This window comes from Rhinatrema bivittatum, chromosome 14, assembly GCF_901001135.1.
Source record: "Rhinatrema bivittatum chromosome 14, aRhiBiv1.1, whole genome shotgun sequence".
Taxonomy (NCBI): Eukaryota; Metazoa; Chordata; class Amphibia; order Gymnophiona; family Rhinatrematidae; genus Rhinatrema; species Rhinatrema bivittatum.
Genome location: NC_042628.1, coordinates 56326097 through 56470275, shown reverse-complemented (window position 1 = coordinate 56470275; position 144179 = coordinate 56326097). Strand labels below are relative to the sequence as shown.

General features: G+C 47.0%; 2 protein-coding genes across 2 annotated transcripts; both read right to left on the bottom strand.

Annotated features, from left to right (window-relative positions):
* Positions 1 to 32286: 32286 nt before the first annotated feature.
* LOC115076043 (urokinase plasminogen activator surface receptor-like) lies at positions 32287 to 72490 on the bottom strand. Its single transcript, XM_029577131.1, has 7 exons — positions 72058 to 72490; positions 71424 to 71537; positions 39374 to 39523; positions 38887 to 39024; positions 38556 to 38702; positions 36154 to 36285; positions 32287 to 34255 (listed from the first exon to the last, which is right to left on the bottom strand). Exons 1-7 carry the CDS (start codon positions 72104 to 72106, stop codon positions 33996 to 33998), a joined length of 990 nt encoding a protein of 329 aa, XP_029432991.1. The 5' UTR covers positions 72107 to 72490; the 3' UTR covers positions 32287 to 33995.
* A 15642-nt stretch (positions 72491 to 88132) lies between these two features.
* Positions 88133 to 124516, bottom strand: LOC115076234 (urokinase plasminogen activator surface receptor-like). Its single transcript, XM_029577455.1, has 7 exons — positions 124202 to 124516; positions 122627 to 122743; positions 119604 to 119756; positions 118406 to 118549; positions 98949 to 99098; positions 89158 to 89289; positions 88133 to 88519 (listed from the first exon to the last, which is right to left on the bottom strand). Exons 1-7 carry the CDS (start codon positions 124248 to 124250, stop codon positions 88494 to 88496), a joined length of 771 nt encoding a protein of 256 aa, XP_029433315.1. The 5' UTR covers positions 124251 to 124516; the 3' UTR covers positions 88133 to 88493.
* Between the last annotated feature and the right edge of the window lie 19663 nt (positions 124517 to 144179).

Below are 144179 nucleotides of genomic sequence, written 5' to 3'. Positions count from 1 at the left end.
CGGGGTAACTTGCTTGATGCGGCGGTTACTACCCTTAACCATTAAGCCTTATGCTCACCTTTGATGCAACTCCAACTTTACTCTCTGCATCAATGGCAGGGGATGGCAGGAAATTTGAATCAGTTACCAACAAGGGCCCTGAACTTGGTGGTTGGTGAAACAGAAAAGTATAGGAAAATAAATGTGGGAGCTTGCTGGGCAGACCGGATGGGCTGATTGGTCTTTTTCTGCCATCATTTCTATGTTTCTATGTTTTTATGGTTGGGAAACATACAATTCTTCGACTCTGGATTACGGCAGACTCTCCATCAATTTGGATGTGGCGGAATCAGTTCCATCGAATGATGCAAATGGATAATATAGCCTCTCGGTTCGCCCCGCACCATCATCAGAAATTTTTGTCAGTGTGAAACAGCTACATACAAAAGCTTCCTCATCAGGCCAGGAGTTTAATTCTGAATGACTGACTGTTGTGGGTTCTTATGGCCTGGATTGGCCACTGTTGGAAACAGGATGCTGGGCTTGATGGACCCTTGGTCTGACCCAGTATGGCATTTTCTTATGTTCATATGTTCCTGAGTAGGCGAACTGTGGGTGACGATGACACCATTTCGTTGTTGTTCTGGGAAGGAGTGGTTTTGAGAGAGGGAGGGGGGATCAGGGAGGCGTAGAGGGTGGAGGGAGGGTTATGGCAATGCACTGAACTCAGCAGTTTGATGGCTTGTTGTTTTTCTCTATTATAAAATTAAGGTCATGTATTGTATTCCCTGCAGAAGACTCGCAGGATGATGTTATTTATATTGCAAATAAAAATTGTTGAAACATATCTAACTTGGCTAGAATAGTGCACTGTAACTCAGGGAAGTCAGGGTTCAAATCTTGCTGACACTCCATGTGACCTTGGGCAAGTCCCTTCAACCTCTATTGCCTCGGGTACAAACTTAGGGCTTGATTTATTAAGTCTTTTCTCCCATTCTGTATCTATGGTAAAAATGCTTAGTAAATGAGGTCCTTTGATTGTAAGCCCTCTGGGGATAGGAAATACCTACAATACCTGAATATAATTGTTGAGTTTGTGGCATATTGTGGACTCTTGGTCGAAGTGGCGATGACTCCTCCCATGGGGAGGGGCCCCGTGGGGAATCACACTGATCGGCTAGACCAGACCTGGGCAAGAGGCGGCCCGCGGGCTGAATCCGGCCCGCCTACGGTCTGTGACCGGCCCGCCCACTGCTGAGAGCAGACGGGGAATGAGGCACGCTGCCTTCCCTTGCAGAGGGAAGGCAGCAGTTCATTCTCCGCTCCCTCGCTCCCGATTGGCCGGCCAATCGGGGAGCGAGGGAGCGGAGAATGAACTGGTTTTTTTTTACAGCGTCCGGTGGGGGGGAGGGAGTGACTCGAGCGAAGGCAAGCACCGGCCAATCGGACAGCATGCCTTCGCTCGAGTTTCTTTCCTACATACCCGTATTTTTTGCTCCATAAGACGCACTTTTTTCCCCCCAAAAGTGGGGGGGAAATGTATGTGCGTCTTATGGAGTGAATATTAAAAAAAAAAAAATCTAACAAACCCCCCCACCCTCCTGACTCCCCCAAGACCTGCCGACTTAATTTACTACAACCCCCCACCCTCCTGACCCCCCCAAGACCTGCCGACTTAATTTACTACAACCCCCCACCCTCCTGACCCCCCCCAAGACCTGCCAAACGTCCCTGGTGGTCCAGCGGGGGTCCAGGAACGATCTCCTGGGCGTGGGCCGTCGGCTGCCAGTAAACAAAATGGCGCCGACGGCCCTTTGCCCTCACTATGTCACTGGGACCGACCGCTGCTATTGGTCGGTCTCAGTGACATAGTGAGGGCAAAGGGCCGTCAGCGCCATTTTGTTTACTGGCAGCCGACGGCCGAAGCCCAGGAGATCGTTCCCGGACCGCTCCTGGACCCCAGCTGGACTACCAGGGACGTTTGGCAGGTCTTGGGGGGGTCAGGAGGGTGGGGGGTTGCAGTAAATTAAGTCGACAGGTCTTGGGGGGGTCAGGAGGGTGGGGGGTTGTAGTAAATTAAGTCGGCAGGTCTTGGGGGGGGTCAGGAGGGTGGGGGTTGTAGTAAATTAAGTCGGCAGGTCTTGGGGGGGGTCAGGAGGGTGGGGGTTGTAGTAAATTAAGTCGGCAGGTCTTGGGGGGGTCAGGAGGGTGGGGGGTTGTAGTAAATTAAGTCGGCAGGTCTTGGGGAGGTCAGGAGGGTGGGGGGTTGTAGTAAATTAAGTCGGCAGGTCTTGGGGAGGTCAGGAGGGTGGGGGGTTGTAGTAAATTAAGTCGGCAGGTCTTGGGGGGGTCAGGAGGGTGGGGGTTGTTAATTTAAAGAGTTGGGATGGGGTTTTTTTTGGGGGGGGAGGGGTTCCCAGAGAAAGAAAAGTTTTCTGATCTGGGGAGTGGACCGAAATGGCCCTCCCCAGACCCGAAAACAAAATGGGGAGAAAAAAAAAACTATGCACTCCCCTAATTTGCTCCATAAGACGCCCAGACGCAGAGCTGGTTTAGCACAAATTTTTTTTTTTTAAATTTTCCCCCTCTGAATCCTAGGTGCGTCTTATAGTCAGGTGCTTCTTATGGAGCGAAAAATATGGTATGTCACAGTTCCGCCTTTCGTGGTCTTTTTTCAGGGGTCCCCAACCACCGGTCCGCAGACCGGGACCGGGCCGTGGGAGTTTTTTGCCGGTCCGCGGCGCACACTCCCGGTCTCTCCCGCTGCCTTTGCCGCTGGGCTGTCAGCACATTCAAGCCCAGTGGTAATGGCAGCGGTGTTAGAAGCTGTGGCACCCGCGGCTGGCCTTTTCTTCTTCCCGCGCCTGCACCCCCCCTCCCGTGACCCGGAACAGGAAGTGATACACGGAGCGGTGCGCGGGAAGGAGAAAGAGCCATGCCGCGTCGGCTGCAGCATCGGTCCCCGAGCAATTGAAGCAGCCGGTAATCGAGAAAGGAGTCAGCAGCATGAGCCTCCCGTGGCCGATGGGATTCTTCTTTCTTGGCCTGCGGGGGCTGCTGCAGCTCCCATTTGTGCTCGGGGGGGGGGGGGGGAAGAGGAAGTGAGTAAGAGAGAGTGAGAAGCAGCCAGCCAGCCTGTGTGTGATTGACTGGTCAGAGAGCTGATGTGTGTGTGTATGTGAGAGACAATGAAAGTGATTGCTCAGGGAGATGACTGATGTGTATGTGAGAGTGTGAGACATTAGTCAGGGAGGTGACTGATGTGTGTGTGTGTGAGAGAGGAAAAGCATGGAGGTGAGAAGTCTGGGTATGTGGGAAAGCATGAGCGAAGGAAGCCTGGAGTTGTGGGAGTGAGAAACCTGGGTGAGTGTGCATGCATGAGAGAGAGAGAGACTGCTTGGTAAGGTGACTGTGTGTGTGAGAGAAAAAGACTGGTGTGTGTGAATGTGAGAGAATGTGATTCAGGGAATGAGAAGCCTGTGCACATGGAGAGTGAGCATGGAAATGAGAGAGACTGGTGTGTGTGTAACAGAGAGAAAGTGATTATGGGAATGAGAAGCCTGTGCATGTGAAGAGAGTGAGCATGAGAGTGAGAAACCTGGGTGTGTGTGAGAGACACAGCATGGGAGGGAGAAGCCTATATATCTGAAAGAGAACATGGGAGTGAGAGACTGGTGAGTGTGTGTGTGTGTGTGTGAGAGAGAGAGAAATAAAGTGATTATGGGAATGAGAAGCCTGTGCATGTGAAGAGTGAGCATGGGAGTGAGAAACCTGGGTGTGTGTGAGACACATCATGGGAGGGAGAAGCCTGTATATCTGAAAGAGAACATGGGAGTGAGAGACTGGTGTGTGTGTGAGAGAGAGAAAGAAAGTGATTATGGGAATGAGAAGCCTGTGCATGTGGAGAGAACAAGCATGGGAGTGAGAGACTGGTGAGTGAGTGTGTGTGTGTGAGAGAGAGACAGAGAGACAGAGAAAGTGATTATGAGAGTGAGAAGACCATATATGTAAGTAGAACACGGGAGTGGGAAGCCTGTGTGTGTGTGTGTGTATGGCATGAGAGAAACTGTTCAGGAAGGTGACTGGTGTGTGTGTGCCAAAGACTATTTGGGAGATGATTGGTGTGTGAGAGACAGAAACTGGTCATGGGGGCATGACTGGTATGGTGTGTGTGAGAGACATGGGCACTAAGGAAGAGGACCATAAGTATAGAGCTTAGCTTCTACTGCTGCTTCTGGTGTGTGCCACGGCCTGCAGGGAAGGGGAGTAGGAGAGCTGCTGGAGGGGGTAAGTAAAGGTGGCTTTAAGTTTATTTTTCTTGACTGCCATTTTAATTGTGTGATGTCTGCTTTTTTTAAATATTTTATTGGTGTTTGGAGAATGTTTAATAGTTTTTATGAGTTTTTAATTGTTGGATGTTATTCTGTTCATAGCTGTTTTGAAACATTTATTCTGCTTATTAGTATAGTTTTACAATTATTTCTGTGTGGGGATCTATAGTGCTTGCTAGTTCTGTTTTCCTAATAAGAGGTGTATTGGTTTTTAGGACCTGATTTAATATTTGTAGTGTTGCCTTTTCATAGATAGGGTTGCTCCTGTTTGAGTGTATTCCATAATACAGGTGTAACTGTGTGCGGATTAGTTTATGTGCATTTCTACAGATCCTGGGAGTATGTTAGGTCGGTTCTGTGTCTGTTACCGAGATGAGATATTTTGCTAGCATGTAAGCGTTTGTATCGGTCTTATTTGTTGTGTTTTCTCAGAGGACATGCATTGGTGGTAAACTGCTGTCTTTTCATAAGTAGGGCTATTGAGAACTGAGTTAATTATATTAGTCCGGCCCTCTAAAACCATCCCAATTTCTCATGCGGCCCCATGGGAAAATTAATTGCCCACCCCTGGGCTAGACTCTTGTAAGCAGACACTGAGGGAAAAGAGCTTTATTGTACTGCTGATGTAAGTTGAATCTTGCTTCAAGGAAGGGATAGTACTGTAGGCCAGCGATATCGCAGTAAGCTCAGACAGTCTCTATAGATGATGGTCTCACCCAGATGTAGCAAGGTTGGGTAGTGTTCCGCAGCACGGGATAAGCTGAACCTGAAGAGTGGAATAAGGAGAGCTGGAGCGTAGCGATACTCACAGAGTGGCAATGCTGGTAACTTCCTTGGTAGAAGACTGGAGAGAGGGACCCGAGGTCCGAGGTGCAGGATACCCTGAGCAGGATAGGCCCTCGAGGAGTGAGTACCTAGGAGTGCCGAAGGATCCTGGAAGAAAGTAGATTGGACCCCTGAGGAGCGGGTGTCCCAGGTTAGGTAGTTGAACCCCGAAGGGCAGATAGAAGCAAGAGGCCCCCAAGGAGTGGGTACCCAGAGCTTCCGTTGGAGCGAGTTACCCCGGAGGGTAGAGAGGAACCCAAGTGAGCAGCTTAGAAGTGGTTAGAGTAGCAAAACTGAAGTCCTTGCTAACTCGTTGGGCTATAGCAGAGTGGAGGTTTAAATACCCGGAGGTACTGATGTCATGCGGTGGGGATGCCCCCAAGGTTCCCACCATGACGTATTCAAAAGCATAGGTGGGTTAGCGAACGTGCCTAGGAGGCCTCAGGAAGAAGCATGGCGGATGGGGATGCCCATGCTGTGTTGGAGTTGCCGAGGGTTTCGGCAATCAGCACCAGAGGCAGCCATCCTTCCCAGGGAAGAGGAAAAGGGTAGAAGAGAGGTGAAGCAGAGCGGTCACAGCCGTCTGTGACTGACGGACGCAACAATAATCTAGTTTGGACAATATAAAATGCCATTTTGGCTTTAACTGCCTCTTTCACCTCAACATTAAACCATGCTGGCAGTCATTTGGTATTCTATCAGTCTTTTTTAATGCATGGAATACATTTTATCTGAGCTTCCAAGATAGTATTTTTAAACAACTTCCACATCTCATGCAAATTTTTTACTTTTGCAACTGCTCCTTTTAGTTTATTACCGAAGTGATTAGTAACTCTGTTATCTGAACCTCGGTATATAAAAGTTATCAATAAATAAATAAATAAATAATTCATTTTCTCATTCTACCATAGTCTTTGTTTTTAAAGTTATATTCTACTGTAGTAGTCTTAGAGTCCCATATTCAGATGCTGGTCAGTTAACATAGCTAGATTAATTTATTTTTTTAGCCAGACAAAAAAACTATCTGACTACCTCAGGCTGTAAGCATGGCAGGATTTACAAATCCAACCATTTGTCTGGCTAAATCTGAATATAGCTGGACAAATAACACAGAAATATGGACCTCTTAATGTCCTCCCTCTAGTGATTATGTCAAATGTGATTGCATTATGATTGCTTAACAATTCCACCACAAAACCTCCCAAATCAGGTTATTTCTTCTCTCAGCTGTTTCTTTTCCAGGCTGAAGAACCCCAATCTGTGTAGCCTCTCATCATAAGGGAGATGCTCCATCCCCTTTATCATTGTTGTCATCCTCCTCTGCACCTTTTCTAGTTCTGCTATAGATTAGGTCTAAATATGATGTAGCTGCCCTCTTGTGACTTCCAGGACCAGCTGCTCCATGAAGCAGTCATTTATGGCATCTAAAAGCATAACCTCTCTAGCATGTCCCAATAAGATATTGACCCAATTAATACTGAGGTAATTGAATCTCCCATTATTATCGTGTTGCCAGATTTATTTGCCTTTCTAATTTCTTGTAGTATTTCACGGTCTATTTCTTCATCTTGGCCAGGTGACCAGTAGTGTACACCTACTGCTATACTCTTGCCCATCACACATAGAATTTCTATGCATAAGCATTCCACAGTGCATTTTGTTTCCTGCAAGATTTTTATTATGCTTGATTCTATACCATCTTTTACATATAGGTCTACCCCTCCACCAATTCACTCTGCCCTTTCATGTTGATATAATTTATTTCCTAGTATTACAGTTTCCCATTGATTAATGTTTATTCTTCTTACACCATAACTCTCAATTGCCTATATCTATATCCTTGTATAATGCCACACATTCTAACTCTCCAATCTTAATATTCAGACTTGTGTCATTTGCATATAGACATTTTAAAGTATGTTTTATATTTGTATTTTTATTTATATTTGCATTCACAACCTGTTTATTAGCAGAAGATGCAAACAATGTAGAATCATTCACATCTGTGTGCTCTTTATCTACATCCATGAAAGCAACTGCAGTCTTAACTTCAACCTTTTTCTAGGATAGTCTGTTTTACAAATATACAGGCCGATACAGAAAAACCCGCAGGAGAGCCGGCGAGTGCCCGCTCTCCCGACGCGTGCCCAGGCCACTCTCCTGGGTGCGCGATTCAGTAAAAAAAAAAATATGTAAATGAGGGCCCGCGGTAAAAGGAGGCGCAAGGGACACTAGCGCATCCCTAACGCCTCCTTTTTGACAGAAGCGGTGGCTGTCAGCGGGTTTGACAGCCGACACTCAATTTTTCTGGCATCGGTTCTGGAGCCTGCTGACAGCCATGGGTTTGGAAAATGGACGCCGGCAAAACTGAGCGTCCATCTTCCAACCCACGGGCAGATTTTAAAATTTTTTTTACTTTTGGGGAGTCCAACTTAATATCGTTATGATATTAAGTCAGAGGGTGTACAGAAAAGCATTTTTTTCTGCTTTTCTGTGCACTTCCCCGGTGCCGGCCGAAATTAACGCCTGCCTTTGGCGTTAATTTCTGAAAGTAAAATGTGCAGCTTGGTTGCACATTTTACTTTCTGGATCACGCGGGAATGATTAATAGGCCTATCAACATGCATTTGCATGTTGCAGGTGCTTTTAGTTTCAGGGGGTGGGTCACACGTTTTTGACCACTATTTTTACCCTTATACAGTAAGGGGTAATAGCGCGTCGAAAACGTGCGGCCAAATGCAGGCTAACAGTGCGCTCCACCGGAGCACACTACCTCCCTCTGAGCCATGCACTTCTGAGTGACTGCTGGCTTTCCACTATGGTCTAGTTTAAAAGTTGCTCTATCTCCATTTTAAATATTAAGACATTGTATAAACATCAAGAGGCAGGATTTATGTATTCCATTTTTATTTGTTGACAGATTTACATGCTGTTACTACTCTATTTCTTGGAGGGGGGAGGGTTCATATATTTGGTGGATTTGTATATGCTGTCTCTTGAATAAAGATAAATTTAAAAAAAAAAGACATGTTGTAGAGGAATTTTCCTTGTTTTGCTTCCCAGCCCTCTGTGGGCAGGGACTGGAAGTTAGGATTTAAACACGGAGAGAATATATCATTTATAAGTGTGCTGGAATGCATACTACAATTTTTGGATTCTAAACTACATTGATATGGTATTATATTATTTATTATATGTTGTTGTGTTTGTGATGAATCTCCCATCAAGGAGCCTTTTTTTCCCATCAGAAAGAGATCACGTCCTGGCCCCTGTTTGGAGTAAGATCTATACTTGTAGAAATTGATGGGGAGGGTGGAAATACCATAGGATAGCAGAAGTTGTTATTTGATAGTTTGTGGAAGGTGTGATATTCTGAATGGCCCATAGATGGCCTCCCTTCTGGTAAAATGACATGATGCATTTGCACAATTTGAATGTGGGAAGGTTAATGGATTCTTATGGGATTGTTCTCCTTTAATAGGGCTAAGTTTTGAGGAGAAGTGTTCATCCAGCATATAAGGGTTGGTTGGAGATTTGGCTGGAAGAATTGGAGGGAACCTATTCGGGGAGAGGTGTCGCCCAGAGGCTACTCAAATACTGTAGGGGCTTTTTCGCAGGAGAAATTCCTGAGGCATAGAGATGTTTCTCCTCTAGGAGAAGCAAAGAAAGGGACCTGACCAGAGTCCCAGGAGGTAGAGGAGATATGGGTTTGTCTTGGATTTGAAGAGCCTCTGAAGAGTGAGAGTCGAGGACATTAGGGAGTGTGCCTGGCTATTGCTTGGATGGGAGCTGTGGGGAAAGGGATTCTGAAATGTACACAGTCTCCTGAACTGAAAAAAGCTACCATGTGCCCAGAAAAAGAGTACTGAAGGATTTATGAGTGGTATTTTTTTGTATTAAGGCTGTAAAAACCAGAGTCTTCTGAGGAAAAAGAGGAGTAAGTGATTGGAAGCTGTATTAACTAAGTATATTGTGAACCACTGGGGTGAAGAGTGGGGAAAGTCGTCTGTAACCAGTTCTCCTAACCTGGGGGAACTGTTAAAGACTTAGAGGTGAATTTTAAGACCCACGCATGTGCGCACATGTGCACGCATTTGCCGACTCATGCACATGGACACAGCGATTTTATAACATATGCTCGTATATGAGCGTATACCTGTGCCTGTTATAAAAATTGGCTATACGCGCGAACATGTGCGTACGACTTTATATCAGTGCATGCATGTGCGTGCAAATGCCGCCTCAATCGCGTAAGTAGGGGGGGATTTTAGTAGATACGCGTGCTGACGCAATTACCTGTTTCCCCAGTTCGTTCCCAGTTTGCCCCAGTAAAATAGAGGGTTTCTTAAACCCCCCTAGCTAACTTGCCTCTCTTTTACCCTATTAGCCAACTGACTGGCCTAGTTGTTGTTATTTTATTACTTACACGTCATCCATAGCAGAAATAAAGTTACGCGTTAGGGGACCCCGGCGCGAGCTTGTGCGCGTAAATCCTTATACACAGACTTCATGTTACAGACTAGGTCTTGCCCATGCCCCCATTCCTTTTTTTAACTTGTTGATTTGTACGAGTAACAGGAGATAATGCGCATACTCGTGCCTTTTTAAAAATCCGCACAGCATGCACCGGGCTGAGTCACACATGGAGCTCCCAGCTTTGGCGCACAAGCGCTTTTTTAAAAAAATGCTAGTTAGTGTGTTTAACTTTTTTTATTCTTTTTGTAACTACATCAGCCCTAGCTGTGGAAATCTATGTACTCTGATCTATTCAGAGTTTCCTCTCACTCTGTTGTTACATATTCTGACTGCTAGTAACATTGGAAAATAAAAGTTTGTGGGTAGAATATATTTGCAGCGTGAGCTCTCTTTTTCTGGTGTGGTGAGATCTGAGTAGGGGTCATAGAGAGGATTCGCCAGAGTTAAGATCCCTGTCCAGCTCAGGCATTTTACACGCACTCTTTGCCTCTGGGTTTTGGGTCCACTACACCATCTGCTTGGCTACACCGGCTACCTTCTTGAGTCCTCCCGAGAGACTGGCATTGGGCTCATTTATATGCCGGACCCTCTCACCTTTTATGTGCCCCATCCGGTTTGGGGGGTTACATATTTAATTACCAGGTGTTTGGGTGGTTGAGTTTTTATACTTTGCAAGGTCCATATTCAGACACAGTCTGGATAGCAAAGACATCGGGAGGCCCACATGTCCGTGGTGGAGCTCATCCCACCATGACCTGAAGACAACAGGAGGCCATGTGTGTTTCTGTGTGTGTCTGAGAGCCTGTGTGTTTGTGCATATCCTTGTCTGTGTGAGAGTCTATGTATGTGTGTTTGTGTGCTTGTGAGAGCCCATGTGTCACATACACATAATGTATCTGTGAGGGAGCCTGTGTATGTTAGAGAGAGGGAGTGTGTGAGAAAATGAATGTGCTATTGTGCATATGTGTGAGAGAAAACATAAAATTTGGGCATCTCTACCTCCCCAATCCACATCAATCTCAGGGTGACTGGTTAATCAGATCACAGGTATGGAGAGCAGGAGATTTTTTTTTAATCCTTAGTTTTAATTATTGGGTGTAATTTGATTATTCTGCTCTTTTGAAATATTTAATTTTGGGGGGGAATAGAAATTTTTTAATTATTGGATATTTATTCATCAGATGTTTTGAAATATTTTCTTGGTGTTTGGGAAATTTTGTATATTCTATTCGTTAACTGTTTGAAATATGTATTCTTTTTATGAATATGATTTTACTATTATGATTGATGTTTTATATTTCTTGATTTTATTATTTACTGTTTTATGAAGAATGGCAATGTTCCTGTATTTCCTGGCTTGTTGTGGGTTCTAGTTCAGTTCTTCTCAGCACGTTTCTGTTTATACTTTCTGATCTCTTTATTCTATATTTGGTCAGGGTTTCTCTGTGTTCTGCATATGTGACCCAGGTGATATTTTGCTGGCATGTAATTTCTGTGTAAGGATCTATAGCAGCCTGGTTTCCTAATAAGAGTTTTATTGGGGTCCTAGAGCCTGGTGTAATATGTGCAGTGTTGCCTTTTCATAGATTAGGTTATTTAGGGTTGTTTTGGTATGGGAGGTTTACTATATTGTAATGGTAATTCTATTTGTTCATGGCTTGTTGTAAGTGATATTTTTGCCTCAGCAGACTGTACTTTTGAATGCTCATTTCATGTAAATTTGTTATAAAGGTGTAATTTAATTATGAGTGTCTGTAAAGGGTGTGGGAGTGTGTGTGTGTGTTGGGGAGGGGGGGGGGGAGGGAGGTGGAGTGTGTGCAAGGCTGTAAGGTTTGCCTAGGGTACCTCATACCCTTTCCTATCCATGGGTTCTGTGGTGGAGGTGGGGGGTGCGTGTCAGGTTTAAAAAGTATAGATTGCTGGAGGGAGCTGGGCTTTATTTAATGGGCCCGGGACAGACACTGAATGAATTGCGGTGGGGGTGGAAGCACAGTCATTTTTCACACAGGGCAGCAAACACGCTAGCCCCGGCCCTGATCAACACAGCAATCTTCTACTGATACTTCCCCATGAAGATTGTACCAATATAATCATAGATCCATATAAAACAGTCCCACACTTCTTTTCTCATTCAAATCTACTTTTTCTTTATCTTTATTATTGCACATAAAACCACCAGCATATGGTTATGTAAAAAAGTGCGCTTGTACAACTTCCAGGCAAAATTATTTTTCCATCTCATCTTTTCCCCTACACAGTCTGTGTTTTGAAGTTGATCTGCATCGGGAGTGCACTCCTTTCTGCTGTGGGAGGACCTTACAAGAAATGCCAGACCTTCCAGAGCAGAGAGCAGGTAGACCCTGCCTCCTCCCCCACCCATGCAGATCAACTGCAAAACACACACTGTGTCAGGGAGAATATGAGTAGAAAAACTGTTTTGCCTGGAAGTTAAGTGTGAAAGGTAAGGGGTCGATATTCAAAAACATCCAGGTGAGTTAGCCGGATAAGCTATGCTGCTGAATATAGCCAAACAAGTTTCTAGTCTTATCCAGCTAACTTTAGACCTTATCCAGCTAACTTTAGACCTGCTATTGAGCCCATCTAACTTTTCTGGTTAACTTAACTGGATAAGTCTGAATATTGGCACGTATCCAGCTAATAAGGTCATTCTTTATTCTGCGATGGGCCTCATTACAGCGATGCCATGCTAATTAGGGGAAGGAGAGGAGTGTGGGCAGGATTTGGGCTGGGTTATGGCCTGCTAGCGCTGCCGGCAATAATGTTTTCCACATTATCGCTGGCAGCACTGTGGAAAATACCACCACCTTTTCTCATGGTGCTAGGGAGCGATAGCGTGCGGCGCAGCCGACTGCCCACTATTGCCCCTCTGCACCTTTTTTTTACGACTTATTCTGCTATAAATATAGCAGAATGATGAATCTAGGGGCAAGTTAGATGGATAAGTAACTCCTCCCTGTTATGCCCATATCCTGCCCACCACCTATTTATGCGGCTAAGTGGCAGCCACTGAACTGGACCAGGTATCTTCGGCTGTCACCTAGCCAGATAAGTCCCTACTTATCCGGCTAAGTAGCACTGAATATCAGCCTACTAGTGCACTTCTGTGTGTATGCATATGGTGGTGGTTTTATGGGCATAAAAAAAATCAAGAAAAAGTATATTTCAACAAGAGAAGACGTATGGACTGTTTTATATGGACCTAGGATTATATTGGTACAGTCTTCACAGGAAATATTAGTAGAAGATTGTTGTGTATGATGGCCAATTTTGTCCATAAGATAAGGAGACTGAATAGAGTTCAAGAAAGCTGAGTGAGAAGTTTTGTTGATCATTGATTGTCTAGTCTTCCCCTATTTAGGCTTGTTGAGTGTGGAAGAGTCCTGGTGGTAACTGAGAAAACATTTGGTATTGCTTCAGCACCTGACTGACTCTTTGCCTGTCTGTTTGGGGATGACAGGCCATGGAGAAATAGGGCATGGATATGCAGCGTTTGGCAGGTGGCTCTGCAGACATGGGAAATAAACTGCGATCCACGATCAGAAATGCTGCAGTCAAGATGACCATGGAGTCTGAATGCTGAAATAGGGCTTGTGCTGTTTTCTTGGTGGTAGGCAATTTGCTGAGGATTAAAAAATAGGCCTCTCGCCTATCACCATTATCACTAGGGCCAGATTAAGGGTATTAGGTGCCCTACGCAAACCTTCAACCTCGCGCCCTCCCACCTACTCACCTGCCTATTGGCGATAGCTCTGGCACAGCATCCCCTTCTCATCCCGTTTAGCAACCACATCCCCTCACTCTCTGCCAAGTCCTGGGAAACCCTCACTTTTCCATCCCTGTCCCCAGTGACCAGCATCTCTTCTCTCTATTCCCCTGTTCAGCATCCCTCCTTCTTCCCCAATAGCCTCCTGCTCAGCACATCAGCATCACCCCAGCTTGCCCCCTTTTTGCAATGCCCAGCATCCTTTCTGTCCACCCCTACCTGCCCAGAATCCTCTCTCTGCCTCTCCATCCCACCCTTACCTGCCCAGCACCCACTCTCCACAAACCCAGCACCCTCTCTCACAGTTCCTCCATTCATGCAGCTTCTTCTCTCTCTCCACCTCCAATATCTACCCAGCATCCATTCCCTTCTCTCTGGTGATGCCATGCTTTAAATGTCAAGTAGTTGGCATCTTCAGTTTTTCCCAGTTTTTTCTGCTGCCCCCAGTTTGGCACCCTAAGTGACCCAGTTTGCCTAATGGAAGAACCAACCCTGATTCTCACAGTGTGACCTTGTGAAGACGGATGCATATCTTTTGTTTCATGTGTCTTGTTTTAGCATGCACTATAATTTTTCAAAGTACATATTTGCAGATGATACAAAATTATGCAGAGTAGTTCAATCTCAAGCAGATTGTGAAGAATTGCAGGAGGACCTTGCGAGACTGGAAGACAGGACTTCCAAATGGCAGATGAAATTTAACATGGACAAGTGCAAAGTAATGCATATAGGGAAAAATAACCCTTACTGTAGTTACACAATGTTAGGTTCTATCTTAGGAGTTAACACACAGGAAAGAGATCTAGGCATCATGGTGGATAATACATTGAAATCGTTGGCTCAGTGTGCTGTGGCGATCAAAAAAGCAAACCGAATATTAGGAATTATTAGGAAGGGAATGGTGAATAAAACAATGGATGTCATAATTCCTCTGTATCGCTCCATGGTGAGACTGCACCTGGAAAACAGTGTGCAATTCTGGACACTGCATCTCAAAAAGGATATAGCTGCACTGGAGAAAGTGCAGAGAAGGGTGACCAAAATGTTAAGGGGCATGGAACAGCTCCACTATGAGGAAAGACTAAAGAGGTTCAGGCTATTCAGTCTGGAGAAGAGACAACTGAGGTGGGATATGATAGAGGTCTACAACATCATGTAAGGATTTGAACAAGTTAATGTAAATAGGTTATTTACTCTCTTAGATAATAGAAGGACCAGGGGACACTCCATGAAGTTAGAAAGTAGCGCATTTAAAACAAATCGAAGAAAATTCTTTTTCACTCAGTGCATAGTTAAGCTCTGGAATTTATTGCCAGAGGATGTGGATATAGCAGTTAGTGTAACTGGGTTTAAAAAAGGTTTGGATAAGTTCCTAGAGGATAAATCCATAAACTGCTATTACAGTAATTAATAAGCAATAGTAGCTTGTGGTCTATCTAATGTTTGGGTACTTGCCAGGTACTTGTGACTTGGATAGGCCACTGTTGGAAACAGGATACTGGGCTTGATGGACCCTTGATCTGACCCAATATGGCATTTCTTATGTTCTTATATAGTATATATTTACAACAAATATACTTTTATTAAATGTTATGAATAGCACATACTGAAATGACATCAACGAATATGGAAATGACATAAACTGTATTTTCCTAATTGTTTTGTTGTTTTAGATGGGAAATGACACAAAATGATATTATAGTTGATGTTTTCATGTCATTTTAAAATCACAGCACATCACTCCGCAGCACTCAGAGTACTTATACCGAGTTTAAAATCATGAGAGGTCTAGAACGGGTAGATGTGAATCGGTTATTTACTCTTTTGGATAATAGAAAGACTAGGGGGCACTCCATGAAGTTAGCATGGGGCACATTTAAAACTAATCGGAGAAAGTTCTTTTTTACTCAACGCACAATTAAACTCTGGAATTTGTTGCCAGAGGATGTGGTTAGTGCAGTTAGTATAGCTGTGTTTAAAAAAGGATTGGATAAGTTCTTGGAGGAGAAGTCCATTACCTGCTATTAAGTTCACTTAGGGCTAGATTTTAAAAGCCCTGCGTGCCTATTTTGCATAGGCCGCCGGCGTGCGCAAAGCCCCGGGACACGCGTAAGTCCCGGGGCTTCGTAAAAGGGGCGGGAGCAGGCCGTGTCCGGGGGCGTGTCCGGGATCAGGGGGCGGTCTGGGGTGGGTCCGGGGGCGTGGCAACGGTTCGGGGGCGGGCCGGGAGGACAGTCCCGAGTCCCCCGGCACTGCGGCCTGTGCCAGGGGATGCGAGGCGTCGCGCGCAAGTTACGCCTGCTCTAAGCAGGCGTAACTTGCTCAACAAAGGTAGGGGGGGATTTAGGTAGGGCCGGGGGGTGGGTTAGGTAGGGGAAGGGAGGGGAAGGTGGGGGGACGTGGAAGGAAAGTTCCCTCCGAGGCCGCTCCGATTTCGGAGCGGCCTCGGAGGGAATGGAGGCAGGCTGCACAGCTCGGCGGGCGCAGGCTACCGATTTTGCACAGCCTTGCGCGCACCGACCCCGGATTTTATAAGATATGCGTTGTGTGAACAAAAGTACACACGCACATACTTTTTAAAGATCTACCTCTTAGAGAATAGTCACTGCCATTAGCAACGGTAACATGGAATAGACTTAGTTTTTGGGTACTTGCCAGGTTCTTATGGCCTGGATTGGCCACTGTTGGAAACAGGATGCTGGGCTTGATGGACCCTTGGTCTGACCCAGTATGGCATTTTCTTATGTTCTTATGTTCTTATGAGTGCAGAAGGCGAGTTTCCATTCACCTCTGGCTTAGATTTGAATTAGATTCAGTCCACCTTTACCCTCTGTCTGCTCACTCTCTTTGTCGCGTTCCGCTGTGCCTGCCTGTGTGGTCTGTGGCTTCATTTCCTTTCTCTGCTTTCTGGGGGCTCATCTGTTGCATGTGGTGGAAAAGTATGTGCTGTTTTGGCCTTCCCTGGATAGTCTGTCAGGATGCCTGTCTTTGTCTTTCCTCATTTCATTATGGGGTCAATATTCAGATGGTTTGTCCGGCTAAGTTTGGGACTCGTTGAACAAACTATGGGTTTTAAATTTCCCACTGCTTTTACCTCCTCTGATTTATTTGGCTGTTTAATTAAATAAAAGTTAGCCGGAAAAGTTGGAGGCTTTCTAGGGACAGTTAAGTTAGCCAATCATGTATCCAACTAACTCCGATATTCCCAGTTAGCCAGAGAGCTTATCCAGAAAGCAGTCCTAAAGTTAGATGGATAAGTTTATCCAGCTAACTATGAATTTATCCAACTAATTTCAATGAAGCACCTAAACAGCAGTGCTCTGCTGAATCTCCATTACAGTCTATCCGGCTTTCTTTAGCCAGAGAAATTAACCGCTTACATGCTGCTGAATATTGACCTCTCTTTTGTGATGCAGGCTTCTCGTTCTTTTTTGATGCTTTTAGTGTACCTACTACTCCCTTGATTTTGAGTTTTTCCTGATTCTTCTTTTCTCCCCTGACAACCCAGAGCATGTAGCAGCTTCTCCAAAGAGTAAGGGTTGTGCAAAGTAAGCAAGCCACCAGTGCCAGCACGCATGCTTTCTCTAGTGTTTTACTCTGGAGGCATAGGTGGATGAGTGTTGCGTCCGTCGGTCCTAGACTGCTTCGCCCCATTTGCCTCACCTTGGTCATGGCTCCTCCCGCTTACCTGGGAAAGATGGCTACCGCCGCGTCTACAAGCCGACCTCTCTGGCGTCCCCAGAACTGCTATGGTGCAGCCTCCCGCCATTGCTCCTCCCAGGTACCTACTAGGGTGCACGCGAGCGCACACAACCCACGTCTTTGTACCACCCTTGGCACGAACCTCGAGGCCTTCCCTCATGCTTACGTCATGCCATCCGGGTATATTACCTTCACTAATTTTCTTGCTCGTGGAGTTAGCAAGGACTTGAATCCATTCCTGTCTACGCTACTCTGCCGCTTCTGTGCTGCCGCAGGAAGCTCTCTCTCTGCCCTTCGAGGTAACCACTAACCTGGGTACCCGCTCCTCGGGGGCCCTCTGCTTTCTTTCAGGTGCCTTACAGGGAACAGGTACTCGCACCTCGAGGGCCTGCTCTCCCTGCCTCGGTGCCTGTACCATGTACAACATACCTGGTGGAATCGCACAGCTACAACAAACACCTAGTGAGTACACTAACTCTCAGCCTATATCATCCACAGTACCTCCTCGCTGGGAGACCTGCTGCGGAACCTCCTGACGTCATCTAGGAGAGAAGGGCTCCCTCTGCCGAGGTCCCTGAGACTGCAACTACGGACTGCCTCACTACTGCCACCTGGTGGCTTTCTTCAAGCTGTCTAAATAAAGAACTATTGTGTTTTGTGTGTACGAGTCTAGCCCAGTGCTGTGGCTCCTCATGGGGCTCCTCCCCATGGGCGTGGTCATCTCCACAGCACCCAAGGATCCACCAAAACACACGTAACCATAACAATGAGTTGCCTTCTCTCCATCTTTGTGCCCTTCTCTCTCTTTCAGCCTCACCTGGTCAGGGTCAAATGCCACCTCTGGGAGCCCCCTGAAGGCTCTTAGTCAGGCTCTTAGTCAGAGCTTAATTTGTAGATAGAAATGAAGTGGAACTGCGGAGCAATGGGGTGCGGGGTGTGAGCCACGGCCAGGTGTGCCCCATGCAAGGTGCTGGGGCCAGGACCAGATATGAGCTCTCCCAAACACATACCCTGAACACACCTTTCTCCTCCTTACCCCAGCAATCCTCCATCACCAGTGCTAACCCCCTCCCCCCAGCTGTCATTCCTCCACCAGAACTGATTTTTACCATCCGTTCTGCTGCATTTCCTCAGGTCCTGAAAACAAGGTAGTAGAGCCCTGCTCTACATCATTCCTTCAGAAAATAAGCCCTGGGTAACAGACACAAAAAAGCACTGAATCAGTAGTGTAATAGTCAGGGTCAAAGCCTTGATGGTTAGCCATAGTGCTCACAGTTTTCAAATGTGTGTCTGTTCTTTAGACTGCAGTGTCTGCTTCAGGATCACAGTTCTCCCCTGCTGTTCCCTGCAGGAGGAAAGGGCTGGATTAGGGAGCAGAGTGGCTGCTCTTTGCTCTGCCTGCTCCAGGCTCACCCTCTCTTCTCCTCTTCCCTGCAGGCTTCCTGGAGGGGAGGGCCTGGAGCAGGACACCCCTGCTGCGCTGCCTCTTAAGTCTGAAAAGAAGGGGTGGAACTCGGTTCCAGGAAGTTCCCCCATAATTTAAGCCATGGCCATAGTACATGAGTATTAGCTAACTTTCTTTAATACATAAGTCCCCATGCATGTAACTATGAGTATCTACTCTGTCTCTCTGGGTGTTCCCTCTCACACACATGCCCTAGTCAGTGACTTCCATTTCTTCCAGGGCTGGTGTCTGTCTGCTACATTACATTTATGGGCTTGTAGTCCTGATTGCCCAAAGCAAAGGACGCAGTGGGAATAAAACCAGGACCAGGTCAGTCTCCAAGCCTGCAAGCTTGGTACCTCCCCATGCATGCATAAATCAGAGTTTGTCAAAGATCGCTGGACTTCCCAACTCTCGGGCAGCAAATCTTTTCATCCCCATCTCCCTTGCTGACCTGATTTAAAAGACTGAGGTTGGAGTTGGTTTTTTTTCTCGCTCATTCCAGTCCTTCCTTTACTAGTTTCTGTGTGAACTAGATTCCAGGGAGTGCCATCTGCTTTTTTTATATTTTTGCTAAATTTTTTGCTGCTCATTATAGGCTCATTGGAGAGAGGGTGGTAGAGAAGATATATTAAATAGAGAAGAGCAATTCTAGATTTTTACATACATTACATACAATACCAAGTAACGAGAGAACAAAGTAGCTCATGCTAACTCCCCTACGACTATGTAAACTACTAAACAGAATCTCAATCCTATTAACCCAATGTCCCTATTATGGGAACCAGCCGCTGTAGGCCGCAGCCGGCTACCTCCACCTACTGCCGCGGCTGTCCACCGCTTGCTAGCCCGGGTACTCTTGCGGCTGCGGGGCACCACATGCGCCATGCTCTCCCCGCTCCGGGTTCCTGCCAGGTCTCCGACGCTGCTGCTCCTTCTCAGCCATGTGCTCCTCTCGCACAGGCCCCCTGCCAGGCCTCTGACGTTGCTACTCCTTCCCAGCTGCGCGCTCCCTCAGTACAGAGCCTACGTCAGGCCTCTGCTGTACCCGCTCAGCCTAGACGCGCCGGTGCCCTGTCCAGTCCCACGGGGATGTCCCGTGTCCCTAGATGCGTGCATGGGGACTCTGATGTCATTTATGGGAATTGCTAAGGGAGGAGCTAGCGCCCCTCCCTCCTGACCCGGGACTATTTAAACCAAGACCTTCCTGCAAGCCCTCACCTTGGCTATCCACTTTGTTCTGCTTAGCTCGGCTCCTGCTTGCGTTCCTGATATCCTGTTCCTGAATTCTTGCTTTGTCCGGCTTGACCCTGCTTTGTTCGTGACTACCGAGTTACGCTGCCTGCCAAGACCTCTGCTTTATTCCTGACTACCGAGTTATGCTGCCTGCCAAGACCTCTGCTTTGTTCCTGTCTACTGAGATTCACTGTTAGCCCAGACCTCCGCTTGTTCCTGTTCTCCAAGGTACGCCGCCTGTCATGACTTCAGCCTGTACCCGACCCGACATCCAGCCTCATCATCTGCCTTTTGCCAGCTCTTGCCTTCTACGCCTTCCTGCCTGCTAATGCTACTTCTGTGCTTGGACTCTATCTCCTGAGGCCCCATGTAAGTCCAGCTGGCCCCGGTACCCAAGGGCTCAACCTGAGGGGAAAGTGGGCTGGTAGTGGTGAACCGTCAATGGGGTCTCAGGCTTCCCAAAAGCCTCACCAGCCAACGGTGGAGACCTGTGGGGCTCCTCCCCACGGGTGGTACCAACTTCCCCTTGGCCTAAGGATCCACATTCCATAACAGGAAGCCAAGGCCATGGATCCAGCGGAGGCATCCACACTCCAGGCTATTCCAGGTCTTGATCAAAAGATCCTGGAGCAATAGAAGGTCCTGGAGTCTCTGGCATCTTCGATGGAGCAGCTTAATGCCTGCCTGGATTCGGTGATCTCTGCCACCATATCCACTTCTTCCTCATCGGGTTCCCCGGCACCTGTTTTGGCATCGAGACCAGTTATCCCCCCTGCCAGCTCTGCCTCGCTATACAGGAGATCCCATGCAATGCCGTGGTTTCCTCAATTTGTGCAACATGCACTTCTGTCTGCAGTTGGCGCTCTTCCCAGATGATCTCACAAAAACTACCTATATTCTGGCCTTGCTGGAAGGTAAGGCCTTAGCATGGGCTTCACCCCTGTAGGAGCGTTCTGATTCTCTCCTGTTGAACCTCTCAGGGTTCTTGGACCGCTTCTGAACTGTTTTTGAAAATCCGGGTCATTCAGCCCAGGTCAGCTCTGAGCTCTTGCATCTGCTTCAAGGGGGATGTTCATTGGTTGATTACACCATTGAATTTCGGACGTTATCCACTGAACTCCACTGGGAGGAATCCTGTCTTAGTGCCATCTTCTTGGAAGGTTTCTCCTCCAAGATTAAAGATGAATTGGCAGCCCTTGACCTTCCTGTGTCTCTGGGCAATTTAATTGACCTGGCAGGCCGGATCGACCGCAGTCTCTGAGAGAAGTCCTTGGAGCTAAGTACTAGTAGGCGATGCCCCACCACGCCGATTCAGCGACGGCCACCCTCTCCTGGTTCTCGTCCTCTGTCTTCTACTGTGGAAACCACAGAGGAACCCATGCAGATGGGCCGGGGGCCCTTGTCTCCTGAAGAATGCTTATAACATCATAAGGCAAGTCTTTGTTTGTATTGTGGGGCGCCTGGCCATCTCTTGGTCCAATGTCCGGTGCGACCGTCAAACTCCTGGGCCTAGGGTTTACTGGGGGAGTAACCCTAGGCCTGACTACTCTGATTCCCCCATTAACCTAGCAAGTGACTCTCGCCCTAAGGGGCTGTGATTATGCTACTTTCACTTTGATGGACTCTAGAGCTGGTGGGAATTTTCTCATTCAGGAGATTGTGGACCAATTCATGATTCCCACATGTCTATGCCCAGTTTCGCTTACTTTGTCCTCCATCCATGGGGATCATCTCCTAGGCAAGATCACTCATACTACTGTTCCTTTTAGAGTGCCGTATTGAGTCCGGCCATCAGGAGACCATCTCCTTCTATGTTATCTCGAAGGCCATTCACCCAGTTGTGTTGAGGATTCCGTGGCTCCAGCAGCATAATCCTCAATTTGATTGGACCAATCTATGCTTGCTCAGTTGGGGGTTCCACCTGTCAAAGGTCATGCATCATTGCAACTTCTGCCACTGCCACTAGCGAGGATGCTACACTACCCCATGGAGTTCCTCTGCAATATTGCCATTACGCAGACTCTTCTCCAAAAAGCCAGCAGATACCTTACCCCCGCATCGGCAGTTCAATTGTGCAATTAACCTGATTCCAGATTCTACACCACCTCGGAGCTGAGTTTATCCCTTGTCTCAGCCCGAGACACAAGCCATGTCTGAATACGTCAAAGAGAATCTACAGAAGGGATTCATTCACCTCTCCAACTCCCCGGCTGGGGCTGGATTTTTCTTTATAGGCAAAAAGATGGATCCCTTCACCTGTGTATCGGTTATAGAGGTCTCAGTACCATAACCGTGAAGGTCCAGTACCCACTTCCTCTCATATCAGAATTATTTGATCGTCTACAAGGGGCCCGTATCTTTTCGAAATTGGATCTCAGAGGAGCATATAACCTTGTTCGGATTAAAGAAGGCGATGAGTGGAAGATGGCCTTTAACACTCACGATGGCCATTATGAATATTTGGTCATGCCTTTTGGCCTTTGTAACTCACCCGCCGTTTTTCAGAACTTAATGAACGAAGTCTTCCGTGATCTGTTATACGACTGTGTATTCGTATACCTGGATTACATCCTGGTCTATTCCAAGACTCTTCAGCATCATTGCCAGGATGTCTGCCGAGTTCTGCAATGTCTACAGGAGAACCACCTGTATGCGAAGCCTGAAAAATGTCTTTTTGAGAGAGAGTCTCTCCCATTCCTGGAATACATCGTATCCAATTGCGGGTTTCACATAGATCCCACCAAGTTAAAATGCATTCAAGATTGGCCACGACCTTCTGGATTGCATTCCCTTCAGTGTTTCCTGGAGTTTGCTAACTACTACTGTAGTTTTATTAAGAACTACTCCAGATTGGCTGCTCCCCTCACAGCTCTCACAAGTAAGGGAGCCCCCGTAAAGGATTGGCCAGCTGAGGCATTGGAGTCCTTTCAAAGCCTTAAGGAGGCCTTCCTGCGAAAGCCCTGCTTGCAACACCCTGACCCCAGGCTTCCCCTCTTTGTAGAGGTGGATGATTCCTCAGACGGAGTAGGAGCAGTACTCAACCAGAATGATTCAGCTGGAATTCTGCACCCATGTGCCTTCTTCTCCCCTACATTCAACCCTGCTCAGCAAAACTATGCCGTCGGTGACCAAGAGTTATTGGCCAATAGGTTGGCCTTCAAAGAATAGCGTCAATGGTTGGAGGGGCCCAGCACAAGATTACGGTCTTCACAGACCTTAAGAATCTAGAACACCGTCAGCAGGCCCAGCACCTCAACCCTCGCCAGGCCCACGGGCCTTATTCTTCACACGATTCACCTTTGACCTACGCTATCGTCTGGCATCCAAGAACCAATGTGCTGATGTCCTCTCTCGCTCCTTCTCAGCGAAGGACCATGGTGAACCTGTCAGCATATTATAGATCCTGCACGGATTATCCTTTCTGCTACTCAGATGGTCCCACCAGGTATGACCGTGGTACCTCTTAGACTTTGTGACCGAGTCCTCAAATAGGCCCATGACTCTCGTACTTCTGGACACCCTGGCTCTTCTGTACCAATATTATTGGTGGCCCAATATGCGATAGGACATCTGTACCTATGTGGCATCCTACCCAACCTGTGCCCAGCAAAAGACTCCGACAGGCAAACCTTGGGGCCTGCTTCAGCCACTTCCAGTCCCCAATGAACCCTGGACACATCTTGCTACAGATTTCCTAGTGGATCTACCAGTTTCTGGAGATAACACAGTAATCTGGGTAGAAGTGGATGATTTTTCCAAAATGGCCCACTTCACGGCTCTACCCAGTTTCCGTCTGCTCCCCAGCTTGCACATCTGTTTTTGCAACACATCTTTCGACTTCACGGCCTCCCTCTTCATATTTCTTTGGACCAAGGCCCTCAATTTACAGCCAAATATTGGCAGAGTCTTTGCAAGAAATTCCATGTTACTCTAGATTTCACCACAGATTACCACCCGCAAGCTAACGGCCAAGTGGAGCGGACCGACCACACCTTGAAACAATTCTTGAGAACATATGTCAACGTCCGCCAAGACAATTGGGACGAGCTCCTTCCTTGGGCAGTGTTCTCGCACAATTCTCACCCTTGTACTGCGACGGGAGCCTCCCCATTCCAAATTGTTTATGGGAAACAGCCACTTCCTCCTTTGCCTCTTCCATTGTCAGTCCCTTCGCCTGCAGCCCAGATGACAGCTGAGAAACTAAAAGGACTCTGGTCTCATGTGCAGCACATGATCCAAGAAGCAAACTGGTCAGCCAAAAAATTTGCTGACCACCACCGGAGACTGACACTGCAATATCGTCCAGCAGAAAAATGTTTGGCTTAGTACCCACTTCATTTGTCTGAGAGTTCCATCCATGCGGTTGGCACCCCGCTTTATTGGTCCCTTCCTGATACTTCATCAACTAGGACCAGTAACCTATCGTCTCCGCTTGCCTCATTCATTAAAAATTCATAATGTTTTCCATGCTTCCTTGTTAAAGCCGTTGGTGCTAGCATGGCCATCCAGGAAGATTCCTGAAGCTCCTCAACTTTCTACAGAGAATGAGAACATTTGCCAAATCCAAGAGATCCTTGATGTCAGAAGAAGAGGCCGGAGGTGGGAGTATTTGATTTCATGGGAAGGCTTCAGACCAGAGGAAAACTCCTGGGAAAATTCCACTCACATTATGGATAAAAGTTTGATTCGACAATTCCATAAGGAGCACCCTAAGAAACCCAGACCCCCCTGGAAGGAGGCCTAGAGGAGGGTGTACTGTTATGGGAATTGGTCGCTGTAGGCGGCAGCTGGCTCCCTCCACCTATCGCCGCGGCTGTCCGCCACTTGCTAGCCCAGGTACTCTCGAGGCTGCGGGGCGCCGTGATCGCCATGCTCTCCTGCTGCGGTTTCCTGCCAGGTCTCCGATGCTGCTGCTTCTTCTCGGCCATGCGCTCCTCTCATGCAGGCCCCCTGCCAGGCCTCCGATGCTGCTACTGCTTCCCGGCTGCATGCTCCCTCAGTGCAGGGCCTATGTGAGGCTTCTTCCTCTGCCGTTCCCTCTCGGCCTAGACGCGCCGGTGCCCCTCGTCCTTAGGCACACGTGCACGGCCTCTGATGTCATTTATGGGAATCACTATGGGAGTTGCTAGCGCCCCTCCCTCCTGTCCCGGGACTACTTAAACCGAGGCCTTCCTGCAAGCCCTCACCTTGGCTATCTGCTTCGCTCCACTTAGCTTGGCTCCTGCTTGCATTCCTGATATCCTGTTCCTGAATTCTTAAGAACATAAGAAATTGCCATGCTGGGTCAGACCGAGGGTCCATCAAGCCCAGCAACCTGTTTCCAACAGAGGCCAAACCAGGCCACAAGAACCTGGCAATTACCCAAACACCAAGAACTTCCCATGCTACTGATGCAATTAATAGCAGTGGCTATTCCCTAAGTAAACTTGATTAATAGCAGTTAATGGACTTCTCTTCCAAGAACTTATCCAAACCTTTTTGGTTTTTGCTTTTTGCTTTGTGTGGCTTGACCCTGCTTTGTTCCTGACTACTGAGTTACGCTGCCTGCCAAGATCTCTGTTTTGTTCCTGACTGCCGAGTTACGATGCCTACCAAGACCTCTGCCTTGTTCCTGACGACCAAGCTCTGCTGCATGCCAAGACCTCTGCTTCGTACCTGTCTACTGAGATTCACTGCCAGCCCAGACCTCCGCTTGTTCCTGTTCTCCAAGGTACACTGTCTGTTAAGACTTCAGCCTGTACCCGACATCCAGCCTCATCATCTGCCTTGTCTTGCCAGCTCTTGCTTTCTACGCCTTCCTGCCTGCTAATGCTACTTCTGTGCTTGGACTCTGTCTCCTGAGGTCCCACGTAAGTCCAGCCGGCTCCAGTACCCAAGGGCTCAACCTGAGGGGAATGTGGGCTGGTAGTGGAGAAGCATCAACGGGGTCTCAGGCTTCCCAATAGCCTTGCCAGCCAACTTCCCCTTGGCCAAAGGATCCATGTTCCATGACAGTCCCCTTCCTCAGCTGAGAAGTAAAAGAACATAATACTAGATTCCCTTGACCCACCTGTGTGCTGCAATGTATGTACCTTACCAAATATGTATCTTGTCAAAGTATATGTAAGACTAAAATGTGTCTTACCAAAATGTGTAATGACCCAAAGATGAATGTTACTTATGTAAAGCGTTGTGATCTTCACTTGGAGCGACAGTATATAAAATAACAAAATAAATAAATAAATAAATAAATAAAATGAACATAGATTAGTACCAAATGGATTAAATAAAGAGATTTTATGGAATGAAATCCTGATATAATCAATTATTTTTCAGCTGTGTGTTGGGCTTTTGGAACCTCGATGGCCTGGTGCATTGGCTGAATTGAAATGTACATTTTTCCTGTGCAGACTTCCTTGCAGTGAGCAGCGGATGTCAGACCCCTGAGGCAGACGGAAGTTCTTAATAGGACACTGTCCCGTGTCCGGTTATGTTTTTGAGAAACAAGAGGATGTTGGTTGACGATTTGATCGTGAGGAAGCTTTTTGTATTGCCGAATTAAAGAGTACACATGAGCTGAATAAGTACTGTTTTATTGCAATTGCACAAAAATGCTAACAATTATTCCATCTGATACCTATGATTATATTGGGGTAACTGATATAAAACTGAAGCTCGGTATCAATCAGTTCCATGACGGTCTCTTACCCCTTTACGATAAATATCATACAACATAAGCATTTAGGGGCCAATGTAAAACAGTGTGCTCAGCCGAGCGCACTGTTTAACCCGTGGTTGGATGCGCATTTTGGACGCACATCCACAGCCCCTTATGCTAGAAGGGGATTAGCGTGCCCAAAACACGCCTCCAACCCCCCACGAAACTAATAGTGTTCATCATATGCAAATGCATGTCGATGAGGCTATTAGTTATTCTCCTCAGATCTAAAAAAAAAATGTGCGCCCGACCCGCACATTTTTAAGCTCAGAAATTAACGTCTGGTGAGTGCATCTGGAGGCATTTTCTTCCTGCTGGAGGGAAACTACGACCAGAGGGACTGCCTAGAACCTGTTTTAACACCTGAAACTAGGGGTGTGCATTCGTTTCTAATGTATTGGTAATCCGCAACGCATAGGGCCATATTCGTTGTATTCATGGGGAAGCGAAACATAATCGCGATTCCCCACGAATACAACGAATCTTTGCCGAATTATTCGGCCGTCTAAAGGAGTGAATTTAAACAAACCCCCCACCCTCCTGACCCCCCCCCAAGACTTACCAAAACTCCCTGGTGGTCCAGCGGGGGGTCTGGGAGCCATCTCCTGCACTCACGCCCTCAGCTGCCGGTATTCAAAATGGCGCTGATAGCCTTTGACCTTTCTATGTCACAGGGGCTACCGGTGCCAATGGTCGGCCCCTGTCACATGGTAGGAGCAATGAATGGCCGGCGCCATCTTGTGCTCCTACCATGTGACAGGGGCTGACAAAAGTGTTCCATGATTGGGCTCCATCCTGATGATGTCACCCATATGTGAGGACTAACATCCTGCTGTCCTGTGAGAACACCTGTTCTAGGAGGGAGTCAAAACCCCGAGGCAGGACCAGGTTGCGCAGGTGGCTGTGCTTTCTGAGGCCTGGGTTGTCGAGGTAGAGGCTTTTGATAGGGTCTAGATGGACGAGACCAAGCTGGTGGAGGGTAGTATCTTCGTGCTTTGTAAGCAGTTCTTTTCACTTCTCTCCTGAACGGCCGTTTAGAAGAGGTAGAGAAGTCAGCATGTACAGCGGAAAGCTGCCGCAGTGTCTCATTATGATCTTTGAGTTGTGCGACGGTTTCTTGGATTTTTTCTCCAAACAGATTGCCCCCTTACAGGGGAGGTCCGCTAAGCGGTCTTGTACTTCTGGGTGCAAATCTGAGGATTTTAGCCAGGCCCACCTCCTTGCGCTTATTCCAGCTGCTGATAAACTGGAAGCCGTATCAAAAATGCCGTAAGCTGACCTAACTTCATGCTTACCTGCATCGAATCCCTTTTTTACGTTGGAGTTCAGTTGGTCTTGGAACTGATCCGGGAGAGACTCAGAAAATTCCTGTAATTGCTTGAATAAATTCCTGTTGTATTGGGTCATATAAAGTTGATATGCCGCAATAAGAGAACTTAACATTGAGCCATGGAAAACTCTACACCCAAAAGCATCGAGGAATTTTTGTTCCTTCCCAGGAGGTGCCAAAGAATGAAGCCTTGGTCTCTTGGCCTTTTTCTGGGCAGACTCTACCACCAATTGTGTTTTTCTGGGCAGACTCTATCACCAATTGTGTTTTTTGGAAACCAGGCGCTGACTGGACTAAATAGGTGGCATCAGTCTTGCGGTTGATTGGAGGGACCGTACCAGGATGCTCCCAGTTGCGCTGCAGAAGATCAAGCAGGACATCATGCACTGGGATGGACATTATTTTTTTTGGTGCATCGACAAACTGAAGGACCTCCAGCATTTTGTGTCTGGAGTCTTCTTCAGTTTGCAGGGCAAATGGTACAGTCTTCTACATTTCCTTGATGAAATTAATGAAGGAGATCCTCCGGTGGAGACTTTCATCTCTCTTCAGGTGGTGAAGGCTCAGATGGGATATCTCCGGTGTCCTGGGAATCAGATGAGTCATCGGTTCACGGTTGGTAAGGCTGATCCCCAGCCCCCAATGGTGGGTCAGACGGTAGAAAGGGACCTTCTTTGGCCGGAGGAGGTCTGGGTACCGAGGGTATCGGTGCCAGCATCAACGGCTTCAGGTGTGGCATCGATGGTCTCGGGTCTGGCATCAGTGAAGGATGAAGGGGCACCGAAGGCATCAGTGACCTTGGTGGATACGATCCAGAAGCCCTGGAACTGGTTCCGGCCTTGATGAACCCTCCTCGTCCAAGGAGAGATGAATGGGTGTCCAGGGACCGAAGGGTATCGGTTCTTTCCCCGGTGCCAGTGGTAGAGCATCAATGAGGACATCCAGTCTGTCGAGGAATGGAATAAGCATCGGTTCCGGAGCCGGCACGGGAACCAGTATCGGCGTCGATGGCTTCGGAAGGCCTGGATGGCCTGTACCACCATCTCTTGCACCATCCGGTGCAATTCCTCACGGAACGCTGGTGCGGCTAACACTAGGTCCGGAGTAGGAGGCATGGAGGGCATCGCCAGAGGGTCCACTGGTCCCAGTGGAGTCTTGGCTGCCGTGACCACAGAAGGCGGGGAACGCCTCGGTGCACCCGGCTCAGAGGAGGTTTTGGGCTCCTCAGCATGGGGCTTCTTCTTCGGTGGCTCGAGAGACTTGGAAGTTGAAGGCACCGGTGCATTTGGCATCGATGGAATGGACTTGCGATGCCTATGCTTCTCTCGGTGCTCAGCCTTACCTGTGTCTGGCACCGAGGACGATGAAGTAGTAGACTTCGATGTCGACCGAGAGTCATCGGTCGACATATGGCGTGACTTCGCCAGCAACGGTGCCGATGATGTGGAAGCTTGGGACAATGGACGCTGCTTTGTGTGGAACACAAAGCCATTTTTTCCAGCCGAGCCCTGCGGCCCTTCAGGGTCATTTGGGCACAGTTGGCACATGAGCCCACGTCATGTGTCAGGCTCAGACAAAGTACACAGACCTGGTGAGGGTCTGTGATAGACATTGTCCTAGGAAAATCAGGGCACCGACGAAAACCCGTCGCCATCTCTGCCGTCGAAAATTTAGGCCGGTCGCGGTCGGTGCCTGTGAGGCCTATATCGGTCCCTGACGGGAACCAACCGAAAAATGGGTAAAAACTTACTGTATGGACGCGGCTATCGACGGTGGAGAAGGGAGACCCCAAGGGGGTAAAAACTTTTGCAATTTGCAAAGAAATTCCTAAGGAAAAAAACTTGTCAGGAACTTGTGAGAGAGCTCCTAAGTCCGCGTGGCAAAAGCTGCGCAGAAAAAAAGAGACTGAAGGGAGATCCCTGTTGGATGCAGGGTTGGTACCATGCTGGGCATGCTCAGTGGTGCCAGTCAAAGTTCTAGAAACTTTGACAAAAATGTTCCATGATTGGGCTCCATCCTGATGATGTTACCCATATGTGAGGACAACCATCCTGCTTATCCTGTGAGAATGAATGAAGTTTCCCAGATGTATCATTTTCCTTGAGCTCAATACAGAGTCCCAGCTACCATTCATCACCTCAGAGTCAAGACTCTAGATCTGATAAAGATTTAAATGTTTTAAGTGTTTCTTTGAACGATTCAATTCCTCAAAATATTGAAATGGCAGCAGTAGGGGGAGGGTCGAATACCCCTCCACCTGCAGCCATTTCTGATGGAAAAATAGAAGCGTCTAACATTGAAATACCTGATTTAAATAATGTGACCTTGCTAGATGTTTGGAAATCAGTAAATAATATGCAGAAATTATTAGCTCAGGCTATGACTCAATTTGGTTCTTTTAATAATGAGATAAAAAATTTGCTTCAAGATCATGCAACTCGATTACTTAGTTTGGAAAGTAATTATACGGTGGTAAACTCACAAGTTTCAAATTTACAAGCAGCTAATACAGCATTTGTTAAAGATAGTTTGGTGACATCAAGACAGCTAGAGAGTCTAGAAAATGTAATAAGGTCAAAAAATCTTCGTTTTTTTAAACTTCCCAATGACTAGATTATTGTCAGCAACAGAGTTGCTACGGAAATATCTGGGTGAAGGTTTACAAATTCCTTCAAGTAAAGAAATAGTGTTAACTAAGATTTTCTATGCCCCTAGATCCAAAATTAATCCTTTGGGTCCTGAGGTTGGAGTAGGTATGATACAGGGAGATAGCCCGAATGTAACTTCTTTCCTAGAAGCTTCAATGGATGATATTTCTACTAGGGCTCCCCTCCTAGTAACCTTTAACAGTGAGATAGACAAAAACTTAATTCTACAAAAATACTTTAAAAACAAGGATTTTCTCTTCTGTGGAGGGAAAATCCAGGTTTTTCCAGATATGGCTAGATTCACCCAGATGAAAAGAAAATAATTGTTGGTATTAAAAGATAGGGTTTTGTCATTAGGTGCTCTATTTCTACTTAAATTTCCATGCAAGTGTTGCATTACTCTAAATGGAAATAAGTTTATCTTTTTTGATCCTATATATCTAGAAACCTTTCTTCGTGATAAAGAAATGAAAATTGATTGATTTAGAGAATTGTTGAGGATTGATGTAAAAATAGATAATTTTGTCTCCTTTAAGAAATTAATATTTCTTTTCTTCTTTGTTTATTGCCTGATGTAGCACTCTCCACTTATAATGAGGACTAGAGAAAAGGTATTGGATGGAAAATCTATATTATGTTGGGTTTTGTTTTCTTTGTATTTTTTAATTCCTTATTTCATGTATTTTATCGATGTAAAAAATTGATGAAATCTTAATAAAATATTAATAAAAAAAAAAAAGAAATTAACTTCTGCCCAGAGCAAGCATTAATTTCTGAGCAGCCCAAAAAAAGTGTACAGAAAAGCAGAAAATACTGCTTTTCTGTACATCCTCCGACTTAATATCGTAGCAATATTAAGTGAGAGGAACCAAAAGGTAAAAAAAAAAAAATAATTTTTAAGTGCCCGCGGTCAAGTTAGGGAAATGGACACTCAGTTAATGAGCTTTTATTTTTCTAACCCGTGGCTGTGCACAGCTTAGGAAACATGCTTGTAAAATTGAGCATCCGTTTTCCTAACCCGCTGACAGCCACCTCTCCTGGGCGTCCGCTGCCAAGGAGGCGCTAGGGGTGCACATTTGCCCCTAGGGCCTCCTTTGCAACACGACCTCTCTTTTAAATATTGGATCACGCACCCAGGAGAGGTGGCTGGGCGCACGTTAGGAAAGGGGTGTTCCACACTGAGTGCCCATTTTCCATGCTCATTTATTACATTGGCCCCTTAGGGAGAAGCAATTAAAATTGGGAAACCATTTCTGGAATTAAAAAGGAGATGGGAGTTTCTATCCTGGTTGATTGGGTCAAAGATTTCTGAATTAATACAACATGAGGAAATGTATTTTATTTTAATTGATGTTATGTACTTTTTGTTTTATTTTAATTTCATGTACTTTACTTGTTATTCAGTGTGAACTTTCCTTCCAGCATGTTGTTCAGGAAGATGAGTGAAGGTGTTACTGTCTTATTTTGATGCATCGGTTAATTGTTTTGCAGAAATGTTTCATTGTTATTAATTGATCTTCACTAAACATTCTTTCAAAATAAAACAAAAATACACTGCTCCAAAATAACTCCCATCTGTTTGGGATCAGTGGATTGGAGTTGCCTTTGACCTCATCTCTACATCACATCAAGATAATTCACAATGTTACAATGCCCCTACCTTAAAGAGCTTACAATGTAAGTCTGAGCACAGCGAGGTTAAGTGAGTTTGCTCAAGATCACTCAGGGGCCGATGTAATAAAACGAACTCTAAAATTGGAGCTAAAAATTCACAGTGCCATATGATACAGTAAACTAATGGCGTGCAGATACCCCTAAGTAAAACAAAATGCACTAAATGAAAAAAGCATGTTTATTATTTACTCATAGGCCATTTGCAAATCATTAAACAGTCAATCTGTGCTAAAAAAAAAACAAACCAACCATGGGTATTGAAAAACGTACAATCTGTAGGTTAAGATGACTTTCTGGAAGCCTGCCCCCTCCCCATCCAGTGGATCTGCTGAATGCGCACTGGTTGTACTGGTGCTTCCTCTCTCCCCACACCCCCACCACCATGTGGAACTTCAGCAGGCTGCAGACCTGATAGGAAACACCAGGTTTGTACCGGATGAAGGTTTGGTTCACTTTCAGTACTTTGTTTTTCCATTTTTGAAAGTAGGGAGGCAGTGTTTTTCCTGCTGGCTCTGTGGAGGTGAGGGAGTTGCGGTTGGTTCTTGGGAGAATGGGGGGGGGGGGGGGGGCGCAGCCACACTGGATATTTCTTTTGGAGGGGCGGCAGGATCTTTGGGTGTGTTGGGTTTCCTTTTCTTTTACTGGGGTGATTTTCATTTTTGTTCCTCAGATTGATCATGTTTCTCTTTTTGCTGCCCTCACTGCCATGCCAGTTCATGGGAGCCTAAAACTCCTCTCCGCCTCCCTTGTAGATCTCTGTTTTTGACTTAAGCCACACTGGTTTCAATACTTTCCTGGGTTTACGCCACTTCTGTCCCAGAAAAACAATCAGGCCGATGCAATATCGTGCGCATAAATAACGTGCGTGCAAAGTGGATGCTCGTTTTTTGAACGTATGCACATCCACCTCTCCTGGGTGCTCGATGCAATAGGAAAATGAGCTGCTGTGCTAAAAGGAACGCGCAATGGGTAATTTGTGTATCCCTAGCACTCTGCATCGTGCGCTCAGGAGACTTGACTGTGGGCCCACAGCAGCCTGGCCAGAGCTTCCCCCCCACCGACAGGGCTGTTCCAGATTGGTCCTTTTCACTGGCAAGTGTCAGTGAAAGGACCAATCCCCTTTCAGGACAGCCTTCTGAAAGGGGATTGGACCTTTCACTGACATGTGAAAGTAAATGAATCAATGGACAATAAGTGAAGCAGTGAATAAATTTATATTAAGTGCCCTTTGTGTGCAAGTTACAAAAAAGGAGCTGAATTTATGAGGACCTATTTTATCCCACAGCACCTAATTTACTGGCACAATATGCAATGCACATACAATATATATGGCCCTGAGTGTGTATATTGTGGGTGTATATTGTGCACCCCATAATTTTTTTTTTACATCAAGACTTTTTTTTTTTTTTGCATAGTGCTGCTTTCTATCGTTCTTACTAAGTAGGAGGAAGCACAGAAAAGCAGTTTTTTTGTTTTTAAGTTGAGCCCTTGACATGCGGAAAGACATTATGCCTGCTCTGGGCAGGCATAAAATTTGATGAGTTAAAAAGTGCGCATCAGGTGCACGGATAATTTTTGCATATCAGGATAATAGCTAATAGCCTCATCTACATGGAATTTCATGTGATGAGCGCTATTGGCTACATGCAAGTCTGGATGCGTGTTTTGGACGCGCTGATCTGGGGTTATGCACATCCAAAACTTGTGTCCAAGCGCTCGTTAGCCTGTACGCTAGGCTCAGTGCACGATATTGCATCGGCCTGAATGTGCGCAAAGCAGTCCTGTCTTTTAGCATACCTCCCTGCATCACTGGGTAATGGCTACTTTCATTCAGATCCCTCCGATGCAGGGACAATCCGAGGAACAAAATTAATAATCACCCTGACTTGAAGGAGCATACAGTATTGTAACAGTGATGAGCACTGCTAGCCACAGAGGCAAAGTGTGATACTGGGATGCTCTGCCCCCTGAGCTTTGGGTGTAGTACCCCGCGATCACTCCATTGTTGCAGAGGTTTCCTGTGCAGCAGTGCAGCTTCTGGCTGGCTGAGATTGTGAGCGTAGCGGAAAGGCCGAGGCACGCCTGCTCCGAGCAGCAGCCACGCAGCATTGTCTGTCCCCGGGGGAATCCTGAAGGTGAAAGTCAGAGCAGAAACACGTCAGCCAGATAGGAGGATTTGTCACACTTTTCTTACATAAGGTTGATTGATGCATCCATACCATAAGCTGAGCTAGTCTGAGTTTTGCCCCCATAGCAATCTGAGACTGTTCCTGGTTTTTCTTACAGCAGATTTTCCCAGACTGTGGGTCGGGACCCCAAATGGGGTCACAAAACCTTCAGTTGGGGGTCACAAGTGCCTCAAATGGCAGCACTTTTCAGGTCAGCCCAGGGCACATCTTCGAGTGCAATTAAGTTTACTATCTGTGAAGGCGTTTAAACACCTACACCTGCAAAATTGAGCCTTTTCTTCTGTGGTCTCGAAACTCTGGAACAAATTACTGGTAATGTTAAGGGAAAAAAATGATTTCATGAAATTAAAGGGGCTGAAAACATGGTAAATGAAGAGAGGATGTTAAGATCTCGTTTATGGGGCTGAGATGAGTTGTAAACACAACTGGTTTCTAAGCATATAATGCAAGAGGATCTAATATTTTCATTTTGTTTTATGTATTATTCTAGTTTTCAGTTTTAGTGTTATATGTTTATTGTATTATGTGTTATTTCTGTAAATTGCTCTCAGCGAATTTTTTAAATCTAGAAAGGGCGATTCATAAATAATTTTAAATGAATAAGCTATGGAAGTCCAGGAGGAACCGGGGAGCCAGCACGCGCTCACAGACCCTGCAGTGACACTGCACTGCCTAAGTTTCTGTGGAAGAAGGATCAGGGCCACCGCAGGACCCGGCACCTTGCACTAGCCCACAGGCCCTGTGCTGACTTTCATTATATGGCTTCTGCATTTTGCAGAGGACCGAGTGCGTGTGGCTTGGTGGAGATTGCCACTGTTCCTCTCTTCTCACCCACCTCTGAACCTACCCAAGAAAAAAATGTTGTCTCTGTCTTCGGCTTGCCCTTTGTTCCTACCAATTGTCATCCACTGTTGGCCCAGGGCCCAAAAGAAAATAGTACCGCCGACTCTTGCCAGACAGTTGTTTATAGGAGGGGATGGAAGGCAGGAGCCGCTGGAGGGTTGGATGTTGGAGAGGGATTGGTTATGGAGGGTGAGAGAAGGGGAGATGGCAGATCAATAGAGAGATGTAAGAGAAGGTGGGGGGTGATTGGAGAGGAGAAGGTAAGGCTGGGATGCGAGAGGGGATGGAGCATGGCATCAGAGGAAGGGGATGGCAGAGTATCAGTTAGGGGTTATAAAAAGAGGGTGAGAGGATCAGCCAAGGGGATGCAAAAAGTGATGGAGGGAGGGGATGGATTGGGAAGGTGAGAGGAGCTGAGACTGGGAGAGGAGTTTGTTCAAGGTAAGGAGGGCTCTCTGGAGGGGATAGAGGGGATCATCTGGAGTTTGAGGAGGGTGAGAGGATTGTTGGAGGGTCACCGAATCCCTGCTAATTTGTTTGGTCATCCTCTGGGGTTATGTGAAGTGCTATATTGGGGTTACAATGGCCAAATGTTTGGGAAACCCTGTCCTACAGAAACTGCAACTATGTGTCTAGGACTAGCTTAGCTTGTCACTGATGACCTGTAGCCTTCTGGTAACGTTGTGTTATAAGATATTGGCATCTGCATGACTGGAGTAAAGTGACCACTTGGCTCCAGGGTCACACGACATTAGTAAGTCAGCCCCAGGATCAACAAATAGCTCTAAGCCAGCCAAAGAATCTGTGGGAGTCCTGCTTTTACCTCTTTCGCATCAATAGATTTGTAGCTCCCGACTTTCTGAGATGCAATGGAGGCAAAAGCAGGCCTCTGATGGCCTGGAACCATCAGGCGATGGCATTGGCTGGCAGTTTATTGGCTGATCCAGATTTGCCCAATCAGAATGCAGCATTTTTCACAGGTTCTTCCAACTTACCTACGACGTCCACACACTGTGTCATCTGGCCGGTACAGTTCACTTTCCTGATGTTGGCAGCCAAACACTCCCCTTTCCCCGTCTCATTGCAGGCATAGCACTGGAGTCCATTCGGGGTGTCATTCAAACTCACTGGAGGAGCAGGCAGAAGTGGTGTTAAACAGGCTGGAACCTGGGGCTGAAACTAAAGAGCGCCATCCCCACCCCCGAACTTCCACCTTGATACTGGGTCCTCTCCTCCCTTTCATCAGGATCTTGGGTCCTTTCCATCCAGTTTGCTTTCCCCTCCTCCTCTCTCCTCCCAAAACCAAAGCCAGGTCGTCTCCTGATCCCAAGGCAGAAAAGCAAGGTAAGAAAAAGAGTGGGCCAAGCCCAAATAAACACTCATTTTGCTCTGGAGCATACCAAAAAATCTCCCCCTTCATCTACCCCAGCCCACCTCGACAATCCTCCAATTGTATTTCCTTCCTTCTCCCACCCTCCCTCACGCGCCCAATTCTCTAATTTTAATTCCCTCCCACTAACCTCATCTGGCCAGTCTTAGGCAGTGTAGGCAATCTAAAAAAGCTGTGAGGAAAAACAAAGGAATAGATGCCCAAATATCTTTTCCAAAAATCTTTAATGGGTGGAGACATATGAGATAATTGATAAAATTCGCCCGACTCAGGCCAAGTTTCGCCACCCTCCAGTGGCTGCCTCAGGGGCTCAAAGTGACTTCTCAAATGTGAAAACAATCACATATGAAGTGTGCGTTCAAAAGCCATCCGCAGTGCTAACATATCTTAATTGAAGCAAATCCCACTGTAGTCTCCACCAGTATGAGTGCACCAGTATGAGTGGAGACTCAGACGCTTACTTGCAGCCTACAAGTAAGTATGCGGAGCCATTGGGTGAATGGAACCATCAGAGATTTAAGGGTAATGTGCTTCAATTAAGATATGTTAGCACTGCGGATGGCTTTTGAACGCACACTTCATATGCGATTGTATTCACATTTGAGAAGTCACTTTGAGCCCCTGAGGCAGCCACTGGAGGGTGGTGAAACTCAGCCTGAGTCGGGCGAATTTTATCAATTATCTCATACGTCTCCACCCATTAAAGATTTTTGGAAAAGACTTTTTGGGCATCTATTCCTTTGTTTTTCCTCAGTCTTAGGCAGTGGCAGTCGGACATTCAGACAAGGAGGGACTTGTGAACCAGTGGCCCCACCCCCTTCTTCCACACTAGCTTCCTGTAGTGGGGGGGAGAGGGTGCTTGCCCACAAGTGTCACACTGATTCTATGTCTGACTGATGAGGCCCCTCCAAAGTTGTCCATCCTGGGGCAGCTGCCGCCACCCCTTCCCCCTTAATCCAGCCCAGGAAAGGGCCATGCCTCCATTTGTGGATTAGCGGCAGTGTATCCGTGGGTGTTTCTTGTGGCATTGGGATTCCAAAAAAAATTATCCTGGTTACACCCTTAAGGCTGGCCCTGGGGGGCAAGGATTTTGAAAAAGAACAGGGCTGATCGCTGAGGGGCAGTAAAGCAAGTTCTCGGCTCCAGGTCACAAGCATTCCTGGTAGCAACGACAGCTCTCACCCAGCAACCCACTTTCAGGTTATTCATTTTAAATATCCTTTGGAGGTTACTACTTTAGCAAAAGTTCCAGGAAGGCATCGTACTAGTGATATGTATGACACTGTTGCCAAAATGTACCAGTCAGATACTAGTAGGCAGGTGTCATCTCATTCCAATATGGCAGCTTCCTTGGATCTCTCAGGGTCTTGAGGAAGAACATGGCTTTAAAGAATTTCAAAGGCAAGATCTTAAAAACAGAAACTACAAAATTCCCACCAGTACCTACGAGATGTGCATCACTAGTAGGGTCAACAGATAGCTCCAGGTTATGAGGGCCAAGCTGAGCCAGTCCTGTTTTTACCCCATTATATGATTTCTCTAACAACTATATCTCCATGCATGCAATGGGGGTGGGAGGGGGAGCTGGAACAGCCTGTTCTTGGAGACATGGAGTCATTTGGAAACCTTAGGAATTTCAGAAGTGGTTCTCAACCTGGCCACTAGGTCCCGAGGGCCCAGGATATGCATAATCAATATGCATGAGATACATTTTCATACATAGATTTGTAACAGTGCACACAAATCTATTCCATGCATATTCATTGTGGATATTTTGAAAACCAGACTGGCCACTGGGTTCTGAGGAATGAGGAACCGCTGCATTACGGAATGGAATATGTCAGATCTGTGGCCTGTTACATGCATAAATGGAGCACTGCTAAATCTTGGCACTGAATCAGCTGTTAAAAATAATATTCTGACAAGTATTTCTTGTATTTTAGTTTTAGAAATGGCGGCTGACCTTTATCAGATAGCCATGCTTTGTGACTCCTTAGATGCATTTACCTGTGGGCAGCGCAGTGTTACAGTTGGCACTACCACAGCACTGCACGCTCGTGTAAGTAGATGTGTTCCCTGTGTTAAAGTTGATCTTCCTGCTGCAGAAGTCTCCTGTCCCACATCCCTTCAGTACAGTCTCCATCCTGTTCATTCCTGAGACAGAGAGCAGAATGTATCACTGCCACAGAAGGGTATCCCCTTCATGGCATGAGCTAATTACAGACTGGGAGGAAATCTCCCTAACATCCATCCAGCCCTGCAGACCATGGCTCCCAATCCAAGCCTGACCACTCAACTTTGGCAGCTCATTGACTAGAATGGTCTGGAAATAACATACCATTAAGGGTGACACTGGTGATGTCCACGCATCGGTCCTGCACCCCCGCACACTGCAGAGTTGGGAGGTTTCCCGTAGAGCAAGAAGCGATATTCCCTTGGCAGGCATAGCACTGCAAGTGACTGACTCTGACTTGCGCTGTGTAAAACCAAGATAGAGATGCACATATATATAATATGAAAAAGATAGAAAGAGTGAGACCAGCAGAGAAAGAAAGAAAGAGCAATGCACACAAAAGGAATAAGAGACAGAGACACACTGCACAGAGAAATAGTTGGGGAAGACAAAAAAGACAGACAAAAACCCATAACCACACAAGGAGAAAGAGAGAAAGAGACACACAGAGACGACCACCTGCATGCAGCAATGAAAGAGAAACACAAGAGACATTAAGAGGAAGAAAGTGATAAGGCAAGTATTCTTAGAGAAGTTTTGCTTCATTTTCATTCAGAAATTGGAAAGAATGTGTGAAGTCCATGGTACTTACCGTAGTACATGCCTGCATTGCACAGGCTGCTGGTGCAGCAGGCAGAGCTGCTATATAAGGATGTATTGCCCTGGTTAACATAGGCACTCTCATTACATATCAGTCCCTGGGAGCAGCCTTTCTCCAGCTGATCAATGGTCTTGTTCCCAGCTGTAAATGAGGAAGCCACATGAAACATGATGGCAGAAAAAGAGCATATAGCCTATGCAGTCTGCCTATCTGATCAAGTAATTTTGCTTTACGATTTCCATCAATTCCTTAGAGAAACCTTGTATTTATCCCATGTTTTCTTGAATTCAGATACTGTTTTTGTCTCCACCACCTTCAACGGGAGGATGTTCCACACATCCACCATCCTCTGTAAAGAAACATTTCCTAAGATTACTCCTCAGTCTATCCCCTTTCACCCTCATCCTATGACCCCTCGTTCTAGAGCCTCTTTTCTGTTGAAAGAGGCTCGCCTCTTGTGCATGGAAACCTTTGAGATATTTGAATGTCTCTGCCATATGTCCCCTATTTTACCTTTCCTCCAGGCTATACATGTTTAGATCTTTAAGTTTATCCCAATAAGCTTTAGAAAGAAGACCATTACCAGTTTAGCAGCCACCCTCTGTACTTACTCAATCCGGTTTATATCCTTTTGCAGATGCGGTCTACAGAATTGTACTCAGTATTCCAAGTGAGGTCTCACCAGGGATCTGTCATGGTTTTGCCTACTGTGCTGCCTCATCGTGCCCTGATCCTGTCTGCTATGACACCTCCCTACCAGCAGAGGCTTACAGTGAACTCTATTCCTGGCTATCCAAGCCATCTCCTCATTGGTCACCTGATTCAGCCTGTGGTGCAGCCTCCGCTCCATCATGGGTGCTCAGCGAACTTCACTTGCAGCCTAGCTGCTCACACCAAACTCAAGCTCCAGCCCCATTTAACCCTGCCTTGTCAGAACCTAGATGCCTCTTCATGGAGTCACCCTTGGTTCTTTGATGAGGCCACTCTTACTTTGCTCCATGCCTTGTAGCCTCCAAGCCTTCTTGTACCTTTTCCTTGTCCTGTGGCATATCTAGGTCTCACATTGCCTTGTGGCCTCTGGACCTTCTGTCTCCTTGTACCTTGCTCTGTGGCCTACTGAGACCTTACCTCACCTTGAGGCCTCCAGGCCTACTCAGGCCTCTCCTCACCTAGTGGCCTCTGGACCTTAAGCTTAGCAGCCTTCAGGCCTTCTGTATTGCTGCTTTCGGGCCTCAGTGTTCTTTGTTCTTTATTGTCTTGTTTAGTCCTTGTCCGGACCTGTCCTGGTCTGTCTTATCTATTTTATTTATTTATTTAACACTTTTTTTTATACCGACCTTCATAGTAATAACCATATCGGATCGGTTTACATAAAACAAGGGTATAACTGAAGCAATAAATAAAAGTAATTAACAAGAGAGGTGAATAAGGCAAAGTTACATTTAACAAGGAGTAAAAACTTGGGAAGCTTAAAAGCTGGAAGAAAGGTAAAGGCAGGAAGTAATTAAAACATAATACAAAAGGAATTTGGGTTAGAGCTTAAGATGCTTTAACCAGTGAGTGCCAGGGTCCTTCGTTCGAAAGGATAGAGGACCTCAATCCTCTATGTCCAGGTGAGAAAAGAGATGACTAATGATTGTCTGGAGGATCATCGAAGGCTTGGTGGAATAGCCACGTCTTGAGTTTTTTCCTGAACGTTATGAGACAGGGTTCTAATCGGAGGCTTGAAGGGATGTTATTCCAAATAGACGGTTCTGCTATTGAAAAAGCTCGGTCTTTGGTCGAGGAAAGGTGTGAGGCTTTGGTTGGGGGGTAATTTAAAGTACCTTTGTGATTATCTCTAATTGGTCTGTTGGAGGAGTGTAGTTTGAAGGGGATTTCAAGGTCGAGTTGGAGTTGATGATGGATGGATTTGTGTATTAGGGTGATTGATTTGTAAAGGATTCTAAAATTTACTGGTAACCAATGTAGGTTTCTGAGGATGGGTGTTGGTCAGTAATCTCGCTGCAGCATTTTGTATCATCTGCAGTGGTTTAGTGGTCGATTTGGGGAGGCCAAGGAGAAGGGCACTGCAATAGTCTATCTTGGCAAATAGCAACGCTTGGAGGACTGTCCTGAAGTCTTGGAAAAATAGAAGTGGTTTGAGTCGTTTCAGAACCTGGAGTCTGTAAAAGCAGTCTTTGGATGTGGTATTGACCATTTTCTTTAGGTTTAGACGATTATCCAGAAGTACCCCTAGGTCTCTCACCTGCTTATGGGTGATGTATGCGTTGTGTGGGGATGGTAGGGGAATATTCTTCTTGATCAGACAAGATCAGACATGATCAGACAAGTCCTGCCCTTGTCTGATCATGTCCTGCCCTAACCAATCCAGTTCCTAATAACCATTCCCTACCTTGCTATTGCCTTGCCCCAGTCTGTATCCAGTCCCAGTCCTTGCTTAGTATCCTGTCCAGTCGTGTCCAGCCTGTTCCAGTATCCACTCCTCAGTTCCTTACCTTTTCTAATACCCTGACCTCTGCTTCCAGTCTGTCTCTGCTCACAATGTTCAGCCTGTGCCTGACTTCAGTTCAGCTTGTGTCTGCCCTTCCTTGTCCAGCCTGTCCAGCTAAGCCCTACCGGTCTCCAGAACCCAAGGGCTCAACCTTTGGGGGAGAGGGCTGACTATACAGAAGACCAGCCCAGCTTCCAGCTGTGACCAACCATGATGTTCTGCTCCTGAAACAAAGCCCTACTGGTCCCCAGAACCCAAGGGCTCAATTTGCGGGAAAGGGAGCTGGCTAGGCAGAAGACCAGACCTTGTCCAGCCCTGCAGTCCTGTACCACACCTGTGGGGGTGTATCCTAATCCCAGCCAGGCACCCCATAACAGGACCCTTACAGGGGCAATATCACCTCCCTTTTTCTGCTGACCATTCCTCTTCCTATGCAGTCAAGCATCTTTCTGGCTTTTGCTGTTGTTTTATCCACCTATTTGGCCACCTTAAGATCATCAGATACAATTACCCCCAGATTCTGCTCTTCTTTAGTGCTTAGAAGAATTTCACCTCCAATATTGTACCTCTCCCTTGGGTTTTGCATCCTAAATACATTACTCTGCATTTTTAGCATTAAATCTTAGCTGTCAGACCTTAGACCAGTGGTTCTCAACCCTGTCCTGGGGACCCCCCCCAGCCAGTCGGGTTTTCAGGATATCCACAATGAATATGCATGAGAGAAACTTTGCATGTTATGGAGGCAGTGTATGCAAATTTTCTCTCATGCATATTCATTGTGGATATCCTGAAAACCCGACTGGATGGGGGGGGTCCTCAGGACAGGGTTGAGAACCACTGCCTTAGACCATTCCTCGAGGTTCGCTAGATTCTGCTTTATGTTTTTCATGACTTTCTGGCTGGCTATCCTGTTGCAGATTTTGTTATCATTGTCAAAAAGACAAACCTTTTGCTATGTTGCTCACAAAAATGTTGAAAATAACTGGTCCAAGGACAGATCCCTGAGGCACACCACTAGTAACGCCCCCTCTTCAGAGAAAACTCAATTTACCACTACCCTCTGTCAACTCCCACTGGGCATTGTCATGTATGTTTACAATTAAGGTTGGGCTTTTTCATATTGCACTCAAATGTATCTTTCTTCATGAGATAGTTAAGGATTGTTCTCTGTTCTGATGTTTTTGGGAAGTTCGTTATAGTTCCCCTCGACACAGTTACTTATATCCCATGTTCCTTGTATCACCACCGAGAGAATTTGCAGTTTCATTGTAAACTGGTGTGATTTGTATTTTATACAGGAACGTCGGTATAGAAAAGTTAAAAATAAATAAATACCAAGGGCACACAATGTATTCATAAGTCTCGCTTATGGAACTGTGTCAAAGGCCTTACTGAAATCCAAGCACCCTATATCTAGCACTCTCCCTGATCCAACTCCTTGGTCACTCAATCAAAGAAATTGATCAGATTCGTCTGACATGATTTACCTCTAGTAAAACCATGCTGCCTTGGATCCTGCAATCCATTGGATTCCAAAGATTGCACCATCCGTTGTGCTAGGAGGTGGACTCTAGTCCTGGAGCAGTGTAGAATGGCTCCCTGGTAAGGACCAGGAAGCACCTGCCCCCAGGGGACAGAGCACAGGAGGAGACAGAGGCTAGGATGAGCTTCACCACTGGAAGCCTGCAGTCCCCCCGTGTGCAGCCTGTAGGGACCCGAGCCGCTTGGACTTAGGTTGGCCTCGCAGGGTCTCCCGGAGAGGTAGTAGAGTGGTGTGCCCACGATCAGCAAGGGAGTGCAGTCGGTCACTAGGCAGTAGGCCTGTAGGGTCAAGGAAGGCCAATACAGCTTGGTGATGACAAGGCAAGGGACAAAGCCAGAATCAGGAGTCGTGGTCAATGGCAGCCGGGGTCAGGTTCCGTGAATCAGTTCGAGAAGTAGTCAACGAAGCAGGGGTCAGGAATCCAGAGGTCAGACGAGGTCACAAGGTAGGCAGAGGTCAAGATCCAGGCAGCGAGCAGAATGGTCAAGGTACAGGCAGAGGTCAGTACCAGAGAGTCAGTCCGAGGGTACTACCTGAGGAGACAGACACTGGAACAGAAGGATGCTGGAACAGGGCTGGAACAGTAGGATGCTGGAACGAGACTGGAACAAGGCTGGAACAAAACTGTGAAGGCGGAGGCAAACTAGTACACTTACAGTGCCGAATCGATTACCAAGGCAAGGAAGTGCAGGCAGGAACTTCCTTATATTGTACGTTCTATCAGGATACGCTGCGGAGCTAGGACCCACCCCTGGCCCTACAAGAGGCCGGGCAGTGCGTGCGTGCATAGGGGCGTGGCCAATGCCACTGAGGACGCCGAACTCCAGCATGAGGCCTGGTGGACAGTGGAAGGCCCGACGACTGCCGCCTAGGGATGCCGAGGCCTGGAGGAGCTCACGGCTGCCATTGGAGAGGCCAACCCATCACCTGCAGAGGAGCTAGCGAGGTGAGCAGGCCTGAGCATGGACGGGACGTGCAACAGTACCCCCACTTCTAGGCCTCCCTCTACGTGGCCATGGCTTTTCAGAATAGGTCCTGTGGAAAGTTCTGAGAAGTTCCTTATCAAGAATGTTATGGGATGGTTCCCATGAATTCTCCTTGGCCCCATAACCCTCCCACGCTAAGAAGTATTCCCATCTACCTCGATGATGACTGACATCAAGGACCTCTCTTACCTGAAGTGATGAATCTGGTTCGGCAGAGACCCGCAGGGGTGAAGGACCTCTACGAGAGGGCCAGGAGAGGACCAATGGCTTCAAAAGGAAGACATGGAATGTGTTGTGGATGCCCATGGCACGAGGTAGCTGGAGTTAATAAGACACTGCTCCCACTCTTCGAAGAACTGGAAACGGGCCAATGAACTTGGGAGCCAGGCGATGAGAAGGGAGTCTCAACCTGATGTGTCGAGTGCTTAACCACACCTTCTGACCAGGACAGAAGAATGGAGCGGGAAATCTATGGGCATCAGAAGTGTGCTTGGAGCACTCAGCGGCCTGGGTAAGGTGTTCTTTGACTTGATTCCACACCTGGCGAATGGTGTGGGCCATAAATTGTGCGGCTGGAGAAGGAACAGTCAGAGGAACAAGAAGTAGCAACCAGGGTAACAGATCAGACCAGTTGTCCTCCTGGTCATTCACGTAGGAACAAAGGAATGTTTTCAAGGTCCGGTTGGTCCTTTCAGCTTGACCATTGGCCTGTGGATGATAAGCTGATGTGAAATTCAAGGCAATATTGAACTTTTTGCATAGAGAGCACCAGTATCTGGCGACAAACTGTGGTCCTCAGTCAGATATGATTTCCTTTGGAAGTCCATGGAGACAGAGGATATGTTTCAGAAACAACTTGGCTAATTCTGGGGCTGATGGGAGGCCTGGCAAGGGAATGAAGTGACCCATTTTCGAAAAACAGTCGATGATGACCCAGATTACGGTATTGTTCTGGGACAGAGGCAGGGCCGGTGCAAGGGGATTTGGTGCCCTAGGCGAGCCTTCTCCCTTGCGCCCCCCCCGTTGCGCCGCCACCCCCGGTCTCGGCCCCGATTCCTACCTCATTCTCGATCACGCCCGTTGACTGTGTGGTTTTCCGGTCACAAACAGGTTGGGCACTGCTCGCGGCCCGCCAAATCTCCACTCCTCTTTGCCACCGCTTGCGGCCCCATATGACTCGCACCCAGTGGCGCACCAAGGGTCTCCGGCACCCAGGGGCCAATGCATTTGTGTGCCTCTCCAGCATCGCCCCCTTAATCTTTCTTGTACTAATGCTTAAGGTCACAGAAAATCAGTGGTGTCGCTAGACAGAAGAATTTTGGGGGGGGGGGGGGGGGGGGGAGCCAAAATGACATTTCTTCATCACACCCACCTCTATAGCATGGATCGTGCTTTCAAATTGGTTATTTAAAAAAAGTGTTAATAAAAAAGTCCAAAGGCTCTTCTGGGTAATTTTAAAAAGCTGGCCAGTTTCACACTATAAAATTATTTGATAGCCTCATTCAACTAATTCTATAGGGCTATGAGAGTGAAGTCAGGAATATATAGGAAGGAGCAGAATGTCAATACAAATCCTGCATCTTCAGTTCTCTAACTCTGTGCATCCACTGAAATTCCCCTAAACAATGGAGCTTGGATGTTTCCCTTACAGCTCATCATACTAAAAGATATTTTCAAATTCTGGTGTCACCTCACAGTAACAGCAGCACAAACACCTTCCACTGCCAGGCACATTGTGAACTAACACAAAACCCCGCAAAAAAGACACTCAAAATCTATACTGCAATCCCATCGTAACATAACAGTAATAACACCAAGGACTCAAACAACAATAACCCTACCTTTGAAAAAGCAAGGGTAAATATTACACTGGGTCCTAGAATACCAATACACCACCTACTGAGGAAACAAAACAAACCCAATTGCTAATGATCCCTATACAGACACTATATGCAAGCAGAATCTCTCATCATGGTCACACATACAGAGCAGAGACAGACCTCTCATCAAATACAGAATAAAGCCACATAAAGTATAAACAGAAATGTGCAGACAAAAACTGAACTGTAAAACGCATCACGCCAGACTCTATACAATGTAGGGGTATGAATCTTGTGATCGATCGTCTTAACGATCGATTTTGGCTGGGGGGGGGAGGGAAATCTGATCGTCGTGTTTGTTTTTTTTAAAAATCGTTAAAAATCGTAAATCGGGCGAGGGCATGCTCCTGCATGCGTGACATCGGGAGCCAGGAACCAAAATGGCGCCAGCGCTACCTTTGCCCTGTCACATGATAAGGGCAAAGGGCGACGGCGCCATTTCTCAACGCAGCCGTGGCCAGAGAGCTGGAGATCGCGTCGGGACCCCCCCACTGGACCCCAGGTAATTTAAAACATTTTGGGGGGGTTCGGGAGGGTGGGGGATTTGTTTTAAAGGTTCGGAGTGGGTTTTAAGGTTTTTTTGGTGTGCCGGATTTCCCGCGCCCTATTTAACAATACAATACAAATGCCCCTGACGATAAATCGGGGGCATTTGTATTGTATCGTGCACTCTAACGATTTTGGACAATTTTAAAATTATCTGACGATAATTTTAATCGTTCAAAAACAATTCACATCCCTAATACAGTATAACAATGGAAAAACAAAAATTTCACCATTCCTTGTGAAACAAATCAATAATATAAAGATATATAAATCATTAATCATAATTATAAAACCATACAAATAAGATCATTTCAAAACAGCTGATGAATAGAATATCCAATAATTAAAGATTAATGCAAATTTTGAAAGCTTTACCAAACACCAATAAAATATTTCAAACAGCAGACACATCACATACTACCCAATAATTAAAATGGTAGTCAATCAAGAAAAATGAACTTAAAAAGCCACCTTTACTTACCCTCTCCAGCAGTTCTCCTACTCCTTTCTCTTGCAGGCCATACCAGCAGTAGCTGCTGAAGCTGTCCTCACAGTCCTCTTCCTTAGGGACCACAACCAGTCTCTTCTCTCTCTCTCTCTCACACACACACACACACAAGTCACACCCTCAGGACCAGTTTCTGTCTTTCACACATCACTCATCTCCCCAACCAGTCTCTCTCTCTCTCTCTCTCTCTCTCACACACACACACACACATACCAGTCACCTCTTTGGCCAGTCTCTCTCAATCACACAATGCTCTCGCTCTCTCTTACTAACACACAGGCTTTCAATCACACACATGCTCTCTCTAGTTCACTTACACACAAGCTCTCAATCACACACGTTCTATCTCACTTACAAACAGGCTCAATCACACACATGCCCTCTCTCACAGCCACAAGCCAGCCAAAAACATGCTCCATCTCTCTCGCACACACACACTGACACACACAAGCACCCTCCCTGACTCACATATACACCACACACATACAGAAGCACTCTCCCTGTCTCACATACACATTACACTCACAGAAGCACCTTGCTTTCAGACTTACAGCATTTTTCACTTTTACTAAAAGTGAAAGTGATGCTCCCAACCATTAAATAAGAAAACCACATTCCTATCAGAAGGCGAAATGACACCCTTCCTTCAGGTTCTGTCCTCCCAAGGGACAGCGACCTACACCTTCTCTTGTTTTATGCTTTCAGGCAATAAAGCAAGTGTGTTTCTTCAAACTATCAGTCGTATGATTATTCATGTGGGAGATATGGAACAGAAAGACATCCTTAGTCAGCTTCCCTTTTAAATGGGAAGACTCCAGTCTTAGTCATTTAAAAATATACATTTTCTAAAGGCTTAAAAAAAAAAAAAGCAAAACTGTTTCAGATTGGAACTATTCTAGTCTTCATGCTTAAATTATGCTTAAAAAAAAAAACCCCACCTGGCATCAGTATCTTAAATTTGTGATTTTGCTGAGATGAACATTTTAAATACTTTAATTTTTTTTTTTTTACTTTAGTATCTATCTCTACCCACTTTGTTAAAATTTATTTTCCAGCAGAGGGATTCTTAAAATTTAGTAATTTAATCTTTCATCCAACTTTTCAAAAAAATCAGCACAAAAGTTGAGGTATATGTATTATCACACTTCATTTTTTTAAACTGGCAGATTCCTTTCTCACATACGCATCACATACACACACAGAAGCTCCATTCCTTTCTTACATATACATCACATCACACACACACACACACACACGGAAAGAAGATCGGCACAGCCGGTCTAGCTGATCACGTGGCCGAAGAAAGGAAGATCGGTGCAGCCGGAGACCAGCCGCCGAGACTTAAGGGGCGCCACGGCAGGAAGCCAGCCCCCAACTCTCCCTGCCTCCCCCCCAGTGCCACCCTCCCGACGCCCCCCCTGGTGGTCCAGCGGAGGGCCTGGGAGCGATCTGCCACTACCGGGGCCTCGGCTGCCACTAAGCAAAATGGCGCCGGTGGCCTTCAGCCCCTGTCACATGGTAGGGGCTAAAGGGAGGGTGACACTGGCGGGGCGGCAGGGCGAGTCGGGAGCTGGCTGCCTGCCACGGCGTCCCCTACATCTCAACGCTTGGTCTCCATCTAGGCGAGCGAAGGCTGGCAGAATTTTGAAAGGGCACTTTTTGCCCTTTCAAAATTCTGCTGCCTGCCGCGGCGCCCCCTAAGTCTCGGCGCCCTAGGCACAGGCCTAGCTCGCCTAGTGGTTCCGCCGGCCCTGGACAGAGGTAGGTCTGTGATGAAGTCCGTTGAGATGCTGGACCATGGCTCGGTAGGTGCTGGGAACGGTTGGAGTAGGCCTCAAGGCCGTCCGATAGGTGGCTTCTGTTGGGCACAGACGGGACATGAATCTACATAGTTACAAGAGTCTTGCACTATGTTGGGCCACCAGTAATATCTCCGCAACATCTCTAGGGTCCTGGTACGACCCGGGTGTCCTGCCAACTTGGAATCATGAGCCCATTTCAGAACTGTTCACTTAACCTACATGGAACAACGGTTTTTCCAACTGAAACAGTAGTGGTCACGGCAAGGGATATGCAGGCAGGATCTATGATGTGTCTGGGAACATCAGGAACATCCTCTGGTTCGAAGGATCTTAATAGTGCATCAGCACGGAGGTTCTTGGAAGCTGGGCGATAACGTAGTTCGAAATTGAACCGTTCAAAGAAGAGCGCCCATCGGGCTTGTCTAGGATTCAAGAGTTGAGCTTCTTTAAGGTGCTCAAGGTTCTTATGGTCAGTGAAAATGGTAAATTTATGTTGCGCCACTCTTGCAGTGCCAATTTGACAGCTAGAAGTTCTCAGTCACCAATTGTGTAGTGCTGCTCTGTAAGAGAGAACTTGTGTGAGTAGAATCAACAAGGTACCAATTTACCCTTTGGAGAAAACTGACTTAAGACGGCCCCCGCTCCAATTGCAGAGGCATCAACTTCTACGATGAATGGGCGTCTTGGGTCTGGGTGCTGGAGGCAGGGACCAGAACATAATGCTTCTTTTAGCGTCTGAAAGGTGGCTTGTGCTTTGGGAGTCCACGCACGGATGTTACCCCCTTTCTTGGTCATGGCAGTGAGCGGAGCAGCTAGGGTAGAATAATTGGCAATGAAGCTCCTGTAATAGTAAAGCCAAGGAAACATTGTAAGGCCCGTAGGCCTACTGGCTGGGGCCAGTCTTGGATCCCCTGGACTTTATCTGGATCCATGGAGAGCCCTCGATCGGATATGATGTACCCTAGGAAAGGTAAACGATTTTGCTCAAAGAGGCACTTTTCTAACTTGGCATAAAGATGATTTTCTCTTAAACATTGGAGGACGATCCGAACATGATCTCGATGAGTTTCAAAGTCTTTAGAAAAGATCAGGATGACTTCAAGATATACAACTACGAATGAGTACAGGAGGTCTCGGAGGATTTCGTTCATAAGGCGTTGAAAGACCGCTGGGGCATTGCATAACCCAAAGGGCATCACGGTATATTTGTAGTGACCATCCCTCGTGTTGAATGCAGTCTTCCAGATATCTTCAGGTTGGATGCATACCAGACTGTACGTACCCCTCAGATCCAACGTGGTGAAAATCTGTGCCCCTTGAAGGCGTCATACAGCTCACTGATAAGGGGCAAGTGGTACCGGTCTTTTCGGGTTATGGTGTTGAGCCCTCTGTAGTCAATACAAGGTCGTAACCCGCCATCCTTTTTCTTGAAGAAGAAAAAGCCCGCTCCGGCAGGAGAATCGGAGGGTCGGATGAACCCTTTCTCTAAGTTCTCTTTAATATACTCAGACATGGCTAAGGTTTCTGGATGAGACAATGGATAAGTTCTGCCTTTGGGAGGTGTCGTGCCCGGCAGAAGTTCTATAGGGCAATTCAGCTTGCGTAGCGGAGGTAATGTGTCAGCCTTCTGTTTCGAGAAGATGTCTTTGAATTCAGCATACTGGGTACCCAAACCAGATAGGATGGTAGACTTCAAGACAGAGACAGCTGGAGATACTTGACGTAGACATGTCTTCTGGCATTTGCACCAACTGCAGGGAATGCCAATCGAACTGGGGTTCGTGGGACTGGAGCAGGGCAGCCCCAGGATGACTGGATGCGTGGAACATTTTAACACAAAGAAGGACATCTCCTCCTCATGGAGGTGCCCACGGTAAGGTGGACAGCCACTGTTCGATGGGTGATGAGTCCTGGAAGATGTTCTCCTTGAATGGAGGCGATGCGAAGGCTCACATCTAATGGCTGGAGAGGAATGTTCAGAAGCTTGATGATGTCATCCATGATGAAGCTGCCACTTGCTCCTGTACCAACAAAAGCAGTGGTGGCGAAGGAGTGGCCTCGATGCCCAGAGAGACTTGAAGCAGGAGTTGGGGGCCGGTGACAGTAGCGCCTAAGCTCGGGACCCCTGCTGGGCTCAGGCATTGCAGTTTTCCGGATGGACAGGACAGAACTGCCGAAGATGTCCGGAGGCACCACAGTAAAGGCAAAGACCCTCCTTCCTCCAATGGAGACGTTCAGTCGGAGACAATCGCCCACGGTTCACCTCCATGGGTTCCACCACAGGAGACAGTGGCAGTGATGGAGTCTTTGCTGGAGGACTCTGGACACACGTGGGACGTGGTGTAGGAGAGCAGGAAACCTTTACTTTTAGGCGCCTTTGTCGGAGTCGATGGTCAATCTTCCCGGTAAGGGAAATCAAGTCCTCTAGAGATGTGGGAGTCTCACAGACGGAGAGTTCATTTTTGAGAGCGCTGGAGAGCATCTAGGAAGATGGCTTGCAGACAATCTTCTTGCCACCTGAGCTCAGTAGCCAGGGTCCTGAATTCCACCATATTCTCAGAGAGGGTCCGTGACCCTTGACAAAGATGGAGTAGACTATGGCTGGCTACAGCTTGGCGGCCTGGGTCTCTGAAGAGAGCAACAAACTCGGATAGCTTGGAAAGTATGGGATCAGAGCATTCCCACAATGGAGAGGCCCATGCAAGAGCCTTCCCTTCTAGGTGGGAAAGGATGAAGGTCACTTTGGTGGTTTCCTTCAGGAACAAGGAGGGTTGCAATGCAAACTGCATGAAGCACTGATTGAGGAAGCCACGACAGGATCGTGGGTCCCCGTTGTATCGTGGAGGTGCAGGGAGTGCCAATGATGCTTTGGATAACATAGAAGCCAATAGGCCCACGGGATTGGCCAGAGCTGTATCTCGCAGCTGGGAACGAAGCTCTTCCACCGAAGAGGCTAGCGATTCCAAAGCCCTGTGATGTTCTTGGACTGTGGCGGCCAAACCCGGTAGGGCCCTAGAGGCGGGAGACTCCGCCAAGTCCAGTCCCTAGGCAACCTGTTGTGCTTGGAGGTGGAGGTGGACCCTTTTCCTGGAGCAGTGTAGAACGGCTCCCTGGTAGGGACCAGGAAGCACCTGCCCCAAGGGGACAAAGCACAGGAGGAGACAGAGGCTAGGATGAGTTTCACCACTGGAAGCCCGCAGTCCCCCCAGGTGGAACCCATAGGGACCCAGGCCGCTTGGACTTAGGTGAGCCTCGCAGGGTCTCCCAGAGAGGTAGTAGAGAGGCGTGCCCACGATCAGCAAGGGAGCACAGTCGGTCACTAGGCTGTAGGCCTGGAGGGTCATGAAAGGCCAATACAGCGTAGGCAATGACAAGGCAAGGGACAAAGCCAAAATCAGGAGACGTGGTCAATGGCAGCCGGGTCAGGTTCCGTGGATCAGTTCGAGAAGTAGTCAACGAAGCAGGGGTCAGGATTCCAGAAGTCAGACGAGGTCACAAGGCAGGCAGAGGTCAAGATCCAGGCAGCGAGCAGAATGGTCAAGGAACAGGCAGAGGTCAGTACCAGAGAGTCAGTCCAAGGGAGGAGACAGACGCTGGAACAGGAGGACGGTGGACAGGGCTGGAACAGTAGGACGTTGGAACGAGACTGGAACAAGGCTGGAACAAGACTGTGAAGGCGGAGGCAAACTAGTTCACTTACAGTGCCGACCCGATTGCCATGGCAAGGAAGTGCAGGCAGGAACTTCCTTATATCGTACGTTCAATCAGGGTGCGCCGCGGAGCTAGGACCCGCCCCTGGCCCTTCAAGAGGCCGGGTGGTCCGCACGCACATAATGGCATAGCAAACGCCACTGAGGACGCCGAACTTCAGCATGAGGCCTGGTGCACAGTGGAAGGCCTGGCGACCGCCGCCACGGGATGCTGAGGCCTGGAGGAGCTCGCAGCTGCCGCTGGGGAGGCCGACCCATGACTTGCAGAGGAGCTAGCGAGGTGAGCAGGCCTGTGCGCGGGCCAAGCAAGGATGGGACGCGCAACACCATCCTCCGTTTTAGCAGTGATTCCATTAATTTTCTCACCAGAGGTGAAACTAACTGGCCTGTAGCTCCCAGCCTCCTCCTTACTTTCATTTTTGTGAATAGGAACCGCATCCGCCCCTCTCCAGTCCTCTGGAACTACTCCCGACACTAAAGAAGTGGAGCTGCCAGGACTTCTCTGAGTTCCCTCAGTACCCTCAGAAGTATCCCATCCAACTCCATTGCCTTATCTAAGTTTAGTTAGCTCCTTACAAACACACTGTTCTGAAAATCGATTGAGCTTTACTTCACTTCCAATTTTATTTGTTTTCATTTTATGTGGTCCTGCTCCAGCCCCTTCCATAGAGAACCCCAAACAGAAATATTTGTTAAGCAATTTTTCTTTTTCCTTATCAGCCTTTACGTATTCCTCCTTTGAGTCTCACAATGCCATTTTTGCAGTTTCTTCTATCACTAACATATCTAAAAATAATGGGCCGGATTTTAAAAGGGTTACGCGCGCCGGGCCTATTTTAAAAAGGCCCGGCGACGTGCGTAAAGCCCCAGGATGCGTGTAATTCCTGGGGCTTGCAAAAAGGGGCGGGGAGGGGTGGGGCCAGAGGCCTCCTACAGAGCAGCTATTGCCGCTGTGTCGGAGGATCGCATGCCGGCACATGAGGCAGGGGCAAAAATTGTGCACCCCCTTTCTTGCGCCGACCCCTGATTTTATAACTTGCGCGTGCCTGCGCACATGTAGGCCATGCGCGCATCTTTTAAAATCTACCCTAATAAGTTTTGTCCCCCCATTTTACTGTATTTGCTATTTTTTCTTCCATTTGAATTTTTGCATTCCTGACTTCTTTCTCAGCTTCTCTTATCTTTTCCAGATACTGTTGCTTCTCTTCCACGTTAGACAGTTACCAATCCGCAATAGCACACTGAATCCTATACCTTAACTTGTTAGTCTGATGAGTCTTTCATGAGGGACTTTGTCAAATGCCGTGTGGAAGTTCAGATACACTATATCAACAGGCTCACCCTTGTCCATGTTTGTTAATCCCTTGAAATCTTGACTTACAATCTTGGCTCTGCCCCATTAGTCTGTGTCTATACAGATGGCCAGTAATTTTGTTCTTCAGAATAGCTTCTACTGGGGGAAAGCGACGTCATCCCTACAAGATGGACGCCTGAGTCTAGAGCTCATTACCTCATACTCCTAAGCTTGCTAAAAAAAAAAAAGACCTTGGGCCCAAGAGAAATTAACTGTTCATAGCTTTTACCTGTACTCTGATTGCTGGTGGCTATGGCAAATTTTTAAAAAAAATCTGTCGATTTAGAGCAGTTCTTGTTCAATGCCATGGGATCCAGATGTGAAGCCTTGAACAGCATGGATGACAGCATGGAAAGTGATGAGGACAAAGCTGTCCGTGGAGATGAATCCCTATCAGAGGGCTCGGGCAAGGGAGACTCCCTAACTAAAGCAGAGTTTTGCCACTGGTTTAAGGATATTCAGTTTGATATACATTCCCTAAAGGAGGAATTTAGAGAGATGATATTCAAGTTCCACTCCAATCTGCTCAATTTTGGAAAGCGGGTGGAAGGTGCGGAGGCACAAGTAGAGGAGCAGGCCTCGCAAACCTCGCAGCTGCAGTCTGAAATGGCCGACATTCAGGAAATTAAGGCAGTCTGATAATTAAAGTGGAGGATCTGGGAAACAGATGCATGAGATCTAATATCCAAATCTGAAGTTTACCTGAGTCTCAGGACTTTGCAGAGGCTTCCCCAGCAGTCCATAAATGTTGCCAAGCTATTTTGCGAGTGGAGAAACGGGTGAGCAGAGAGATTGGGATAACATTGTAACAGACCGAGCGCATAGAGTGCTGGATGCTGCTCCCCGAAATGCCTCTCGTGATATTATCACCTGTCTGCATCGCTGCGTACTTAAAGAAAAAGTGATGAAATTGGCAAGAAAGATGGGTCAGAATGCTTGGGAAGGCCATCCCATCACCATTTACAATGACCTATACACTCCCAAAGTGCAGGGAACTGCAAGCTGTCACCACGCTACTGCGGCGAGAAAATATCAGGGTCTGCTAGCTATACCTAACTGGAATGGCATTCACTATAAGGGGGGGGGGGGGGGGGGAAGATAAGGCGCTTACAATTTTAAGAGTGGTGGGAATATCCGTGCCGGCAGAAGAAAACCAAAGCATGAACACTGCAATCTCGCAGAAATCTAAATGACAGCAGATAAGGTAAAGGAGTCATGGGCTGCGCAGGAACTCGGGTGAATCCTCTTCACAACATTTGACCTCATCTAATAAAGAACAGAGACGCCTGTGAAGGAGAAGGGAGGAGGGGGTAATTCTCAGTGATACATTTCTAAATTAATTAATCACACAAAATACTAATGAAAACCAAGAAATGGAACAATAGCACAAAAAGGGATAACACTGGGATTATGCGTGCGGTTTTAATAGGTTGATACCAGAGTCTAATTGCAGAGGAGAATCTTATTTTGCAATGGCTAACTCGGGAGGTTGAAAGTATTTGTGTTATATCATAATATGAGGATGGGGTGGGGAGGAGTGAAGGGATGTTCATTTCTCAAAGAAGTAATAGTCTGCCATACCGACAGCAGACTAAAGGGATTTGGGAAGAGAACGGGAGGGAGGGGTTGGGACAGGGGGAAAAAGTGGGAACATTAAAAGCATTGGGTCCTGATACTCAACCATTAAGGGTAAAAATGCACCATAAGGGGACAGAGAAAGGATAGATATATAAGGGAAACTTATGGTGAGAGGTGGGATCAAAGAATGAATGGCTAATATCAAATTTGTCTCATCATGAAGTGACAGCTCCTCATATGAAAGACAAGTTATGTTTTGCGAATTAATGTATGCCATACTGAGTTAGACCAAGTGTTCACCAAGCCCAGTGTCCTGCCTCCAGCATTGGCCAATCCAAGTCACAAGTACCTGGCAAGTACCCAAATATTACATAGATCCCATGCTACTAATGCTGGCAACAAGCAGCGGCTCTTCCCTTTTGATTAATAGCAGTTTATGGACTTCTCCTCCAGGAACTTATCCAAACTTTTCTTAAACCCAGTTACACTAGCTGCCTTAACCACATCCTCTGGCAACGAATTCCAGAGCTTAACTGTGCATTGAGTGAAAAAGAATTTTCTCTGATTTGTTTAAAATGTGCTGCTTGCTAACTTCATGGAGTGCCTCCTAGTCCTTGTATTATTCGAAAGAGGGAATAACTTTCACATTTACCCATTCAAGTCATTTTATCTATCATATCCTCCCTCAGCTGTCTCTTCTCCTAGCTGAACAGCCCTAATTTATTTCGCCTTTCCTCATAGGGCAGCCATTCCATGCTCCTTATCAATTAAATCCCTGATTCCGAAGTCTTGGCTGCTTAATCTTCCAGATATAGATTTTACAAACACCATCAGAGATGAATGACTTTGGTAGCAATAGCTGCCAAATCTGTATTGGCAGCAAGGTGGCAGAAACCAGAGAGCCCTCCACTATGAGCAGTTATTGGTAAACTGAGATCCATCCAATATATGGAAAAACTGACTGCAGTACGAAATGGTACAATACAAAAATACAAGGACACTTGGGGTCACTTCCTTAATTGGATGAACACATACCTGTGTTGGCATTTTTATTATTAATTAGGGATGTGAATCGTTTTTTGCCGATTTAAAATATCGGCCGATATTTTTTAAATCGTCATTAATCGTTAAAGAGTGCAATACAATAGAAATTCCACCGATTTATCGTGAAAAAATCGTTAATTGGGTTAGTGCACACTAACGGGAGTTAGGACACAACCTAAAAACACACCCCGACCCTTTAAAACCACTCCCTTAGCCTCCACCACCCTCCCGACACCCCCAAAACCGTTTTAAAATTACCTGGTGGTCCAGCGGGGCGCCGGCCGTCCACTGGGTGGCCCGCGCCATTTTTAAAGATGGCGCCGGCCATCCAGTGCTCCTACCATATGACAGGGGCTGGCCAATGGCACGGTTACCCTGTCACATGGTAAGGGCAAAGGGCCATCGGCGCCATTTTTATTAGTGGCAGCCGATGGCCCGAGAGCGGGAGATCGCTCCCGGGGCCCACTGGACCACCAGGTAATTTTAAAACGTTTTTGGGGGGGGGTCGGGAGGGTGGTGGAGGCTAAGGGAGCGGTTTTAAAGGGTCGGGGTGGGTTTTTTGTTTATCGGCCGACAGCCCATGCGAGAGAACGCTCCCGGGACCCCCACTGGACCACCAGGTAATTTTAAAACATTTGGGGGGGGGGGGGGTCGGGAGGGTGGTGGAGGCTAAGGGAGCGGTTTTAAAGGGTCAGGGTGGGTTTTTTGTTTATCGGATCGGGTGCAGCCGATAAAAAAAAAAAAACGATCGGGCCGGACGAAAAAAAAATGCACGATTTGAATCGGAACTGGAACCGAACCGATTCACATCTCTATAATTAATATCTCAATGTCTTAAAACCCTAGAGGTCCCAAAAAGAGTGAGGTGTAGAAGAAGAGGTTGGGGGGGGGGGGGAGGATTGATTGATTGTTTGAATGTTTGTTCAGGAGATTTGAAGAGAGGATAAAAAGGGAAAAAGATATATTGAACATGATAACTATTTTTCTTTGTTATGAGATGTCATTTTTTGCTGTTTATGGTTTATTATTACTAATGTTCATAATGACTATACATATTATCTTTCAATTACTATGAGCATTTGTAATGCTCTTGGGACTATGTAAGCAAATTACTTTAACTACAATATGTTTCAATGAATATAATATAATAAAATTGCCAGTTATAAAAAAAGAATAGCTTCTACCATTTTGCCCAGCGCCAACAGGCTCACCAACCCTTTTTAAAAATGGGCATTATATTGGCCATCTTCCAATCCTCAGGTATCCCAGCTGATTTGAATAAGAAGTTAGAACTTGTAATAAGCCTTCAATTTCATTTTTCATATCTTTGGGGTGTATACCATCTGGTCCCAGTGATTTCTTGCTTTTTAGTTGGTTTATTTGCTCTATTACATCTTCCTGGTTCTCCACGATTTGATTCAGTTCCTCTGAATTATCAACCTCAAACTAGTTTTCTAGGGTAGACAATCTCCCCAGTAACCTCCTGAGTAACAAGAGGCAAAGAATTAATTTAATTTCTCTGCTATGGTTTTGTCTTCCGTGATCACCCCTTTTACCCCTCGAGCATCTAGTGGCCCAACCAACTCCCTCACAGGCTTCTTTGAAAAGGTTTTTACATTTTTGCCTCTCTGGCAAACTTATTTTCAAACTCTCTTATGTCCTGCCTTATTAATGCTTTAAATCTAACTTGCCAGTGCCAATGCACTTTTCTGTTTTCCTGGATCCAACTTATAGTTTTTGAAAGATGTTTTTTTAGCTTTAATAGCCTCTTTCTCCTCATCATTTAATTATGCTGGCAGTCATTTGGTCTTCTTTCTATCTCTTTTAGGCTTCTTTTTTTTTTTTTATTATCTATTCAATTTTCAAAATTTACATCAAGAAACCATCTCGACATATTATTATGTATACAACAAATACTTACACCTTGTTAATAGTTATCAGGAAACATATAATTACTTGCATACATTATTAAGTCCACCAATGACTCCAAGAATGACCTTTTACTCATAATATTTCACAATAAAGGAGGAAAATTTAACTTTCAACTAGCTTTAAGGGGTGAAACTATATTAATTATGAGGGGTTACATTCTCAGACATTTTGAGGCGCCTACCACCGAGTACAAGGGAACCCCTTCAAGAACGCTCTACTAACATCACTCAGGAACTGTGTTAATTGTGAGGGTGTATAAAACAAGAAGGATTTATCTTTAAATTTAACATAACACTTGCATGGGAATTTCAACACAAATGTTGCTCCTATTTGTAATACTTGAGGCCTTAACACCAGGAATTGCCTTCGTTTCTTTTGGGTAGTTTTAGAAACATCGGGGTACACTCTGACTTGCATTCCCAGAAATTTTTCAAAACGATATTTAAAGAATAATTTCAGCACCCATTCTTTATCCATTTCCATGGCAAATGTTACTATCAATGTCGCAGGCTCAGCCAGAGCCTGATCAGAAGTTTCCAGAAAATCTGTAAGATTAAGTCCAATTCCTGTTTCTTTTTCTCCTCCTATTGCTCTCAAGAGTTCCATATTATCCCTCATAGTCTATCAGCTTCACTTTTTCTTATTTCTTTCGCTGTGATGTAGAACACACGTACTAATGGTGGGATCTGCTCTTGTCTCACTTTCAGTATTTCTTGGAGATATCTATTAAACATATCTCTAGGTAGAGTATGTGGAACTTTTGGAAAATTCACCAGGCGCAGGTTTTTATTTTTTAAGGTATTTTCCAAATTTTCAATTTTACTTAGCAATGCCAAGTTATCTTTAACCATCAGGTCATGTCTGGCTTTAATAGAATAATAAAGGTATTTTCTCCACATGATGTTGGTGTAAAACTTTAACTGTATTCTCTAACATTTTAACACGAAGCTCATGTTCCTGTATAGTTGACACAATAGGTTCAATTCGTTCAATTACCAGATTTCCAAGTTTCTCCATAGCTTCCCATATTGTTTCCAGCGATATCAGAGCAGGTTTTGGTAAAGAAAAAGGAGGAATTTTTAAACTTATCTGTTGCGGGGTTGATGAGCTTCCCGGTGTACACGGACCCTCTAAGCCTCTGTCTGGAGTGCCGATAGCCGCGCCAAGGCCCTCAGGGCGTTCTTCATAGCTGGTTTCTTCCGAATTGAGACTCCTTGCCCGGATATATCCTCCAGCTACTTCGGCTTGGGGGATTACGGGGTCTCGCTCCAGATCACGCAGCGACGCAGGATTCCTCGGGGCCTTCCTCACCATCGGGGACAAGGTGGTTTCTGAGTCCGGCGGGGAACGCATATCCTCCAACTCGGTTCCCAGCTCCTGCGGCTCGATCCCCGAAGTCAAAGCACTTCTTAGGACGAGGACGTCCATTGGGCCTGTTTTCGGCGTCTCGGAGGGCTCCCCAGGGATGGCTCTCTCCTTCGCCCGCCGTTTCCTGGCCGAATGGGGCATAATTGGCAAGAAAATTTCAGGAAAATTACCAAAGGTAAGCTGCCCACGCTCACACAGCTAGCACTCCGACGCCATCTTGGAGACCGGATTGCCATCTCTTTTGGGCTTCTAAGCTGGTGTTTTTAAATAGCTTCTGCACCACATGCAAACTTTTAACCTTTGCAACCACTTCTATTAGTTTTTTTTAAATTTCCTTATTTTATTAGCCTCCTTTTTTAAGTTAGATGCTACTGCAGTAGTTTTCCTTAATTTCCTCCCTTCAGTGATATTGTTAAATTTGATTGTATTATGATCACTATTGCCAAATGGCTTCACTACTATTACCTCTTGCACCTCTTGCATCTTGATCCTGCATCGCAGTGAGAATTAGATCTAAAGTAGCCCCCCTTCTGATTGGTTCCAGGTCCAGTTGCTCCATGAAGCAGTCATTTATAGCATCTAGAAATTTTACCTCCATAACATGTCCTGATGAGACATTTACGTAACCAATCAATATTGTAGTAATTGAAATCTCCCATTATTATTGTGTTGTCCAATTTATTAACTTTTCTAATTTGTTAGGATTTTACTGTGTGTCCCTTTATCCTGGGCATCATCCTCAACACCATCATAGTCATCATATTTTCTGTCATCAGTCAAATACCATAATCAATCCAACACCATCAGTCCCAATACCATCAACAACCTCAACATTATCAACAGCCCTGACACCATCATCATCACATTGTCAACAGCCCGAATGCCATCAACAGTCTCAACACCAAAATCAGCCTCAATACAATCATCACAATGACTGTCATCAGCCAATACCATCTCCAGCCCCAACACTATTATCATCACATTCACTGTCTTCATCTCCAACAATATCATCAACCCCAATACTATAATCAGCCCCAACACCATCACCAATACATTGTCAACAGTCCCAATGCCACCAACAGCCTCTAAACCAAAATCAGTCCTGATACAATCTGTTGCATCAGAGATGGACCCTTGGGCCGAGGTGGGGTTGACGCAACCCATAGGCAAGGCCCCTACTGTCCCTACAGTTGGCAGGAGGAGTGGGCTGATAGGCAGAGGCCACTGGAGCTTCACCTATACCAGCCCTCGTTCCCCACGGGTTGAGCCTTTGGGTGCCGGGGCCGACAGGACTTAGGTGGGCCTTGAGGTTGAATAGCAAAAGAGATTAGTTCAGCCCAGAGACAGCAGGTGATGGATGATGTGGTCCTACTCTGGACTGGCTTAGGTACTGGAACTCGGGCATCAATGGAACAAAAGCTGACTGGGGGCACTCGAGCAAAGGTAGGCCGAAGCCTATTAAGTCCATGTCCAGGGATTAGGCTAGGAGAAGCGTCAAATGACAGGCTTGGATTAGGGCCGGCAGCAAGGTAAAGGTCGCGGCAAGCGATGCTGAGATCTGATCATGGAGAAGTTAATAGCATTGGTCAATCGAAGCTATGGTCTGATCACGGAGAAGTCAATAGCGTTGGTCAAACAAAGCAATGGTCTGATCACGGAGAAGTCAATAGCATTGGTCAATCGAAGCAATGGTCTGATCACGGAGAAATAAATAGCATTATTCAATCGAAGCAATGGTCTGGGTCTGGAGGTAGGTTGTAGCGTAGTCGGGCGTAGCAGAGGTCTGGGTCTGGATATAGGCTGTAGCGTAGTCAGGCAATAGCGGAGGTCTGGGTCTGGATATAGGCTGTAGCGTAGTCAGGCGTAGCGGAGGTCTGGGTCTGGAGACAGGCTGTAGCGTAGTCAGGCAAAGCGAGCTTGAAGTCCGTGCAATCAATCCAAAGCATAGGCAGGGCAGGAACGAAGAGAACAGGAACCAGGAACAACAAGGATCGGAAATGAAGAGTAGAGACGAATCTCTAGTAGCAATGAGTACTCGAATAGTGAGGAGCCCTGCTGCAAAGGCGGGGCTGTAGCCAGGTTCCCGCATCAGGCCCTTCATAAGGATCAGTGATGCACGCGCGTCTAGGGAGGGGCACGACGCGGGTAGTGGCAAATCCCCATGGGCCACGTGGAGAGGCCTGACGAGCAATGGTATCCTGACCTGAAACGCTGGGGACTATGGTGGAGCCGGAGGCACCGGGGGAGGCCCAAGGTCAGAGCTGGCGGCCCACCGCCGCTAGCGAGGAGGAACGAGAAGCTGGAGTCCTTGTAAGAAGGTGAGGGGGCCGTGCCGTGGGTCTGTCGCGGACAGCACGCGTAACAGTACTCCCCCCCTTTTCGCCCCACTCTTGGAGGTCGGGGTTTGCCCAGATGGGCACAATGATAATTCAGGAGGAGAGTTTTATCCAGGATGTTCTGAGCTGGTCCCCACGAATTTTCTTCAGGTCCGTAACCCTCCCAGGAAAGGAGGTATTCCCACCGGCGGCCCCTATGTTGGACGTCGAGGACTTCGTGTACCTTGGATGTCATATCAGTTTCTGCCAGAAGTGGAGGTGGCTCAGGAGTCTTCCAGGCAGGCTAGGATAGGACCACAGGTTTTAAGAGCAATACATGAAATGTATTGCTCCCAGCATAGGAGGCAGCCGAAGCTGATATGTAACGGGTCCAATGCGTCGGGTAACTGTAAAAGGTCCAATATATCTAGTATAAAATCTCTGGAACGGTATTTGAAGTCGGATATACTGAGTATTTAATCAGACTTTCTGGCCAGGAAGGAATTCAGGAGCCGAGCAACTTCGACTGTCAGCAGTTCTCTTGGCCCAAGAAGCAGCCTGACACAAACTGAGATTTGTCTGCTCCCATAACGTCTTAAGGACATCCGCAGTAGCCTGTGCCGCAGGAGATGGCACTGATAGAGGTATGGGCAATGGTGGTCATGGTTGTTTCCCATTGACAATAGAGAATGGTGGTGTTCCTGTAGCAGTGGCCATATAGGAGTTGTGAGAAAACTCCGCCCAGGATAAAAGTTTGGACCAATTGTCTTGGCGGTCATTGATGTAAGCGAGCAAGAAGGCCTACAGGGAGCAATTCATTTGCTCGGCTTGTCCATTAGCTTGGGAATGACAGGCAGTTGTTAAACTGATATTAATACCGAATTTTCGGCAATGGGTGTGCCAATATCTAGCAACGAACTGGGGACCTCTGTCTGAAACAATGTCCTTGGGTAGGCCATGCAATCTAAAGATATGGTGGAAAAATAAACATGCTAATTCTGGAGCAGATGATAGGCCCGATAGAGGGATGAAATGGGCCATTTTTGAAAATCGGTCTATGGTTACCCATATTATGGTGTGGCCCTTTGATGGCGGCAAATCTACGATGAAATCCGTAGACAGGTGGGTCCACTGTTCCTCGGGTGCTGGAAGTGGTTGTAGACTGAGGGTTGACCGACCGAGGGTTTTTGCTGTGCACAGATGTCACAGGATTCGACATATGCTTTAGCGTCGGAGACCATAGTAGGCCACCAGAAGAACCGTTGGAGCAGTGCCAAGGTTTGTGCTCATCCTGGGTGACCAGCGAATTTGGAATCATGTGCCCAGTGGAGTTCTCTCTCTCGGCGACGTTAGGGCACGACTGTCTTTCCAGCGGGAACTGTGTGAGTGGCAGATAAACAAATACAGGCCAGGTCTATTATGTGACTAGGTTCTTCCAGAGTGTCTTCAGGCTTGAAGGATCATGATAGGGCATCTGCCCGGAGATTCTTGTTGGCTGGACGATAGCGAAGTTCAAAATCGAACCTGGAAAAGAACAATGCCCATCGGCCTTGACGGTCATTGAGACGTTAGGCTTGACTCAAATGTTCCAGATTCTTATGATCGGGTGAACACAGTGAATTTGTATTGTGCACCCTCTAGCCACGGGCACCATTCTTTGAGGGCCAGTTTTATGGCGAGTAATTCATGATCCCCTATGCTGTAATTTTGCTCTGCAGATGAAAACTTTTGGGAAAAGAAAAAGCATGGGACTATGGTACCAGAAGCGGTGTGTTGACTCAGGACTGCCCCAGCCCCAATACGGAGGCATCAACTTCCACTAGGAATGGACGATTTGGGTCAGGATGATGCAAGCAGGACCCTTTCTGGAAGGCTTCTTTGAGGCGATGGAAGGCTGTGATGGCCTCCGGAGTCCAATTTCGCATATCTCGACCTTTGTGAGTTAAGGCCGTAAGAGGAGCAGCCAGAGTAGAGTAGTGTGGGATGAAGTGACGATAGTAGTTGAGGAATCCCAGGGAGCACTGGAGAGCCTTGAGACCCACAGGCTGTGGCCAATCCCAGATTCCTTTTAACTTGGCTGGGTCCATGGAAAACCCTTGTTGGGAGATAATATAACCAAGGAAGGGTAGGCTGGATTTCTCGAACAAACATTTGTCCAATTTCTCAAACAAATGGTTCTCACGAAGGCGTTGAAGGACAGTTCGGACATCAGTGTGATGGGTGTCGAGGTCTTTGGAAAAGACAAGGATATCATCTAGGTAAGCCACGACTTTGGTGTACAGCAGATCCCTAAAAATTTTGTTCATCATTTGTTGGAATACTGCGGGCGTGTTACAGAGGCCAAAGGGCATCACCAGGTATTCGTAGTGCCCGTCCCGGGTGTTAAAGGCAGTTTTCCAAATGTCATTGGGACGGATTCTTACCAGGTTATACGTTCCGCGTAGATCTAGCTTTGTAAATATAGATACACCCTGAAGACGATCGAATAGTTTGGAAATTAATGGCAAGAGATACTTATCCTTATGAGTAATGGTGTTTAGGCCATTATAGTCAATACACAGCCTAAGTGACCCATCTTTCTTGGTCACAAAAAAGAATCCCACTCCAGCAGGAGAAGTAGAGGGGTGGATGAAGCCCTTTGCAAGATTTTCTTGGATGTATTCTGTCATAGCCCTCTTCTCAGGGAGAGAGAGGGGATAGGTGCGTCCTTGAGGAGGCCTGGTCCCTGGAAGGAGATTGATGGGACAATCAAACCTTCACAGAGGCAGAAGAAGATCTGCTTTTTGCTTGGAGAACATGTCCTCAAAGTCTGTGTAAGGGGCAGGTATGCCAGAAGATGTGACAGCCAGAGGAACCACGGATGGAGGTATCACTTTCTGGAGACAGGACTGGTGGCAGGTGGGACCCCATTCCACCAGTTGCAACGAGCCCCAGTTGAATTGGGGAGAATGCTTCTGTAGCCAAGGGAGTCCAAGAACTACTGGATGGATGGATGGATGGATTTCTCCAATACTAACAATTCGAGTTCCTCAGTGTGTAAGGTACCAGTGCATAGCTGGATAAGTTTCGTAGTAAGAGAGATTCGGCCGGGTAGCAGCTCTCCATAAATAGATGCGATACAGAAGGAGGTTGCAAGTGAGCGGGTTTTTATACCCAAGAGCTGAACAAGGTCCTTGAGAATAAAATTACCTCCTGCTCCAGAATCTACCAGAGCAAGAATCGGAAAGGACCAGAAATCCAAGATCAGGGTAATTGGTACAGATAACTGAGGGGCTGGAGAGGTTGTGCCCCAGTTAAGGACCCCTACTGAACTCGGGCCTGGAAGTTTCCTGGATGGATAGGGCAAGTCTGTAGATGGCGGCCAGGTGCTCCGCAATACAGACACAGACCGGTTTGTCTCCGCCGTGCTCTTCTGGTGTCATCCGCCCACGACCCAACTACATGGGCTCTTCCATCTTAGCCACCATAATATCCCTGCTTGGAGCGGGGTTGGTAATTGGTGGCAAACGGGATCGAACCCAAGAAGGTTTCTTGGGCATCCGACTCTCCCGGTGACGCTCTTGGAGATGGTGGTCGATTTGGCCTGCCAAGTCTATAAGGTCTTCAAGAGAGGAAGGGAACTCCCTTGCAGTCAACTCATCCTTCAGCTGCGAGGAACATCCATCCAGGTAGATAGCTCAGAGGCAGTCTTCCTGCTAAGCGAGCTCAGTAGCCAAAGTCCGAAACTCGATGATATAGTCAAAGAGACTTCTTTGACCTTGACGGAAATGTAGTAAATTAGTGCTTGCCACGGCTTGCCACCTGGGATCATCGAAGGTCAGTCGAAACCAGCCACAAACTGAGTCAGTTCCTTTAACAAGGAATCCGAGCATTCCCATAGGGTGGAAGCCCAAGCCAGCGCCTTCGAGGCGGGATAAGATGAAGGTGAGTTTAGTCAACTCGTCCTGGAAGAAGGAGGGCTAAAGAGTGAATTGCATATAACATTGGTTAATAAACCCTCTGCAGGGTCTGGAGTCACCATTGAAGCGCGGGGGCGCTGGGAGGGCCAACAAGGCTCGAGGCATCGATGGAGATGGCTGTGGATGAGGAGGAGCCGGAATAGAAACTGGATTATTAGTGAGGGCATCAAGCCGGGAATGAAGGCGATCCATGGAGGAGGCCAATGCCTCAAGGAACTGCTGCTGTTCTTGTACCTTGGATGCCAGGCCTGGGCACCAAGTCCATGGCCTTTGCAACCTGTTGCGTCGGAGGTGGACCCTTGGGCTAAGGTGGGGTTGACGCAACCTGTAGGTGAGGACCTACAGGTATCCACCATTGGCAGGTGGAGTGGGCTGATAGGCAGAGGCCACTGGAGCTTCACCTATACCAGCCCTCATTCCCCGCGGGTTGAGTCTTTGGATGCCGAGGCCGGCAGGACTTATGTGGGCATTGAGGTTGAATAGTAAAAGAGATTGGTTCAGCCCAGAGACAGCTGGTGCTGGATGACATGGTCCTACTCTGGACTGGGTTAGGTACTGGAACTCGGGCACCAATGGAACAAAGGCTGACTGGGGGCGCTCGAGCAAGGGTAGGCCGAAGCCTATTAAGTCCACGTCCAGGGAGTAGGCTAGGAGAGGCATCAAATGACAGGTTTAGATCAGGGCCAGCGGCAAGACAAATGTCATGGCAAGCGATGCTGATATCTGATCATGGAGAAGTCAATAGCATTAGTCAATCGAAGCAATGGTCTGGATCACGGAGAAGTCAATAGCGTTGGTCAATCAAAGCAATGGTCTGGGTCTGGAGGTAGGCTGTAGCATAGTCGGGTGTAGCAGAGGTCTGGGTCTGGAGATAGGCTGTAGTTTAGTCAAGCATAGCAGAGGTCTGGGTCTGGATATAGGCTGTAGCGTAGTCAGGCGTAGTGGAGGTCTGGGTCTGGAGATAGGCTGTAGAGTAGTCGGGCATAGTGGTGGACTGGGTCTGGAGACAGGCTGTAGCATAATCAGGCGAAGCGAGGTCGAAGTCCGTGCAATCAATCCAAAGCATAGGCAGGGCAGGAATGTAGAGAACAGGAACCAAGAATAACAAGGATCGTAAATGAAGGGTAGAGACGAATCTCTACAGCAACGAGTACTCGAAAAGCAAGGAGACCTGTTGCACAGGCAACGCTATGGAGTGGCCTGAGCATAAATACATTGAAGAGTTTGACGTCATCATGCAAGGCCGCAGCCAGGTTCCCACCGCGGGCCTTTATAAGGATCAGTAATGCCCGTGTGCCTAGGGAGAGGTGCGGGTAGTGGCGTCTCTCCATGGGCCACGTGGAGAGGCCTGATGAGCAATGGTATCCTGACCTGAATCACTGGGGACTATGGCGGAGCCGGAGGCACCGGGGGAGACCTAAGGTTGGAGCTGGTTGCCCACCGCCGCTAGCAAGGAGGAACTAGAAGCTAGAGTCCTTGTAAGAACGTGAGAATGCCGTGCCGCAGGTCTGCCGTGGATGGCACGCTTAACACAGTCTTGACATTGACTGTCATCAGCCCCAGCTCTGTCATTAGCCCCCAAACTGTTATCATCACATTGACTATCATCAACCCCAACAACATCAACCCCAATACTATAATCAGCCCCAACATTATCAACAGTTGTTTATCAGCACAGTGAAGCATTGGTGAAAAACAAAAGAAAGACAAAACATTTTTTGATAAATTCAGTGATACAAATAATATATATTGTACTGCATAAAATGTAAAGGATAATAGGTATAATAATAATAAATATTTTAATTTAAAATATACAATACATAAATCACAAGCAACCAGCTGAATACAAAAGCACAGCTGAATACTAAAACCCCACCACAGCCATGTTCATTGTGAGTTTGTCCCTAATGCAGGTAGCTTGCTGGAACATAGTCATGTTGGGGTTTCAGCGTTACAGCTTTTCTATTAAACCAATTACTTGTGAGTTGCTACTGCATTTTTATTTATCCTTTACATTTTATACAGTACAATATATAATATTTTATCATTGAATTTATCCAAAATACTTTTCCCTTTTTTATTGTTTTTCCACCACTGCACTGTGCTGTTCAGGTGGTCTGCCTCTCTCTATGCTTTTTTCTGTTTAATTATCAGCAACACTATCATCACCATCTTTTTTTTTTATTATTATTTATTTATTGAATTTTTCAAATAATGTACAGAACAGCAGTTCTAGAATGTGACTACATAATCAGGATTAACAATATAAAGAGACAAATTTTAAATCAAAAATATCAATTTTTCCCTTTGTGTCTCTGTCTATAGGAAATTGAGAGACCAAAATGTAGTTTTATTTATTTTATTTAAAAACTTTTCTATACCGTTGCTAAGTTAAATACCATCGCAACGGTTTACATGTAGGCACATATTTAATGAGGGTAAAAGCGTACTATAGTACATTCTAACAGGTGCCGTTAAAGGTTCGGTTACAATATATCATTAGACATAGACATTTCGCGAAGTAGTTCATGATCAGTTGTACCAAGGTACTTACACAAGTAGTTTTATCACACATAGTATTACAGTTATGTTTGTTGTGGTGTAGAGTTCATAGACTAATCTATTGTAAAGTTCTACTTACTATATGTCTGTGCCTTTCTGTTTTTTCCTGAATAATTTCTCTCTATTCTTTTGTCTCTTTGTAAAATGCTTGTTTAAAAAGCCATGTTTTTAAACTTTTCTTGAATGTCTTTAGATCACTTTGTAGTCTGATCTCTGGAGGCATTGTGTTCCAGATTATGGTTCCTGCTAGTTAAAGCAGAAATACTAGGAAAATACAAACATGCATAATTTACATATTGCTTCAAAATTAACCAGTGCCTTTAAACTTAAAGCCATCCCACCCTTGGAGTTTAATTAGAGTGGGAATCCAGATACACTCGTAGTTGTTCAGGTTCTCTAAATATATATCTTGAATTCTGATGGATAATCAGGCAATAACATGGGTAGCGGCGCATATACTTAGCCCCTCTCGCTAGAACTTCCTCTCTCATAGCTATAAATCTTCTCCTTTTTATATGGGTATTCTTGGTTATATCTGGAAACACTTTTAATGGATATCCATAGAATTTTTGATACTGATTACGAAAAAAAGTTCTCAAGATTAAATCTCTATCTGACGAAGTAGCAAACTGCACAAAAAGGGTAGCTCTTTCTTCCACAATTAGTTCATGAGATTTTTCCAATATGGATGTCAAATCGAACGAGACATTCTCCTTCTCATCCTGTCCTTGGTTCTTCCCTTTATCAACTTGAGGTAAATAATATATTCTAACAATTGTTGGCATTGCCTGTTCAGGGATTTTAAGTATATTCTGTAAATAACTCTTAAACAGTTCCCGATGTGCAAGTAATCTCAACTTAGGAAAATTGAGTATTCTTGTTTCTTCTTAAGTATTTTTCAAGATTTTCCATTTTAATCATCTGAAGATTTTCAGATTTGATCAAATTTTCTTGGATTTTTTCCAACTCTGCCACCTTTTGTTCAACTCCAATGATAGTGGATTCAATTTTTTCAACTCTATTTTCTATATTCAGATGTTTTTCAATACTTTCTTTCACTAATAATGTCAATGATGTTATCGACTTTTCCATGGATGATATAGCCTTCAAGATTTCTGCTAAAGTTACTTTAGTTGGATTAAGTTCAGAGACTTCACATACTACTCGTATTTCCCCTTCTCCCCTGCTCTCCTCCAAGGGCTCACCTCTTTTCCCAGCTCGATGCTGTGCTTTGTCTACTAGGCCCCTGGAGCCTGTTAACTTCGGGCTCTCCGAAGGCAGTGTACGTCCGTCACTCCTTCTCTGGATGCCTTCCTCCGAAGCCGTTTTTTCCTCCAACAGAGCAGCTGTAATCAGGTGTGGTTGGCGCGCCTGGGCTCAATGATGTTTTGACGGCCAAGGGGCTCAGTGTCTGCTCTCTGCTGAATCCACCAGCGACCCCTCCCTCTGGCGATGGTTGCACTAGTCTGGCAAAAACCTCCTCGATCCGGGGCTGCCTTGAAGTCGGAATCGGAGTTGAGGTAAATTCTCTTATTTTTGCTTTGCACTTCGTATGTGGCAATATACCACAAAAGAATTCCAAGGAAATAAGAAAATTCAGGAAATTTTTAACAAAGCAAAGAAAGTAAGCTCTGGAGCTCAGCGTTTGCCATTCATTCCTCAGCGGCCATCTTGGTCTAGGGTCACTATCATTGCCATCTTAATCTCCATCCTCTTCACCATCATTGCCAGTGGCAAAATAAGCCAAAAAAGGATTAGAATCTCCATCATCATTATCTTCATTACACCATTATAATCCTAGATATCATTAGCAGCAGCATAATTATCAGCATCATCATTATCACCATTATTGTCTGTATCACCATAACCAGCATTGTAACATCATCATAGATTATTATCACCTTCATAACCTTCACTATCATACTCAACCTTCACTATCATCATTATCACCATCACAGTCACCGTCATCATCAAATATCACCTTCACTATTATAACTATCACCATCATAATTTTTACTATCATAGTCACATCACTGTCACCATCATAACCTTACTATCATCCTCATGATCATCATAGTCTTCACTCTCATCATTATCACCTTCCTATCCTTCACTATCATCACCATCACAGTCATTGTCATCATCAAATATCAACATTATAATCTTTACTATCATCATCATCATAACTTTCGCCATCACCATCATAGCCTCCATTATTACCATCACAATCTTCTTCCCACTGATACTTGAATCATTATCCTAATTCTTATCATCCTATATCCACCACTGTTTTTATTGCCATCATCCTGACCATTAGCAGCAATATAATTGCCATATCCACCTCACCTCACCTTCTTATCACCATATCCAAGGGGTGGTCAATCCCTGCTAAATCTTATGAGTTATGGATGATGAACAGGAGAGAAAGAAAGAAAATGGGGAGACAGAAGAAGCACTTACTGATATAAGTGTAAGCTCTCCAGATGCAGGACGTTTGCTGCATATAGCATGTTCTCACGGTCTCCTTGCAGTTGTAAGGTGGCCCAAAGCACTCATAACAGTCTAAGCTCTTTCCTGAAAAGACAAAGTTTTCTGTCATACCTTTATTTCGTATTCATTGAATTTTGGAGACCCCAATATAGAACTCCAAGTGAGTTTCCAAGCTGACAGTTGTCTCTTAACATCCAGTTGATATGGCCTCTGGTTTTGTGCATTGGATCTGGGTACTGGATATTAAGCTCTTATAAATGGTTTTTTTTTTCCTCAGTCTGCATTTCCCATGAGAATAATGCACAAACTATGTCTTAGACTCTACACCAACCTGCCTGCAAGCAAAGGCAACTCAACCCTGTATCACAGAGAGCTCAGGGGCAAAAACCCGAGATACAGTAACTGCCGAGTGGAGAGGACGCAGGCAGGGGAATGTTAAGAGCAATAAATAGGAGTTGCTGAGGAGAGAGACGGGTGTAGCTGGGTTACAAAGAAAAGAAAAGAACTGATCTAATAGAAAAAGAAAGAAGAGGCAAAGAAAAAATAGTGCAGTTAAATGAAAAGCAGAAAATCCCTTTCCCTTTGCCATCAGTTCCCCAGCTACCTGTCTGCAGGAGGGCGCAGAGAGCCAGGAGTCTCCAGACCAGCGTCATTTCCCCAGTGGTTCATCAGGCTCGGTCATCCGTCATGTCTCTGGGAGCTGCTCCCCTCTTCCTCCATTCCTCCTGAGGGCGCTACGAGAGCCTCCTGCCTCAGGCTGGCTCCACTGTACGTCACATATACGGACTGCAGCTGAACCGGTTAGGCAGGTTGTCAAAAGATCCAAGCAAACGAGTTTTCTCGAAACCGCTGGGCAAGGTTAGTACTGTGAAAGTTACTGAAAGCATACTGTGATAACAGCAATCATGTTAATTAGAATTACAATACCAAGAATTTAAACTGTATATCTATTTTATGCCTCTATGCAGCCACCTCTGGGGTGGATGTCATTGAAATCGTGGGCTCAGTGTGCTGAGGAAAACAGAATGTTAGCAATTATTAGGAAGGGAATGGCAAATAAAACAGTAGATGTCATAATGCCTCTGTATCGCTCCATGGTGAGACCACACCTTGAATAATGTGGTCACCACATCTCAAAAAAGATATAGTTGCACTGAAGAAAGTATAGAGAAGGGCGACCAAAATGATAAGGGGCATGGAACGGTTGCCCTATGAGGAAAGACTAAAGAGGTTAGGGATGATCAACTTGGGGAAGAGATGGCTAAGGGGGGATATGATAGAGGTCTACAAAATCATGAAAGGACTTGAACAAGTTAATGTAAATCAGTTATTTACTGTCTCAGATAATAGAAGGAACAGGGAGCACTCCATGAAGTTAGCAGGTAGCTCATTTAAAACAATTCTTTTTCACTCAGTGCATAGTTAAGCTCTGAAATTCGTTGCCAGAGGATATGGCTATGGCAGTTAGTGTAACTGGGTTTAAAAAAGGTTTGGATAAGTTCCTAGAGGAGGTAGAGCTTATCCATAGCCCGACCCACCCGGAGTCCCACTTCGGGAGCCTCCCATTCACGCAAGAGCAGCAACTTGTGCATAGGATGAAAGGGCAAAGCGCTTACCGGGGCCCTGAGTCTCGGCAGGACCGGGTCCATATCTTTGGGCAAAGAGGCCGTAAAGGTATCCGCAGGGGGCCCCTCCAGCCCCAATTCCTGGAGGACAAAGGGGATGAGGGGCTCCAACTCCTCACACTGAAACATGCGTAGAACTCTAGGATCGTCCCCCTCCAGGGGTGGGAGGGTGCTCACTAAATCTGAAGTGGGATCGGGATCCGGAATAACTGGGGCCACCCGCACCCAAACAGACCCCCAGAGGTTCTACAGCAGGGCAAACAGGTAATGGCACGGGGCGCGGAATTTTTGCCGGGGGGGGGGGGGGGCCAGGGGAAGAGTCCTCCTCCTCCTTCTGCAAGCTAGCCAAATAGGATTTATGCAGGAGTAGGACAAATTCTGAGGAAAAACGAGCCTTGGATTTCCTGGAGGGGGGGGGAGGGGGCTAGGGGGGTCAGGGACCACATCCTGGGGGGCCTCGGGGCTCAAATCAGGGGAAAAAAAAAAAAAAAAAAAAAAAAAAAAAATCGCAAAATTCTGGCTCCCCAGCCCCAGGCAGCACTGAAACGGGAGCTGCAGAAATTCCCAAAATGGCCACCGTTCCCGGGATTTGCCGACCCGGGAACGGCCTGGCCATGCGCTGGGGGTTCCGTCCCCGGGCTAAATTTGCCTGCCCTGCCGAGGAGGGGCCTTCCTCACCCGGCAGGCAGGCTGAGCAGAGCCCCTCGCACAACGAGGGCTCCCCACACGCTAGGCAGGCTGCTGGCCACGGCATCCTCAGTGAAGAGGAGCCGCACGCTGAAGAAAAAAAAGTTAAAAATAGAAATGATTGGCAGCCCTGCCAGCAGGAGCGGAGGCAGGGGAGTGAAGCCTGCACGCTCCTGTCTATCTGGCTGCCGTTTCGAATCCCAGGACAAAGGTTTAAGAATTCTTATTAATTTTTTTTTTAAAACCCAAACTGAGCACAACAATGGAGCACCATGCTCCCTAGGCAGCCGAGGGTGGGGGGGGTGGAGATGAACGACTGGACCACCAGCCTCGGTCCCCACACCTGGAAGCAATCACGGACTCAGGCTATGCTCAGCACAAGGGGCAAAGCCCCCCTGAGTCCGGCAAGAGCTAGGAGCCGGGACCGTCTCCTGCACAGACTAAAAATTAAACTCTTTTTTTTTTTTATTAGAATCCCTAAGGAATAAGTACTTGCTTGATCCAAGAAGAAAAAAGAAAGCTGACTAGCCTAAATCAGGAGACCGAAGGGTGAGCTGATCCACCTGCTGGAGACAGACAAATACTGAAGGGCTGCAGGGTAGGCTCTGTCCTCATATAGGATACCCTTTCAGTTATCTTGCCAGAAAAGATGAAACTGGGAGACCAGGTTGTCCACTTCATTTTTTTTCCAACATTGAACGCAGGAAAATTGGTTCTTACCTGCTAATTTTCATTCCTGTAGTACCACGGAGCAGTCCAGACTCCTGGGTCTTGCCTCCCCTCCAGCAGATGGAGACAGACGTTTTAACAGACTCCGTCCTATACCCCTGAAGTGCCACCTGAAGTCTGTCAGTATTACACTGTACCCAAGCAGAAAAAGATTAAACCATAACTTCCAGTGAAACCAAACTCCGCCCCCCCCCCCCCCCCCCCCCCGAAGAGCAGAGGGAATGAAACCTTGTAACGTACTGAACGAAATCATGCCCATATTCTTACTCGGTAAAGGGGGGCATACAGTATAACAGTCGATAAATCTTCAGAATATGAATAACCACCGGCCAAGCGGACTCTGCCTCTTCCCATGGGTGGGACTCTGGACTGATCTGAGGTAATACAGGAACAAAAATTAGCAGTTAAGAACCAATTTTCCTTTCCCTGTACGTACCCAGATCAGTCCAGACTCCTGGGATGTACCAAAGCTTCCCTAACCAGGGTGGGACTAAGAGAGTCCCGCTCGGAGAAAACTGGCCCCGAAGGAACCGTGCTCTGGAGCCCGGACATCTAGACGATAATGTCTCACAAAGGTATGTGTACATTTTCAGGTAGCTGCTCTACAAATCTCTTGCAGCGACACCAGTTGACATTCTGCCCACAAGGCTGCCTGTGACCGAATAGAATGAACTTTAAGTGACTGGAATTGGACAGCCCTGCACAAGGTATGCCAACACAATGGCTTCCTTTAGCCAACGTGCAATAGTGGCTCTTAGGGATGTGCATTCGTTTTGAACGAATGCGCAATCCGCAACGTATAGGTCCCTATTCGTTGCATTTGTCGGGTTATGAAACGTATGGTGAACCCCCACGAATGCAACATATCATTAACGAATAAACCACCCACCCTCCTGACCCCCCCCAAGACTTGCCAAAAGTCCCTGGTGGTCCAGCTACCGGTGCCATTGGTCGGTCCCTGTCACATGGTAGGAGCACAAGATGGCGCCGGCCGACCCCCTGAAAACGGATGTAACGGATTTGGGTCCTGACGAATACGAATACCGAATCAAACGTATCCGTCCCTGCTGCACATCCCTAGTGGCTCTTGAAACGTTATGACCCCTCCTGGGTCCACTCCACAGGACGAACAGATGGTCCGAGAGATGGAAATTATTCGTAACCTCCAAGTACGCAACAACACCCTCTTTACGTCCAACTTCCTTAACTCTCTACACTCTGGAGTAGAAGAATCCAGGCCCGCGAAGGAAGGGTACTCCACTGACTGATTCAAATGAAATGAGGACACCACCTTCAGGAGAAAGGATGGAACTGTTCTTAAGGAAACTCCTGCTTCTGAAATCCGTAAGAAAGGCTCCCTGCAAGATAAGGCCTGAATCTCGGAAAGACACCAGGCCGACGAAATAGCCACCAGAAAAACTACCTTCAACGTCAGATCCTTTAGGGTCTCGCATTTCAATTGTTCAAAGGGAACATTACAAAGGGCGCGGAGAACCAAATTCAGCTTCCACGAGGGGCAAGGGCTCCAGACCGGAGGATGCAAATGCTTAGCTCCTCTCAGAAACAAGCCACATCCAGATGAGAGGCTAGGGACCCCCCTGCACCTTGCCACGAAAACAACCCAGGGCCGCCACCTGCACTCTTAGGGAATTGAACGCCAACCTTTTGGCTAACCCTGCCTGCAAGAAATCCAGCACGTCCGGAATCAAAGCCCTGGTCGGATGCACTCTGCGTTCTAGACACCAGGATTCAAACACCCCCCAAGCTCTAACGTATGCCCTGGAGGTAGAGATCTTACGGGACTGTAAGAGCGTGGCCATGACCAAATCCGAGTAACCCTTACTCCTTAATCTCCACCTTTCAAAAGCCATACCACTAGACAAAAGCGATCTGCCTTTCCAAAACAAACAGTCCCTGATGCAGGAGATCCTGAGATGGACGAAACCTCAGCGGACCGTCTACCGCTAGATTCAGGAGGGTAACCGCAAACCACGGGCAACTCAGCCACTCTGGCGCCACAAGACTCGCCTTGCCTGTATGAACCTCAATTTAGCGAAGAACCTTGCTGACCAATGGCCACAGCGGAAAGACGTACAACAGGATGTCTCTTGTCCAGGGGAGGACCAGAGCATCTACCCCTTCAGCCCCTGGCTCCCATCAGCGGCTGAAAAACCTGGGAGACTTGGATTGTGGTACGTTGCCATCAGGTCCACAGTTGTTCTGGACCAGCAGTCGCACAGAAGATGGAAGGCCTCTTCGGAGAGTTTTCACTCCCCTGGATCCAACTGGTGGTGGCTGAGAAAATCCGCCTATACATTGTCCACTCCGGCAATGTGAGAGGCCGCTATCCTGTACAGGTATTGCTCTGCCCAGGTGATTAAGAGCTGAGCTTCCATTGCCACCAGATGACCCCTGGTTCCGCCCTGATGATTGATATAAGCCACCATTGTCACATTGTCAGAGGGTACCCTCACTGATCTCCCCTCGACTAAGGGAAGGAGTGCTTGGAGCGCTAACTGAACCGCTCTAGTTTCCAGTCAACTGATCGACCAGGAGGACTCTGCTGTTGTCCATTGTCCCTGCACCACCATCCCTCGACAAACAGCTCCCCAGCTGGAGAGGCTGACATCAGAGGTCACTACTGTCCAAGCTGGAATTTCCAAATCAACCCTCCGGCGTAAATTGTGTGGGGAAAGCCACCAAAGAAGACTGGAGCGCGCCGAGTCTGTCAGTGGCAGGAGAAGATGGAATCGCTGGGAAAGGGGGTTCCACCATGAAAGCAAGGCCGACTGAAGAGGACGCATATGCGCAAAGGCCCATGGCACCAGGTTGAGAGTGGAAGCCACTGAACCCAGGTCCTGCAAGTAATCCCAGACCCTGGGACGAGACATGGATCACAAGGACGAGACATGGATCACAAGGAGAGATGAGCTTGGATAGCCTCTCCTCTGTCAGATAAACCTTCCTCAAGATTGTGTCGAATCGAGCCCCCAAAAACTCCAAGGACTGGGAAGGAACCAGGTGACTCTTCTTGGGGTTGACCACCCAATCCAGTGAGCTCAACAACTGTAGCACCTTCTGAACCGCTGCCCTGCAGAGATGTTCTGATTTTTCCCAAATCAGCCAGTCGTCCAAGTAAGGATGTACCAGTATCCCCTTCTTTCGCAGGGCCGCTCCCACCACCACCATAACCTTGGTGAATACTTTGGGCGCTGTCGCCAGACTGAATGGAAGGGCGTAAAACTGGAAAAGATGTCCCAGGATTGCGAACCTCAGATACTTCTGATGATCCAGATGTATAGGTATGTGCAGGTAAGCTTCTGTCAGATCCAGGGATGCCAAGAACTCTCCCTTGCGAACTGATGCTATTACCGAGCGAGGAGCTTCCATCCGAAACCGAGGTACCTTTAGAATGCGATTGACCCTTTTTAGATCGAGAATGGGACGGAAAGTGCCCTCCTTCTTGGGCACCACGAAGTAGATGGAGTAGTGCCCTTGTCTGAGCTCTCCTTCGGGTAACGGAACTATGGCGCCCAAGTCCTGTAAGCGCTGCAGAGTGTCTTGCACCACCTGGCATTTTTGGTAGTACATGCAAGGGGAAACTATGTAATGCTTGTGGATCGGGCGAGCAAAATCTAAAGCGTAGCCGTGCTCTATTATACCTAGGACCCATTGATTTTATTTATTTATTTATTTATTTAACAGTTTTTTATACCGACATTCATAGTAAATTACCATATCGGATCGGTTTACAATTTAACAAAGGGAAAAAAAGGGAAAAAACTAGAGTAACAAATTCACGTAAACGAAAGATAACAATAAGTAGGAATAAGTCAAAGTTACAATCAACAGGGGGAGAGAACTTGGAAGCTTGCAACAAGCTGGAAAGAAGATAGGCCGGTAAAAGAAATTTTACCATAGAGTGTACAGGTTAAAAACTTAAGGATGGTGCTTTAACCTGAATGTCTCAGAGTCCATTTATTTTTTCTTTGAGAAACGGAGTGCCAGACCGGGTAGGAATGAAGGCCGACTAGTGATTGTCTGGTGGTTCAGGGAAGGCTTGTTGAAAGAGCCAGGTTTTAAGTCTTTTTCTGAAAGTTAAAAGGCATGGCTCCAGTCTGAGGTTTGATGGGATACTATTCCAGATCGATGGGCCTGCTATCGAAAAGGCTCTGTCTTTGGTCGTAGCGAGGCATGTGGCTTTAGTGGGGGGAACATTAAGAGTGCCTTTGTAAATGTCTCTAGTTGGTCTGATAGAGGAGTAGAGTTTGAAAGGTATTTCCAGGTCAAGTTGAAGTTGATGATGGATGGTTTTATGGATTAAGGTGATTGATTGTATAGAATTCTGTAATTTACTGGTAACCAGTGTAGGTTCCTGAGAATTGGTGATATGTGTTCGTAGCGGCTGGTACTGGTTAACAATCTTGCTGCCGCATTTTGAATCATCTGCAGAGGTTTAGTAGTAGATTTGGGAAGTCCTAGTAGAAGGGTGCTGCAGTAGTCTATTTTGGCGAACAGTAGCGCTTGGAGGACTGTCCTGAAGTCTTGGAAGAATAAGAGAGGTTTAAGTCGTTTTAAGACCTGTAATCTGTAAAAGCAATCTTTCGTTGTTGTATTGACCATTTTCCTTAGGATCTGTGGTTAAGTTAGTCCACTCCTCTAGAAAAAGGGATAACCTTCCCCCTATCCTGGGAACCGAAGAGTGGACCGGCCTCGCTTCATTGTGCGGACTTGGGACCCTCACAGGACTGAGGGGCACCGTCTCTGGCAGGGCGGCGGCCTCGGAAAGACTGATTCCACAAAGATTGGCGGCTGGTACTCTGATGAAACGACGATCCGGTGGACCATGAGGAGCGAAAACGGCGATTCCCCCGAAATCTCACCCGCTGTCTTCCAATTCTTGCCCAAAAGCAGTTTTCCATTGAAGGGCAAGGAACCAAGCTGCACCTTAGAGGAAACATCCGCCGACCAGTTTCTAAGCCAGAGGAGCCTGCGAGCTGAAACTGCCGAGACCATGGTTCTGCCCGATGTCCGTAACATATCATAAAGCGCATCCACGCTGTAAGCCATCGCAGCCTCCAGACAGCTGGCCTGCACTGCTTCAGCGTCGGAAAGGGATGCTGCTGCCTGTAAATCCTGCACCCATCGGAGACTGGCTCGTAGCTCGAAGCTACTGCATATAGCGGCCTGGACTCCCAGAGCTGAAACCTCAAAATTCTTTTTGAGTTGTAACTCTACTTTGCAATCCTGCAAATCCTTCAGGGCAGTGGCCCCTGTGACTGGGATAGTGGTCTTCTTAGTCACCACCGAGACCGCGGCATCCACCTTAGGGACCTTGAGTAGGTCCAGGGTCTCCTCCGGGAGCGGGGTACAATTTGTCCATAGCTCGTCTCACTTTCAAACCAAGGTATGGAGTGTCCCACTCCTTGAACAAAAGATCCGTAACCGACATATGAAAGGGAAAAGACCGAGCTGAGCCTCTGAGCCCCACCATCACCGGATCCATAGCCCCAAACCGGGAATCCTCTGGAGGAACTTCAATTCTTAGCTCCTCCAGAATGGCTGGGATAAGGGGACCCAGCTCATCCTTCCGGAACAGACAAACCACTTTGGAGTCATCGCCTTCCACCATAGGGGACCCCCCTTGCTTGGCTAGATGGAGTTGATGATCCGGATCCGCATCCGGCCCCTCACCAGGGGCTTGCGGAGGGGACTGTCCCTCATCCGAGACGTTCGAATTCGAACTGTTCCCCGGACAGGAAAGAGACCGGAGAGGGCGTTTTGCCTTGGGGCCCTCTAATCCCCCAGGTGGCTTGGCGCGTTTGTGCAAAGAGAGTCCTTTCCCAGCCCCCGCTGTCACTGGGAGTTGTCGTGGTACCTTGAAACTGTGGCTCTTCGCTGCCTTACGGGCCTTGAAGACTTTGTGCAACAGTAAAACAAATTCGGAGAATGAGGAAGAAGACTCATCCGAGTCCTTCTCCTGTCCATCCTCTGAGGAGCCATCATGATCGGCCAGACTTTCGCCCCCCCCAGGGGCCGGAAGCCGAGGCGAGAGAGGTGGTGGGGAGCTCCCCTCCCCCAGCACTGCTCTTTCTTGGTCCCTGAACGTTTTTAATAAGGCCTCAGACCCTGCACGGAGGAGAAAGGGATCCAGCGGGCTGATGCTGCCAATCGGGCCTCTCAGGCTCCCGGCACGCTTGGGAGCTTGTCCCTGCCTGATTGGTGCTGCACTGCCTTCCTGAATGAGCCCTCCCCTCCCGACAAGCAGCCGGTGCAAATCCCGGCGCAAGAGAGCCGCGCGCACACACTGCCGCATGCAGAGCAGGCCACGCCACATGGCATGATCCCTGGCCTCAATTTAAAGTGGGCCCGAAAAATTAATCGCGGGTGAAAAAGAGGACCCCCGGGAGCTGTGCGGCACGCGATCAAGCATTGGAGCAGAGGACAGAGAAAACAGCAGCAAACGCTAGGCCGGTCACCAGTAAGAAATAAATACCTCCGCGATTTTTTTTTTCTGTTCTTCTTCAGGTGCTGGCCTGCTGAGGGTGAGTGAACCAGGCTCCCCTGTATCACCCCCAGCCACGGGCAGTATCAGGGTTTCCAACCCTCTGCTCTCTAGCCTCTGCTACCAGGGGGGTTGGTCCCACCAGGACCTAGAAACCCTCTGTGAGGCTGAAACAGTTAGCTGCCTGTGCTTTGCCTTTTTTTTTTTCAATAAACTTTAGTTCTGCTCTCCCTTATATCCTTTCTTCTTCTTCCCTTTTTTGTTTTTTTTAGACAAATCCTGTCACTAACACCTAATCCTAACACTGAACCCAGACTAAAGGTTTTGCACCTCCACCATCTGCTGGAGACAGAGAAATACTGACAGACTCTAGGTGGCACCTTAGGGGTATAGGAGTCCGTTAAAACTTCTCTGTCTCCATCTGCTGGAGAGGAGGCAAGACCCGGGAGTCTGGACTGATCCAGGTACATACAGGGAACATTGCGTTTATGGGGTGGGGAAGGGGAGGAAGAAATATGTGCAATGACAAAGTTTGCATTTGTTGCTAGATTTGAGCACAACAAAGTTAAATGACTCACTCAACCTGGCGGTGATGAAATTGGAAGCTGGTTGTGCAGGTGACATCTCTGAATGTCGCCCAATGAAAATTGTTGGCTGTAATGGGACTGGAAGCTGGCTGTGCAGGTGACACAGCTCTGAATGACTTGATGCTGAAGGTCACACAATGAAAGTTGGTGTCAGTAATGGGATTAGAAGTCATACGGCAGGTGAAACAACTCTGAGTGACTTGATGTTGAAGGTCACACACTGAAAGTTAGTGACAATAGTGGGATTGGAAGCTGGGTGTGACTGAACATATCCCAACAATGAATAACTATGCCTGAAATGCCAGAAAGAGGCAAAGGGTTGATCAGAGAAAGACAAAGAAACAGAGGTGGGTAGAGAGCAGAAGATTTGAAGTAGAGGGGCAGAGGCATGGAAAGGGCGTAGCAGATTCTCTCTGTGGAACTCTGGAGCTCTTCTTTTCATGTCTCTACTTTGACATGAACAGCATTTATTAGATTCTAACATACCCTCAAACTTTGCAGAGAACTATGTGAAGAATGCATTTTCTGGATAAGTAGAATTCCTGTACCCTGTCATAAATAAGTTTTTGAAACTTGGACACTCCTGCTGTTATGTGGTGGGGGAGGTGCAACCTGAATACAGTATGAACAGCTAATGAGTGGACTTGGCTAAAAGAGATTACAAAAATAAAGAAACAGGCCATGAGACCATAATAAAAAGTACATAACTTTTATTTTTAAAAAACAGAGTAAAAATACATGAAATAAAATACACCAAGACAACAAAGAAAGGAGAAACTAGAAATAAGACCAAATATGGGCGTGATATAGCTAAGAAACAGGCAAGTTGATATTTTGAAGTTTCATGCTCATGCTGTTGCTCCAGGGTGCTGTGGTAGAAAGAACTAGTGAAAGGAAAATTAGTTTCTTACCTGATAATTTTCGTTCCTGTAGTACCAAGGATCAGTCCAGGACACCTGGGTTGTGACCCCTCACCAGTAGATGGAGACAGATTAAAACTTGTGGGCGGAGCTACATATGCTCCTGTGCCAGTCACAGCCCTCAGTCATACGTAATGTCAAAGTAGACAAAAAAATAGAACAACCAACTAAATAACTAACCTTAACAGGGAGCCATTCAAGGACCCCCCACCGGAACAGAAACCCAAAACGAGGGGAACGAAGCAATAACCGGAATAGTTAACAAGAAATGAGCGGACTCTCCGTTTCTTCAGAACAGTACGGGCGGGATCCTGGACTGATCCTTGGTACTACAGGAACGAAAATTATCAGGTAAGAAACTAATTTTCCTTTCCCTGTACGTACCAGGATCAGTCCAGGACACCTGGGATGTACCAGAGCTAAATTACCGAGGGTGGGAAGCAGAGGAGTCCCGCTCGGAGTACCCTCTCTTCCAAAACCCCCAGAATTTGCAGCCTGAACATCCAAACCGATAGTGTCTATGAAGGTATGTAAGGACTTCCAGGTAGCTGCTCTACAAATCTCTTGAGGCGAACCTGAGAAGATTCCGCCCAAGACGCAGCATGAGCTCTTGTCGAATGAGCCCTGAGGACCGTTCGGGATAGGCTTCCCTCGTAAACACGTACGCTGAGCCGATGGCCTCTTTTAAGCCACCGTGCGATTGTCGTCCTGGAAGCCGGGCCTCCTTTCTTTGGGCCCGAGAATAGAACAAAGAGATGATCCGACACCCGGAAAGGGTTAGTGACTTCTAGATAACGGAGGAGAACCCTCCGCACATCCAACTTCCGCAATTCTTTCCATTGCGGGTTGGAATATTCAGCACCTGCGAAAGCGGGAAGCTCAATAGACTGGTTCAAAATGAAACGGTGACACCACTTTTGGCAAAAAAGACGGAACCGTCCGCAGGGAAACTCCCGTATCTGAAATCCGCAGGAATGGCTCCCGACAAGACAAAGCCTGTATTCCGAGACTCTCCGAGCCGAGGTAATCGCAACCAGGAAAACGGTCTTTAAAGTAAGATCCTTAAGAGTTAGACCGTTTTAAGGGTTCGAACGGAGCCGTAGACAAAGAAGAAAGGACCCAATTAGATTCCAGGAGGAACATGGATGATGTAGTGGTGGACGAAGATGTTTAGCCCCCCGAAGAAAACGAGAGACATCGGGATGCAGGGCCAGAGAGGAACCGCGAACCTTACCCCGCAAACAACCAATCGCCGCCACCTGTACACGAAGGGTACTACAAGAAAGCCCTTTGGCTAGACCGGCCCTGAAGAAAAAGCCAGAATATCAGAGACGGAAGCGGAAATGGGATCTAGCCCTCGGCTGATACACCACTCCCTCAAAAACTACCCAGACACGTACATAAGCCAAGGACGTAGACTGCTTTCTGGACCGCAGTAACGTGGCTACCACCGCATCTGAATAGCCTTTTTCTTTAGACGTTGCCTCTCAAAAGCCATGCCGCGAGACAGAAGTGATCCGCATCCTCCAAACAAACGGGGCCCCTGACGAAGGAGCCCCGGAGGAACCCCTGTAGCCGAAGGGGAGCATCCACCGACAGCTGAACGAGATCCGCAAACCAATTGGGCGCCGTGGCCACTCCGGCGCTACCATGATCACGTTGGACGGGTGCAACTCTATGCGCCTTAAGATCTTGCCTATCATGGCCACGGAGGGAATACGTACAACAACACGTTGGTTGGCCAAGGAAGAACCAGCGCATCGACGCCCTCGGCTCCTCGCTCCCGACGTCGACTGTAAACCGAGGAGCCTTCGCGTTGTGCCACGTGGCCATCAGGTCCATGTGGGGCAGCCCCCACCGATCGCAAATGAGATGAAAGGCATCTTCCGTCAGCTCCCATTCTCCGGGCTCGAGGTCGCGGTGGTTGTCGACTGAGAAAGTCCGCCTGAACATTGTCGACCCCGGCTATGTGAGACGCTGCTATGGAGTGAGATGGCGCTCTGCCCAACTCATCAGGAGCTTTGCCTCTTCCGCCACAAGTGGACTTCTTGTCCCCCCTGGCGGATTGATGTATGATACTGTTGTTGCATTGTCTGACAACACACGGACCGCCTTCCCTTGGACCAACGGGAGGAAGGCTTGCAGAGCCAGGCGCCACCGCTCTGGTTTCCAGACGGTTGATGGACCACTGCGACTGGACGGAGGGACCATCGGCCCATGTACCGACTTGTCTAGACAGACCGCTCCCCAACCGGGAGAGCGACTGGCATCCGTCGTCCCCACTGTCCAGTCGGGGACCAACAGAGACACTCCGCAAGAGAGATGGCCCGGATCGAGCCACCAGTGAAGACTCTCCCGCGCCTGAGTCGTGAGTGGAAGTGGTAGGTGGAACTCTTCTGATACCGGCTTCCAACGGGAGAGCAACGCCAAATTGTAATGGTCGCAGATGAGCAAAAGCCCAAGGAACCAACGCCAGTGTTGGACGCCATAGATCCCAGAACCGTCAGATAATCGCGAACCAGCGGCAGCTGAAGACTTAATAATCGACGCACTTGACACTGAAGCTTGCGTGCACGATCCGCGGACCAGAAAAACCTTGCCCTGCTTCGTGTCGAAAAGAGCTCCCAGGTATTCCAAGGACTGGGTAGGAACAAGCTGACTCTTGTTGAGATTGACACCCAACCTAAGGTCTGCAACAAGTGGAGGACCTTGGCTACCGCCTGACGGCAACAGGTTTCGGACTTGGCTCGAATCAGCCAATCATCCAAGTAGGGGTGCACCAGGAACCCCTCGTCGAAGGTGAGCCGCCACCACTACCATCACTTTGTAAATGTTCGCGGAGCCGTGGCGAGGCCGAAGGGAAGAGCCCGAAATTGGTAGTGTCTGCCCAAGATGCAAAATCTGAGAAATCTCTGGAAAGACGGATGAATTCCGACGTGGAGGTACGCCTCCGTGAGGTCTAAGGAGGCCATGAATTCGCCTGGACGAACCGAGGCAATCACTGACCGAATCGTTTCCATCTTGAAGTGTGGAATACGCAGACACTTGTTTACTCCTTTGAGGTCCAAAATCGGTCGGGCCGTGCCCATCCTTCTTTGGCACGATGAAGTATATGGAATAACGACCCGTGCCTTGTGATTGGGAGGAACGGGGACGATTGCTCCTAAATCTTCCAGGCGCCGGAGGGTGGTTAGCACTGCCGTCGTCTTTTTTGGGCACTTGCAGGGCGACATCAGGAAACTTGTCTGCTGGAGTCCGTACAAAATCTGACGCGTAACCGTGTCTTATGATGTTGAGAACCCACTGATCGGAAGTTATTTTGGGCCCATTCCTCGAAAAACAAGGTCAGGCCTCGCCCCTACGTTTGGAACGGAGGCCAGCGGCTGCCGTAAGGAATGGACCCGCCCGCCGTATTCATTGAGAGGCTTTGGGACCCGTGCCAGACGGGTGCCTCCTGTCTGCCGTAACGTTTTCCCACGAAAGGACTGTGGCCACGAAGAGGCCCGGGAAGAAGTCGAGCGATAAGAAGGAGCCGAGGACCTCTGTGGACGAAGATCTCTGTTACCTCGAAACCGGGACCTGGACGGATAGGAGGATCGGGCTCTGGACCTGTCTTCTGGGAGTTTAAAAGCTCTGTTCTCTCCAAGAGGAAAGCATGAGATCATCCAACTCTTTGCCGAATAACAACTTCCCCTTGAAGGGCAGGGCTCCAAGGTGGAGCCTTGGAGGATCCATCCGACGACCAATTGCGAAGCCAAAGTAAACGACGCGCCGAGACTGCAGAGACCATGGATCTTGCTGAAGTACGTAGTAGGTCATAGAGAGCATCCGCCACTATAAGCAATGGCAGCCTCTAGGCGATCCGCCTGCGTGGCCTCTTCAGGAGAAAGACCTGCATTCGCCTGTATAACTTGGGCCCAGCGCAAACTAGCCCGCATGGCATAGTTGCTACAAATGGCAGCCCGGACCCCACGCTGAGACCCTCGAAGATCTTTTTGAGCTGCACCTCAAGCTTCCTGTCCTGTATGTCTCTAAGGGCTGTGGCCCCAGTGACCGGAATCGTGGAACGTTTAGTTACGCCGACACCGCTGAATCCACCTTTGGAAGCCGAAGAAGTTCCAGTGCGTCTTCTGGCAAAGGGTAGAGTTTTATCCATTGCCTTAGATACCTTCAGACCTAGTTCAGAGTATCCCACTCCCGAAACAAAATGTCAGACGCCGAGAAATGGAAGGGAAAGGCCCTACCGCTGGACCAGTGAGTCCTAGCAGGACTGGATCCATAGTTGCTCCGGGGCGCGAGACTGTCGGTGGGGGCTTCAACCCTAACTCGCTGAGGATTGGCCGGTATAAGCGGGGGACAGCTCGTCCCTTCGGAAAGACGTACCACCTTCGGGTCGTCCCCATCCACCGGCTTGCGAAGGTTTGCCCGGCCCCGACTGGGCAGAATGTCCCACGTCGCACCATCGACCCCCATCAGGGGCTCATCAGGCGGGAACCACCTCCTCTCTTGTGAGGTGGAGTCGGTATCTGGTATCCTGCGGGACACCTCCTTGGTGTCCGTTTTTTCTTGTCGCAGGGTCATCCCGGGATTTTTCTTCTTCTTTGGAGTGTCCCCTTTGGGAGTGGCTTATGCAGTCTCCTTGCGTCTGCGGCCCTTGTATATTTAAAACTTTGCGCAGCAGGAGGGCAAAATCCGCCGAAAACGAGGACTCCGAATCTGAGGTGACCGAATCATCACCATCCTCATCCGGGGACTTAGCCCCCCCGGTGGAAGCCCCCCCTGAAGACCTTTGTTGAGGCGACAACGCGGGAGGCACGGCAGAATCCCCTGCAGGTTCCTGCCTGACTTCATGAACAGAAGCCAAGATGGCCGCCGCTCCCGCACTGAGCGGGAAGGGGTCAGCTGGCGGACAGGAACGGTGCGGTAGTGCGCGACGGCGACCGCACCGACCGGGAACGGACCCCCCTGCTCTTTGTAGAAGGTCCCTCCCCGCCCGGAACGCAGGCGGAACAAATCCCCTCACGGGAGAGCCGCGCGGCGCCGAGCCGCAAGCACGGCAAACTGTACCCCGAGGCATCCTCACAGTCGCGCGGGAACGCGAAGGAAAATTAAAATAAAATTTAAAATTTAAAGCGCAGAAAAAAAAAAAGAAAAAAAGAAAATACACTTTTTTTTTTTTTTTTTTAAATCAAACCTGCCGCTGTCCAGGGTCCTGGGGCTCCTGCTCCTGTTGGGGTGAGTGAACCGGGCTCCCCGGTGTCACCCCAACGCTGCTGCTTTTGGCAGTTCGGGGTCCTCGGGACCCTCAGCAGCGGCCTCAACCAGGGGGGGATGTCCTCTCAGAACCTTCCCACCCCCCTGGGAGGCAGGACGGACAGCTTCTTTTAAAACTAATTCTAACCAAAATTAGAAATCAAAATTTACCATTAGAAACAACTGAGCTTAAAATTACTAAAATAACTAAATAACCCTGAGCTAACTAAATATCAGTCCTCAGGGCACCCAGAGGCTGTGACTACACCTGCCCACCTACTGGAGACAGAGTAAGACTGAGGGGCTGTGACTGGCACAGGAGCATATGTAAGCTCCGCCCACAAGTTTTAATCTGTCTCCATCTACTGTGCGGGGTCACAACCCAGGTGTCCTGGACTGATCCTGGTACGTACAGGGAAAGCAATTTATTCTAGCATAAATGGACACCCCAATATCCAGTCAGCGGTTGTACAGGACTGGGTAGTGGTTATGCTAACAGGACGCTCTTTATGGAAAGTGTCTGCTGGCTCAGCTGTAAGTAGTCCACTTGGGAGGGGCCTGGGGATAGGTAAGATGGTGATTAGCTTGATCTGTTCTTGGTTCCCTTCTCTACACTGTCAAGTGACACCCCCTTGGTTGCAGAGTGAAGCTGGAGCAGCACCGGGTGCCACTCCTCCCAGGAATCGGGAAGTTGGGGTATGATCCCTTGCAGAAGGACTCCGTGGCACAGCCTTTCACGATGACTGGTTGGGTGCCTCTCCTGGAGGAGGAGGAAGGGGGGAGGGAAAGAGAAAAAGAGAGTGCTGTGAGATACTTCCTTGTGGGTGGGTGTCACTGTGTGTGGCGTGCAGAGATGTGTGTGTGGGTACGGGTTTATGTTAGGTCAGCCAAGTCTGAAGCGTTGCGGAGCACTTTAGGTCTGTGCTGTAGGTGAAACTGGCAAGACAAACACTGAATTTGAGTGGAGCCCTTTAGAAAGTCTCCAGGGAAAAGTGTGTGTGGTGTGTGTTTTGAAGGGGAGGGTTAGCAGCTTCTCTTTATCAGCGTGTGTGCTTATAGGGCTTGTATTTATGTGCATTTATGTCAGTGCATGTATGTATTTATGTGTAGCAGTGTTGGGGGTGTGTGTTTATACATCAAACATAACTTCAGGCACATCGGACTATGACCAGGACAATTTGGATTATGATAACACAGTGAGATTTGTACAGGTCACCAGGCAACCCCAATGGGTCTCTGCTGCAGCCCTCCCTGTTTCCAGAAGGTTGCTGCATCTATCTCTGACACATCCTACACTCTCAGAGGCAACACGGAGGGCTAAAGCTCAGCTGCAGAGCCATCTCCTTGATTCTCTCTGGTTAGAGGTTTGAATCCCAAGCCCTCAAAGTAATTGCATACCAATGATATCCAGGCACTGAGTCATAGTGCCAGTGCACTTTGTCCTCTTCATGTGTCCCAGGGACAGCCCCCCTTTCTCTGCCTTCGCACAGCTGGTAACCTCCAGACCATTCTCCTTTCCAGGCTCAGATTCCTGTCAATGGAAAGGACCGGACAGGAGATACCGTTAAGAGGCACCACAGTCTCCTACCTTCTCTTTGTCTTACCTCTTCCTGCCTCCCATCCTTTCCCCTAGCACTCCTCCTTTCTTCACTTCCTGTGACCTATATTTTCTCTTTCTGTTCCTTTGTCTTTATTCTCTGTCTCCAATTTTTTCACCTTCCATAGCTGACTGCTTCCTGGCTTCTTCCTTCTCACATCCTACTTACGGATGTTAGGTTCCACATTAGGAGTTACCAGAAAAGAGGACTAGGTGTCATAGTGGATAATACATTGAAATTGTCGGCTCAGTGTGCTGTGGCAGTCAAAAAAAGCAAATAGAATGTTAGGAATTATTAGGAAGGGAATGTCGAATAAAATGATGGATGTCATAATGCCTCTGTATCACTCCATGGTGAGATTGCACCTTGAATACTGTGTGCAATTCCGGTCGCTGCAGCTCAAAAAGGAAATAGTTGCACTGGAGAAAGTGCAGAGAAGGGCGACCAAAATGATAAAGGGGATGGAACAGCTCCATATGAGGAAGGCTATAGAAGGTTAGGGCTGTTCAGTACGGAGAAGAAACGGCTGAGGGGGAATAAGATAGAGGTCTACAAAATTCATGAAAGGATTTGAACAAGTTAGTGTAATCGGTTATTTACTCTCTCAGATAATAGGACTAGGGCACTCCAGGAAATTAGCAAATAGCTCATTTAAAAGAAATAGAAAATTATTTTTCACTCAGTGCATAGTTAAGCTCTGGAATCCATTGCCAGAGGATGTGGTTATGGCAGCAAGTGTAACTGGATTTAAAAAGGTTTGGATAAGTTCCTAGAGAAGTCCATAAACTGCTATTAATTAATAAGCAGTAGTTGCTTCAATGTATCTAATGTTGGGTACTTGCCAAGGTACCTTGTGACTTGGATTGGCCACTGTTGGAAACAGGATACTGGCTCGATGGACCCTTGATCTGACCCAGTATGGCATATTTATTTAGATTTTTATATTCTACTTTTGTGGCACTTCAAACAGATTACACTCAGGTCCTGTGGGTATTTCCCTGTCCCCAGAGGGGCTCACAATCTAAGTTTGTAACTGAGGCAATGGAGGGTAAAGTGACTTGCCCAAGGTCACAAGGAGCGACAGTGGGACTTGAAGCCTGGGTTTCTCCTGTTTGTAGCCCAATGCTCTAACCACAAAGCTACTATCTATCTATATCTATAAGAACTAAGAACATAAGAAAATGCCATACTGGGTCAGACCAAGGGTCCATCAAGCCAGCATCCTGTTTCCAACAGTGGCCAATCCAGGCCATAAGAACCTGGCAAGTACCCAAAAACTAAGTCTATTCAATGTAACCATTGCTATGGCAGTGGCTATTCTCTAAGGGGTAGATTTTCAAACCGCGCGATTGGCGTACTTTTGCTGGCGCATCAGGCGCAAGCAAAAGTATGCGGGATTTTAGTAGATACGCGCGTAGCCGCGCGGTATCCGCTAAAATCCTGGATCAGCGCGTGCAAAGGCTATCGATTCTGTATAGACGGCGCGCGCCGAGCCGCGCAGCCTACCCCCGTTCCCTCCAAGGCCGCTCCGAAATCGGAGCGGCCTCGGAGGTAACTTTCTTTTGCCCTCCCCTCACCTTCCCCTCCCTTCCCCTACCTAACCCACCCGCCCGGCCCTGTCTAAACCCCCCCCTTACCTTTGTCGGGGGATTTACGCCTCCCGGAGGGAGAAGTAAATCCCCGCGCGCCAGCGGGCCGCTAGCGCGCCGGGACGCGAACTGGGGGCAGGTACGGAGGGCGCGGCCACACCCCCAGACCGCCCCAGGGCCGTAACCCACGCCCCCGGGCCCGCCCCCAAAACGCTGCCGACACGCCCCCCAAAACGCCGCGCTGACCGGGCCCACCCTCCGACACGCCCCCGACACGCCAAACCCCGGGACTTACGCGAGTCCCGGGGTCTGCGCACGCCGGTAGGCCTATTGACCATAGGCGCACCGGCGCGCAGGGCCCTGTTTGCCTAAATCCGCCCGGATTTGCCTAAATCCGCCCGGATTTGGGCGGATTTAGGCGAGCAGGGCTCTTAAAATCCGCCCCTCTAAGTGAACTTAATAGCAGGTAATGGACTTCTCCTCCAAGAACTTATCCAATCCTTTTTTAAACACAGCTATACTAACTGCACGAACCACATTCTCTGGCAACAAATTCCAGAGTTAATTGTGCGTTGAGTAAAAAAGAACTTTCTCCGATTAGTTTTTAAATGTGCCCCATGCTAACTTCATGGAGTGCCCCCTAGTCTTTTCTACTATCCGAAAGAGTAAATAACCGATTCACATCTACCCTGTTCTAGACCTCTCATGATTTTAAACACCTCTATCATATCCCCCCCTCAGTCGTCTCTTCTCCAAGCTGAAAGTCTAACCTCTTTAGTCTTTCCTCATAGGGGAGTTGTTCCATTCCCCTTATCATTTGGTAGCCCTCTCTGTACCTTCTCCATCGCAATTATATCTTTTTGAGATGCGGCGACCAGAATTTACACAGTATTCAAGGTGCGGTCTCACCATGGAGGGATACAGAGGCATTATGACATTTTCCGTTTTATTCATCATTCCTTTTCTAATAATTCCCAACATTCTGTTTGCTTTTTTTGACTGCCACAGCACACTGCACCGACGATTCAATGTGTTATCCACTATGACACCTAGATCTTTTTCTTGGGTTGTAGCCACCTTATACGGAACCCAACATTGTGTAATTATAGCATGGGTTATTTTTCCCTATATGCATCACCTTGCACTTATCCACATTACATTTCATCTGCCATTTGGATGCCCAATTTTCCAGTCTCACAAGGTCTTCCTGCAATTTATCACAATCTGCTTGTGATTTAACTACTCTGAACAATTTTGTGTCATCTGCAAATTTGATTATCTCACTCGTCGTATTTCTTTCCAGATCATTTATAAATTATATTGAACAGTAAGGGTCCCAATACAGATCCCTGAGGCACTCCACTGTCCACTCCCTTCCACTGAGAAATTGCCCATTTAATCCTACTCTCTGTTTCCTGTCTTTTAGCCAGTTTGCAATCCACGAAAGGACATCGCCACCTATCCATGACTTTTTACTTTTCCTAGAAGCCTCTCATGAGGAACTTTGTCAAACGCCTTCTGAAAATCCAAGTATACTATATCTACCAGTTCACCTTTATCCACATGTTTATTAACTCCTTCAAAAAAGTGAAGCAGATTTGTGAGGCAAGACTTGCCCTGGGTAAAGCCATGCTGACTTTGTTCCATTTAAACCATGTCTTCTATATGTTCTGTGATTTGATGTTTAGAACACTTTCCACTATTTTTTCCTGGCACTGAAGTCAGGCTAACCAGTCTGTAGTTTCCCGGATCGCCCCCTGGAGCCCTTTATAAATATTGGGGTTACATTTGCTATCCTCCAGTCTTCAGGTTACAATGGATGATTTTAATGATAAGTTACACATTTTTACTAATAGGTCTGAAATTTCATTTTTTAGTTCCTTCAGTACTCTGGGGTGTATACCATCCGGTCCAGGTGATTTACTACTCTCTTCAGTTTGTCAATCAGGCCTACCACATCTTCTAGGTTCACCGTGATTTGATTCAGTCCCATCTGAATCATTACCCATGAAAACCTTCTCCATTACGGGTACCTCCCCAACATCCTCTTCAGTAAACACCGAAGCAAAGAAATCATTTAATCTTTCCGCGATGGCCTTATCTTCTCTAAGTGCCCCTTTAACCCCTCGATCATCTAACGGTCCAACTGACTCCCTCACAGGCTTTCTGCTTCGGATATATTTTAAAAAGTTTTTACTGTGAGTTTTTGCCTCTACAGCCAACTTCTTTTCAAATTCTCTCTTAGCCTGTCTTATCAATGTCTTACATTTTAACTTGCCAATGTTTATGCTTTATCCTATTTTCTTCTGTTGGATCCTTCTTCCAAGTTTTGAATGAAGATTCTTTTGGCTAAATAGCTTCTTTCACCTCCCCTTTTAACCATGCCGGTAATCGTTTTGCCTTCTTTCCACCTTTCTTAATGTGTGGAATACATCTGGACTGTGCTTCTAGAATGGTATTTTTTAACAATGACCACGCCTCTTGGACATTTTTTACTTTTGTAGCTGCTCCTTTCAGTTTTTTTCTAACAATTTTTCTCATTTTATCAAAGTTTCCCTTTTGAAAGTTTAGCACGAGAGCCTTGGATTTGCACACTGTTCCTTTTCCAGTCATTAAATCAAATTTGATCATATTATGATCACTATTGCCAAGCGGCCCCACCACTGTTACCTCTCTCACCAAGTCCTGTGCTCCACTGAGAATTAGATCTAAAATTGCTCCCTCTCTCGTCGGTTCCTGAACCAATTGCTCCATAAAGCTATCATTTATTCCATCCAGGAACGTTATCTCTCTAGCGTGACCCGAAGATACATTTACCCAGTCTATATTGGGGTAATTGAAGTCTCCCATTATTACTGCACTACCAATTTGGTTAGCTTCCCTAATTTCTTTTAGCATTTCACTGTCCATCTCACCATCTTGACCAGGTGGGCAGTAGTATACCCCTATCACTGTAGTCTTCCCTGACACACAAGGGATTTCTACCCATAAAGATTCAATTTTGTATTTAGTCTCATGCAGGATGTTTATCCTGTTGGACTCTATGCCATCCCGGACATAAAGCGCCACACCTCCTCCCGACTGCTCCTCTCTGTCATTGCGATATAATTTGTACCCCGGTATAGCACTGTCCCATTGGTTATCCTCTTTCCACCATGTCTCTGAGATGCCAATTAAGTCTATGTCATTTACTGCTAACAACCAAAAAATAAACCGTGTACTAGTTTTAAATTTAATATAGCACCTATGACGCCAAACAGCTTTTGTAAGAACCCTCTATTCACGGGCAGACATTTTATGTGTACAGCTCGTTTTTCATAGGGGTCACTATTACTTTAATCATGGTAATCCATAAACTCAATTTTTCATTTTTTAAAGTTTTTTTTGAAAACAATTCCCAATCAGAATAAAATCGGGTACTTATCCGCACTGAAAAGGTCCCAGGTAACCCGACATGGCCATGTTTCGGACCGCTGTCCTGCTTTCAGGGGAAAAGGAGGAGGAAACCAATTCAGATGGTAGTCAAAAATATCTTCTTCTTACGGCGTATCCGCTCCGTGCCAATCTTTTTGTCAAGAACGGGCTGCATTTCAACCCGCTGTGTTTAGACAATGGCGACAACCGGAACTTATTTATACTGTGACAGCGCTTAGTAACTCCTCTTCCGGTGATGAGTGGTAGTTCCCTATCACGTCCTCACAACACAGCGCTGGAAATCTCACGAGTCTCTCTCCGTGTAATCAGACAGTAAATTCAATCCTCTGAACCCACAATCCACAACATTATATACAACCAGGGCTCATATTTCCTACACAACGCTTTAAATCACCATCTCATCCTCATCAGCACCCAGCTATCTACATTCCTAATAATCGAATCACCAACTATGACAGCCAACCTAACCCTTCCCTCCTGGGCAGTAGGCCTTGGGGAGATATCCTCAGTGCGAAAGGACAATGCATCACCTAGAGAGCAGGTCCTTGCTACAGGATCCTTTCCTGCTACACCTGGTTGGTGCTCTCCCATTATGAGACCTTCTTCCTCCAAGGCAGCACCAGGGCTGCCAGTCTGAAGTTGGGACTTCACTACTATGTCCCTGAAGGTCTCATCTATTGTCGTGGGCTCCTCCGACTGGCTCCCCGGCGGGGCTTATTTTCTTCCTCCAAAGCTTTGCAGGCACTCCAATCCCGATAGCACGGCTGCAACCGATGGTGTCCGCTGTAATCCTAGCGGCTCTGATAACCCTCCAATGCGGTTATTTGCAAGCCTTTAAAAACAGGCCCGAATCCTTAACAGGGCTAGTCACTCTAGCCAGTACCCTTTTCAAGGTCCACACAAGTGGGTAAATAACAGTTTTCCCCTTTCCCCCACAGGGCAAGGGTTTAACAAACCAAACAAAACAACAAAAATAGTTAGTATTAGTTCCAGCTTATCCTCTCTCTCAGTGTTGTGCAGTAATCCTTCTTCTATAGTCCCGTGATAGAAAAACTGCAGCCTGGAACCTCTTTATCCAAATGTCTGCTGTCAGGCTTTAATCCTAGCCCTAACAGCCTTTTTGTGTTTGGGATCCAGCACAACTCACCCCTTCTCCCCTACAGCTGTGCTATAAGCAATGTTTTACCTCTACCACACAGTCAGCACCTTCTTTAGTTAGTGCCTTTTTGGAGAAACAGGGGAGACAAACAATTTCCCCCAACAGGTTCTTTCTCTCCTATTCCAGTGTCACATTACTTCTCCACTTACTCTATCTCCATGCTGGATAAAGAAGAGTCCTCTGTAGGCAGCTCCCAGTCCATCTCCTCCTCCTCCTCCTCAGAGAAACTGCTCTCTCCCTTTTCCTCCTCACTCAGGGACACACCCTCTCCTTCCCACAGCATGGACTCAGCTGAATCTAATTCCCCCAGATCACCTTCAGCAGCCACTTCAGCTTCAGCCTCAGCTTGGTCACGAGCCTTCCACTGCCGCTCTGGAACTCTGGGTATTGTAGTCCTTACAGGTTGTCTAAACGCCCCCTGCTGTTTCACTTTGGGATAGCTTGACAACTGTTTAGTTTGGACCCACTTACTGTCCCTCCGGGATAGGAGCCTGTTGCTCTTCTCATTACACTATATACCTCTCTGTCTGCCTCAGCTCCTCCAGGTCTGCCACTCTAGCCTCCAGAGATCGAACTCGTTCTCTGAGAGCCAGGAGCTCTTTGCATCGCATGCACATGTACAACTTCTCACCGGTGGGTAAAAAATCATACATGTGACACTCGATGCAAAAGACTGGGAAGCCCCCCTCTTGCTGCTGGACTGCTGCCTTCATCTCAATTTTGATCAGTCCTAGTTAAGTTTTAGGTTGCTATGGGAGTAGGAATGTGTCTAACTTCCTTTAAATGTATTAGTGAATTCACTATGTGTCTGGTAGTGGCCTACCGGGGTCTGATCGAATTCTCAATAAAGTTTTTGTTGATGTTTTTTGTTTGTTTTTTTTTTGTGAAAGTGGCACCTGCCTATAAATTAAGGGATGAGCTAGGGATGGGTGGGAAATACAAACAGTCTAACTTCAGTTAGTCAGCCTGAGTGACTCACTGCTCCCTTGATTAACAAATGTTGGTCCCTATTCAAACCCAATCACACTACCTCAACACCTTTCCAAGGTGAGTAACTGAGCTGAACTATTCAACTTTTTTACTTTGGTATATACTGCTCCTAGCTTATTTCTAGCTTCTGGCTACTTTTTTGTGGGGGGGGGGGGTTTTGTGGGGGGGGGGGGTTTTTTCAATACAATGCACTTAGTTAGTATTAAAAACAAACAGTCAGCTCTTTAAAAGTCTGGAGAACACTCAGTTCTGCAGACTTTTAAAAATAAACACACTATCTTATTGACTGACTAAAAATACAAACAGTCTAACTTGTTTATTCACTGCCTACCTACTGCTACCTTATTGACTGACTAAAAATACAAACAGTCTAACTTGTTTATTCACTGCCTACCTACTGCTACCTTATTGACTAACTATTTAAAAATGCAAACAGTCTAACTTGTTTATTCACTGCCTTTCTGACTATTAAAGGCACAAACACACAAACACACTAAATAATATTCCCAAATAGTTAACTTTGCCCCAATACTTTTAAAAAAGTCAATGTCCCAAGCAAAAACTTACTGATTCCTTTCAGCCACCAGCAAGGTGATCCTCTCCTCTCAGTGTTTCCACTATCTATCTATCTATCTAGATAGATAGATAGATAGATAGATAGAAGATAGATAGATAGACACACTACTATAGCATATCTTATGTTCTTAACTGAAGGATTTCATGCCAGTGAAAGTCTTTTTGGACTGAAGCCATCTTTAGGCTGGAATGCAGTCTGGTGTGGTAATGAAATGCAGAGCTCTTTTTATGTATATAAGATTGGGCCCTCACCTTCATTCAGAGAAATTAAAAAACGAGGAGTCTGTATGCTAACAGTGAACTTGTGTGGATGCTGATGTTAGGACACTTCCTGTTGTGTTAGAGGCAAGGTTAGGGTCAACAACGCTAACAGATAACCACCCCCTTTCCCTTCCTCCCCCCATGCCTCCACACCACCCCATTCCCTCATGCTGGCAATTAACCCCAATTTTGGATTGGGATCTTCAGCGAGACAGACAAGGTTGGGCAGAGCAGGATGAGGCAGAAGCACACATTACAGTTGTATATAACAGCTCCTCCCATCCCGCAATGGCAAAAGTCACAAAACAGCACTGGCTAAATTCTGCAGGCCACAGAGTGAAAGTTCATAAAAACATCAAGTATTGATGATTACGCGATTATAAGAAGGGTGACCAAATGATAAGGGGAATGGAACAGCTCCCCCTATGAGGAAAGACTAAAAAGGTTAGGACTTTTCAGCTTGGAGAAGAGACAGCTGAGGGGGGATATGATAGAGGTCTTTAAAATCATGAGAGGTCTAGAACGGGTAGATGTGAATCGATTATTTACTCTTTCGGATAATAGAACTAGAGGGCATTCCATGAAGTTAGCAAGTAGCACATTTAAGACTAATCGGAGAAAATTCTTTTTCACGCAACGCACAATAAAGCTCTGGAATTTGTTGCCAGAGGATGTGGTTAGTGCAGTTAGTGTAGCTGGGTTTAAAAAAGGATTGGATAAGTTCTTGGAGGAGAAGTCCACTAACTGCTATTAATCAAGTTTACTTACAGAATAGCCACTGCTATTAATTGCATCAGTAGCATGGGATCTTCTTAGTGTTTGGGTAATTGTCAGGTTCTTGTGGCCTGGTTTGGCCTCTGTTGGAAACAGGATGCTGGGCTTGATGGTCCCTTGGTCTGACCCAGCATGGCAATTTCTTATGTTCTTATGTTCTTAAGAACACATAGCGGGCCAATGTTCAGAGCAACTTCACAGGTAAAAAGGAATTTACCTGCTTTAATCGACTGTCGGAGAATTGCCTGCCCTCAAAATAACTGAAAGCCCATGGGTTGTCCCAAAACTTGCACAGTTGGGGGGAATGTCCACTCGTGATTGGTTTTTCAAATCTTCACACATACATTTCCAGCAAAAATCTAACCAAAGAAAACACAGGTACACAGGACTGCCCACACTTCGTACCTGCAGCAAGTTTCAAAGCATTACCCTGGAGCAAAGCGAGATCCCCCCACCTCCTCGGTTAGTCCTGTGGCATACAAGGCTCGTGCTAGCAGCACTGGCACCATCGGAGGACTTGGTGCTGCCCACGCCTAGTATTTCCCACCTCAACCTCCGCACTAGTGCTTCAGTGGCAAGGGCCACATTAGGGCACTACTTCCATCTTTAGGGACTGGTCCAGGAAAGGCAGTGCCATCTTTGGAGGCTGCGATGGCGCAATGCCATACATCTAGACTTGGTGGGGCCCCTTCCAGTTTAATCCTGGAAAAGTAACAGACAAGATCTGAGGATTGCATCTCTGTCATGGTTGCACAATGAAGGAAAAAGGTGCCTGAGCAGAGATCCATGGCCAGTGCAGCCACTCACCTACGAACGTCCCAGTGTTGCATGCAGATCCATTACAACATGTCATGGCTGCATAGTACGAGAGAGGCTGGTGCCCATCGCTGAACGCTGCAAATCCTCCGCAGGACGCTGCATTCCCACAGCCCTTCATCATAAATCGTGTCCTGCCATCTGCAAGAAAGGGGCATGAAGGGGAACCACACAGGCTAAATGCATGGAAGAACAGGACTACCTGCTGCTGCTGCTGCTACTACCACTACTACTACTTAACTCTTCTATTACACTACTTGATGTCTACGGTGCTGTACAAAAACATATTTATTGATTTTTGTTCTTTTTCTTTACCTTCCTACCCACTTTAACCCTTTGTAATCCCTTTTGGAGACCGGTCTCATTATATTGATACCTCTTTTATCAAATACTGAAATAATAATAAGGCTTCTGAACTCAGGTGGCCAACAGTCCGCTATTGTACAAAACAACATCCTAGAAGTCATGTTTTGAAGGATCTCAGCTCATCAGCCACTATGTGGCTGCAGTTCAAATGTCTGTCTTGTTTATTCCAACGGTCTTACTGATTTTGTTTCAGTTTATCCTTTTAATTTGATGACCAGTGCTGTTTTTTTGTTGTTGAGATGCACATCACTTTGAGAGGTTTACTGTGATCTGTAAGGCAATTCATAAATGTAGTTAAATAAATCAAAGAGACAGCTCCTCAGCAGAGCTTACAATCTAATCAAGACAAACATACAGGGAAAAAGACTTTGGAAATTTCATTTATTATGAAAATGGTTAAAATGTAATGAGGCTGTAAGTGGGATATTCAGAGGTTAAAGTTTAAAAGGTGGGTTTTTAGACAGGATTTAAATAAAGCAAGAGAGGAGCTTGACGTATCAGTCCAGGAAGTCTATTCCAAGCGCACATGGCAGCCAGGTGGCACGCACGGAGTTGGGAATTGGCGGTAGAGGAGAAGGGCATAACTAGGAGTGACTTGCCTGATGAGCGGCGAGTACAAGGAGACACAAGAGAGGAGAAGTAGTGAGGAGCTGCAGAGTGAAGGCTCTTGTAGGTGAGTAAGAAGAGCTTGAACTGTGTGCGGGAACTGATAGGGAGCCAATGCAGTGACTTGAGAAGAGGCGTGGTATGGGTGTAGCGACTGGTGAAAAGTAAGTCACACAGCCGAATTTTGGATGGATTGTAGTGAAGAGAGATGGTTCACTGGGAGACCTGTGAGGAGCCGATTGAAGTAATCTGGGAGGTGATGAGAGACTGGATAAGGGTTCTGGTACTGTGTTCAGAAAGAGACAGATTTTGGTGATGTTATAGAGAGAGAAATGGAGGATAGCCACCTTCTCGTGGTGGTGACCTTTCAACTTTCCTGATGCATTGCGAACAACGCTGGATTTTTAAATTCAACTCGCTCATTCCTACTGGTCTCAAAAGGGAGATTGAATGGTCAGCGTTCCTCTGATTCACTTTTTTTATGCCTCCTGTTCCTATATTTGTTTGAATTTTTTCCTTTTTTCATCATTTCGCTCTTTAGTCCTTATTCCCCTTCTTTATACCTGTTCATATATTCCCCATCTTTTCATACCCTTCATAAATTTATTTCTCCCATTCCCCTTGTATTTAATTTTGATGACATTTTTTTTGTCTTAAATTACAACTTAATTTTTCCCTTGGCAGTTGTCATTTGTGGTTCCCTGTCCTGTTCTCATTTGTACAATTTACCTTAATCCTTCCACTTTCCCTTCTGCACATTGTTACTAACTGCTTCTTTGCTGTACATACATTAATTCCCACATGGTTTCCAATTTAGTTTGCCGGACTTTCTTTGCCGTTTCTTTGACATCATTAGCACGCCCCTTTGGTCAGGCTCCCCCTCCGTTTTGCGCCCTTTCTGTTCCTTCTTAAAGCTAGACTTTACCGCTGCTGCCCTTGCTGTCACAGGCGGCCATTTGGAATTACTGTCAACAAAAGGTTTCACTCACTTTTTGATGAACTGTTTTCAATCCATGAAGTTCCTTTTGCCTCCGTTTATTTCACTGCTTTTCGCCACACCAGTGTCCCAGAGCCGAATGGCACGCTGAATAGTTCTTACAACAGCTCGTACTTTACGCGAGCTTAGCCTTCGTTACTTTAATTTCAATGAGCCCATATTTCAGTCTCACTTTCTCCCTATTTACTGTTTTTAACTTGTTTTACAGCACCTCCTTATAAGTGTATTCGAGTGAGCTCCATGGCTTGCGGCACTAGCAGGCTTTGTTCATTGGGTTGCAGCATTGTTTCACACCTTTTCTCCTTCCCCTCTCAGGCTAATTCCTCCTCCACGATTCAATGTGACTCCAAATTTCTTTTCAAAATGCATATCTTGTCCCAACCCATTTTTATATAAACCCTGTTTCCTACCTCTTCAATTGCTATATAAGTATTCTCCATATTAATTCCTTTTATTTTGAACACCTTCTTTTGTGGTACACTATACCTTCTACATTTTCTTCTGATTTAGGACGATTTCAGATTGCCAACCCCCTTGTTATTAGATCTGTACCCATCCTTACATGCATAGGTGGGTATGCCTTTTGGTTTCCTGCTAACAGGCCTATACAGTAAAGCGCAGCCATGGTTACCCTGTTTATAACCCGCTTTGTACCCACAATTTGGCCGCGTAAGTCTAACCCGCGATTCACTATCCGTTTTTACCAATCCTTACCGCTTCTTTAAATCGACGCGTATCCCTTTCCGCCCGAGGCATGTATATGATATGTAAACGATCGGATTAGCTATTCCCTCCCATACAGTAACATGCGGCCCGATTATCACCTTTTTAACCAACTGTTTTGCCGCGTCTTTAACCCGCTAATTTACCGCCTACCCTGACCCTGGCGTTAGAGGGATGTGACAGCAATAGGCAGGCTCCGGTCAAATAAGTGGGTGGGTTGGAGCAAGCGAGTAACATGGTGTGGCCTGGTTCTCCTACGCTCGGACATCGGGGATTGCCAGTCCTCTCTCCCCCCTCCCGAAGCAAGGCGCAGGGCGAAAATCGACTCGACATGTTATTAAAGCAAATAGAAATTGTAACAAAAGTAAACTTACTGCATGCTTCCAGCAGCCCCAGTCCTCTCTCCCCTCCTCCCGAGGCGCGCACCGCGGCTCCCCTGCCTCCCGGGGGCAGCCGGCGGCGAAAGCGGCTTCCAGCAGCCCCACCGGCAAAGGTGCAGGAACACACGTCCAATTTGGGCGCTCAAGGCAGCGAAGGTGCATGAGTGCACGCCGTGACCTGAGCGCCCGGATGGACGTCCGAGGTCACAGCGTGCACTCATGCGCCTTCGTTGCTTGAGCGCCCAAATTGGACGTGCGTTCATGCACCTTCGCCGGCGGGGCTGCTGAAGCCGCTTTCGCCGCCGGCTGCCCCCGGGAGGCAGGGGAGCCACGGTGCACGCCTCGGGAGGAGGGGAGAGAGGACTGGGGCTGCTGGAAGCATGCAGTAAGTTTACTTTTGTTACAATTTCTATTTGCTTTAATAACATGTCTAGTCTATTTTCGCCCTGCGCCTTGCTTCGGGAGGGGGGGAGAGAGGACTGGCAATCCCCGATGCCCGAGCGTAGGAGAACCATCCACTTCCTGGTACCTGTCATTTCAAATGTCATTTCAAATGACATTTGAAATGACAGGTACCAGCGCACCCAGGATACTGTATAGGCGCTGTATAGCACTCTATACAGTAAAATGGATTGCGCTTCATGGATGCTTCATGGACGCGCTTTGGACGCAGCTTGCATTTGAGTCTAATTTAAATACCGTATCGAGCGGTATGTGATCCGAACTGTGCGCTCAGCAAACGAGCGGGCGCCCGGCACTGCTGCACTTTTTCTTACGCGCCCTTACTGTATCGGCCTGAGAATTATGTCGGAAGCTTTTTGTTTGTGATCTGTTTATTCACATTTTATACTTTATTTTTTTATAGTTTACCTTTTGGAATAGTAAAATGTACATAGCATAACAATAATTTCCCTGAACGTACCAGGATCAGTCCAGAAAAGTGGGTTGTGTATCCCTACCAGCAGATGGAGTCAGAAAACAAAACTTTGGGCACTGCCATATATACTATAGTGCCACCTGCAGTCTCTCAGTATTTCTCTGACTCCAGCAGACGGTTAGAGATACACCTGCAGTCTTAGTGTTCTTAGCTTGAATTTTTTCAGGTTAGATAGTTAGAATTTTTTCTTTTTTCCTGCAATTGCTTCCTGAGGTGTTAGGCACCTTCGTGGGCCATCCCTCAGTCGAGGCCGGGCTTCTGGGGGGTTAGATACCCCTGACTGGGTTTCGCACGTTCCAGCTCAGGGGGTGAAGGCCAGGGGCTTCTGGCTACTCACCTCCATAGCTGTTTCAGCTGCTCCCTTAACCCCTGCAGGAGGCAGACGCTACATAAAGTTGAAAAAAAAAAAAAGATCAGTTTGCCGACTTTTTCAACAGCTGAGGTGAGCAGTCGGTGCAGGGGGGTCTTCCGTTTCGGCGGCTGTTCAGGGAACTCAGCTGGGCCTTGCCTCGGCTCCCAGGGCTCCGGGGTGAGTCTAGAGGAGGAGGTAAGTGTATTTTGGCTGCGATCCCGTTTCTCAGTGCGTCTTGCCGCGATTCTCATTCTGACGGGGCCCGGAGTGCCATTTTGGATTATTTTTTTCCCGCGTCTGCTCAGTGCGCGATTTTCTCCATACAGGCCTTCCTCCTCAGCACGGGCCGCGTGGCGGCGCAGTTTTGCCAATTGGGCTTGCAGTTTCGGCCGGCAGACTCCCGGGGGTGTGGGGGCTCTAGAGCTCCTCCTGACTATCCTTCCCAGATTGGGCAGCTGCCTGGGAGATAGAAGGCCCGGCTGAATCGGCGGCTCCCTCCCATGGGGAGTGTACAGAGGCCTCTTACTATGGATCGGGGGAAGAGGTTGCCCTCCCCCCTCCCCCCCATTTTAGCCCTGGTGGGGGTCGATTTCACCCTTGGGGCTGGAAATCCAGCACCAATAAATTCCCGGGAGGGGGACCCGGAGGGGTTTTCACCTGAATTTATTTTGCTGATGCATCAAGCCTATTTGTCAAGGAAGCATTCAGCATTTAAGAGACAGGGGCAGCCGGGGGACCGGGCGGAGCCATCTGCAAAGCTGGGGCGGAACATGGACCCGCAGCCACGGTCGGGAGAGTCCCCCCGTCCTGGGGAGGATGCCCTAGAGCCGCAGGATCCAGACCCGGGGACAGGGGCTGCGTCAACCTCGGCCGTGGGTCCAGCGGATCTGGATCCGAACCCGGATTTGGGGTATATGGATCCGGATGACCCGGATGATGACGACGACATCCAGCCTACTGAGGGGGATGATCCCAGTGTGGTGTGGCTGTTTAAGCGGGATGAGCTGCGCCCGCTGATTCCCCAGGAGTTGGATATCCTGGGCCTGAAGATTTCCCAAGAAGATTCCGATAACGAAGGTGTTAATCCAGTTCTTGATGGGATCCGGGGCCCCCCAACATCTTTCCCATTACCTAAAAAGGTTCGCAAGCTGGTTACCCACGAGTGAAATGCTCCTGATGCGGGCCTGAAGGTGGGCAGGGCTATGGCGAAGCTGTGCCCTCTGTTGACAGATGTTTTGGACCTCCTAAAGATTCCGAAGGTGGACACAGCGGTGTCTGCAGTTACAAAGAAGACCACAATCCCTGTGGCGCCTTGAAAGACATGCAGGACCGCAAGCTGGAGGTCCAGTTGAAGCGGGTTTTTGAAGTGGCCGCATTGAGCCTGAGGGTAGCAGTTTGCGCTAGCCTTATGCAGAGGGCGTGCCTCTGCTGGGTGCAGGATTTGGCTGCCAACTCCGGGGCCGCTAGTCTTGATGCCCTCCGTCCCGCCAGATTGGAAGCGGGTATCGCGTATGTGGAGGATGCGCTGTACGATCTAATGAGGACCTCGGCGCGGAGTATGGTGTCCGTGGTGTCGGCAAGTCGACTACTCTGGCTTCGAAATTGGGTGACGGACTTGTCATCCAAGTTGCAGCGTTGTAATCTTCCCTTTAAGGGCAAGCTACTTTTCGGGGAGGAACTCGATAGCTGGTTTAACTGCTAGGTGAATCTAAGGGCCATAAGTTGCTCGAAGATAACAGGTCTTCTAAGAAGACGTTTCCCTCCCAGTCTTGCTTTCGGGAGTACCGCCGTTTTCATACCGGTCGATATTCCACGTCTTCGATCTCCAAACAAGCCCCAGGACGTCAGCAGTCCTTTCGTGGGGGTCGTCGCGCCAGTAGAGACCCTGGACACCTCGGCGCAGGACCCAGTAAACCCGCCCAATGAAGCCACGGGCTCCCATTCTGTCATTGAAGCTATCGGAGGCAGATTGTCCAACTTTTACACAGAGTGGGAGCGGATTACCTCAGACCACTGGGTTCTGGAGGTGATCAGAGACGGTTATGCTCTAGAGTTTTCGCGGCCAGTGCGGGAGATTTTTGTGAAGTCCCGCGTGACCTCTCACACCAAACGCGAAGCAGTTCAGGTAACTCTGCAACGCCTCATCGAGTTACGAGCGATTGTCCCAGTTCCAGATGCGGAGCAGGGACGGGGAAGATGCTCGGTTTACTTTGGTCCACCCTTACCTGGACGACTGGCTGATTCGAGCAAACTCACGAGAGGTTATGCATGGTGATGGGGACCTTGCACTCGCTCGGCTGGGTCATCAATGTGCAGAAGAGTCACTTGGAACCCACGCAGGAGTTGACTTACTTGGGAGCGTGGTTCGACACCTTGCGCGGAAAGGTGTTTCTGGCGATGGACCGGATGACAAAAGTTACAGGACCAGATCCATTTTCTCCTTTGGAGAAAGACCCCCACAGTGTGGCATCATCTGCAAGTTCTGGGGTCCATGGCTTCAACCTTGGATTTAGTGCCGTGGGCATTCACTCACTTACGACCGTTGCAGCGCATGCTTTTATCTCGATGGAGTACGGTGTCCAAACAATTCCACCTACCAATGCCGTTGCTTCCAGAATCCAGAAAACAAAGAGGAAGACGGTCTAGAAAAGCCGTGAGGAATCAAAAACAAGGAATAGCCGAAAGTCCTTTAAAAATCTGTTTATTGAATGCCCGACTCTAGGCCTGAGTTTCGCCCATCAGGGGGCTGCTTCAGGGGCTATAAAATAAATAAATAATTTAAATTAAGAATTTGAATTAAAATAATTAAAAAAATAATTAAAAAACACAGACACAAAATTGGCTTAGCATGAGCAATTAAACATACAAAAAAATAGTAATCATATAAAATAATTAATAAAAGTAAATATGGAGCGGGGAGTGGACTTGGAAACCCCAAAATGGCTGATAATCTCCACCGATGCCAGCCTATCCAGTTGGGGAACGGTGTGTGCGGACCGGTCCGCCCAAGGTCTCTGGTCGCGGACGGAGGACACATGGTCCATCAATCGGCTCGAGACATGAGCGGTGCGGCTAGCCCTACAAGCATTCCTACCCTGGATCCGGGGCAGAATGGTGAGGGTGTTCTCCGACAATGCGACAATAGTGGCTTACATCAACAGACAAGGCGGGACAAGAAGTCCAGCAGTGGCACTCGAAGCACGACTCCTATTCGCCTGGGCGGAACGTCATCTATAGGGGATCGCTGCGTCTCATGTCACAGGCATAGGGAACGTGCAGGCGGGCTTTCTCAGCAGACAGCAGCTAGATCCGGGAGAGTGGGAGCTGTCTCCCGATGCCTGGAACCTCATTTGCACCAGGTGGGCCATACCGCAATTGGATCTGATGGCAACGCGGGCGAACACGAAGACGGAACACTTCTTCAGCCGTCGACGGGAACCGGGCTCGGTGGGTCTCGGGTGTGCCCCGGCCCACAGGAATATTTATGCCTTCCCTCCCTGGCCCCTCATCGGTCGGCTTCTCCGTCGCATAGAACTCCATCCAGGCAGGGTGGAACTCGTAGCCCCAGAATGGCCGCGTCGTCCGTGGTTCGCAGATCTGGTTCGCTTGGCTCTCAAGGGCCCTCTGCAACTTGCGTATCTACCACGACTACTTCATCAGGGTCCAATATTTTCGGATCGGGAGGATCACTTCTCTCTCGCGGCTTGGCTTTTGAGAGGCGACGTTTATGTTTGAAGGGCTATTCCGAACAGGTCATTTCTACACTCCTACAGGCGAGGTGACCAGCCACCTTTATGGCCTATGTGAGAGTGTGGAAGCTGTTTGAAGCATGGTTTCAACAGCGTTCCTGCGATCCGTTAGGAGTGCATGTCCCACAGGTCCTGGAGTTTCTGCAACAGGGTCTCTCTAAGGGGTTAGCGTTCAATTCCCTTCGTGTTCAAGTAGCAGCACTCGGTGCCTTGCTTGGCAAGTTTGACGGCGGCTCGCTGGCAGTGCACCCAGATATTGCTCGGTTTCTCAAGGGGGTTAAACACTTGCGGCCTCCCACCCATTCTGTGTGCCCTGATTGAATCTAGTGCTTCGAGTGCTCTATGGTCCCCCCTTCGAGCTTCTCCGTGGAGTTTCTTTGAAGGATCTCACTTTAAAGACGATATTTCTGGTGGCTATTTGCTCGGCACGTCGGATTTACGAGTTACAGGCGTTGTCGTGTCAGGATCCCTTTCTTCGCATTCACAACGATAGGGTATCCTTGCGCACGGTTCCGTCCTTTGTTCCGAAAGTTGTTTCAGCTTTTCACGTCAATCAGACTGTGGAGCTGCCAGGGTTCCCTCACTGGTCTCGTGAGTCCTCCCAAGGCAGGGACCTGCATTTGCTGGATGTGTGGCGCATCTTGTTGAGTTTCCTGGAAGTTACCAATGATTTTCGACGGTCCGATCATTTGTTCATTCTCTTTGGTGGCCCAAAAAAGGGGGACAAAGCGTCTAAGGTGACCATTGCTAGCTGGATTAAAGAGACCATTTGTTCGTCATACATTGCCAGTGGATGCCTAGTTCCGTTGGGCCTCCGCGCTCATTCCACTCAAGCCCAGGCTACTTCCTGGGTGGAATGTCAATTGCTGTCGCCTCAGGAAATCTGTAGGGCGACAGTGTGGTCTTCATTGCACACTTTCACTAAACATTGTCTGGACGTAAGGGCGACCGAGGGGTCGTCCTTCGGTGAGAGTGTTCTACTTGCGGGTCTTTCGGGTTCCCGCCCAGTGTAGGGTGGCTTCGGTACATCCTACTTTTCTGGACTGATCCTGGTACATACAAGGAAATGAAAATTGGTTCTTACCTGCTAATTTTCATTCCTGTAGTACCAAGGATCAGTCCAGAGGCCCACCCCTATCTTCAGCTACCGAAAGACAGCCTTACTGAGTTTTTTTCTTGTTGTGCTGATGGTTGCACAGAGCTCCGTTTTTTGCAGTCATGGTTGATGGAGCAGTTGTTTTTCTACTGGTTTTTCGGGAAGATAATTTATGAGGCCGAAGGGCAGTTTGTTGGGCTGAGTTCCCTTCGTCCATTAGTTATAATAGTTTGGTACTTGTGGGCTTGGGTACAAGTCTATACTGAGGGACTGCAGGTGGCACTATAGTATATATGGCAGTGCCCAAAGTTTTGCTCTCTGACTCCATCTGCTGGTAGGGATACACAACCCACTTTTCTGGACTGATCCTTGGTACTACAGGAACGAAAATTAGCAGGTAAGAACCAATTTTCATATCTCTCTTATTTGGGTATTATTTCATTATCCTCTGCTTTTTGCCTTATGTTTTATGGTCCTTTGTATATTTGTATTTGTTTGTGTTTTTTCAGAATTCACTTTCAACCCTTCATGGATTTCTAGTCTTATGTAAACTGTCCCTCCCGATGCAGCCCATGCGAAACATGGTGTCAGGGGATCAGTTCCATAATAAATATTATTATTTACAAACCCTAAAAAAGGGGGACTGATTCCATAATAAATATTGTTGTGTACAAACCCTGAAGGCACTCAGTGCTTTTTCATTCTGAGGTTGGACAATTTGTGAACACTATTGCAGCACACCTGCTTCTTGCTATAGAGAGAGAAATGGCACATTTTAAAAGTGTTTTAGAATAGATTAAGTGTAAGCTGCTTTGACTCGGCGATAAAGCAACATACACATCTTAAAATAAATAAATAAATAATGTGTGTAGAGAAGGACAGAGAGGAGTCAAAGATGCTCCACAATTACGGGCTAAGGGGTCTGGGAGAATGACTGTGGTATCCACAGAAACAGAGAAAAGAGGAAGAGGGGAAGCGGGCTTGGGGGGAAAGATAAGGAGCTCTTGCCCATATTGGGGCAGATGCACTATCATGCACTCAGGCTAGCGCACGGGTTAGCCCATGATGGGACACACATTTTGGAAGCGCTAGGCTAACACCCAATGCATCCAAAACGCGTGTCCAAACACACTCGTAGCTAATGGCGCTCATCACATATAAATGCCATGTGCATGAGGCTATTGGTTATTGCCCCCAATGCAAAAAATCACCATGCACCAGACACGCACGTTTTTACACACAAGAATTAACGTCAATCCCGGAATTGGCATTAAGTCTCGACGCATGACAAGGTTTCCAAAAAAAGCAGAAATTACTGGGTCAATGCTAAGTAGAAGGAACCACAGAAAATCAGCATGGAAAAAAAATCTTGACAGCGGTCAGGTTAGGAAAACGGACGCTCAATTTACGAGTGTCCATTTTCCTAACCGCGCACAGCCACATCTCCTGTGCACCCAATGACATAGACGCACTAGGGACGCATTTATCCCTAGCACATCCTTTTTAGTGTGTAACCTCATTTGCTTATTACATCGGGCGCCCAGGAGAGGGGGATATGCACGCATTGAAAAAATGTGCGCCCAGTTTGGACTCACATTTTTTCTCACTTACTATTGCATCAGCCCCATTGAGTTTAAGGTGGTGGTGGGACATCCAGGCAGCAATGTCAGACAAGCAAGCTGAGATCTGGGTCTGAATTCCTCATGAAATTTCAGGGTGTAGAGATAAATCTGTGAATCAGCATAAAGATGGTATTGATAGCCAAGAGATGAGTTTGCAGAGAGAAGACACCTCAGAACAGAACTAAATGATAATGGAATGGCAGTAGAGGAGGGTACGCCAGAGGAAACACTAAAAGTGCAATGGGAGAGGTAAGAAGAGAACCAAGACTGAACAGAGTCCCGAAATCGAAGCAAGGACAGAGTACCAAGGAGTAGGTGGTGATCAACAGTGTCAAAAGCAGCAGACAGGTCAAGGAGGATAAGGCAGAGTAAAGACCTTTGGCTTTAGCCATAAACAGGTCATTGGGAACTTTGGCAAGAGCTGTTTCTGTGAAATGTAGAGAGCAAAACCCACACGAGTGGATCAAGAATGGCTTGAGATGAAAGAAAGTCAAGACAGCGATGGTGAACAACATGTTCTGATCAGTTTAGATGTGAAATAAAGGAGGGAGATGGGACAATAGTTGGCAGGGTAGGTGTAGTCCAATGGGGGGTTTTTTTTAAGGAGTGGTGTGATCATAGCATGTTTGAAGGCAGCAGGAACAGCAGCAGTGGAAAGTGATAGATTGAGGATGTAACAGATGGAAGAGATGACTGCAGGGGAAATAGAGTGGGAGGAACTGAGTAGGAATGGGGTCAGAGGAGCAAGTTGTGAGTTTGGAGGAAGAGAGAAAATGGGCAGTTTCCTCACAGTGTTCAGGGAAAGGGTAGAGGAATGAAGTGGGACAAGTGGAGGTAGAGGTGACCTGACTGAGAACTCAAGACTAATTTTGTGAATCGTATCATGGAAGTAGTCAGCCATAGTCTGGGCAGAGCATGAAGAGGAGGAGGGGGAGACAAAAGAACTGAGTGTGGCAAAGAGACGGTGAGGGTTGCAAGCGTGCTACACAGGTATCAGTCTATCTGTTAACGTCCAGGCTGTTAGGAAAAAGATACTCGGGGTTGTCGATTTACTCCAAAGTCAAAAGGCCTGATACTTTCTGCATTACAGATTCCTGGTTACAGGATTGTGACACGGATCTGCTCAAACAATTAGAGGTAAATAATTACCAGATTTTTTTCACAGCCAAGGCCATTGAGATGGGGGGAGGGGGGATAAGGAGGGGTGAACTCTTCATTATGGCAAAAAAAATTCTTTATATTGAATTAAAATGCAATTAGACTTTCAGTCTCAAATTGAAGTGCTTGCTATTTCCACTAATTGGAGCATTTATCTACTTTATTCTCCTCTTACTTTGCTAAATTTTTGCCCCTCCGCCCTTGCTGATATTCTAACAGCACTTGATGCAGATAGGAAAGACGTGCCCTTTCTCCAGCCGCCTTGTCTAGCCCACAGCCTCCCTGTGCATACCGGCACGAGACCCGCCGGGGTCCGGGAGAGCCCTTTTGCTGCCATGCGGCCTGCTCGCCTCGTCCTGCCTGCCTGCCTCCGACTCTGCCCTCCCACCGACGTCACTGCCGCTGGGCCGGAGCCCTTTAAAATTGAAGCGCCGACCACAGGCGTCGCGCGCCGAAGGAGCGTGACTAAGGGGCCTGCCCCTTAGTGCGCCCCTTTGTGCTCACCCTTTGTGCTCTCCCTGAGCTTCATGTACATCATAATCTCCCTATTTTCTATTTTCTGATTTTGTCCTGTAATATGTACAAATCTGTATTAAATTTTTAATTATCGTGTCACACTTCTCTCCTCCCTCACCATCTGAACACCCGCTTTAGCTAATATTGACCCTGTGTCCCCCAACTTTACCCCCTAACCCTATCAGCTTTCTACGCAGCCACTTACACATTCCTCCCACACCTCCCGGAACCCTGACATGGCCTCCTATCCCATTCCACGTATCCATCTTCCCAGCTCCAGACCTTACGTCCCACCTGCACGCAATCCCCCACCCCTGCGCAAATCCTTAATCCCCATTCTTACCTCTCCCCTGACCCAATTCCTAGGCCTCACCACTCTCTCTCTAATCCTGTTCAACTCACAATCGTTGTCAAAGAAAGTACCCATACTCAATGACCTCCTAACTGATTGCAAACCTGATATCTGTGCAATCACAGAGACCTGGTTTAAAGACACAGACATCGTAGAAATAAATCAACTTCCCACACTCTCTTATGATATTTTCTCAATCCCCAGAAAGAAGAAAAGAGGTGGTGGCCTCCTCCTAGCAGTAAATAAAAACCTCAATCTCAAACAGATCCACATTACCCCACCTACTAAACTTGAAATTGGGCTCTTTAAATCATGTGCTCTCCAAATATGCCTTGTATATGCCCCACCTTCCCTGCTTGAATCCAATCCCTCACCCATTATTGAATTCATTGCTGACTGCATCAACATTGACACCCCAGCCATCATCCTTGGAGATTTCAATCTCCATGTAGACTCCTCTGTTCTATCACCTTCATGCGACACCTTCCTTCATGCCCTCCAAGCTATTGGTTTCCAGCAAATTATCACCTCCCCTACACACAAAGCTGGCCATTCTCTGGATTTGATATTCATCAATTCTTGTATCCAATCCTCCCTCTCCCCTACTTGTACCCCGGTCCCCTGGTCCGATCATTATCTTATTGAAAGCCATTTCACCATCAACACAGCCCCTATGAGGAAGAATCCTCGTCACACTACCATAATAGCCAGAAAAACCTGCCCCATTGAGGACCTTGCATCTGCTCTCACTACCGCCCTGCCCAATCTAGACTGCTCCGAACCGAGCGCTGTTCTAACTTCTTGGTACAGCCTTACTGAAGAGGTAGCGAATAAACTTTGCCCCTTCTCCAAGCGTGATATAAACACAACCTCAAAACCCTCCAATCCATGGTACACCATCGAATTAAAAACATTAAAAAACAAATTGAGACACAAAGAGAGAACTTGGTGCAAGGACCCTACCCCCCCAACACGCAGATAGCTTTAAAACTGCCCTGCACCACTACAGGCTTTCCACCTTGAAGCATAAACGAGATTTCTATGCTGCTAAGATCCATGATTACTGCTATAATCCCAAAGCTCTTTTCACCTATGTGTTGAATCTCATTAAGCCCACCACTCCCTGCATCCCAGACTCCGAAGCTGAAGCCAAAAGCAATGAACTTGCACACTTCTTTCATAATAAAATCTTGAAACTCCTCTCCAGATTCACTGACTCTACTCACTGTCCTTTCCCGAGTCCTGCTCCCTCCACCTCTGTCCTATCAGTTTTTGACCTCACCTCCTCCAAAGAAATAGAATCTATTCTCAAAAAACTCAAACCCGCTTCACACCCGAGTGATACTATCCCCTCCAAATCGCTTCTTGCTATCCCTAATACCATCTCTAGAGCAATAGCGGGAATTGTCAACTGCTCACTATTCTCAGGCTCTGTCCCAGACACTCTTAAACAAGCAGTGGTCAAACCCCTCCTCAAGAAGCCCTCTCTTGACCCTAAAGACCCTGCGAATTTCCGTCCGATATCCAACCTTCCTTTCATTGCCAAGATAATGGAAAGAGTAGTCAACTAACAGCTTATGGACTATTTAGAAAACCACAATTCGGCTTCCATAAACATCTGAACACCGAAACCCTCCTCCTTACACTTACCGACCACCTCCTTATAGGAATGGACAAGGGCACTAGCTACCTTCTTGCTCTCCTGGACATATCTGCCGCCTTCGATGCTATATGCCACAATAACCTACTTGTCCGTCTAGAAAGTATTGATATCTCTGGTTTGGCATTAGCTTGGCTCAAATCCTACCTATCAAACAGAACTTTCTCTGTCAAAATAGGCAATGCTATCTCTACTTCCCTCCCCTTACTACAAGGTATCCCACAAGGCTCTTCCCTCTCCTCCACCCTCTTTAACATTTACCTTACCCCCCTATGCTACCTCTTAACTGATCTCAAACTTAATTTCTATCTATATGCTGATGATATCCAAATCATAATCCCCATCCACAATTCAATATCTGATGCTTTGAAGTACTGGGAAACTTGTCTCGTCCCCATTAATGCTCTTCTAACGAACCTCCACCTCGCTCTGAACACCAACAAAACGGAACTACTACTAATCTCCCCCCATTCTAAACCCCATTCACTTCATGATCATACTTGTAAACCTGCTATAAACCAACCCTCTGTAAGAGACCTCGGAGTCCTCCTGGATGAACAATTAAACATGAAAAAATATGTAAGTTCCATCCTTAAAAGTGGTTTTCACAAACTAAATGTCCTGAAAAAAGCCACTGCTACACTCTCAAGACTTTCACACTGTTATCCAAACTTCCCTCCTTTCTAAACTCGATTACTGTAATTCATTACTCTTAGGTCTCCCACACACTACGATCAAACCGCTCCAAATGTTGCAAAATGCAACAGCTAGAATCATCACTAACTCCCGTAAAACAGATCACATCACCCCTATTCTGAAAGGCCTTCATTGACTGCCAATCCCCTTCAGAATTCTCCATAAAACACTAACCACCACACACAAATCCATCTTCTCGCACAACTCCCTCTGGCTCGATACACCATTTAGCCCTGTCACCCAGACCCGTCCTACCAGATCAATTCACAAAGGAACTCTGCAAGTGCCCTCTCTAAAAACAGCTTGCCTCACTTCCACTAGGGAAAGAGCTCTCTCTATTGCAGGCCCCACACATTGGAACTCCTTGCCCATAACGCTCCGATTAGAATCCTGCCCAATTAAATTTAGATCCAAATTAAAGACTTGGCTATTCCATCAAGCCTACCCTGACTAATCTACCTCCCCTGCGAACCTGCACCACCATTTGTAATATACCCCTCTTATACCTGTACCTTTCCCCCTGTATACTAAGATGTTGCCTTTTTTTTTTTTTTTTTTGTTAGAGCTTACCCTACCTTCCCCTTGTATATTAAGATATCAAGATGTTGCCTTTTGTTAGAGCTTGTAATTATCAGTTGTTTTAGTACTTATTTATCAGTTGTTGTTTTACTTATTTTAACTAGTGTACAACCCCCCGTTTCCTGCCTTTACTTTATTTGCTTTGTCCCCCCACTTATACCCCTGTTAAAATGTATTTTCGTCGCTTTTGTTATTATGTGAACCGGCATGATGTGCCTCTCTAATGCCGGTATATAAAAGTTACTAAATAAATAAATATATTTGGGGACTTTAACTTACACGTTGACATTCTTCCTCATTCAGAAAGCTGAGATTTTGTACTGAACTCAATAGAAGCTTTAGGATGGGAACAAATAATTCATCAACCTACACACAGGCTTGACCATACATTACACCTTATGTTTGTGAAAACATCCTCCTGCTTTTTTTAGGGATTGCAAGACTAATGCACTATGGTGCTGTAGTCTGATCATTTCTTGATTAAACTAGAGGCCATGTTCAAAACAAGCTGTCCCTGTACAAAAATCTACATTCCTTAAGCGTGATCAATATGATATTGATGCATTAAGGGATGTTTGGCTACCCATGGTCGAGAATGCCAATATATCTAGCACTGATGAGGCTGTGGCCTATTGGCGACAGACCTTGCAGATTTCCTTAGATAGAATTGCCCCATTAAGATGCTTGACTTTTAATCGATTACATAAAGCTTCTTGTTATAGTACAGAGTTGACCCCAGTTCAACAGCAGATGAAACAAATTGAATGCTGCTGGCGGAAAATAAAGCTGCAGTGTGACCTTGAATACTATTTAGCTAAATTTGATGAATATAGAATGAAGGCAGATGTCAATTTTTTGCATCTGAAATTCAAACTGCCCCGAACCAACCTAGAGAGGTGTTTTATGATGTGAAAAATTTTATCTGATAAGTAAAACAAAGATCTGAGTGATAAGTTGAAGCCTGAAGCCATTGGACAATTTTTTATTGAAAAGCTTTCTTCACAATTCCCTGATACTGACAGAGTAATAGTCCAGACCTTCCTATCCTTTGGGATTCATTTCATGATATCACTTCTGAAGAAGTGATAGAAATTATTAAAAACCTCAAGAGCAGCACAGTGGAAATCTACAGAAACATCGAGAAAGTCCCAACTACTCTACAAATTAAGACAAATTCAGTACATGGAAAAGTTGACAGCCATAAGGAGAGACACACTGCCTAAGTTCTATAGAACCTGGACCTTAATGACAAACCTTTTATAATGAGGAAGGGCAGGTCCATAATTATTATTAATATAGATGTTATATTTTCAAGGCTTGGACCCTTATAGAGCCCAGAAGTCAAGGGATAATCGAATTACTGGACCAGTTTCTTACACGATCCAGATTATGTAATTGTTGTAACCAGTTATGTATGATTATGCTGGGGGTTGGGAGGGGGGAACAATGGAGAGGGAAGTGAGCTTATTGGACAGTTTTCAGATCATGTTAGTACCATAGTTTGTACTTTACGTTTTAGAGTATATTATGGCTGTATCTGAATATGGATGTTTACTGTTTGTACAGATTCATACTCCTCTCAATAAAAATTGTCAATATTAAAAAAAACCCTCAAGATTAATTTTTGCCCCATGAACAAGTGCTTAAATGCCTCTTTGAAATGCTTGAGGACTTGTCTAGCCAATTTTGTGAAACTTTGATCAATTTCTTCTTGAGAGGAGAGCACGTAGCTGCTTTTCTTAATATAGCATCAGTGAGACCACTGTTAAAAAAAATCAGACCTTGATATGTCTGACCTAAAAAAATGACCGCTCTATTTCAAATCTCCCTTTCTTGACAAAGATATTAGAAAAAGCAGTCTTGAAGCAACTCCAGTCGTTCATGGACAACCATTCTATCCTAAACCTACACCAATATGGATGTTGAGCCAGGCATAATATGGAGATTTTTCTATTGTCCATGTTTGACTGCTTTCAAAGAAGGTTTGATAGTGGTTCTGAATTTCTGCTGGTCCTGTTGCATCCTATGGCAGCCTTGAACACTGTCGACCACAGTCTTCTTTTAAAAGACTAAAGAATATTGGACTAACCAGCAATGTAGTCCAGTGGTTTACATCCTTTTTAGAAGGCTGGTCTCAAAGAATTGTGATTCAATACTCTAAATCTGCTCCTCTTGATGGCATGCCCCAGGGATCATCCCTGTCAGCATCCCTTTTTAACATTTTACACCAGTATGGCAAATTTAATAAGGACTTGATGTTGATTATCATATCTTTATAGATGATATTCAATTTTACATTTCCATTAAAAATTCTTTGAAGGAGGCCCTGAACAAAATTTCCTTTTGTCTGGTTACCTTGAAGCATTGGCTGACAAATAATAAATTATCATTAAAGATGGGTAAGACCAAGATTTTATATTTGGCAAGATTCCCCATTGACAGATTACCAAAAACTATCTGTTAAGGGAGTCCAGATTCCGATAATTAATCAAGTTTGTTATCATGGACTCCACACTCTCTCTCCGCCCACATATTAATAAAGTTGTCAAAGGTGCTTTTTTCATGCTATATATGATACATAGACTTCAGCCATACTTAAGCAAGAATGACCTGAAAGTTCTAGTTCATTCCCTAGTAGTATTGTCCCTTGATTACTGTAATGCCCTATATTTAGGCTTTCCTCAAGCTACTCTCTGTGCATTACAATATGTTTAGAATTCTGTCGCGCGAGTAGTGTCAGGGACATCCATCTGTCAGCATATTTCTTCCATTTTAGCAAAATACCATTGGTTACCTATTGAATGGCAGATAAAATTAAAAATTATCTCTAACTAGTTTTTAAAGGTTTTAATAGTTTCCCCCCCCCCCCCCCCCCCCGGACCTTAAAGCTGTATCAGCCATCTTGGCCATTAAGATCCTCCTCTCAGTGCTTATGTAATGTTCCTTCTTTTAGACAAATTAGGCTTGATGAATCCCATGAACCATCTATTTTGTGTTCAAGGGCCATCTTTACAGAACACATTAACCTCGGGATTGAAGGAGGAGGGTTCTCTACTCAGGTTCAGGAAGCTGGTAAAATCGCTACACTTTAAGCAAGCATTTAATGTTTCAGAAATAAGGAGTCCATGATCACCTAAAAAGAAATGTGTTACTGATGATGGTCTTCACCACCATTTTTGTAAATTAGGGTTCAGTTGTGGTCCTTAAGGACTAGAGTTTGAGACCTTTAGTATATGTTTGTGTCTATCTAAAGCATAGATTCAGTGGTGCGGCCATGCAGCTGAGTTACCTATCTTGAAGACAGCCAGATAAGTTTATCCAGCTAACTTTAGGACAGATCTAAGGCTCGATCTGAGTTAGCTGAATTAGTTATCTAGCTAAGTTTTTGAATATTGGAATTAGCTGGATAACTTATCTAGCTAACTCGCCTCCTCCCAGTTACACCTCCAGAACGCCCCTGACTTATCCAGACAAATTTTAGTTGTATAAAAAGTTATCCAGCTACAGTTTACCTATAGATGACTAGAAGCAAAGTATAAACAGTATTTGAACTGCAATTGAAGGTTTCATCCCCTTCCTTCTGTCAGGATGTTCAGAGAGGTGTGATTTACCCTTTGCCATCACGCAGAACTGAGCTGGAGAATACTGGAGAAGCATACCTCCTGTCAGTGCGCCCCCAATAGAAATCTCCATGCACCGGGTCTGCTCCCCACACCATGTGGTAGGTAACTGGTCACCACTGCAGCCAGCAGGATTGCCATTACATACAAAACACTGGATTTCATGGTCTTTGGTAGAAACGTCTGAAACAGAAGAAGGCAATGAAAAGGAGCTGTGCAGGAAGACAATGAAGAAAGAGAGCGGGGTGAGACTCACTGGCTAAAGCTACTGTCTTCTACTGGCTACTGCTTTGGGGTACAGGCACCAAAGGGAGTGCTGCCCACCTCTCAGACCTTGTTTCCTGGCAAGTTAATTCTATATATATGAGCACTTATAGCAGGTAATGCCATTATGAATCCCACACCGGACAAACTTGGAGTGTAAGAGCTTTATGGAATCTCATAATAGATCCCATCCAAGAAAAGCCTGGAGTACTGCAGTTTCTATTGTTAATGATTTCAATTCTGATTTCCTTGTCGTTCATGAAACAGTCTTGACTAGTGGTGCTATGAATCTATGAACAAATTAAAAACAGCAAGTGAGAGGCTCCTATCAGGATTGAACTGGTGACACTAAAAGGAAATGCCAGAAACTTGCAGAGTAAATACAGAAAACCCAGATGCCAGAAGAAGCCAAGAAACAGTTACTCTTTGATTGATAAGAAGGTAGACCTGAGTCAGGGGGCTCCAGAGGTTAAACAAAGGCTGTGCTCTCGCTGGCATAACAAGATCCTAGGATACATACTTAGGAATCTCTGCTCATTTGATCTTGTTCCTATACTACTCTGTCTCCTGCTCTTAGACTCTTGTCAATTTCTGCCCTCTGCTGGGTTCCTGCTCCAAGACTCATTCCTAGACCCTGACAATTCCATGCTTGAGCAAGAATTTCCTGTCTCCATCCCATGATGGTCTCAGAAATGGAAAAAGATGCTCTACATCTGCCTGCATTTCTCAGCTCAGGGTTAGATCTATACTCCTGGCTGCCTTTAGACATGTGGACAACCAGCTGTCCTCCCTGCTTCTCCTGGACAAGACAGCGCAGTGTTGCATCTGATAATGTAAAACAAGTGAACCACTCAGCAGGGCAGCTGCCCCACTGGGGTGTGAATCCATAGGTACTTGCCTACTTTGCCTATTGATAAACCTGCCCCTGAATCCCTGCATCATGAAGCTTTCAAAGTGGCATAGCAGCTGTTACCAGGTAAGAGGTCCAAGTTGCATAGGTCCATGTCACAGCACTGCACACTCTTGTAGACGTGCATTACATTTTTATCTTCTGTTATGGTCATGTTACAGATGTTTTCATTTTCTGACAAACAGCCCTTGACCAGGGTTTCTCCATTCAGCATCCCTAGGAGAGAGGCAAGAAAGTTGTCCTATTCAGAGAGGTAGACAGAGAGTTTGCAAGAGTGATACCCAAGGGGAGATTCACCACTGGACACATCCACTCGATATCTTAGAAGTGTGAACTAAAATGTGGCCCTATGCATAAAGATTTCTGCATATCGATGGGTCAAAGGGCAATGGCAACTGGTCGAACCTGAAATGCCATAAACTAGGACACAGCAAGGATAGAATTATTTTAAATACAAAAAAGGGCTAAGCACCTAATTTAAGGTGCCTTAATTAAGAGCCTAATTAAGGCACCTGCGGTCAGCTGATATTCAGGAACTTAATTAAGGTGCCTTACACTGCTGAACATGGGTACCTTAAAGGAACATTAGGAGCCTTAACTCGAGGTGTCTAAAGTTATTATGGCCATTGGGTGGAGATAAATTATGGGATCTCACTTAGGCACGCAATGCTGAATATCATTGCCCTGCTCTGTCTCCTCGGCTCACCCAGCATTTAGGTCCCTTAATTTAGAAGTGTTGTGGTTTAAGGCACCTAAATTTAAGCGCTAAGCCCATAAACATGTTTACAGTTGGAATATTGGCCTTGCAGGGAAACAAACATTCCTCACACTTTGAGTGACAACTCTCTGGATTAATCTGCTGTTGGGGACTAAACTGAACATTTCCAAGAGCCCTTTAGGACCTAAATTGGTATTGGTGGGGGAGTGGGGGCGTGCCAACAGCAGACTTGCCAGTGAGAGTCTAGGATAACGAGAAGAACACTGGAGGCATAATGTTTCCCTATTAGTTTGAAACAACATTCCCAAGAGTCTTGTTTCTACTTAAAGTGGTAGCTCCACGATAAACAACACTTTATATAGTATTGCATCACAAAAACGAAACAAAGCTCTCTTTTTTTGGGATGCAATATTGAACTGGAATTTCTAGAGTAGTGACAGACAGTCCTCTGCCAGAATGCAGTGATATGTGAAGGAGAGTGGAATTTTCCACACCGGCACTAAAAGTGGTAGTTTTCTGCTCCAGAGGCCACCAGTGGGTGCAGTGTGGCTCAGGTTGCCAGCAGGAAGAGCCTGGCTGCTGGAGGGAGGATCGGCACTACTGGCTTGAGAGGCTGGGCCACGGGCATGAGGAACTGGACAACCAGTGGGAAGTACAGGGCCAGGGGCTCAGGCACTGGGGAGGGAGGGAGGGCCATGAGATGAGACAAATATTGGGGGAAGAGGCCAGAAGGATGAGGAAAGCCTTGAGCATCACAGAGAAGGGACATGGAAGGAGGCGGCGAGAGCAGGTTGCATAGGGAGGGGTGGGATGGGAAAGTACAGCGAGTGGAGTAGAGAGAGAAAATACTGCAGAGGGTGGGGAGGTGTGAGAGGGAGAAAGGTTTAAGGGGATGGGGAGAGAAAGCTGTGGCTGGACCAAGAAGGAAAGGAAATGATGAAGGCAGCAAGGGTGAGAAGGTTGGGGAGTAAAGGAGGAAAGAAAAAGGAAATGTTGAAGGGAAAGAGGGTGAGTATTGACCTGGGGAAGGGAAGAGTCAAATGAGGAAATAGTGAAAGGACCGTCGGGAATGTAAACAGAAAAGAATACATGAAAAGGAAGCAAAACAAAAAGGAGAAGGCGAAAGAGAGGAAAGAAAATGCCAGACAATTCAGAAAAAAATTTCATCATTCTCTTGCATTTAAAATTTGCTAGACAGTTTGGACTCACTGTTACACAAACACATTGCTGTATAATATTCCTTGCAGCCCCGGATTAATCAATAAGCAAAACAAGCACATGCTTAGAACATCAAGGGAAGGGAGCTCCACAGAGTGTTGAAAATTTGCATTTTTTTCTATTGCACTCTAGTTGTAAGTAAATAATTTGCTTATATTGCTTATTGCTATTTAGAGTTAAATAAATAAAATGTTAATAAAAATTTATATTTACTATAGTTGTGGGGTCTGGCCTGGAAGAAAACTGAATTTTTAATCTCTTTCACCTTCAGCACTTATTGAGTCCTAATGTCTTTTCAGTTAAGCAATGGAAAGGCCGAGGGGGCACCATTGCTGGGCTGTGCTTAGGACATTGGTTGGCCTTAATCCAGCTCCTGATTCCGTGCAAGTAGAGGGATTTGTGGGAGACGTTCTACCCAAATCCCTGCCTCCATAGTTTATGGGCTGAAAATAAACACCTGCCCTCTCCTGACTCATATGAGGGCCGGGCAAGCCACCTGTGATGATACAAAGGAAGGAGGAAGTAAAGCTTTGTAGAACTGATACCAATCGTGTTCTGCAGGTTCACAAATCTCCTCCCTTGTCCTGAAGAGGAGATTCAGGATTTCACCAAGCCTAAAGATATTCCAGGATTTCTTGTGCCATTTAAAATGGAGCTGTACTTATCTGTGTTCTCTGCACTATTTCAAAGTGCATACAGACAGACAGCAGTATAACACCATATAGTAATTAAAAGTTATACTGCTAACTCATTCTTTAATTAGCTCCCCCTGGGATTCCCCTGAAAATCCTGGAGCAGCCATCTTGGCAAGTGAGTCACACATTACCTTGCAAGCTGATTGGACTGGAATGGACAATAATACTGTGATGTCACAAACAACGGCCCCACACATTGCATTAACCAATCAAATACCAATCCATGTGGAATCATTTGTGACTCTTCTGGAGCATGGCTGCTCCCTGGAGTCCAATTGTGTTTATGTATCTTTCATTGATGAAACTTATTACTTACAAGAAGCAAGGTACAATCAGTAATATAGTACAATAAAAAAGTCTTATGAAAACATATCTGACCATGTTTTCTAAAATAAAGGTTCTCCTCGTTATACTGTAAGGTTTGTATGCAAGGGTTACAACTTCTGGTGCCTTACCATTAAATCTGATTAATGTGGAGGTACAGAAGGCCACGTTGGGCTTACATGTAATTACATTCTGCTGCTGGGGTGGTATGGACTCTCCTTGGTACTGGTAGCATTGGATGCTGGAGGCTGAGAAAGAAAGTCAGGTTAGCAAATGAAAGATTTCCGCCAACCAACTGTCTGCTTCAGAAAAGTGCCTGTCAAGAGTAACCAATCAGTCATGGGTTCCCATGGGCAAAGCCAATCAACTGTGAGTTCCCAGCCAACCTTATCTGAGAGGAAAAGACAGTCAGCTCTATGAGTGGCAGGGGGCTGTGGGACTGTGAGCTCCTGTCTGACAGGAATAGCTAGTTGGAGTCTTATGTCTGGGAGGTTGTGTTTATGATGGATAAGGTAGCAATTAACAGTAGCCTTTGGTTAACAGTCACTGCCAGACACCCCCAGAACCTACAACCAATAACTAGCTCTATACCTCTCTAAACAATGAGAACGTGCCAATGAGTGAAAGTACCTCCTTACAGGTGTAGCCCTTGCACAAATAAATTGGATGCTCCATAATATTGGTGAGGACTCCTCTTAGGGGATAGTAATAAGGAGTCCTGGTGAATGTGCACTTGGACACCTTATGTAAGCCCTTCTCTGGCGAGGTCCTGTAAATTAGGTCAAGAGACTCTGTATTTAAAGGCCTCTCTTGTGTTGGCTCTGTATGACTAGATTGGTAAGCAAAGAACAAACACTTCATCAGGCTAGCTCCAGTTGCAGAGAAAATTCCTGAAACTCACCATAATCCTAAACTGGGCTCACTTATTGCCCCCCTCCCTAGGAAGCCAATTCATTTATTCTAAGATGATGACTACCAGTCAGTGCTGCCACAGAGAGGACTTCGTCACCCTTGCTAGTGAGCGCTTTCGCCCATGGTCGACTACACTATTTATTTTAATTTAAAACATTTGTATACTGCACTATCCAAAGCCCTAGGTGGCTTACAAAGATACACTCCTAATAAAGAACCATTAAACCTTCAGAATATATTATTTCAAGTACTGGTTATACAGAAAAATATCATAAATCTATATAGATAAAAGATAATCAGCCTTTAATATATGTAAGATCCTGGTCTTTTCCATGGAAATGGGTCTGGATCAGTAATGTCATTTGTATATACCATACCCTCCTGTTCTGGGAAGTGACCTTCAATTATCATTGAATTTAGACAAGCCAATAATTAGCTTCAAGTTGTTATTTTTCTCTGCCCATTTCATAGTTGGTTTCAGTGGTTGCTAATCCTATTGCTCCCTCAGGATTATGTGTACAGTTTCACAATCAGCAGCAGGTTGTTAGAAGGATAGCCAATCAAACATGAGCTCAAATGGGCTCAATCTGAAGGGCCACAGAAGTTTTATATTAAAAAAAAAAAAATCAAGGAAGTTAAAACCATCCAAACGCATGGATTTTGTAACACTTTTCAATATGACCCTCTTGCAAATGAGCTGAACCTCCCCAGATTCCGGTCATTTTCAATGCAGTAAATTCCAGGACACGTGGATAGCCATGTGTATGTGCTTTCCACGCTTAGTCCCTGCTTACCCGAGCACAATAGGGTGGCTGCAAGTAGGATCTGGATCAGTCTCTTCATGATGCTGCGCTGCCTGTGTCTGGCAGAAATCCTCTTGTGCAGATGGCAGAGGTAGGAGCAACCTTCTTCCTATGTTCACGTTTGCTCTGAATGGAGAGTCTGGCACTGGTATGGACGGGTTGAGCAGGAATCAGCGGGAGATTAGGAAACCTGTTCCCATAACCAGGGCAGTACAAGCTAAGCTGGGTGAAACCCAGTTCCCACCAAGACTTGTTGAAACTTGCCCTGAAACAATTTAATTTGGGAGCTGAATACATCATCCGTCACCTTCATCCCCTGCAAAGTCAAGACTTTCCCAGCCTTTCTCCCCTCACCCTTTCCAGCGCCCCGTAGCCTCCCCTCCCCGCCCTTTCACCCCTTAGCAACCTTTCCTCTAAAGTACCCCTGACTTAAAGTACCCTTTTTCCCTTTGCCCCACCCTCATCCCCCCCACTTATCCCCCCTTCCGCCCTTTTCCTCCTCGCTCCCTCCCTTTCTGCCCCCCTCCCCTTTATTCAATTGTACAGTAGTGCACATAATTTCTTTATATTGTTCATATGCTAAGCTCATAGGTGCACACGCCTCCCTAACATTGTATATAAGTTCACTTGTATATCTAATTTTAATATGGATAATCAAAATCCATTTCGTTCTACCAAGTTGTATTTCTGTTCACTGACTCTCCTTCCTTGCACTGTCATATATTATCTATTTAGCCTTCTTTCATCGTTCATTGTAATTTCCTTTCTCAGTTACCTGTAAACCGACATGATGTGTCCTACGAATGCCGGTATATAAAAAGCGTTAAATAAATAAATAAATAAATAGATCATAATATCAGATTTGTTTAAGCAGGATATATTAATCATGATCTTTGTTGCTTTTTCTAGTTTGCTATCTAATTTTGATCTTACCACATAAGTTTCCCTGCCTATGAAGCTTAACAGAGTGGGATCTGATGGGAGACAAGTTGGGAATATCAGGGACTTTAGGAGCTACTGACTGTTAAACCCTTGTTGTTTACTTAGGAAGACTATGATGAAGGTTGAAGGGGAGGGTAGTGTTTAGTCTTCCAGGGATACCCCCTGTGTTAGCTCCTAAGGAAACTTCCCACTATTGCCTCCCTCCCAATGTTGGCCCTGAAGAACAGTTTACCAGTGTCAAATCCCCAGGATAATTTCCATTCTTGACTCTTGAAAGCACTCATCAGTGCTGCAAGCCAAGGACACTTCCCGGTATTGTCTTCTGAACACACTCGTGATTGGCTCCCAAGGATATTTCACAAAGTTGGCAGCAAAGAGGCCACACTGCGGAGTGCCCTAAGGGGCACTCCGCAGTGTGGCCTCTTAAGGGCAAACCAAGGCGTGATCTTTCTGGCCTCTTTCCATCTATTGGCTCATGCATGCCTAATTCTATGCCATTAAAATGATGTGACTGACTTAGAAAAAAAATCAGCTCCTTTATTTCATCACAATTGAGGAAGGTGTTTTATTTTACCACAGGAGCATAGGGATGCTCCTGTGGGTCCCTGATGGTCCTGCAGTAAAATATAAAAGACTAAATGGCATGAAACTCAGCCCTGTAAAATATTGAAAATGCCCCCTAGGGTCTTTTGATACCCCCACCACCTGTAGAGGTGGTTTGGGCCCAAAAAAATAAAAATCCATGAAAAAGCATGGTGACACTCCATCCCCTTCCCACCATCTCCTAGGTCTTAAAATCACCTCCAAGCTCAACTCCCTCCATTCCAATAATCCAATAATGTGTTCCCCACTTCTTCCCCCCAGTCTAAATTTTTAAAAATCCCTGGGGTCTAATGATCCCGCCAGCCCCTCCCTGTACCCTTCAACCAGAAAAAAAAGACCTTGGTGGTCTGGGGGACTACCCTACCCCCATTCCACCTTGCCCACTACCTTTAAGAATTTGCATTGGTGGATAGTGGAGGCCCGAAGCGCCTCCTAGCTCCAGGCCCAGTTGACATCATTTTCCAAAATGGTGTCGACCCAACTTTGCCCCACCATGGGATAGGGTCAAAGTCCGGGGACTGGCTTTTGCACATGACCAGTAATCTAGAGACAGGAATAAACAGTAATATTGCCATTCCTCCTAATAACTTTTGCATTTGCTGCACTATCCATACCAAGTTTTCAAGACATGAAACAGGGACCTGATGAGTCTGCCGGGGTGTTATTTGGATTCACATTTATTCACCTGTGTGCTGTAAAGTAGGATCCATTAGTTCTGGGTGGAACTTTTTGTTGAAGATGACACCAAACTGTAATTTTGTAAAAACAGTGCAGGACTCACTGATTTTACACAGACTCATAGATACTTTAAGCAAACGGGCAGATAACTGGCACATAAGATTTGAAGTATAGGGTATTTTGTTTGAAGGATATGGTAAGTGTAGTACATTTGGAATTAGGGGATACCTGCTAATACTGTTCAAGAAATAGACCTGGGTATCTGAGTTGATAATAAAATGTCTGTATGCGAATGTCAAAAGTCTGAATAGTAAGATTGGAGAGTTAGAAAGTATGGCATTATACTAGGATACAGGCATTATAGGCATCTCAGTGATGTGCTAGAAGGACAACCAGTGGGACACTGTGATACCAGAGTACAAATTATATCAATGTAGCAGGGATCAAATTGGTGAAGGGGTGGCACTAGAAGTAAAGGATGGCATAGAGTGAAGCAGGAAATAAAATGCACTCTAGAATCCTTATGGATAGAAATTCCATGTGTGATGAGTAAGAATATAGCAGTGGGAGTATACTTCATCTTGGTGAAGATGAGGAAGCAAACTGTGAAATGCTAGCAGAAAGAAAGACAAACCAATTTTGCAAAATAATGAGAGATTTCAATTTCCCCAGTATTGATTGGGACAGTGGGACATACTAAAAGTGCCATAAATGACTGTATTTGTGTTAGGGTTTGTAGGTATGTGGGCCCTGGGCCGAGGTGAGATGGAACCGCCCACGGGGAGGAGCCCTGTGAGTCTCACCGTCGGGAGGCGAGGTCTCAGCTGCTGGGTGTGTAGAACAGCAGGTACTTGAGAGACAGCAGAGAGAGAAAGCGAGCTGGAAGGACAGGAGGAGCTAGAGAGGATGGCCCCAGAGGATGGAGCCACGGAGCGTCAGCGCTGGGCGCTGATGTCAGGTACAGCTCAGAAGTCCTGGAAGGCGGTCACGGCCTCGGGTGACCACTGAGGGGGGTTGGCTCCCTTACGAGTCATGGCTGTGAGTGGGGCGGTCAGTGTTGAATAATGATGGATGAACGACTTGTAGTAGTTCGTAAACCCAAGAAATCTTCGGAGCGCCTTAAGGCCCGTTGGTTGAGGCCAATCGCGAATACTCTTGGTCTTCTGTGGGTCCATCTGAAAACCCTGACTCGAGACCACATAGCCTAGAAAAGAGACTGACTCCTGGAGATCACGTGACGCTGTGAGGGAGAGCAGATGTGATTCTCCTTCTCGGACTCTCACCCGGCCTATCCAGCCCCATCCCTTACATTTAACAATTTTACAATACCAGCAAACCTTGGGATTGCGACGGGGGGCTCTTCCTGTGTTAATTGAGAGTAAAATGTCCACCCGTATGGCACGGAAAGACAAAGAAAAAGAGAGGGAAAAGGGAAGGCCTACTGAGATGGCATCTGATGAAGAGCCGGGGCTGCCTGAATCTCCGGTCCCCACAAATTGGGCAGATATCAAGGCGGCTGTGGTGGAGGCGTTAGAACCAGAATTCAAAAAGCTGTCCCACCAACTTGGAGACCTTACGGCTTCTATTGCAGGTTATGAAACCCGATTCGGAGAGTTAGAGACCAGAGTTTCTGAGACTGAAGATGGCCTGCACACTGCGCAGACAGAGCTAGCCTCTCTCAAAAAAGTGCTGGCATCTCAAACTGATCGGATTGAAGACCTAGAAAATAGATCCAGACGCTCCAATCTTAGATTTGTAGGATTGCCAGAATCGCTTCCTGAGCGGGAATTATCCTCATGGCTGGAAGCCTGGCTCACTAAAGAACTCACTTTAAATTTGCAGCGTGGGCCACTGCGAGTGGAGAGGGCCCACCGGCTGGGAATTAAGAAACCACAGCAGGATAGACCTAGAGTGGTCATAGCCAAAATTCTAAATTATGTCCACAAAGAAGAGATTTTGAGAGCAGCACGGAGTACAGGAGACCTCCGATATGAGGGTCAAAAGATCCTTATTTTTCAAGATTTTTCAGCAGCCCTCTCAGCTCAACGGCGTACCCTGGCACCATTATGTGCCCAGCTCCATAATCTCGGTCACAGAGCCCTGATTGTCTATCCTGCACGGGTTCGAGTTTCTACAGCGACCAGCCCCCGCTGGTTCTCTACTGTCGGGGACCTACAGGACTTTATTAAATCACTTACCGTTTCGGAGGGGGCCTCCAGGAACACAGCAGACAACCACCGAGCCTGATCTCCATGTGGACAAAATGGCCGCCGGCATGCCTTCGAGTCAATTTATGACACGGTAATTGGCAATTAACAAAAAAAAAAAAAAAAATGACGGAAGAAATGGAGCCAATTTAGAATTCTTAATTGCGACCCAGCTGTTTCGCCTGCGACCCTGGGCTTGTTGACGTACCCCGGAGCACAAGGAGTCTGGGCAGGTAGGAGATATAAAAAGGAAAACAAAAAAAAAAACCAAAAAAAAAAAAAAAGTCTAATCAGATGGACGCATAATGACTTGCTTCTGAGGTGTGCCTCTTGATTGCCCGAGTCTTGCGAGCAAATTAGCAGTTGGCTTAACGAGGGGCAGATGGTGGGGCTCGTGGAAAATGGACGGCTGCTGATGAACTGCTCACACCTCCGTACACGCTGGAACTTGCTCCGATCCTGCCTGCCAGAATTAGCATCTTTAGCGCCGATAAGGTATACTGCCATCGAGGGACAATTTCTAAGCTGACTATGCGTGATGTGAGGGGAAAGACTGGGTCCCTGGCTCTGGACACAGGGAGGTAGAATACCCACATATGGATGATGAAGCAGCCGGTGCAGCCAAAAGCAAATTATAGAATGGTTTTTATTGCTGAACTTCTGGTGTGTTGTTTGTTCAATTTCATGGTTTCTGTTTTATAACATAAGTAGAATTCCTAAGGATATAAATAACTGGAAGAAATTAGCAAAGACAGAGATTGTACAAGCTTGGGAGTCCAGATTGGGAGTAGAGTGGGTTGGTTAAGGAAAGGTTGAGCTATACATACCACTGGGGAAATGGACGGCTTAGAGAGGAAACATGTTTTATCATTATCATATTCTATACTATGGCAGGCAGATAAAGGTCTGACACCAGACTATGTAATCACTGGAGACAATGGGTTTGCACTGCTCTATACTTATCTCTGTCTTGCTGGGGAAACAAAGCTGAATATGTTATCTTTGTTGGGGAATGTTCTGATCGGGGTGGGCTGGTGACGGGGTGAGAGTTGTTAGTGTTACGTCGTGATCTTGGAATTGGGGTTGATTAGGTTAAGGTTCGGGGACTTCGGAATAGACAGGAATAGGGGGGTTGTTGGGGGGATGGTAAGGGGGGGGTTGGAGGGAGGGGGGAGGGGGAAGGGGGAAGGTAGGCACACAGAAGTACACTTGCGCTTAGGCGGGAGGGACAGGAGTTCATGCTCTGATACCTTAGATGTCACACGGGTGGAACTAACACGGTGGTTCAGGGGAGGGTCCTTGCTGGGACGGCCCTCTCTTGTTTTTGATGGATCATACACACATGGGAAACTTCGATTTTGGGTAAAAGATTATGGTTAAAATGGGACATAGGATAACATCCTGGAATGTCTATGGCATCCATTCCCCGGTTAAAAGGTATAAAATTTTGCAAGCTCTAAAACGTAATTTCACGGACATAGCGTTCCTGCAGGAAACCCACTTGACCGATTTAGAACATTTAAAATTACGTCAGGGCTGGGTGGGGACGGTACACTTTGCATCAGCTAGTTCTCGATCAGCAGGAGTAGCGATTTTGATAAAAAAGAATTTCCCTTTGCGGGTGTTGAAGGAAATTAAAGATCCTGAGGGGCGGTTTCTGATTTTAGAGACCGAACTACAACAGACCCCCATGGTGCTGTGCTGTGTGTACGCTCCTAATTCTCAGCAAGCGGGGTTTTATCGTAGACTCCAGCAGGCACTCCTTCCTTACCTAGATAAATATTTAGTACTGGGGGGAAATTTTAATGCTCTAAAAGATCCGGATTGGGACAGATTGGCGGCTGGTCCGTTGGCTGGACGGCCTAGTAAGGAATTGCAGACCCTAGAGGCCACCTTGCACTTAGCGGACTCATGGCGGACCCTGCATCCTTTTGAGAAGAGTTTCTCCCATTTCTCTCGTGCGCATGCAACTCAATCCCGCATTGATTATTTTTTTGTCAGTACCTCCTTCTTTTCCCAAGTCACTGAGGCAGACATTGGTGATGTCCTCATTTCTGACCATGCGCCCATTTGGCTTGATTTGAAAGCCGATCAAGTTCCGCCAAAAGAAAGGCACTGGAGGTACCCATATTTTCTTGCAGACGATTTGGTTTTTCAGCAGTACATCAGAGGGAAATGGGAGGAATTTGCTACATTGAACGCCCAGCATTTGGGTGACCCAGTTCTCTTTTGGAATACCGCCAAGGTGGTATTGCGAGGCGATATCATTTCTTATATAGCTCACTGGAGGAAATCTACCGATCGGAGATTGCTCCTTCTTAGTGCGCAGTTAACGGGTGTAAAAAGAGAGCTTATAGCGCAACCTTCAGGCTCTCGACGCGCTGCCTATCTAGCTCTGCAAACCACGATTAATTCCCTTTTACATCAAAGGGCCACTAAAAGTATTCATTACTATCGATATAAATTATATCAATTTGGGAACAAATCAGGGAGGATGATGGCGAATTTAGTGCGCTCCGTGGGTGGCTCACGTCATGTTACGGCCTTGCGGGCAAATAAAGGGCAGGTTGTAAATGATACCCCTGATATTCTAAAGGCCTTTCAAGAATATTACACTGAGCTCTACAAGACAGGGGGATGGTCTCCTGCAAAATGGGAATCGTTTTCGGCCCGTGTTCAACTGCCCTCCATCACTGTGGCCCAGCAGAGATGGTTAAATGAGCCGATTCGGGAGGAAGAGGTTAGTAAAGTCATTCGGACCGCTAAAAAATTAAAGACGCCTGGACCAGATGGCTACAGTGCGGAATTCTACCAGTGTTTACTAGAACCCATGAAGGGTCTTTTACCCTTGGTGTTTCAGAGTTGGATCAGCTTAGGTTCTTTTCCTCTGTTGGGTAACATGGCCCACGTGACCCTAATCCCCAAACCTGGCAAGGATCCGTTGGAACCCACAGCGTATCGCCCCATTTCACTTCTGAATGTGGATCATAAATTCTTGGCTAAAATTTTGGCTAATCGCCTGGGTACAATCTTACCTTGCCTCATTCAACATGGTCAGGTGGGCTTTGTCCAAAAACGTTACGCCCTAACCAATATTAGGAAGATCATGGCTGCAATGACACTTTGTGAACGAGCAGATATCCCCTTTTTACTGGTCAGCCTAGACGCAGAAAAGGCGTTTGACCGCGTAGCATGGGGCTATTTGTTCCAAGTACTCACAGAAATGGGGTTTCAAGAGTTTTTCTTGGAGGCGATTCAGCTACTCTACTGTGACCCTCACGCTAGATTGATAGTTAATGGTAGCTTGTCTTCTCCTATCCCCGGACAACGGGGAACGCGTCAAGGTTGTCCCCTATCTCCCCTTTTATTTTTACTGACACTAGAACCGTTGCTCATAGCACTGCAGGAAACTCCTTTGATACGAGGCGTGCAGTTTTACTCAGGTGCAACCAAAGAGATTTTTAAATATGCAGCCTTTGCAGACGACATCTTGGTCTTTCTAACATCCCCAGCCCGCTCTTTACCGACGCTACTAGCGCTTTTTAAAGCTTTTGGGGAGTTTTCTGGCCTGCGCATTAATTGGGACAAGTCGGAGGCGTTAGGCTATCCTGCCACCTTGCAAGCCGGTTGGCAGGATCCATTTCCACTGCACTGGTCCGCCTCTGTGCTCAAGTACTTGGGAGTTTATCTTTCCACCGATTTGAGCTCCATTTACTCTCTTAATATTACCCGATTATTGAATTTGATGAAAGAAAAACTGTGTCATTGGAGGGGGCTTCCGTTATCGTTGGGTGGGCGCATTAATTTATTTAAATTAATTATCCTACCTAAATGGCTCTACGTAATACAGAACCTCCCGTTTACCTTTAACCGGAAAGATAGTGAGACCCTGGACAAATTACTTCGCACATTTATATGGAAGGGGAAGAAAGCCCGTATCCCCCTGCGTTGGTTAAAAATGAAATGGGGTGAGGGTGGTATGGGAGTACCGGATCTGAGTAGTTATGTGGTGGCGGCAAATTCACGCTTGGTCCGAGATTGGATTTCTGGAGATTCTACCTTTCTTAACCTTGTGGCAGAACAAACGCTGGTGGATCCCATAGATATCCGATTTATACTGATGTGTCCTGGTAAGGAACTGACCACTGCTATTAAACAGAACCCCCTTATAACACCTCTCCGACAAGCCTGGCAACATCTGACAAAATATCTCGGTCTTCCTGTATGTAATGCGTTTCTGATGCCTATTAGGGGTAATCCACATTTTACTCCAGGATCTCAGAATAGAGTGTTTCAGGAATGGCAGCAAAAGGGTATAACCATGTTGGGTCATGTTACGGACGAATCCGGGGTTCTCTTCCCTTTTGAGACCTTCCAAACGTTATATGGTTTGTGGGATAATCATTTATTTGGTTATCTGCAGATCCGTCATTATTTTCACTCACTTCCTGCATCTTGTAAAGTTTTAGGCCACCTTCAGGCTCTTGAGCGGTTTTTTCAATTGGGTAAATCCTATGGCCCCTCACTTTCAGACTATTATAAGGTACTTACTAAAAATTTTGCCCCCGAAGCTTGTATTCGAGCGACAGAACGCTGGAATAGGGATGGGTTGTTTCAGGTGCCTCCTGGAGTTTTTAAGGCATCGATGCGTACGTCTATAACTATTACTAGTAATATGTATTATAGAGAAATGCAAGTCAAACTGTTATATAGAGCCTATATTACACCACAAATCGCCTTTCATGCGCACCTTGTACAGAATGCATCCTGTCCAAAATGTTCGTGTATTAAGGGGACGCTGTCCCATGTTTTTTGGGAATGCTCGGGAACCCATTCTTATTGGGAGAAGATTGTGCGCTATCTAAGTGGGTTGTTAGATGTAAACTTGCCAGTGTCCCCATATATGATTCTATTTGATTGTATCCCCCGACCCTTGATTAAGGGCCAAGAACTTAAATGGTTTATTCGTAAAGCTTTTGCAGTAGGGAAAAAAATTGTTCTGCTTAATTGGAAAGAAACCACGAATCCCTCTTTCTGGATGTGGCGCATACATCTCCATCGCCTAATGCAACTAGAAAGCTTAGCTTCTCAGACGGACCCGCAAAGACGAAGACGCTTTCTCCGTATTTGGAATGGATATATACAGGCATTACCACATCGAGCTCGAAGTTTGATTCTCAACTCTTGAATGGACCAAATAGACAAGGAAGTCATCACTCGTGTGTTCTTACCTGTGATATTTATGGACATGAACTGGGACTTGCATAAGGGGGGTGGGTAAAAGGGAAACCTGTTCAATTTTCTGTTACTGTTATTGTGGTTTGGAGTTGGGATATCGAAGAAACTACATATTGCTAACTCCCGATGTATTGTTGAAACATTTCCATAATAAAAATTATTTACAAAAAAAAAAAAAAAAGAGACTGACTCCTGGTCGAAAGACCATTTCTCCAGCTTGGCATTTATTATTTTATTTATTTAAAGGCTTTTATATACTGAATAACCGTTTTCACATCGTATCGGTTTACATGGAACAGGGTGATTAAACAGTTACAGGGTAACAGTTACATAAAACATTTGGTAGCATAAATAAAATTAAGAAATAGTACAAACTGTAAAAATATTATTAAATAAAAGTGACATAAATAAAATTAAGCAATTGTTCTGCTTCGGGCTGTGAACCCTTGGTCCAGCAAAGAACGTATGTCTGGTCGCTGGAAGGCGAGGCCACGTCTGGGACTCTCACGAGATGGAAGAACAGGAAATCTGGATGCAGGCGCCTCCTGCAGGTCATGTGGTCCAGATAGCTGACGCCTCCAGCAGGTCATAGGATCCGAGACATCTCCGCTGGGTCGTGGAAGGTAAAGCAGAGCTGGCGCCTCAAGCAGGTCGTGTGATCCGGAACGTCTCCAATGGGTCGTGGAAGGTAAAGCAGAGCTGGTGCCTCCAGCAGGTCGTGTGATCCGGAACGTCTCCAATGGGTCATGGAAGGTAAAGCTGAGCTGGCGCCTCCAGCAGGTCGTGAGATCCAAGACGTCTCCAATGGGTCGTGACAGGTAAAGCTGAGCTGGCGCCTCCAGCAGGTCGTGGGATCAGAGATAAAAATGGTGCAGGCAATTAGAACCTAAGGAACTCCAAAGCCGGTCCTGAGGTCGAGAGCCAAGGATTCTCCACAGCCGGTCCAGGAGTCGAGAGCCAGAGAGTACACCGCAGCCGGTCCAGGGGTCGAGAGCCAGAGAGTACACCACAGCCGGTCCAGGGATCGAGAGCCAGAGAAAACACCGTAGCCAGTCAGGGATCGAGAACCAGAAGACACACCGCAGCCAGTCAGGGGTCAACACGGAGGATCAGACGCAGGAACCAACTCAGGAACAAACCAGGAGCCAAGAAGAAGTCAAGGCAAGGTCTGAGGTGCAGGCCTTGCCTTTAAATAGTTCCAACCAGCTGACACACAAGAGGAGAGCCAATCCTGGCGCAGGAAGGACTCCTGCAGCGAATCCACTGCTGCCGTGTAGGCCCCTGGAGGGGGAGGAGCCAGTGACCCGGGAGGGTGATGACACCGCGGCCATGTTGCGCGGCACGTAACCGCGGACCCGAGCCCTTGAAACGGCACCCCATCATCGGGGACGCGGCAGTCTGCCACGCAGGTAAGGAACGGCTTCCGATCGCGGCTTGCCGCTACCGCAGTTCATAACAGTACCCCCTCCTTTAGGCCTCCCTCTAGAAGGCTTGGGCTTCTCGGGATGAAGAGTATGGAAGGTCTTGAGAAGGTCCTTATCCAAGATATTTGTAGCTGGTTCCCAGGAATTTTCCTCCGGTCCAAAGCCTTCCCATGCAAGAAGGTACTCCCATTTACGACCTTGTTTGCGCACATCCAGGACTTCTCGAACTTGGTAAATAGTATCTTCTTCAGCCCTTACCAATGGAGAAACAGGCGTCTTACGAGAGGGCCAGGTGAGAAGTACGGGTTTCAAAAGAGATACATGAAAGCAATTATGAATACGAAGTGTAGGAGGTAGATGTAATTGATAAGTCACAGGACCCAATTGTCTTATCACTGGAAACGGACCAATGTACCGAGGAGCCAATCTCATGGAGGGGACTCGTAAACGAATATGTCTGGTACTTAGCCATACTCTGTCTCCTGGAAAGAATCGTGGTGCAGGACGTCTGTGTCGATCAACGAATTTCTTGGCAGTATTCGCCGCCCTCCGTAGCATTTGTTGCGTATGTTTCCATAGTCATTTCAGTTGTAAGGCTGTGAACTGGGCCGCTGGAGAGGCGACCGGCAAAGGTAGTGGTATGGGTGGAGCGGGTTGCTGTCCATAAACAATTTGAAATGGGGAAGCCCCCGTAGAAGTGCAAGTATGAAAATTGTGGGAAAATTCTGCCCAGGGCAGCAAAACTGCCCAGTAGGGATGTGCAGACAAAAAGTTTGCGTTGATAAGTTGAAGTTGAGGGTCGATTTCGTTCAATATGGACATATGGAGAATTCCATAAGTTGAGGGTCTGTCCATACGTTCACCGGTTCCCTAAATAAAAATTTAAACCCCTCACCCTCCTTAATCCCCCCCCAAGACTTACCAAAACTCCCTGGTGGTCCAGCGGGGAGTCAAGAAGCCATCGCTGTATTCCTTTGCGAGGAGCACGTGACGTCGGCGTCACGTCGGAGTGACGCGGACGTCACGTATTTCTCCACGCCTCCGCTCCCGGACCCCCGTTGGACCCAACCGGAACTTTTGGCCAGCTTGGGGGGGTGACTTCCTGACTCCCCGCTGGACCACCAGGGAGTTTTGGTAAGTCTTGGGGGGGGTCAGGAGGGTGGGGGTTTTAAGTGTTTATTTAGGTTCAACGTATTCAACGTAGCTATGTTGAATAAGTTGAAAATCGCGATGCGTTGCGCATCATCACTTTTTTTAAGTTTAAAAAAAAAATAAGTTGCGTTTTACATATGCGTTCAAAACGAATGCACACACCTACTGCCCAGTCATCTTGTCGGGAGTTAACATAAGCTCGTAAAAATTGTTTTAAGGATCGGTTGGTCCTCTCCGCCTGCCCGTTGGCTTGGGGATGAAAAGCAGTGGTGAAATCCAAAGTAATGTGAAATTTAGTGCAAAGGCTCCGCCAGTATTTAGCTGTGAACTGTGATCCATGGTCAGAGGTAATGTGCTGAGGAATACCATGGAGACGAAAAATGTGTAACATGCAGAGATGAGCCAAACGGGGAGCAGATGGGAGGGCAGGTAATGGGGTAAAATGGGCCATTTTGGAAAATCGATCCACTACAACCCATATAACCGTATGTCCTTCTGAAGATGGCAGATCGACAATGAAATCAGTTGAAATGTGAGACCAAGGTTTAGTAGGCACCGGAAGAGGTTGTAACAGTCCCCATGTCTTCCCTGTAGGATTCTTATGTTGAGTGCATATAGGACAAGACTCTACGTAAGCGCGAATGTCCTTGCGCATGCCTGGCCACCAATAGTGTCGCTGCAGAAGGGCAAGTGTTCGTTTCTGTCCGGAATGCCCAGCCACTTGGGAATTATGTCCCCACTTTAATACCTTGTTGCGAAGTCTCTGAGGTACCACAGTCTTGCCAACGGGAACCGTGAAAGTCGCAGAGAGGATAATACGAGCAGGATCGATGATGTTCTGTATAGGCTCTATGATATCCTCGCTGACAAAAGATCGCGATAATGCATCAGCCTTAATGTTCTTGTTGGCGGGTCGATATCGAATCTCAAAGTCAAAACGGGTAAAAAAAAGTGCCCAGCGGGCCTGGCGTGGATTCAGACGTTGGGCTTGCTGTAAATAGATTAGGTTTTTATGGTCCGTGAAAACTGTGATCGTATGCTGAGCCCCTTCCAGTCACTGTCGCCATTCTTCGAAAGCGAGTTTAATGGCTAGCAACTCCCGGTCGCCAATGGAATAGTTGCGCTCGGTGGGCGAGAACTTCCTAGAAAAGTAGGAGCAAGGATAAGACGTACCTGAAGCTGTTATTTGACTCAACACCGCACCAATTCCTACAGTGGAAGCATCGACCTCAACAATGAAAGGACGTCTGGGGTCTGGGTGATGAAGACAAGGTTGTTGTAAAAAGGAATCTTTAAGAGTTTGGAATGCTTTTGTAGCTTCAACTGGCCAGGTCTTAGCATTAACTCCTTTGCGTGTGAGCGCAGTAAGCGGTGCAGCTAGCTTGGAAAAATCCTTGATGAAACTGCGATAATAATTGGCGAATCCGAGAAACCTTTGAAGTGCGCGTAGACCAGTAGGTTGAGGCCAGTTCTGAATACATTTTAATTTAACAGGGTCCATCTGAAAACCTTGCTTGGAGATAATATACCCCAAGAAAGGTAAAGATTCAGTCTCGAAAACACATTTCACCAATTTAGCATATAAGTGATTCTCTCGTAAACGTTGCAAGATGTGTATAACATGTTGACGATGAGTTTGTAAGTCTTTAAAAAAAATTAATATATCGTCTAGGTAGACCACCACACAGATATACAGTAAGTCTCTGAAGATTTCGTTAATGAAGTGCTGGAAGACGGCCGGAGCATTAGTTAAGCCGAACGGCATAACTAAATATTCGTAATGTCCGTCCCTGGTATTAAAAGCCGTCTTCCATTCGTCGCCCTTACGAATCTGGACTAGATTATATGCTCCACGTAAGTCGAGTTTAGAAAAAATTCGGGCACCTTGTAACGGATCAAATAATTCCGCAATAAGGGGTAATGGGTATCTGTCCTTGATGGTTATAGCGTTGAGACCCCTAAAATCAATACAGGGTCGTAACGTCCCATCTTTTTTCTTGACAAAAAAAAATCCAGCTCCCGCCGGGGAGGTAGATCTTCGGATGAATCCCTTCTGTAAATTGTCCTGGATATATTCAGACATGGCCAAAGTCTCTGACGCGGATAATAGATATGTTCTCCCTCGAGGTGGCGTGGATCCCGGAATCAAATTGATAGCACAATCAAACTCCCGATGTGGAGGTAAGGTGTCTGCGGCCTCCTTGGAGAATACATCCGCAAATTGTTCATATTGAAAGGGTAATTTCCCTAGGCCAGAGGCACAAATGAAACTCTGTGTGCGAGAAGTCTTGTTTAAACATGCTCCAATACAATTGGATCCCCACTGCGTAAGTTTTAAAATTGTCCAATCAAATTGTGGATTATGACGTTGTAGCCACGGAATGCCAAGAACCACTGGATGAATGGCTTTCCTGAGTATGTGAAAGGTAATCTGTTCCGAGTGGTCCGGTGCGATATGACAATCCAGAAGTTCAGTCTGATGCGTAATGGTCCCAGGTAATGGATCCCCATGAATAGACAAAACGACTAATGGCTTAGGACAGGGTCGGGCAGGAATCCGTAATTGGTTGACTATCTCTTGAAGGATGAATTCTCCGCCGGCACCGGAGTCCACTAAGGCCAAAGTGGTAAATTCCTGTCCATTAATTGAGAGGGTGATTGGTAACGTGAGTGGGGGAGCTGGAGATGTAAGACCTAGGGTTACTCCCCCCATGGACCCTAGGCTCTGGAGTTTCCCGGTCGAATTGGGCAGCTTGCAATACGATGGCCAGAACCTCCACAATACAAAGTCCTTCTCTACGTCGTCTCTGACGTTCAGCAGGATACAAAGGACCTCTGCCGAGTTGCATGGGTTCCTCAGTGGTTGTTTCAGTAGAAGACCCTTCTCGGGTGTTTGTGGGAGGAAGAGATGGAGCATAGGAGGTGGTCAGGCGTCTTCTAGCTCCTAAGTTTTCCCGAGCTCTTTCTTGAAGTCACCGGTCAATTCTGGTGGCTAACTCGATAAGGGAGGTTAAAGAAGTTGGGAGTTCCCTGGCCGCCAGTTCATCTTTGATCTTAGGAGATAGACCTTCCAGATAAATCGTTCGGAGGGTTGATTCTTCCCACTGGAGTTCCGTCGCCAAAGTCCGAAATTCAATATTGTAGTCCATGAGAGCTCGTCCTCCTTGTCGCAAGTGCAGGAGAGTGGACCCTGCGGCTGCTTTTTTCCCTGGTTCTTCAAACACTGACCGGAACAATTCCAGGAAACGAGGAAAGTCCTGTAATACTGGATGAGCGTGCTGCCACAACGCAGACCCCCATGCCAGTGCTTTGCCATCCAACAAAGATAATATGTAGGTAGTTCTAGTTATATCATCCGGAAAGAGTGAGGACTGTAGCGGAAATGCATATTGCATTGATCAAGAAATCCCAGGCATAAACGCGGATCTCCAGCATACGAGGTGGAACAGGTAAAGGTATAACCGGATGAGGGAGACCTTGTGGAATTGGCATAGCAGGTGTGGTCAGTGTACTGACTGCGGGCGGATTAGAGTGCGTCGTAACCACAGCATCTAACCAGGCGTTAAGTTGTTCAATGGAGGCGGCCATGGATTCCAACATGCTCTGCTGTTCGACTATTTTCTGTGCCAGGCCGGGAATTGCTCGTAGTGCCGAGCCCTCTGCTGGGTCCATGGCCTTGACTTCTGTTCTGCTTTGGGCTGTGAACCCTTGGTCCAGCGAAGAACGTATGTCCGGTCGCTGGAAGGCGAGGCCACGTCTGGGACTCTCACGAGATGGAAGAACAGGAAATCTGGATGCAGGCGCCTCCTGCAGGTCATGTGGTCCAGATAGCTGACGCCTCCAGCAGGTCGTAGGATCCGAGACGTCTCCGATGGGTCGTGGAAGGTAAAGCAGAGCTGGCGCCTCCAGCAGGTCGTGTGATCCGAAACATCTCCAATGGGTCGTGGAAGGTAAAGCAGAGCTGGCGCCTCCAGCAGGTCATGTGATCCGGAACGTCTCCAATGGGTCGTGGAAGGTAAAGCTGAGCTGGCGCCTCCAGCAGGTCGTGAGATCTGAGACGTCTCCAGTGGGTCGTGACAGGTAAAGCTGAGCTGGCGCCTCCAGCAGGTCGTGAGATCTGAGACGTCTCCAATGGGTTGTGACAGGTAAAGCTGAGCTGGCGCTTCCAGCAGGTCGTGGGATCAGAGATAAGAATGGTCCAGGCAATCAGAGCCTAAGGAACTCCAAAGCCGGTCCTGAGGTCGAGAGCCAAGGATTCTCCACAGCTGGTCCAGGAGTCGAGAGCCAGAGAGTACACCGCAGCCGGTCCAGGGGTCGAGAGCCAGAGAGTACACCACAGCCGGTCCAGGGATCGAGAGCCAGAGAAAACACCGTAGCCAGTCAGGGATCGAGAACCAGAAGACACACCGCAGCCAGTCAGGGGTCAACACGGAGGATCAGACGCAGGAACCAACTCAGGAACAAACCAGGAGCCAAGAAGAAGTTAAGGCACGGTCTGAGGTGCAGGCCTTGCCTTTAAATAGTTCCAACCAGCTGACACACAAGGGGAGAGCCAATCCCGGCGCAGGAAGGACTCCTGCAGCGAATCCACTGCTGCCGTGAAGGCCCCTGGAGGGGGCGGAGCCAGCGACCCGGGAGGGTGATGACGCCGCGGCCATGTTGCGCGGCGCGTAACCGCGGACCCGAGCCCTCAAAACGGCACCCCATCATTGGGGACGCGGCGGTCTGCTGCGCAGGTAAGGAACCGCTTCCAATCGCGGCTTGCCGCGACCGCAGTTCATAACAGCAATATTACAAACTGTAAACATATTATTAAAATAAAAGTGAATGATATAAGGGTTTCAAAAATAGAAACATAACATAAAAGTGGAATATAAATCTAAATAAACATGTGAAGAACTCAGGGAGGATTAAGTTAAAGAAGAAGGACGATTAGGGGACGAGAGAAAGCAAGGGGGGAAAATCAAAGTGTAGCAGGGAGGGTGGGATGGGAGAAGAAACTAGCAAGAATGGATAGGAGGAGAGGGTGACAGGTGGCATATAACTGGTTGTCCCTTAGGCGTTACAGGACGTTGGCGACGTCCTAGTGATGGCTCTGGAGGAGTTGTGAAAAGACCAGGATGTCGTCCAGGTAGACCACGACACACCTGTAGAGCATGTCTCTGAAGATCTTGTTCATCATATTCTGAAACACCGCTGGAGTGTTGCAGAGGCCAACAGCATTACCAGGTATTCAAAATGACCATCGTGGGTGTTAAATGTGGTTTTCCATTTGTCGCCCTGGCTTATCCTGACCAAATTGTAAGCTCCCCTGAGGTCCTATTTGGTAAATATCTTGGCGCCCTGGAGCCTGTCAAAACGTTCAGAGATTAATGGCAAGGGGTAATGGTCCTTCTGGGTAATCTCATTTAAGCCACAGTAATCTATGCATGGCCAGAGGGAGCCGTCCTTTTTCTCCACAAAAAAGAATCCTGCTCCAGTGGGAGATTTGGAAGGAAGAATGAAGCCTTTTGTCAAATTTTCTTGTATATGTTCAGACATGGCCTTTGTCTCTGTTAGTGAAAGTGAGTAGACCCTTCCTCAGGGAGGTTCAGTGTTAGGAAATAAGTTTATAGCACAATCAAATGAGCGGTGAGGAGGTAGGGTGTCCGCAGCTTTCTTCAAAAACACATCCGCGAAGGACGAGTACTGCAGCGGGAGACCAGGCAGGAACATTGTAGTAGCTAGGCAAGGTATCGGGGACACAACCTCCAAGCATTGGGAGAATTGTAGAGTACTCCAATCAAATTGCGGAGTGTGTAGTTTCAACCATGGCAGTCCAAGGACCACAGGGTGTATAGCCTTGTCCAGTACCAGAAAGGAAATGGTCTCCATGTGTTGGTTTCGTGGACCCTTGGGCCGATCGGAACCAAAGGATGAACTGCTGAGCGAGGTGGCAGCAGTGGTCCCGACCGGGAGGCGGCAAGGACGGAGTCGTGGATGGCCGGAGGAAGAACCAAGGAAGCCCTATGCGACCAAGGGCTTTGGTGAGGAAGAAGGAGATAGTGGAACTGGCGCAGAGGTGAGCAGATCTTCGCCCTGGAAGCCGATCCTCCCCCGAGAGGAGCTCGTAGGAGTTCGGCCGCTGGGACTTAGGAGATTCACCCTGGAAGCCAGAGCCCCCCCAGGAGGAGCCCGTAGGGGCCCGGCTGCTGGGACTTAGGAGGGCCCGCGGGGGCCGAGTCAGACGGGGTCCAAGATCGAGTGCCGGAGGGTCGTCGTTCGCCAGTCCAGAGTCGTGTACCAGAGAATCGTTGCTTGCCAGTCCAGAGTCAGGAACCAAGGGATCACCGTAAGCCAGTCCGGGGTCAGAAGCCAGAGAATCACCGTAAGCCAGTCCGGGGTCAGAAGCCAGAGAATCACCGTAAGCCAGTCTGGGGTCAGAAGCCAAGAAGAAGCCAAGACGATACAGGAACGCAGCAACTGGAGTCAGGAATACCTGGGAACCTCGTTGCAAGGCAATGGATCCTGTAACTGCAGGGCTTAAGTAGCCCTGCAGCGTCTGACGTCAGTCGAAGGAGGAATCAGAGTTTCCCGCGCTGGCCCCTTTAAATCAGAAGCTGAGACGCGCGCGCGCATCTAGGGGGCGGAGCCAGCCGCCGAGGGACGCCGGCTGCTCTGGCGGGGCGGAAACGCTACGGCAGAGGGGCCTGCAGGCCCGGATGAGGTAGGCCGACGTCGGGGCTGCGGTGGCGGAGGTCTCTGGAGGCCCGGGGGACGCGGGCTGGTACCGGAGCTGCGACCGGGTGGGTGCCGATCCCGGGGCCGACCCGGGATCGCACAGTACCCCCCCTCCTACGCCCCCTCCCGGGGGGCCGTGGCTTGTCCGGATGCCTGGAATGAAACTGACGAAGGAGATCCTTATCCAGGATGTGTGAAGAGGGCTCCCACGAATTCTCCTCAGGACCGTATCCCTCCCAAGAGAGAAGATACTCCCAGTGATGACGCCGGAACCGAACATCCAACACCTCCTTAACCGTGTACGTGGTCCCGGGGTCAGAAGCGACAGCAGTGGGCTCTGGAGGCAGAGGTCGAAAGCGAGAGAGGACCACAGGCTTGAGGAGGGAGACATGGAAAACATCATGTATGCGAAGGATAGAAGGAAGCCGTAGGCGATAGGAAACCGCGCCAACCCGTTCGGCTACCCGGAAGGGTCCAATGTAGCGAGGTGCTAGCCTCATGGAAGGAATCCGAAGCTGGATGTTCTTGGTACTGAGCCATACCTGAGATCCGGGCAGAAACACGGGGGTGGGTCGCCGAGACCGGTCCGCGTAAGCTTTGAACCGAGCGGCAGTGCGGTGAAGCTTCTCTTGCGTGGCGAGCCAAAGTTTGTGAATTTGGCTGGCTGTCAGTTGTGCCGCTGGTGAGGAGACAGATACCGGTAATGGTAGAGGAGGTTTGGGAACCTTCCCATAAACCAACTGGAAAGGAGACTGTAGCGTGGCGGAGTGTCGATGGCGATTATAAGAGAACTCGGCCCACGGAAGACGAGTGACCCAGTTGTCTTGCTGTTCCCCTACAAAGGCTCGGAGGAATGCTTTCAGAGTTCGATTCGTGCGTTCAACTTGACCGTTGCCCTGCGGGTGAAACGCCGTGGTTAAGTCTAGCTGAACCCCAAATTTCCTGCAGAGCGCCCGCCAGTATTTTGCCGTGAACTGGGGCCCCCGGTCCGAGGCAATATGTAGA

Excerpts from the sequence above, each read along its gene's own strand:
- LOC115076043 (XM_029577131.1), bottom strand. The coding sequence starts at position 72,106 with ATGACGCTGGTCTGGAGACTCCTGGCTCTCTGCGCCCTCCTGCAGACA. Across the intron at positions 71,538-72,057 it reads CTGCGCCCTCCTGCAGACAG|GAAAGAGCTTAGACTGTTAT; the intron begins GTAGCTGGGGAA and ends TTGTCTTTTCAG. Across the intron at positions 38,703-38,886 it reads CACCAGTGTCACCCTTAATG|GAATGAACAGGATGGAGACT; the intron begins GTATGTTATTTC and ends TCTCTGTCTCAG.
- LOC115076234 (XM_029577455.1), bottom strand. The coding sequence starts at position 124,250 with ATGAAGAGACTGATCCAGATCCTACTTGCAGCCACCCTATTGTGCTCG. Across the intron at positions 89,290-98,948 it reads CAACACTGGGACGTTCGTAG|AATCTGAGCCTGGAAAGGAG; the intron begins GTGAGTGGCTGC and ends TCCATTGACAGG. Across the intron at positions 88,520-89,157 it reads TCAGTGCCTGGATATCATTG|GAGAGGCACCCAACCAGTCA; the intron begins GTATGCAATTAC and ends CTCCTCCTCCAG.